This window comes from Ctenocephalides felis, unplaced genomic scaffold (genome assembly GCF_003426905.1).
Source record: "Ctenocephalides felis isolate EL2017-DRISC unplaced genomic scaffold, ASM342690v1 CF-g0.4_SCAFFOLD_03572, whole genome shotgun sequence".
NCBI lineage: Eukaryota > Metazoa > Arthropoda > Insecta > Siphonaptera > Pulicidae > Ctenocephalides > Ctenocephalides felis.
Window position 1 is genome coordinate 3,800,107 of NW_020539726.1, and position 144,179 is coordinate 3,944,285.

The 144,179-nt window shown below is 29.1% G+C and overlaps 1 protein-coding gene across 1 annotated transcript; it reads left to right on the forward strand.

Moving 5' to 3' along the window:
* The first annotated feature begins 4,308 nt into the window (after window positions 1-4,308).
* Window positions 4,309-115,388, forward strand: LOC113387912. Its single transcript, XM_026625298.1, has 4 exons — window positions 4,309-4,540; window positions 105,959-106,231; window positions 114,788-114,991; window positions 115,378-115,388. The coding sequence occupies exons 1-4, from the start codon at window positions 4,309-4,311 to the stop codon at window positions 115,386-115,388; spliced, it is 720 nt and encodes a 239-aa protein (XP_026481083.1).
* The last annotated feature ends 28,791 nt before the right edge of the window (window positions 115,389-144,179 follow it).

Sequence of the window (144,179 nt, forward strand, 5' to 3'; positions counted from 1 at the left end):
AAAATAGTCACACACGCGGCGTAGCTTGAACTACTTTGGGCTGACATTTTCGAATATAAATCGTAAGTTAACTCAATCTCAACTTAAACTTACGCAGGCTTTTATAGATGATAACCCAAACAGTTGTTATCTTTGTGTTGAATTTTCTTAATAAAATTTCTGTGACAGTAATGATTTCTTCAAATTTATGCCGCAATAAGGACTAGTATATAAGAATTACATATTTCAAAGCGGAAACACATGCCATTACTGCTTGACATCAAGCTGGAACCTGAAACTAGTTTGCTTATCTACACAGATAACCACTATACCACTGCAATGATATAGATTAATTTATATCTATTCCATTTTGGCTTAATAGAAAAACTATATTTCAAAATATTTATTTTTATTACACAGGACATGGATTCATATTTCCTATACTCATAAGAAAAACCTGCGCGTTGCTCGTCGCGGATTTGATGAAACTTGGCACAATGGTAGATTTGATGCTCAAACTGAGGGATTCCCGATTCAGATTTAATATTTTTTATTATTTTTGTTTGATATTTATAATTTCCTTTGTAAATAATCTCAACATTTATTTGAGTTTTCGATTAATTTTATATTTTTCGGTAAATATTCCGTTATAAAATCCTCCGTAAACCTGTAAATTTTTATTTTGATATTACTTATGGAACTTACGATCATATAAATGTTAAGTGATTAGAGCTTGGAATGATTCTCTATTCTTGTCGTGCTTAACACTCTAAAATAATAGAGAATGTGTTCCGAAGACTACACTAACTAGGTGTATTTGGCATTTTGCCCTAAGGCATAGGATTTTTATTGAGTTTATACTATAACTTGACCTACGGGAAATTACTTTATCGGTAAAATGTTTTACATTCAAAGTATTCAATAATAAAGTTTATAAAATAAAAACGTTCGATATGAATTTACACTAGTTTCATTAATGATATTAACTACAATAGTTTGATTTACTATGGCCTGAGAAGATATCGAAGAAATCTATACACTGGCGCTCGACGAGAGGTAAAATTTTGACTATTATCATTATTATCTTTAGATATAATATTAATTTAATCGTAATAAATCTATTTCTCAATAATAAAACAAGTTTAATTCATACTGATTTAGCTTAACATCTTTTATTCAATTAGTAAAATTTTCTTTAAAAGCAGAAATATTGTAATTTTGAAAGATAACAATATAGACTTAACAACAAAATATTTTACATTATAAATGTCAAGATTTACACTAATTTACTACAATATTTTTCTTATCTATACTTACCATATGTCTGATCTCGTGTTAATTATTCGACTTCAAATATTAATATGAGACGATAATATTCTCCCGAAACGTGACTGCGCACAGAACACTTGGATCTGCAATTATTCCAAGCAAGTTAATCGAGTGGTTCATATGAAAACCTCGTACTAATTGTATTTACATAATTGATTTGAAATAATTTTTACGTGTGTTACGTTACTAAAGTATCTAAAGGGTTAATTTTACTTAATAGTAAAAACATGTCTCTTTGGGAAATTGTAATTATTGCTTGCAATAGAACGTTGAGGATTTAAAAATAATTCTCAAAATAATCAAATCCTATTTGGTCTAACTCTAATAGAGTATATAAGCAAAACAATCAATTCTATGTAGAATTTATACCTTTTTGATATATTTGCAAATGCATTGAACCGAACCATTTACCATAGCATAAACACTGAGTATGATCAGAATTTACCGGAAAGAGTGTATATCGCTCATTACTTGGAATGTTACTGAGATTTGATAAAACCGAAACCTTATTGTTTATTATGTATCTACTTTATTTACATGTTTTGCTAAGGTCTTTATTTATTGCAACTTCATTGATATTTAATTCTAATATTTTTTACAGAAAAAATTATCTCAATCTTGTGCTGATTGAGACCTCAGTGGTTCAATTATATGCTAATTTGGTTTTGTTACATACAATTTATTGTTCTTTTTTGAGAAATAAATTATATCTTATACACAATTATGTTCGTATAAATTTATAAATGTGTATTTGAAGTAATTATAGTTAAAAACTAGTGGTACATGACATCGTGCCTTGAGACAAAGTGCTATATCTTCCCGTACATTTGAGGAATAAAAATTACCATTTAACAAAAATTGTTCAGTCAATTGATTTCATATTCCATCATACATTAGAGCACTTCTCCAATATTTAATTGAAATATATTAATATATGAATATGGTACAAAATTATGAATATCGTTTGTGATATTGAACTATATAAACATAAAAATCAATGAAATAAAAAATATACGCGACCGGATTTGAACCGGATGAATTTTATCTTTTCTATCTACAAATCACAAGTGTAAAAAATACATGCAATTCGCTTATGAGCTACCGGGATATAATGAAGCTCAATACTGTAAGCGTATGAATTAAATCATATTGATCAGATTTTTGTGTTTTTTGCGCTATATTTTTAAAACGCACTGCAGTTCCAGAAATTATACAACACTTATAGTGTGTTCAAAATGTTCAGAAAATCTTAAGACGTAAAAATCCTACTTAAAGTTGATACATTTAATATGAACAGATAATTTTTTTGCAAAAAAGTATTGTATTAAAAATTAGTAGTTGGTAATGGACATCGATGGACAATCGATGACGATATAATTTATATAGTTTGAAGTTATAACCTGTAACAAAAATTAAATTTCTTACTATTCTTGATACGTTCAAAGATTCTACATACAATACTCCGAACATTCGATTGGCGCATAAGTATTGCGGATTGAGACGCACCCTTCAGAAGTCTGGAGTGTACCGAAACTTTCTTCGAGTATGCTCTCAACAGCAACCTTCGAATGTTTTTGGACATGAAGGATCCTTTGAAAATATTTTATTATAATTATCTCAAATCCTCAGCTCTTCAATATTTAATTAGCTTGTTTATATCCTTTCTATATCTAGAAGTATCGTACAAAAGAAGCAGTTAACTCATTAAATTGTAAAGCTCAGTTCAGTAGATATGAATAACAAAAGGATTATTCGGGAATAATATATATTTATACAACCACAAATTTTTAATAATATTAAGGCTTTTTACTATGATTCCTTTACATCAACTTTGTATTCCTATAAGTCTCTCATTAATCAAAACGTTAAACTTTTATTGATAAGTCGTTTATTTATATATGTCGGGAAGTTCATGCAATATGCCTTTGCAAAATGCCACTTACAACTATCTGTTTTTTAATTTCTTGTAGGGTAAGTTATAGTAATCGCAAAAAAATCGAAAATGAAAATTATTGTATATCTTTACGTTTGAAAGGTTTCTGAACATTTTAGCACACCTCTGAAAACGATTATGTTTGTGTGTGTGTGTATGTATGGATGTTTGGATACAAGTTTTCGTTTTCGATTTCGGGCAGCAAATCAACCGATTTGAATGATTCAAAGAACATTCGATTTCCACTGATGGGGAGACATGCTGATTAGTTTTTGGCAAATACAGGTCCAACCGTTTCGAAGATACAGGGCAAAAAGTGCCAAAATTGGTAATCAAGGTTTTGGATGATTCAAGAAACATTTTATTAGTATTGACGAAATAAAGAATCGATACCTTTATATATGCTAAATATTTCAGTTATTAAAAAAACATTTTTTTGGATATTATTAACCGAACATTGAAGTACGATTCTGATTCGATTTGCTTAAATGCATATTAATTACTATAGTTATGTTTTAAACTTTAATATTTTATGTTAAATTACGTGTCAAGTACTGCATATATTTATGAACACGGGTAAGAGCTATTTTCAGTTGGCAACATATTGCTAATTATATTTTCAAGTGAAAATCTTTATCACTGCTGCCTGACAACAGGTTGCTCGAAGTGGAAAATAGATAAATATATATTTTCAAATAACATTTTAAATGAATATTATTATACTGGATTTAGCAATATAATTTATTGTTTCACATTTGTTTGGTATTATGTTCACTATTTGACATTGTTTTACGAGTGTTTTCAAATATATTCTCATTATAAAACTCACGATCACCATGAGATAATGTGCATATATTACTTTAAATTAATTTTACTCCGAAATTATTATTGTTAAATTAAAAGAAACATTTTGGCTTATAAGATTTTACATATTTGACAACAGATTCTATTATTGTCGCAAATTGTCAAATATGTTGATTTCAAAAAGTGTTAAAATATATGCGTGTAATTTTCTTATAGATGATAAAAATCATTCATCTATTCCAGATGTCTGAATCGCTGTCGTGATGGACGGCGGCCGTCGCGGCTCAAAGCAGTCGCAGTCCCAATCGAATTCGCTGCTCCAGCAGCAGCAGCAGCCGTTGATGCGCAGGCAGCGCTCTCTTGAGTGGCGCAGGGAGCGGCGGTATTCTTCGAGTGATGAGGAAGAACGAGTAAATCGCTCATCACGGACAAGAGCTGCTGCTATTGAAGGTCAAGTGATAGCTGCGTATATGGCGCAAAGCAAGTTTCCCAGTGGTAAGTTATATTAATTTATCCACAAAACTCATTTTCAATATGCGTGCCAGTTATGCATTTGTATTATAACATAGATAAATTTAAATAAGATACAAAAATATTTGGAATCAATCGTTTTGTCAGGACATATTGACATACTCGTATATACTAATTACACACATATAAAATATATGTGTGTGTATATGTAAATTTAATATGTGTCACTTGAAATAATTCATAAAATATAAAACCAAAACTAAACTACAACAAAACCAAATAATTTTGCACTAAATAATTCCAGATACGCTTTATCAGTAGGTATAGTAACAAAATTATTTAGTTCCAATTATATTTGATAGCCTTGGTTAAAATTCATTTAAAGACATCGCTAATAATACCCCTCAAGAATTGATCTTCAATTAATATTTTCTTTTTAAAATCTTATTTTTTTAAATTTACTTTTTATTCAATTTGCCTTCTTTTTAATTTAAACCCGATTGATATGAACTTGATATTTCGTTACAATTATGAAACAGAGATGTAATTTAAAAAGCATGGTACCTGATAGGGCGATCGAATTTTATGAAAAATTAAATATGAGTTATTTAGTATTGTTCATATTGGTGCAAAACGTTAAGATATAAAGGGCATACAATTTTATTTATTACACAACAAAAATGTTTATATTGATTCGTTTAACTAATAATTTTAACTAATTATTATGGAGCCAAAATATGTGCATAACAAAATAATGCGTACTGATATAATTTTATCATTTATATTATTATATATTTTACATAAAACTAGATAAGTTTAAAGGTAGATGCTAAATTATCGTTTATGAAGTCATTGACCTCCATTTTCTAAAAATATGCAGGCTGTACGCATGATACGTTTCCTGAATCAATCAAATTAGTGAATCCATTTTCCGGAAAAAATGGCAAAAATATGAATGTGTGAAAAATTGATTCACACGTACATAAAATTGATGCCGATGTGACAATTTTTATGTTAGTACGCTTATCAACGTTTTGTAATGTTCTATTTATAAAAATTATCATAAAAGTTTTATAACTAGTGGTGTATATGCGATCGTGCCTTAAGGCAAATTGCTGGAACTTTCAGTATCGTAACAAAATGTTCGAGGAATATTAAATGTTTTCAAATAATAATTACACTGATATAAATACTGAATTACAAAGTTAAAATTATTTCTCCCAGTCATTCCAAACTGAACGTTTTTTAAACCATTCAAATCGATTGATCCGTGCGCCCGAAAACGTGGACAAAAAGTTGCGGACACACAAAACACACACACTTTTGTTCTGAGGTATGCCAAAATGTTCAGAAATCTCTGAAACGTGAAGATATGCAAAAAATTTTATTTTCGGCTCCTTTACCTTTACCCTACGGGAAGTTAATAAAGGATATTATCAAAAAGTTTTGTATTTATAATGTTTGTTTCAAATCTTAAAGCTAGCCGTCAGTTAACTATTTCCAAATTTGACTTTGTCGCATACTTGTATGATATAAAAAAGTTAAATACACTCTAGATATCAATTTTCAATCATTTTGAGAAAGATATTTGTATATATAGTATGATTTTTACTTATCAAGTTATACGTGTGAAGATTTCTACTTTTCCCACTGAGCGATATGATTCGCACGTCGTCGTCGTGCTGCTTCATATATAATTCAGTTTGTTCATACTTATAGAATATTACATAAATATTCCATCAACGAGTTTCGTTTTGATTAAAAAAGTTTTTTAAGAAGTCTGCTTATAATATAGTTTTTCTAATCTACACGCCTTCGTAGTGGCCAATTTCACAAGCTTCTAAGAAACAGCAAACAAAAATGACCACCGAATTAAGAGTAGTTAATTACGGTGTATTTATAGAAACCGTGAACTTGTGTCCTGTTTCTATGTGATATAGAATTCATGTCCTATTTTGGTGTGATGATAGAAAATATATAAATATAACATAACAAGATGTAAGTGGCACTCTTCTTTAAGGCAAGTTGCAAAATGTGTGGTTATGGTGTAAATAATCAAGCTAATCAGTGAGAAATTATTACATTAATATGTGAGAGTTTTACAAATAAACTGTGTCGCGGTAGGGTATCATATCATGTGAAATGTTTGCACATTATTAGTTTTTATTCTATATAATATATTTGCTGTTGATGTCGAATTTCTTTTATTCGAAAATTACATTGTCAACTTCCCGAAGGAGAAGTTTATGTTTTCATAAAAAAATCCGAATTGCTAATTTTATGTTTTCTCGACGTTTCAAGCCATTCTGAATCGAATGAGACCAAATTTGGAAAAAGTATGTGTGTGAGTGTGTGTGTGAACAGATTTTTTGCCGTAAATCGACGTTTTCTCAAAAACGGCTGGACCGATTTCAAAAATTTGAAAGCCATTTGATGTATCTCGATGAGGACTAGCGTTTCTAACTTCTGTACGTCGATCGGCCAAGCCGTTTCTTTGTAAATCGCAGAAAAGTGAAAAAAATTTTGTCCACGTTTTAGGCCGCAATTCTGAATCGATTTTGAAAATTCAAAAACTGTTCGAAACATAATATTTGGGAATGGTACTGATTGGTTTTAGGTGAAAATCTACCAAGCAGTTTTCTTGTAATTAACTGTTGAAAAAAAAATAGAAACCGATTTTTATGGAACTTCTTTTGGGCGATATACTCGTATGGCATGGTCTTATAGAACTTACTGAAATATTACGCCCTTACGACAAGTAGTTTAATTTTAAACATTCATCAAAATTTGAGAAAATGAGTAGTTTTTTGATGTTTGTTAAAATTAAAATTAGATGATCAACTTGGTATAACGATAGAGTACTTGGTCTTAATCAGCATACTCAACCATTAAAGACCTGCGGAAACTGGTTCAAATATAAAAATTGTTGATTTGAGTTGAAAATTTGCTTTTAGAAAATAATCCGAGTTAACATGTTCGTTCGTTTTTAATTATGGGTAATAAGTCCACTCGGAATACTTTCAATCATTCATAAATTGATTTATTTTTTATTGATTAAGTAGATTATTTAAACATATCGGGAAGTTCATGTAACTCGCCTCAAAGCTAAATACTAAACCAACTAGTTTTATATTGATCTGCTGACTTTTTTTAGAACCATACAATAAATAAGTTATTTCAGAAATTTTTCTGAAGGCAATGCCACGCGCTCTTACGAATTTTGATCGTTTATCATGATATTAGGCATTTTGTAAAAAAATGGAAATCGTGGCATAAAAATAATTATTACTGTAAATTCCTTTGCTAGTACCAACTTTTTAAAGAAAAACATAATAAACTCAATATTAAATTGTATTGTTATATTTTTTTAAACTCAAATCCACTTCAATTTTTGCTCATCGGTCAATATGCTGTTTAAAGTATCACATACAGTTTTAGGTCTTTCTTGAAGAGAATAAGTTATTTAAAATTTATTCTGATTTTTATGAAAGCGCACAATATACAGGAGAACACGTTTTTTTTAAACTTAATTGCGGTGGAATAATTTTATTGTCTGTAATCGTTACCGAAGTAAGTTACCTGTACTTTATTCTTTTAGAGGTATAAACAATGGATTTATCCGGAGGTATAAATAATGGATTTTTTATTTATTTATACCCGACGCTTTCACCATTGTGACGGATTAAAGTTGATGGCCCCTTTCTTGGAGGTATTACAATGTCTGCCACTTATTATATCTTCGCATTGCATCCCCAATTACGTAAGGGTTACTCCAACTCCTTAACCAGACTTCTATAAACACCCTGTAATTACCTGGAGAAACTAAACCAAATAACTGCACGAATGAAAGAGAATGTACTTTTATCTTATTTAATTCAACTAAATATTATTACAGATCAGAGGGCATGACTGTATCCACGCGTACAGTCATGTCCTGTGCCTAAACTCTAACGTACTGATGAATTTTTATTAATTACTAACGTAGTAGCGTAACGTACGGAACGGTGTATAGTATAAAGGAGGGAATAGCTAGTAAACAATACATCTGACCATTGCTGGAACAGGTTCTCCTCTTCTGGCACAACAAACACCACTATACACAAAGCGGGTCTAGAGACTCGCTCCTGGATCCGACCGACCTCCTCGGAAGAAGTTACATTTCTTAATGACATTTTTCAATCCTTGACTTGGACCTTATTTTACAGAAACCCTAGTAGAGAAGTAGGTGGGGGAGACCATTTGCACTGAGCGTTGTGCAACCTTTTGACAACAATAGCAATTATCGTTACAATATACTTTTTTGCGTTTTTTAGCGGTCCATCACCCTATGTTAAAAATCCGTATTTTTATTTATAGTAGCTGGCAAATTCTTCAGTATACCACATAATATGAAAGATTAGTCACAAATACATATTTTATATGTATAGAGCTATGTGTGCACAGAAGTACAATATCAACTCATCTGTCTGCTTCCTCAACGTGTTCGGATTCCGTCTCGTGCAATACCGCAAATATTATTCCTATCGTGTTTGCAGTCCTGAATACCTCATCGCTTCACCGAGCGTGCTCTCCAAGACGTCAGCTTGCCGCCGCCGTGGAGGTGTCTGCTGCCGTTGCATTCGGACGATACTAATAGACCAATCGACGTGGAAAGTACCGCAACATGAAATACAAAATCTCAGTAAGAGCGTTTGAGTTAAATTTCAACCAGACTTTCAGCCAGATTCATGTAACAGAATCGACGAATGATAACAAACGTTTAGTTTTGATTATTATATTATCTGTTCTTTGAAATTTGATATATGATTATTATCGTCGAGAAAAGAGGTAGATCTTGCAAATTAGTTTAGATGCATTCTTAATTAAATTGTAATAGTGATAAGGCTTTATAGCCCTTAGCTCTTTCGATACGAATCAAATTTGAAGTTGTGATCTAATATAGTAGAACAGACATCAAACATGCTTGAAATCCGGTTTGAAGGACCAATTGTGGCGAGAATCACTTTGTTTGTTAAGGGAATTATTAATGAATAATCGCGCCACCATGAAAATTTAATGAAGCAACGATTTTTTTACTTATTTTCTCATACTTTTTGCTAGACTCTCAACTTGTAATTTATATTGTATTGTACACTCTAGTATAGGTATTTATAACCCCGAAAGAGCCCTGGTTGATTACAATAGCGAAATGCGAAATAGTCAAACTCGAACTTGATATCAATTTTCTTTATTTTAGTCTTTCAGTATATTTCGCTTATAGTTCAAATGTTTGTTTCAATCCTAATTAACTGCGAAAACTTATGTGTGAACTTGACGACATACCATAGTATAATTTTGACAAAGGATAGTATTTCAAAGTTTATCAATTTTGAAAATTTTGAACTCATAGTTGAACAAATAGTATATAATTCTGAAAATCCAGACGTTATTTTCGGTTACGGTTCCAATTCGAAAAGATTAAAAGAACAAAAACGACGGAAATTAACCACAATAACTATAAAATGACACAATTAAATGAATTTTCATGTATTTTGATGCTCATATAGACAAATATAATAAAATAATTCCAGCTTCTTCCATACCAATTGATTATAGGTCTGAACTTAAAACAATATTTCCTGAGATTTTTATAGAGTTGAAAATACGATCGGCGATAATAGAAACGGTATAGATTGCTAACTATTTGAGTTAACCTTATCACCTTGATACATCATTGTTATATAAAATATCTTAAAATATGAGCAAGATAGAATTACCTATAAATTTTTCTATAATATTAAAACTGAATTGTAACTGTCAAAATAATTTGAAAATTAAGTGTTACGGCTCCACTATGTGAATTGTATATATTGTATTAGTCATTAACTTCCGAAGGAGAAATTTACGTTTTTATCAAAAAATCCAATTCGCTAATTTTATGTTTTCTCGACGTTTCCATTTCCAAAGCCATTCTGAATAGAATGAGACCACATTTGGAAAAAGTATGTATGTGTGTGTGTTTGTGTGTGTGTGTCCGTGTATATGTGTACATGAACAGATTTTTTGCCCTAAATCGTCATTTTCTCGATGAGGACTATCGTTTGTCAGTTTTGTGCGACGATCTGCCTAGCCGTTTCTTTCTCATTTGGAAAAAAGTGTTAAACGTTTCGTCCACATTTAAGCTCATACTACCGAATCGATTTTGAAAAATTAAAAACTGTTCAAAAGTTATTATTTGGGAATGATATTGATTAGTTTTAGGTGAAAAATTAACTGTTGAAAAAAAAAATTTAAGCCGATTTTTATGGAACTTTTTTTGGCGATATATATCATGGTCTTATAGAACTTACTGAAATATTATGGCCTTACGACATGTAGTTGATTTTAAAAATTCATCAAAATTTGAGAAAATGAGTAGTTTTTTTGACGTTTGTTAAAATGAAAATCAGACGATTTACACTTGGTCTTATTGAACACACTAAATCATTAAAATCCACGGAAACTAATCAATTATAAAAACTATTGATTTTTGAAAATTTGCTCTTAGAAAATATTCCGAGAAAACATGTGCGTTCGTTTTCATACTTTAATCATTCATGAATGAATTTATTTTTAATTCATTAAGTCGATTATTTACACATATCGGGAAGTTCATGTAACTTGCCTCAAGGCAAAATACCAATACCAACTAGTTAATTTTGATTAATTTACATGGTTATTGTTGCCAAAATGTCATATCCACTAACGAAATCGATAGTACTATTTAGAACATGCTTACATTATCAGAAACGTTTGATTACCTGCTTAAATATTTGCTTTTCATTAACTATACAAAATAGATTTACCGTTGACTTGTATTTCATAGTATACAGTTAATTTAGTTGACTTTCGCTTAATATTTGCAGTCCATTATTGTATTTTGCGATTTGCTTTATGCGCGCAGCAGTAAACTCAAAGCTATATGCCGTTGTCAGATTCAGCGAAACAGGAATTAATAGAATCCTCTACATAGGATTCTTCAATTAATACGCATCCTAAAGTCTAAAACATTAAGCGGGTTTCATTTGACGATTAACGGTTTTATAACGAAATAATCCTGTTCTAATTGAAAATAAACAGCACTTTAATTGCCTAGTAATCCTATCTATAAAGCTAATGCCGTTCGGGACAAACGAACTAATTATATGATTTGAAAACACGATCAATGCTGCTGAACGACAATTAATTTTGTACTAAATGATGATCAAAATTTATTATACATCATTTATTTAATTCACTTATATTATGTCACAGTTTGACATAAAAACTATGTTTATGACATAGTGCAGATTTCTTAATAACATTTTTGTTTACTATAAGTAAAATATAAGTGTATTCATATACTTTCATTTATATATTATGTATTAATAGGCTGTTTTAGCAGTAACTAAATATTGTAGAAGTATAACAATAGTTATTGTTTTTAAGTTATGCATATTGAATTACATTCCATTTTAAAATAATTTGTCTACAAAATTGGACATACCAGATTTTTTTGCCATGTAGATTAATATTCAAAATTTACGTACATTCTCTCTATTTTTGAATTTGTCACTCAGAAAGTATTTAAAAATGTAAGTTTTATTATCTCAATTTAATTTTGACATTACATATTTTTCAGAAAAGTTCTTAAATGGTGTTACTTGCATTATTTTTAACATCGCGAAGGAGTAGTTTGTTTTCATAAAAAAATCCGATTCGCTAATTTTGTTTTAACGGCGTTTCAAGCCATTCTGAATTGAATAAGAATTTGGAAAAAGTATGAGTGTGTGTGTATGTGAACAATTTTTTTGCCTTAAATCGACGATTTCTCAAAAACGCTTGAACCGATTTCAAAAATTTAAAAGCCATTCGATGTCTCTCAATGAGGACTAGCGTTTCTCAGTTTTGTGCGATGATCGGCCAAGCCGCCTCTTACTAATCAAGAGATGCGTGAAAATTTTTTGTCCACGTTTTAAACAAAATTTTTTACTAGATTTTCGAATATTCATCAACTATTCGAAAGATATTATTTGGGAATCAGACTGATTAATTTTCAACAAAGACCTGCCGAGCCGTTTCTTGGTGATTAACTGTTGAATATTGTTATGACATTTTTTATGTTAGACATCATGGTTCTAATAAACTAACTGTAATTTTACGGTCTTACGGCAAATACTTCAATTTTAAAGATTTATCAAAGTTTGAAAAAAATGAAAAAAATCTAAATTTGTGCCAAAAGTCGCTTTTGTGATGTGATGATATATCATGAGTATATCATGTAATTATATTAAGGGCTACGTACATAATATACGTAATCGTGCGGTTGAAAATTTTATCTAAATATCTGAATTTCAATTTCGGTTGATTAAATCAATTATTACACATTTCGAGAAATTCATGCAAGTTGCCTTAAAACAAAATGCCATTTTCAACTGGCTTTCTGCATAGATATTGCGGCACTTCTCAAGATGTGTAATCTAACTATATCATCCACAAATGAATTTTGTGAAAAATTGATGAAAATATGTCACATGTTATAATATATGGACTTAAATATATTCAAATATTTTTTACTACACATTATTTATGCACAAAAATTTTTTGAATGGTGACTAAAAACAGGCTCAAGAAAAAAATACTTCTGCAAAAAAAATTTTTTTTAATTGCAAAAGAAGTTCAGTGCCAATATCATATTTTTTATCATAATCTTAACACTGCAGTAGCTAGTTCATAACAAAAGCTGTAAATATGTTACTCATCATATTTATTTTATGTCAATATATAGCAGAAATATAAAAACCAACGTAATATTTTTGTCAGAACTGTTAGTGCTTCTTTCACGATCATTGAGATGATGCTCTTTAAGACGTCTCTAATTGATTTTCAATTTCCGTCCTTGATGAAATGAAGCCCCATGATTGACTTGCAATTAACTTTGTTCTATAGACATTCATTTGCTCGAATCAGATTTCTTATGAACACACAAGACATGCCAGTACTTACTGTGAATCCATACAAAATTTTAATTATTTGGAAATGTTATTAACATTACTTGATGAGTGTACCTGCGTCATTAATTTATTCGATATTAGTATAGATTATATTTAGATATATATTAGTTAATTAGGCTCGGTGCCTTTAAATACTTAAGGGTTCTTTATAGGGGCGTAACTAATTTATAATGCTAATAAAAATTATTGATTTTTATTAGAATCGTATCATAAATTTGATGTACCTGCGAACATAGTATTCAAGCATCCCATATTAATCAACAATTCAAATATTTATATGCAGGTGTATGTATAGGTCTACACAGAGTGTCCCAGTACTTAACGTCACGCTGAAACATATTGACCTTAACTATTCTGAAAAAAAAATCTCTCAAGTTGAGCTTTTAAGAGACCATTATTTGAATATTGTCGTTAATTTTTGTTGGTTTTGATAATTTAAACTTTGGAACGTTAATCATGAATAACATTTCATTGTAAAAAGTTATAACATAATTATCCCAAGTTTTCCATAAAAAGACTTTTTGATAAATAATGTATTTAAAATTTGTAAATTCGATCGACTTTGAGAGGCCCCTTCAAAAAAAAAGTTCTAAAGTGTGCTGGCAACGGTAAAATAGTTTACAATTTTTTTTTATTAAAAATTTCGAGTAAAAAACGAAAACCTAACTAGTGCTGGAACTTCCTAAAATTGCTGAAACTTCCCGTACCGTAACGAGAAATCTTAAATGTTTTCAAATAGATTTTTATAAAGATTGTAACATTGTTTAATATTTATAAGAATTATATTTTTTTTTTTTTTTTTTTATATTTGACTTCGTTATATAACATTTGGTCATATACAAACATAATGAATATACATTAAGAATAAATACATAACATCTTATTACTAAATTAAAATTATATAACTAATTTAGATTTTACAATAAATTCATATAATATTTTATAATTTCTTTCATTTCTTATTATGCAAATCCATGCAATTGGTTTTATTATACTTTTGTCGTCATAATATTTGTCCAGCATTTCTTCTCGTTGTTTTATATACCTGCTACATTTCATAATAATATGTTCTATATTTCCGTCTTCTTCTCCACATTCACAGATAGCTGAAGGCCTAATACCAATTTTATATAAGTGACTTGGAAAATTGCCATGGTTTAATCTGATTCTACTTAACGTAGTTACAAATTTTCTATCTTCATTTTTAAGACTTTTAAACCAAGTTTTTTTTCTAATTTTATTCTCTATAGTCTTATATGTTTTTCCCTTTACCGTGTCATCCCAAATTTTTTGCCATTCCTCTTCCACATTTCTTTTACTTATGTTTTCCACATCACTTTTCAGCATAATGTCCATTTTTTCTCCTTGTTTCGTTGCTAATTTTGCTAATTTATCCACCTTTTCATTTCCCTCTATTCCATTATGTCCTCTGATCCACGTAATTTTTATCTCATTTCCTATCAATTTTATATTTTCTAACTCGCTTCGAATTTCTGTATAAATTGCTTCCTCAAAAAGATTTTTTTTGTTTATGCTTATTAATTTTTCTACACAACTTTTACAATCGGTATATACAATTGCTCTTCTTATGTTCAAGTTTTTAATATATTTTACCGCTTCTCCTATAGCTACTAATTCCGCAGTATATACTGAAACAAAATCTGGTAGTTTTATCAATTTTTGAAATTCTTTCTTCTCATGGATCATGGCACACCCTACTTCATTATTTACTTTAGAGCCATCTGTGTAGATTTCCTCATATCCTCTACTGTTTATAATATTTGTCTCTTCATTATTAATATTGACAAAAAATTGTTTACCTTCATCAAACCATAATTTTTTAAGATTAACGTTGTTTTCATATATCTTATAAACATTAGTTTTCTTCATGAAATTCAAACTGTCTACCATAATATTTTGCTTATTATCCCAAAATTTATTATTCTCCATTAATTTTTCCAATTCTTCTAATCCACTAATAATATTTGGCTCTCTTCTTAATATCTTCTTATAAATATATTTATGGATTAAATATTTCCATCTTAGTTTTAGAGGTAATTCTCCACTTTCAACTAACATTGCATTTATTGGCGTGGATTTCATTGCGCCAATACATATTCTGATACATCTATATTGTACTTTATCCAACACCTTTACATGTGGACTACTGTGATAAGCAATGCTACCATAATCTAAAATTGGTCTAATCAAAGTTTTATATAGCTCTAAACTCGTTTGTGGATGAGCACCCCACCATGTTTTGTTCACCACTCTTAATAGGTTTATCCTTTTTTCTATTTTCTTTTTAATATCTTGTATACATTCTTTAAATTTCAATTTTTGATCCAACTTGACTCCTAAAAATTTATTACTATTTTTAACCGCTATTGAATGCTCTTCCGTACTAATATGAGTTGGTAAATCATTCAACCTATGTCTTGTGAATACCCCTATCGAGCTTTTCTCATCCGACAGTTCCAAGCCTTTATCCCTCAACCATCCATGAAGTTTTTTAATATTTTCCTTCATAATATTAAACGCTAGATTTAAATCCCTTTGTTCTACATAAATGAGTATGTCATCGGCATATTGTATAATATTCGTACCTCTTACCCAAATATTATCTATATCTCTTACATATATAGCATACAATAATGGGCTAAGTATACCTCCTTGTGGTAGTCCTTTATTCACTACTCTTTCACCAATTATTTTGTTATCTTTCTTAACTATTATATTCCTTTCATATATATTAAATGTTAAGGCTGACACCAATCGGAATGGTAATCCTATTTTAATTAATTCTTGGAACATTATACTTGGGACGACATTATCATATGCCCCTTTAATATCGCAAAAGAGTGCCACCACATAATTATTTCTTGAAAATGCCAAATTAATATCAACCATTAATTTACATAAATTATCCTTCGTACTCAGCCCTCTTCTGAATCCGTATTGACTTTTAGATAATATTTTATTTTTCTCTACAAACCACTCCAATCTTCTCTTTATCATTAAATCTTTGGTTTTAGCAACACACGATGCTAGTGATATAGGTCTGTAATTATCTGTATTATCTGCATTTCCATTTGTCTTTTTAAAGAGAATTATATTATATTTATTCCAGTCTCTAACTATTTGTGTATCCAACCAGTACTTATTGATTAATTTTAATAGCACTTCCTTACCTATATTTGGTAATTCAGATAACATAACGTAATGAATATTATCTATTCCTGGTGCAGTGTCTTTTCTCCTATTCATTGCGACGTCCATCTCCCATATATTAAACGGTTTCATGACTTCTTTGATATAGTTTTTATCTTTCAAGTATTGCAATCTCATACAACTATCCTTTACTCCCATTGGGGCTATTTTATTCAATAACATATCTATCCAATTGTTGTCGCATCTTTTATTTTCTTTTTCAGTATCTTCTCCAATATTTTTCAATCTTTTAATCATACTATATATTTGCTTGGTTGGTGTGTTTGGGTTCAGAGTTTTAATGTAGTTATCCCAGCTTTCTTTTTTCTTTTGCTTTAACTTTGCTCTTACCTCATTTTTAACAAGATTACATTGTAAATAGTTTTCTAAGTTCATATTTTTCCTATATTTTTTTTCTGCTTCTCTCCTTTTTTTAATTAAGGTGTTACATTCTTCATCCCACCAAATTTGTTTTATTATCCTTTTTTTTACTATTCCTTCAGTTTTTGGGATACTCTTCATTGCTGCTTCATTAACAATATCCACAAAAGTGTCATAATTTATTTCTTTTTTTGAAATCTTAATTGTTTCAATTTTCTCTTCAATTTCTTTTCTATATTGCTCCCAATTAGCCTTACTACACCTCCATTTTCTATTAGATGTAGTTTCATCAAAGATCTTTTTTTCATTTAATTCCATTATTATTGGATAATGATCTGAGCCTAGATCATCATTATACATATCCCATACTATTTTATGTGCTATGTCTGAAGAGCAGATAGTAATATCAACTATTGATTTACATATTCTATTACTAATTATTTATTATTATCGTTTAATATAAAAAGTTGGTTCTCCTCTATCGCTTCCAGTAGTCTACGTCCTTTTGTATCTTCATAGTCACAACCCCAAGCTTGACTATGGACATTAAAATCTCCTCCAATTATACAGGGTTTTTTAATTCCATTCAGTAAACTATTCCATTGCCCTTCTGAAATATTAGCCTTTGGTGAAACATATAATGATACACATACTATTTTCTTACTTCCTAATAATATTTCTGCAGCACACATTTGACACAAATCCATATTAATGTATTCCCTATTAATTTTATATTCTTTAAACTTCATATTTTTATTAATCAATATAGCAGTTCCTCCTTTTCCATCTAATCTGTCTTCTCTAATTATAATAAAATTTTTAAACTTGTATTCCTGAGTTATTTTAAACCAAGTCTCAGATATCAAAATAACATCAATGTTTTCTTCATAAATAAAATTCTCTAAACTTTCTCTATTTGACGGTAAAGATCTTGCATTCCATTGCATAATTTTAATATTTTTATTTTTAAATTTTTTCATATTTAAAATATTAGTTTTATTTTTTTCCATAATAACTCTACTTGCCATAATTGTTTTGTTGTTGAATTTATTATATTTTAAACTATTATTCCGTACCTGTATCTTCAATAACATTGCCTATTTTATTAGTTTCCATCACTGCTTTTTCAGTACACAATGATTCTATTTCTTCTTCCAGGGCTGTCCATATATTCTCTGTGTTTATCTCTGTTTTATAACTTAATCTGTGCCTTATTTTGTTAAAAATTTCTTTGAATTGTTGCTTCATCTTCTTTTTTTTTTCTTTTTCATCTTCATTTTTATTTGGGTTATTTTCTTCACTATTGTATTTCGTTACTTCCTTTCTCCTTTCCTTGTATTCTTCTGCATTTATTCTTTTTTGTCTTCCTTCAATTCTTAATGTCGTGTGCTTAGGTTTTCTAATTTTCAATATATTTTCTTCATTAATTTCTACTTCTTTTTCTTTAATATGATTTAACATTTCAAACTTGTTATTATTAAATCTTTTTAATTGATTATCTGATTGTTTAATTAATGAAGGAAATACATTTTGATAATCTCTGTTATAAAATTTGGTCTGTACTATATCTGCATATGTTCTCTTACGCAATATTTGCTTAGCTTCACTTATAGAAATATTCTGATATGCTTTCAACTCCTTTAATTTTTTATTATATAAATACGTTTGACAATTTCTATCATTCGCTTGATGATTATTTCGGCATAAAGCACATATTTCTATTTGGCTCACACATTCTTTTACATCATGTTCATCCGAACATTTTCTACATCTTTGCCTGCCCTGGCACTGAAGACGAATATGGCCGAACCTCCAGCATTTGTGGCACTGTATAACATTTTCAATAAAAGGTTGAACCTCGCAAGCTACTGAATGAATAAATACATTTTCTGGAAGATAACTGCCCCTGAACCAAATCTTCACTCTTTGTGTTTTATAGCTGCTATTATATGCCTTTTTATTTTTAATACACTTCACTTTAATAATTTCAACATCCGTTTTAATGCAACTCATGATTTCATCTTCTTCAATCTCTGGGTCTACATTAAATATAATACCTATTCTCGTAGTTTTATGCTTCGGAATATAAGTTTTAATATTATACTCGTCCAGTAATTTCTGTTTTACCACTGTATTAGCACTCTTCCAATCATTAAAACATATTTTTATTTTATTTATACCTATAGCTGCAACATTACTTATCTTATTACTAACACTTGACACTTTTGTATGTAAAATTCTTCCTAACGCCATTGGATGTAGTCTACCCAAATTTTTATCTTTTGATTCTGCATATATAACAAATGGACCTTCGTTCCTTTCATCATAATAGAAAAACTCTCTTCATAGGTTTTTTTATTTAAATTACTATCCATTTCTTCATTTACTTCACTTGCCCAATCGATATTTACATCATTTTCATTAATTCCATCATTATTAGTTTTCTCTAAACGTGTTTTGTTAACTTGTACTTCAATTTCACCTTTTTTCCTTATCACATTTAACTTTTCGCGATTCTTATCAAATATTTTATTACTTAACAATCTTCTTTTCTTTCTAAAATCTATTACTCCCTTTTTAATACTTTTCTTATTACTTTTTTTATATTCACAATTTTTAACTAAATTAATTTCACTAACTTTTGTTTCATTAATATTATTATCCAAATCATTTATTTCATAATCACTAATGTCATCCATTTCGTATTCAAACTCTTCTATTGACGTAATTCTGTTATCAACTGGATTCAATTCACAATCCTCAAAATCATGATGACCACTGTCATCGTCGTCACTTTCCTGGCCGTACTGGCCAGATTCCATTGTTCACTTACTGACTCACTCGCTCTTATCAGATTATGTAAATTTATTTACCGATGTGTATCGCACGAATGCTCGATGCAGACTGCAAGAATTATATAAACTGAATTGCAAGGTTGAAATCATTTGTTTAAAGTATATCAGAACAGAATTAAAATTAAAATTTGAATTATTTTCGATATTTAAAAAAAATGAAAAAAAAAATAAAACAAAGCTCTGTATCTTCGAAAGAGCTAGACCCGCCTCTACCAAAAATTAATCACATCTTCTCCCAATCATTATAAATTGAATGTTTTTTAGATCATTCAAATCGGATATTCCGTTCTCCCAAAAACTCGATATGTATTTTCTGTTCTCTTTGTTCCGTATCTCCGTAAATGCTGGACCTGCATTTGCGAAAAACTGATCACCACATCTCCCTATCAATAGGAAGCGAATGTTTTTTGAACATACAAAACACACAAAGTTTTGATTGCTGTTCAAATAAATAAGAACAAACTTTTTCATGTATTACACCGATATAGTTATCTGCTCGAGTTCAAACAATAGTTGAGCAAATAACGAATGACCAAATGAATTATTTATATGAGTAGATGAATTGATATATTTCTTTAAATAATATTTGTTGTTATATTTTTTCATATAATGTGCTCATTATGAATAAAATTAACTAACGTTGTAGCAAAATAACAATCAAATAAAAGGCGTAAAATAATAATTTTTAAGTTGTTTGTACTACAATTCTTCGTTACTTAACACTTTGAAGACCGCATCCAAAGTCGTACTTTACTCGCACTAAAATGGTCCGTGATACGTTTTATGTTATTATGATTAACATTTCAGCGTTTTAGAACAATTAATTTTATTTAGTGTATTTCTGGTATCTTTTTAATAAAACAGGTACGATAATAATGATTTTATAAAAACATTAAATAAACAAAATAACTGAATAAATTTTATATTCAATGTGAATAGCTAGTAATCTTGCAAAATCGATACGTTCGTCGTTTTCTATCAAAAGCTCCTTCCTACATTTTGCGGTATAGTATTTGATCGAGCAAAAGCACTCTCTGTTTTTCTTGTTAGCACGTCCAGGTTTTGTGTTCTTTTACGGTTCGTATGTTTTTCCAATTACCGTTCGCCATATGATCTGTCCGTCATTTCTGTGACATGCGTCCTGGGACTTTAATAGCGTGCGGACTGTGTGCGACTATGTCTCCCTTGGTGCATTTCTTTCGAAGGAAATCGAGAATCCTAGCCTACGTTTGCATTCATAAAATTGAACCTGTTTCATATTTAGTTGCACACCACTCTCTTTTTAGGTTTGTGATTTGTGATTACTGATACATTTTAAAGTATATTAGTATATTTTAATCTAGCTGTAACTGCTGCAGCTAGATTAAAATATACTACATTTTGCTTTAAAACAAGTTGCACAAATTTTCCGATGCTTCTACATAATCAACTTAATCAAGAAGAATTGATATTCATCTATTTATATCAAATATTCAACTGTTTATTTCAAAAATAACATTTTCGTTTTCACTAAAAAATAATCGACAGAATTTTCAGTAGAAGTCTTTCAAACATACTTAAATATATGTAATTGTATAAATTAATTAACTCGTTTTAACTCAAAATATTTTATTTCATCTATTTCGGTGTTTAAAAATGTATTTTAATTAATTCTGGGCGTCAACTGTAATCAGTAGCTGCCTACAAAACACCACATAACGTACAAGTGCTTTGGCATAGATTCTGATTAGAATCGCTTAAATGCGTGACGAATTTTCAAAAATTTTGGAATTTCGATAACTTAACCGCTTATCGTAGGCCTATATTATTTTAATATGTTATTTTAGACAAGGAAACTTATCGTCATTTAAATAACAAATGATTAGAATAGTTTGCGATCATTCAAAATTGATTTAAAATTGTGGGGTAAAAATTTACACTAACTCGGCCGATAGTCGTACAAAACTGATAAGCGCTAGTCTTTATCGAGTTATTGTACATCGAATTTCATTTAAATTTTTGAATTCGGTCCAGCTGTTCTTAAAAAAAGATCGACGAAAGTCAAAAATTGTCTCATTCAAATCATAATGGCTTGAAAAGTGGAGAAAACATGAAATTAGCAAATTTTTGCGCAAAAATAAACTTTTTATTCGAGAAGTTATAAATTACCAATGATTTTATATATCTACGTTTTAGAGCAATCCAATTACTATATAACATCTTAAAAAATATTAAATAAAAACATTTTATTTATTTCACATACATTCCAAGAAAATGTCTACATTTTACGGAAAAAGTGTACAATGCCCAAGAGTGTTCCCATATACTTATTATTGTATCACGTATACATCTATAAAACTGTATACATGCTTGTATACTATTTTCAAAATATAATGCAGAATATTTTCTTCCGAGAATAAAATTACATATTACCAAAATCTAAATTTAAGTATGTCCAATTGCAATTAATTTATTATTTGACTTTTCACTGAGGACATGAATTATTAATTTTGTATAAGAATTTTTGGCGTTAAATTTGACCATTGGCATGTACTAGATTTACCTTCCGACTATATAAATAATCAATAATGATTTTTGAAACTAATAATTCTGATATGTATTGCGAATTTTTGTATAATTGGTGAAAGAGCAGTTATTAGAGGAATGTTGTCGTCGCCTGCCTAGAACAATTCAATTTATAATTAGCGAACAATTTTGCACAAATTATTTCAAATTTTCATAATTTACAATATGTAAAGCGGAGTTCATTTTGTGTCATTCGTGTTTTATATTTATATTAGATAAATTATATTATAATTTCGATTAACTAAATATTTACGGGCCAATATCGATTAGAATTTTTTTGATTAAAAATGTTGAAAAACATTCGAAAAATTAAATTTTTGCTAAATTATTAGAATTTTGTGTCAATCAACAAAGATTCCTAGAAAAGAAATACAAATAAAAAACTAATAACGTTTTCTAGTGATCATGGTTGATGGTACGATATTGAACTATCTTGATGTGCCAGCTTTTGTCAACAACTTCCAATTAGACTTGTTTGCGCAACGCTTTTCCGCACTGTCTTTCTATTAATTGACTCTTGTACAAACACTTCCATATTGGATGCTACGAGGTCAACTTATATTAAAACTATCACAACTGTTTAATTAATATTATGGCCAAAGTCAAATCATTCCAATTAGGTTAAAACATTTTGTACGATGCGATTCTATTTTTGTCGACTAACTCTATATAAACTCTATATAACTCTATATAAAAGCATCGATGCGAACAAATTTTTTCAGCATTATTGTAATTATCAAACTGGAATATTTTAGAAAAGAAATTATGATATCTAATCTTAGTTTTATGGAATATCATTATAAAAAATAATTACGATATATAATATGAATTTTACGAACTATATTTATAAAAGAAGTAATTAATATATTTAATTCGGTTTAGTATCTATGATTATAATAGTATAATTAACTTCCCGTAAGGTAAGTTATAAAAACGGGCCAAAAATCAAAAATGAAAATGTTTGCATATCTTCACGTTTTGAAGGTTTCTGAATATTATGGCATACCTCAGAAAAAATGGATATGTGTGTGTATGTGTGGAGACAATTTTTCGTCGAGAATTTTGGGCGTATGGATGAACCGACTTAAAAAATTGAATAAATAGAGCAATCGAATAAATAGAGAATAAATAAATAGAGCAATCGATTCCTGTTGATAGGGAGATGTGCTGATTAGTTTTTGGCAAAGGCAGGTTCTCGGTACGGCGATACGAAGCAAAGAGTGCAGAAAATAGAAGCCGAGTTTTTGAGAGAAGGAGTATCCGATTTGAATGATCCAAAGAACATTCTGCTTGTATTGGCAAAACAATTGATTTTTAGAAAAAAATCTAAATCATGTTTTTTTTTTAAAAAAATTGTTTTGTATATAGAAAATAATTCAGATTTTAATTTCTATTCTGGCTAAAGTTCTGAAGCTTGCTGATATACTTCAAATAATTAATTTTAACTTTGTAATTCAGATTTTATTTTTATAAATCTTAGGAAAAGTTACAGTATTTAAAATAATCTAATTGGAAAAATTTAGTGTTCTTCGATCATTTTGTTACGGCACGGTAAGTTCCAGCAATTTGCCTTAAGGCACGATGCCATACTCCACTAAATTATTTATAGATTGATATCAAGCATAATTATATTTTTGGCATTTTTATTTGATTATTCATTTATATTAGGCTATACATACGTTCAGGGTCCGATCCCAACTTCGGTCAACCTCGATATCAATCTGATAATGTTCACATTATAGATATTTCACTGCAACAATAAAATATATTTAATACACATATCTAGTATATAGTATTTATTAAAGTCTTCCCGAAGAAGAAGTTTGTTCTCATCAAAATATCCAATTTGCTAATTTTATGTTTTCTCGACTAAAAGCTATTCAGAATCGAATGAGACAAAATTTGTAAAAAGTATGTGTGTGTATATGTGAACAGATTTTTGACCTTTCGTAAACGTTTTCTCAAAAACGGCTGAGCCGATTCCAAAAATTTAAATGCCGTTTGATGTAACTTGATTAGGATCATCGCCAATTTTGCGCGATGATCGGCCGGGCCGAGTGATCATCGTGTGTAAATAACAGAAAAGAGTTTTTGTTTTGTGTTTATATTGTGAGCCAATTATAAGATTTTTAAAAAATATATTCGCATATAAATGATAATATCGAGCAAAGAATTGTTAGTCAACTTTAGATATCCTGTGTCGATACAACATAGAGAAAATATTTTCTCTAAAAATACAATTGCCTGATTTTCGCACTGGAATTGACGAGACGTGCAGTGTCCTCGCTCTCATGCAATATTAGCTTCGTTTTGTACTCTGTTGATATTTGTTTGTTGCAGATCTGTCTACTGTGAGTCAGTAGTAGGTACTAGCTAAAAAAAAACTACGTTATTTCTCAAAGTGAAGTTTGTTTGATACATGAACAAGGTCTTGAGTTCAATATTTGATACAGAAAGTAAAAACGTGTCGAGCGTTAGCAAATTAAGTGTTTGTTTATATTTGATGGTAATGTTTCTATAAGAAAGTGATATAAACTTTCATTTATATATATATATATATATATATATATATATATGTATATATGATTCTATTATATAGAAAATATAATATAAAGAAACAATATTCTAATCTAAAAAATATTCTTACTATTCTAATATTGATATATTGATAATATGGGTAGCATGGTGGCTCAAGTCGTATTACTTAAGAATATAGAACTATAGTATTTTGTGCATTTAAGACTTTTTTTAGTCATTAGTTCCATTATTTCTCCAGATGTATAAAAAATTAAATTAAATTCTGTTCGTTTAAGGAATTTTGCACAGGTCAAAGTTTGGATTAGAAGCTGATAACATAATATATAAAATTTATACCATTTAAATATGCCCAGACGATAGTGAAATAACTATTACATACAATAGGGATAAAAACAGAAATCTTGTTATTTACATATCGCCCGTAGGTATGCGGTTAAGAGCGACGAGACCTGAATCAGAGGTCCCGGGTTCGATACTCACTTTGAGCAGCCTGTTGTCAGACAACAGTGCAACGATTTTCACTTGGAAATAGCAATTTGCTTCGAAGTGGAAATAGCCCTCACCCGACATTGCTGCACCAATGAAAATATTCGCCCTATTACAGAAATTGTAATAATAATATATCATACAGAGATGTGACAATTGTTTGGGTTGCCCTCTATAAAACAGACTAGTATTAAGTCAAATCAGCACAACAGCTTATAGGAGTACTAAGTTCTGATTGCTGTTCAAAAATAATTAAAAAAAATTATTTACATAAAAACCCAAAGCTGAATCAAAAATATTGGTAAAAATTCTACTAAAAGCTTACTTTTTAATTATTTCTAAATCAATTGTTAACACGCGCTTACTAAACTAAATAGATTCATCTAACGGTTCCAAATTATGTAATATATAATTATCGAACAAAATATAGTCAGGATACGACATCAGCAGTAGTACGACTTTAGCAAGGTATTTGTACGATTGATATGCAAATCAATCTTTCTGATTGAATTTTTTAAAATTCTTTAACATTTGGTTTTAATTTCTGTTTCATTTTTTTAAATTTCAGATTCTATATTACAGATTCCATTATTAAAAGTCATTTATAGTGTAAAAAAATGTTTTGTTTATATATACAATAAAATATTATGATAAACTTTGAATAGAAAAACTATACTGATATTTAGTGTATAGGTGTAACTATACTATAGTATACGTATATAAATTCTATGTTATGCATTTCTAATTTACCTGGATGACTTCATTATGATGTCATCAAGCGCAAGGAAAATTGTTGAACCCCAAAACTTCTGTACATACCACTTCGCATAGTCTTTTAGCACTCGGTGCATGTACGTTCGCCCCGTCTTCATACGGGTAATGAGGCCGCGACCCCGAAACTGTCAGACTTGCTCATAATGAGATCGTTACTGTCACTGTTATATATTACTCGAGACTCTGAAATACGAACTCCGAAATGTGGGTCATATGAGAAGTATTATTGCAAAGTTTGTAATCACCGACGGTTGAGCGAAGGCTAAAGTTCTGATACAAAGCATACCAATTCAATACCGTAACTAAGTTATTTTCAATAGGTCGACAAATGTGCCAATTCATAATTTTGAGCAAGATTTCAACAGCATTTTATAATCTTTGGTATGTGTGGATTGATATATTTTAATGAAAAAATATGTTTTAGTTTACATATTATAAACATGTATCAAAATATCCATGCTAGTAGCACATGGATATTTGAATACGATACAATTTTATTTAGATACTACATAAAACAAAGCAATATAAAAAAATATAACTATCGGTGCATTGCACTATGTCTTCAGAAAAATTGTTGGAAATTCCCAAACCATAATGAAATATTCGAGGAATTTTTAATGTGTTCAAATAGATTATTATAAATACTGCAACTTCTATTATTCGTACTTCATAGACATTTTTTTTTAAATTTTATTTACGTACACATGAAAAGTAATAAAACTTATCTCATATTTCAAAGAATTATATAAAGTGAATTGCAAAGATTATATTATTCATTTGAAGAATATATGTGAGCAGTCAGTTAGAATCCTAAAGATTTGCAAAAAAATCGAGTTCGATTTTTGCACAATTACAAGAACATCCAACGGAAAGTAAATAAATTTATCACATTTAAATTTTATATGTATTTATTATAGTAGCACATGGGTATTTGAATACGATACAATATTATTTAGATACTACATAAAACAAAGCAATTTAAAAAAATTAACTATCGGTGCATTGCACTATGTCTTCAGAAAAATTGTTGGAAATTCCCAAACCATAATGAAATATTCGAGGAATTTTTAATGTGTTCAAATAGATTATTATAAATACTGCAACTTCTATTATTCGTACTTCATAGACATTTTTTTTTAAATTTTATATACGTACACATGAAAAATAATAAAACTTATCTCATATTTCAAAGAATTATATAAAGTGAATTGCAAAGATTATATTATTCATTTGAAGAATATTTGTGAGCAGTCAGTTAGAATCCTAAAAATTTGCAAAAAAATCGAGTTCGATTTTTGCACAATTACAAGAACATCCAACGGAAAGTAAATAAATTTATCACATTTAAATTTTATATGTATTTATTATATAATTACCTAATATTACACTAAATTTTATTTCTCTAATACATATTTTTCCTCAATATTACTATTACATATCTATTAGTCTACAGATAAACAATGCCATTAAATATAAAAAATGGAAGCTTAGCTTAGTAAAAGTTGAAGCACTTCGTGAAAAGGAAGAGTAACCTTCAGAGCATTGCTTGTATTTATATGTCTCATATATGAAATATTCTGAAATTAATTCTAAATTCATACAGTTTATCTAATGGACAAAATATTGTGCGATAAAACATACAATAAAATAGATCTAAAATATATTGTTGTTTGTGTAAACTGAAGATTTACAAGAATCATGAAATTTTTGGAAATAGACTATAATCCATCTTAGGCTAGTGATTCAAAGAAAGCTCTTATTATTGTAATTGTTAAATACATTTAAAACCTATTTCCTAAAGTATTTGTATTTGAATTTACATGCCACATTCAAATCAATATGTAGTATTAACCCTGTCTTTTCCAAGTGAGTGTCGCTGCTGTACGGAACAGCGTGTCACTGCCACTGAACTGACTAGACACAACGATTTTTTTTTAAATATGTCTATCACTATCAATTAAATTGTGTTGAAATTGTAAAAATTATTTGATTCTAATACACTTAAAATTACAATAAAAAAATTAAATTACTTACAGTTTAACTAATAATTATAAATCTTGAAGCGAAGACCGTACAGAACATGTCGTTCATGGGTGACATTCGTATAAATAGGCCGTCAAGTGAATGGCGTCCATGGACGACATTAGTAGCAAAAGCGATAAATAGTTTCACAATTTGATAAAGCAATATTAAAACTTTTTAAACAGTGTCTATATTAAACTTGTGGAAAATCTATATATGAGAAAAATGTCCAAAATTATAAAAGTTGTGAAGATTTTAACGATCATAACTTATCAAAAATTTAAAAAGCAGGTTTTACCACATATTTTTGCACGCTGAAATATATAATGAAATTTTTGACATCAAAAAACTTTATTTTAAATATTGATTCAAATTGAACTCACAGACATTTTAACGTATTTAATAAAATTAAATCAACTTTTACATACAACTGTTCTGCGTAGCAATTTTTAGTATTTTTATTATATAATTTTTATTAAACTAATAAAAAATATCTTACTTTACATTATGAAGCAAATACTTTATTATTGCATGTAATTCATTTACATTCCATGCAATAATGGATGTTACAAACTAAAGTCTATTTGTAAAACAATCTCCTATTTACTTTTCTAGTTAGTTAATAAAGTTCTTATCAATTTGAAAGTAAATTTTGCGCAACTTTGAAGTAACTCTCGAGAAACTATCATCTTTCTCATCACGAGAAGGACGGAAAAACTTCTACTAGCACCTTTCACATGTATTTTAAGTTTAAATTAGATAACAAAACTAATCACAAACTTGTAATCAGATCTTAATTGAAATGAATGAACTTTGAGAACATAGACATCGTGGTCTGTTTTATCATTTATTATATTTATTATGTAATAGATGACAAAATGAATTATTTGCTACACAAAATCTATACGGACTTTAATTCACTTCTTAAGATTAACTTTGCTATGGGTGTGCACAGCTTTAGAACATAAATCGTTTCTAAACATCAGTAGTAGTTTTGAAGATTACACAAAATTAATTTGTTTTTATTTTGTAATGTTATAAATTAATAAGTAATCTGAGTTATCCATGGTATTTTCATCAACTTAAATATTACTTTCCATGTGAAGTTTGGTAGAAAGTTGTCTTATTATATTTCGACAGTAATTTATTGAAAATATTGTATATTTTGAATATAAATATACAACTGAATATAAACAAATATATGATTAACCATATTCCACACATATCAGCAATTAGAGTGAATTTCATGAAAAACATTTAACAATGTCCATGAATCGTATAATAATTCAATTTGTATATATTTTTTTTTATTTTGTGCGTTTTGTTTCTGAACTCCAAGTAAAAATTTAATTTTCCAATCAAAATATATATAATGGACTACTTTGAGCTTATATAATTTTGAATGCCTGTTTTTGTAACTTTTTTCTTTGCATATTCTGACCTGCTTCTAAAAATTATAACCAATTTTCTTTTCTTTAATACTTGTGAAATGTTTTTTTAATCATTCAAATCGGTTGATCCTCGAGTCCGCTAAATTGTATCACAAACATACATACATAAATAATTTTAATTTTCGATTTTATGCGATTATTATAACTTACACTACAGGAAGTTAATAAATTCGTGTATGGATAGTTGAAATTACTTCCTACTTTATAGTCAAGAATTCGATTATTTGACATAGTTTCGGACTGTGCTATAAAACATTCAATATTATTGTTGCAATATTATTAATATCCGAGCGCATTGTAACATATTGCTAATTTGAATGTCAATAATAAATAGTAATATCATTTCCATATTACCACTAAACCAATATAGCAAAGCAAACAGACATAGCAAATAATAACAGAACGTATAGATTTTAGTATATCACGTATATTGGTTTTCGAGCAGAATTATACGATATTATTAATTAGTGTAAAGGCGTTTCTCGGCATTTGATGTACGTGACTTTGTTCCAAAACATCATTCAATACATGAATGCTCTCATATTTGGTCTATAGCATTTGATCGATATATTATGTTCTTTTGATATATATATATATATTTATATATATATATATATATACGATATATATATATATATACTCGTATATATATATAAATTAGATTCAGTATCAAGTGAGATACATCTCATGAAGTATGTTTCATTGAACTTTTAATATAAATCATTTTAATTTTTTATAATTTTTCTATAACAATTTTATTACCTAATAAGACTGCTTAATGTACATCTCTATACAACAGCAGTTTCGTCTTTTATCTAAAAGTTACAAAAAATATTTACTCACAAATTAATTGTGTTTCTTCATTGACATATTTGCTACTATTAATTGATTTTATAAGATTTTATATCCATCAGAATTATTTGATAGTTCAAATTATTAAATAAATTTAGGTGTAAAAACAACTAAAACTTTAAAGCAAACTATAAATTTTCTTCTTAATGTTTCAGTAAGATTTCTATAAGTTATCTCTCAAATAAACCTATAAAATTTGTGATTGAATTAATCACGTGCTCTTATATTCTAAAAGTGATTGTAAAAAAAACATAAAATAGTAACCATATGATTGTTAAACCAAATAAAAATACAATGATTTGTTTACAAATTTGTTTGATTTGATTTTGAACACTATCCAAAGTTTATAAAAATTAAAAATACGTAATTATATCATAAATAATAAAAGAATTTTTTTTTGTTATTTTTCAGTAACCTTTTGATCGCAAATAATTATTTGAGTAAAATGAATAAATTAAATAATTATAATATAAACATATTAGCGAATGAAATCACCACATTTGCAAGCGTTTTTATAGTAAAATATAAGTACTTTTTCTCCGTAGAACTTTAGTTTTTGTTTAATATGTAAAACTTTGAATTTTGTTTCTATGAATACTAATGAAGCTATTTACATACTGCTCTTTTACTTACTGTATATATAACAAATATAAAGTTGTTCCAGTTTTCATTTACTTACTTTTTTAAATAAAATAAAAAATCAATTAATCTATACTCAATATTTATGGGTCATTGTTTTCATTTATAGTCAACTTATCTTAATGCAAAAAAAGCAAATTTATTGAATACAATGAATATAGGTTTGATGAAAATGCGGTCAACAAACATAAACTTTATTTAGGATCTTACTGATTTATTCAAAGGCGGATCTAAAAGTAGCAATAAAAATACTGCGTAGAACAAGCGACATTAAAAGTTTAGCTCTGTAAGACTATCAAATTCTTTCCAATTACTTACAATAGTGGTACCATAAACACATTCGAAGAAACTTCGGCAATATCTTAAAATCAACCACTCGAAAATAATAAAACGGAGCAAATCTGTGTACAGTATAGAATGGTGTTTTCGAGTTGGAAATCGAAGGGAGCTTTGCTTTGCAACAGTGAACATGAAACGGATGTGCTTTTATTGCCATGCCGTCAAAGTAACTGACATTCGTTCGAAACCATTTCAATCAACTGGGCTTCGTTATTAACCGGTAGTTGTTAATTAAGTGTATATTAGTATGATAATAGGGTTTATATTTATTTCCAATCTAACGTTTTTACTTACAAGAAATAAAATATGTGCATAAATTGATTAGACTCCATTGAACGTTTTATTTTAATTCCCCGAAAAAATAGACCTTAACTGAGCATAACATAGTGTTGTTATAGCAACGCAATGTTACGCACCTTTCTTCATGTAAATTGGTAGTGAAAACTGTCAAAATTATGTGTATTTGCTGTGCAGGCATGTTTTTAGATATAAACCCTAACACAAAAAAACAGAATGTTATCATAACTGTATCTTTCTAATGCGCGTTTATAACACATACGTGAAGTTAGGTATGAGCAAAAAGCCTGATCGAATAGCAAATACATAGCATTTTGACAGTTTTTACTAAAGAACAGTCTATTTTATCGGAGAATTGGCCCCCAACTGTGATCGCGCTAATTTTTTTAAAAAAATACCCCGTATTTATTTGCATTGGTTGTTTCAGGAATAATTGGTTGAGTGACTTGAAAATCACGACGACAATTTGTTTTGGTAATATCAGCTAATTATCGCTACTTGGAATAAATATATTTTCTTACTTTATAGTACTTTTAGGCGCCAATTCTTCAGTAAAATAGAAATATTATGATAAGACGATTAACCAATAAGACGAATAATCAATAAATATCCCTAGAACATTGCATTACATTAACATTACTATTTCATCGGAAAGTTTATTTTTTATTTTTTATTTATTCAATTGATGACAATCCAAACAATTGAAATTAGTAGGCTAATATAATAATATTAGAAAAAAAATAGTTTAAAATAAAATATACATAGAAATCACTCCATTGAGTGCTTTCCTGAAAAAGCATGAGTCAGGTTCATAGTCCAACATTTTTTAATATCTATCGTGACCCTTATAAATACCATGCATTTCCCAAGTTCGATAATACTGAAGAAACGAATCTTGCTTGCCCGCAAAGATTTTCCATCTGGCCCACATTTAAAATATATTTTGAATTTATAAAAAAAATAATCATGTTTTTAATGGTAATTAATTATTTAATGTTAATTTTTGTTGTGACCCTTATAAATACCATGTATTTTCCAAGTTCGATACTGAAGAAACGAAACTTCGTAGCCCACAAAAAACGTCGATTATGCCGTCATTTAAAAATTATGTATAATTTGTGTAAATATAAAATTAGAGGTGTAAATAAGATGGGAAACATGTTTTTTATTTGTAATAAACCATATAAAACTGTTTTTCCATGAATTTTCCAAATTTTCCATAATTTTAAAAGCAAATATTGTCCAGGCCATCTAAAGACAAGATTCAAATATTGCGCCACGATTTTTTACCCCTCTGGCCACGATACATTTCTACTGGGGTAGAACATCCTTATACTACGAATAATGTTGGTGATCACCAGAGTAACGTACAAATCTCACTAATCTTTCACAAAAAAATCACGTCTGCTTTGAAGTTTTCCATTAAGTTTTGATTATTAGCCACAATCATTTGTTAATAAATAAATCATAAGTATAGCATGTATAGCTAGACTTTTGATTTTAAAAATACTTTTACGGTGATATATATGATGCGATGCTTGGCCGTATTATTAAATGACTCGCCAAAATACAATTTTCTTTATTTTGTAACTGAATCGAGCCAGTCTTTTGGTGCGTAATGTGGGAAAGTGTAGAACGAAATGTAATAATGTGGGCTTGATTACTTTTCAAAGGTTTCATTATTAGCTTTACAGTAAAAGTTACGAAAGCCCTGTACTCTCTTTATGAAAACCTCGTACACTCAAACGGCGAACAGTAATGCAATAATGTGAAGCACATATCTGACGGCGTGAGCACACTCTGGATAATACATGATGAAACAAATATCTGCGATATATACCCGAAAGAAATTCATTCGATTTAGATTCTAAGTCGAGGTGAAAAATTGTTACGATATTTATTTCAAAGGTGAGTGGTTTGAAGTTTGAGATTCTTGTCAAGAGATCAAAGTATTAATAAAAATCAATTACTGTTCAGGCGACAAAAGGTCATCAAATTAGGTCACGCGAAAATTGAATTTGTCAACTAGGGATTTTTGTATAAATCCATGCTGTTTGTTACAGCCCTCGTAAATGTCATTTGTTATTATCGGATTTTAACTTATAATTGACAATACCACTCATTTCCTAAAATTTGAACTTGATATACTTAGCTTTGTTCAAATTATTCGCTTGAGTAATTAAAATATTGTTCTTATTAATCATAGAACACATAAAACGCATCGAAAACAACCAAATCTGAAAAGGTATATGAATAACTTTTACCAATATTTCCGTATATTTGTAGTAAGTAATGCATTCGAAAATTTTATTACCACTCTATGTACATGAAAATATGGACAACCAAAACTTTTGTAAAATATATTAACATTTATAATATTAGATGAATTTATCAAGATATTCTTTACTAACCTTTTCAATTTATATTTAAAATTTTAATATTTAACTAGATGAGTAGTATTTTGGCATTAAGGCTAGTTGAAACTAAGTGTATGTGACATATTGGTTTACGGCAAATTGACTTAATCAACTAAAATTAAGATTTAGCTAGTTAGATGAAATATTCTTTCAAAAGTTAAATTTTCGTTTTCATTAAAATTTGTTTAAATGGTCGACTAAATTAAAATTTGACTCAACACATCACAAGAGCAACTATTGACACAAAGTTTCATACATCATATTTTTCCAAACATGGATATTTTTTTTAAATTAAACCGCTTGTTGTTGGGCCTTAATATTTTAGTTTGTTTAGATTGGTAAGTATGTTTAATATGACCATGATCTCAATCATCATTAAAAAACCAATCAAAATCGACTAACAAAATTTTTAACTTTTAGTTACAAAGGAACTGATTTTTACCCAAAATTTAATCAGCCGCCTAATCTTTACCCAAAATTTAATCAGTTCGATTCACAACCAATATCATTCGAACAATTAATAAATTTTTAAAATCGATTCATCGATTCAAGATTGCGAAAAGACAAAGTAGTCTCATTTGCTTCAAATTGACTTCAAACGTCAAGAAACATTACAACAATTAACAAATCGGATTTTTTGTCAAAAATTAATACTTAAACTATTTAATTAAAACCTGAATAATTATTGAACTCAAATACTTTTAATACTGTAATGATAGTTTTTTTGTGATTTGAAATTGTGACAAAATTTATTAATCCGAATTTTAAAGAATTCCAATTACAAAGAAACGGTTTGATCAATCTTTACCAAACTGACTTTTCCGACCGATATCTTTGAGGCAAATATAGAATTTTGTATTCGGTTCAGGTCTTTTCGTAAAAAAAATTTCAACTCTTTCTGCTGGCTCTTTTGAGAGACCAAATTATAGTTCCCAAACACAAATATACATACTTTTTCAACTTTTAGTGTCAAACATCACAAAATGACTCGAAATTAAAATCGAAATTACATCGAGAAGATATAAAAACAGCAAATCGGATTATCTTCTTAGGAAGTTTAAAATCTTTTATAATTATAACATTTTTAAATATAAGCCAAAATTTACATAAGTATTAATTTGCATGAGTATCCATACCTTATTTTAATATATTATAATTATTATAATACATTATACTTTGTAAAACCATAAAATAAATTATATATTTCCATTACCATCACACTTAGGTGAATTAAACATTTCGATTGACAAATACAAAATCACCATTAATAGTTTGAGTATCACTACAGTATTATTATTTCCTCGTATTACTTTTATTTATGAATACAATAACAATGAACGTGAGTGTGCATTCGTCCCTCTAATAACATTCCAGGCTGCACGATATTGCACTTTCAAGATATACAATTCCTGGAGACTTCTAATTTAATCTTTCGTTTGGATCATTTATTATATTACACTTTTATCATTCTTTTTGACACTTCACTCTTGCAATTGTTACTTCGGGAGTTGTCCACGCTACCTGTCATATATCTTAGAATTTTTATAGAAAAAGCAGTGCTAGCAAATCAGATTGATAACTTCCAGCTCTTTGCGATAAATATCACTATTTCTGATGAAATAAAATTACCATTCATAAATTACGACTTATTTGACATTTGAACAATATGTAGAATGTGCATGTTCGAGAAACTAGTCTAAATTGAAATAACAAAATTTTTCTACTTCAGTTTCGTTTCTAATTTGCAATCGACTTCATTTCATGCTAAGTATACAGAAAGCATCTAAAATGCAAACTTTAATTTTTATAATTAAACAGTTTTTCGTAGGCTTTTTTATATTTTGTGCCTATTTTATTTCGTAAGCTTTTTTATATTTTGTGCCTATGAGTTTGAGCAAAGAATGTACCATTATGCTAAGTTTCTTCGAAATCCTAAACGAACAACACGCGGGTTCTCCTTGTTAGACTTCTTTAAATAAAATCAGTTAAAAAAATTACAATTTTTTAATGTACTCTAAATATGCCGAGCTATAAGTTACTATACTTTATACCAAGGCTTCTTAAACTTTTGTCTTTTGCGACCCCATTTATGATTGCGAGTTTTTCTATGACCCCATTTATGATGTCAAGTTTCATGACGACTCCAGAAATATTAAAAAAAATATATGATTTATTTATTTGGCAGCAATATCCATATACAGATACATATACAGAAACCTAGACGTTATGTTATAAAATATTATAAATATTTGACACTAAGAACTCTCGCGACCCCAGAATTTTCCTACGCGATTCCATTTGGGATCGAGACCCTGCTTTATACTATTAAGATTATGCGATATTAACAGAGATAAATTTCCAGAGATCTATTTTTATTAAAAGTATTCAAAATGTTCAAGTACAATATAAAACGCAAAATGTATGTTGAATTGCATATTAATTACCACACGTTTGCTATGTATCAAAGCAAACATATAACTGTCCTGTAAATACAGTTGCTATCATTTGATATTATTTGTTTTTTTTTTCATTTAGCCATATTTATTATAATTAATTTTTTTTGAGTACCATAATAATTAAGTTCTGGATAGTCGACTGCAGACTTGCTGCTGTTAACAATGGACTTCAGACATCCTCGTTACAAATATTGGAAGCTCGATTACACATATGAATAAGTATCATATAAATATGTCGTTTGTATTACGTGCACATATTTGCGCTTTATATAAAAGTAACATGTATATAATTACTAGTCTTGAATCAATAAGCTTGTTAGACTCTGTCGAGTTTTAATTAACATCAAAAATATTTTTTTTATAATTTCTACGTTTCAAGGCTTCCAGAAAATTTTAGCACACCTTAGAAAATGTATGTGTGCGTGTATATGTATTATGCTGATTAGTTTATGTATGGAAAAGGCTGGTTCAGCAATTTCGACGGGACAAAAATGCATAACATGCCAGTTTAGTTTTCGAGCGAACGAATTTTCAGAAAGCCAGATTAAGTGATTTCGGTGATCTAATAAAAAAGTAAAAAATGCAATTTAGTAAACAAAAATGATCATTAGACATGCACATCAAATATTTTATAAAGATATGTCTCTATACGTATATGAATTATCAGATATGTTATAGAGATTTTAATGAGTATAAATTTTGTTTACATTTCTATAGGTTCGGTACCTCGATTTATGATGTTTTAACATTAGCATTTCCCAATAAATCAATTTCAACAAATGAGACTGATTATATTTTAATTAAAATGTGACTATAAATACTTCATTATTTTTTATTTGTCAAATTTTACTTAAAATTCAAAATGTTGACTTAAAATTTTCATGAAGTACAAAGAAAATAGAAAATAAATAGAATTATATATATACTGCGGAATATTGAAAACTATTCGTATTCATACTGAAATTTTATTTTATTTATATTTTTTATATTTATCTAAATTGAGGCAGTATTGTTCATTGAGTAAAATAGACAATACTATTTTATAGAATAGAATAGAATAAATAAAAACATTGCTGCCAATTGAACTTTTAAAGTCAAAAACAAATTTTGAACTCAATCATATATTATTTGAAATAATATTTTGCTTGAAGTATATTAAAACAGAATTACAATAAAAATCTCAATTATTTTCGATATACAAAAAAAAATTTTTTTGAAAAAATAAATTTGAAACGAAATTTTTTTTTCAAAATAAATTATTTTGTTAATACAAACAGAAAGTTCTTTGAATCATTCAAATCGGACGCTTAGTTCTCTCAAAAACTACCATTTTTTGCACATTTAACTTTGTATCTCCGAAACCTTTGCCATACGAATCACCACGTCTCCCCTCGTCATTACAAATTGAATGTTTTTCGAATCATTCAAATCCGATACTCCGTTCTCTCAAAAACTCGATTTTTATTTTCTGCACTCTTTGCTCTATATCTCCGTAACTGCTGTACCTGCCTTTGCCAAAAGTTAACTAGCACATCTTCCTATTAATAGAAATCGAATGTTTTTTGAACCATTCAAATCGGTTGATCCGTGCGCCTGAAAACGTTGTATCCATAATACGAACAATTGTATTTATACATATATACATACACACACACACATCCATTTTTTCTGAAGTATGCCAAACTGTTCAGAAACCTTCAAAACGCCGAGAAATGTAAAAATTTTCGATTTCGATTTTTGGACGATTACAATAACTTACCCTACGGAAGTTAAAAAATTCAGATCCGCCCGTTTACTATAATATTTATAAAAATCAGGCAAAGCATGTTATGAATCACAAGCTTTGATTCCACCAAATTTGCCTTCACTAGAACGCAAGCCAAGCTGAATGTCTAGTTGGTGCGGCAATTATCGGCGCATCTGTCAGAACACGTAGTACGTACTCGTGCTGTTATTAAATTCTCCATCCTCGATTCCTCTTGCGGAGAGCTTATGCGTATGTTCGGTAGTATGTGTTTATATGTAATCCTGAGCTTTTACAAGTATTTCCTATACGAATTTAATTGCACGCATGTGTTTGTGAGTAAAGCTCTGCGTATATATGGTCTTTGGTGCGTTCGTGGCAACCGAAGCGCGTGAGATACTCTCCTGTGAACTGTACTACATCGCGTAACGCAGAGTTCAACGAGTCGCTGCATTTGAATAGATTCCGAAGGGCTTAAATGTAGAGGCACACGATCATTTTATAGGCTGAGTTAAGATTTTCTATGTGCCAAATCGTTAACTTGTGTGTTTACACGACACAAACACACGTGGTGGATATATTTATTAATTTCATTTGCAATATGTGATGAATTTTTAAGATATGAGATACTATTAACGATATTTTATACATTAGCTTTGAATAATTCAAGTATCTGGGATCAGAATAAATACAATATATTACTTGCGCATTACAGAATTAGATGTTTCTGCACACATTGTATGAAATGTGTATAAACGTGTGTAGTATGTATCGTTTTTGAGAGCACGGACTTCCACGTTATGAGCAACTAGAGGTGTATGGCATAGTGTCTTAAGGCAATTCCCGTACCGTAATTGAAACTATTAACACCATCAAAGAGTTTAAAAGAATTTAATTTTTTTGAGAACTTTGATTTTTTTTTGAAATATCAAAACCACTGGAATCTGTCTTCCAGTTCATTCAAATCGGATGCTCTGTTCTCACAAAAACTCGATTTCTTTTTTCTGCGTTCTTTGCTCCGTAACGGCCGGACCTGCCTTTGCCAAAAACTAATCAGCACATCTCCTTATCAATAGAAATCAAATGTTTTTTGAACCATTGAAATCGGTTGATTCGTACGCCCGAAAACGTGCACGAAAAATTGTATCCATACATACATACACACACACATACATCCATTTTTTCTGAAGTATGCCAAAATGTTCAGAAACCTTCAAAACGTCGAGAAATGTAAAGATTTCTCTTTCTATGTGCCAAATTGTTAACTTGTGTGTTTACACGACACAAACTCACGTGGTGGATATAATTATTAATTTCATTTGCAATATGTGATGAATTTTTAAGATATGAGATACTATTAACGATATTTTATACATTAGCTTTGAATAATTCAAGTATCTGGGATCAGAATAAATACAATATATTACTTGCGCATTACAGAATTAGATGTTTCTGCACACATTGCATGAAATGTACTTCCACGTTATGAGCAACTAGAGGTGTATGGCATAGTGTCTTAAGGCAATTCCCGTACCGTAATTGAAACTATTAACACCTTCAAAAAGTTTCAAAGAATTTAATTTTTTTGAGAACTTTGATTTTTTTTTTAAATATCAAAACCACTGGAATCTGTCTTCCCTACAAATTAATTATTTTTTCACATCAACACATGCAAAATGTTTTTTTAACTGTTTTAGAAATTAAATATGGAAACGCGATAGCGCTATGTTGGAGTTTAACGGCTAAACATTAAAAATCTTGGTACAGATCCACAAGAAATGGAAATAAAATTTGTATGCAATTATTAAAATTTCTAATGTCGGATAATCCGATGTGCATCTATCTGATGATCAATTGGACAAATATCTGCCAAATATAATTTTATTAATCATTCTAAGTGACTGAACCTATAAATACTAATCAGTCCGTCTCCTCATCAATAGGAATCGAAAGCTTTTTGAATCATTGAAATCGGTTGATTCGTGCTCTCAAAAACGATACATACTACACACGTTTATACATACATACACACACAACCCTTAGTTTTTTTGGGTATGCAAAAATGTTTAGAAGGCATTGAAACGTAAAGATACGCAAGATACGCAATAATGATTATTTTAGATTTTCTGCAGTTTCACTTAAAGTAAAATTCAGTAATATACACATATAAAATCCTGTTCATATTATACTGTATCTTGTATTATTTTAATTTCTGGCACATCTCAGTTGCTTTGCAGCAATGATAATGTAGACATTTTATTTTTCTTATTAATAATCAAAAATTTATTATATTCAAATATTGTCTACGCTCATAAGTGAATTGAAATTTTTGGCAGATGACAGTTCTCATTCGATTTCAATGCCAAACAATGTTTCAAATATTTTCAATGTTAAACTATGACATGTCATTTTTGCAGTTTTTTTCATTGATTTCTACAATATTACTATATTTCTATAATCATTTACATCCTAAAAAATTCCCTTAACAATATTTAAAAAAATCTGAATAATCGTTTAGGAGATCCTACACCCGCACAGAATAATTTTATATAAGATATATATTTGTGTATATATTTACAAGTATAAGTCTACCTTTCTTTTAAGAATATATCAGAAATAATAAATATTAGATGGAGAGTGTTACGTTTTGTAGAAATCCGCCTACGTAGAAGCCAGGAGACAAGCTTAAGACTTAATCCTCGACAGCCTAGAGATAGAACCTTCTTAAGAACCGTTCTGCGATCTTAAGATAAAGCAGGGATTTTCAATGAGGGTACTTGATGCGGTTTAATATTATAGTAAGCGAAATAATACAAAACTATTTTATTCATACAGCTTTCACAAAAATAATATTCGATTTCATATTATGCTATACTATAAATGCATTACGGTAATTGAAGTGACAAAACTGCATGGACACTTTAGAAGATTAATGAATTAAATATGTTGTTTCTACCCCGTATATTTACATTGTAAAGTTACAAAAATACAGACATTAATAACTTTATGAATAGTTTTCTAAAATTTTTGAACACAACTATTTTAAACTAATATTGCACTAAACTATACTTTGTACTTAGAAGCTAATGCATTTCAAGTTACTACATTAGTTGAACGCGTATCTATGAATAAACAAACCTTTCAGCAGATTACTAGGTATCAAAAATAATGTTTATGGTAGATAGTCAGTTGACAGATTCTTTTGGAAAACGTTTTTTGGATTTTTTTTTACTGAAGTAGTAGGTACTACACAAAATAATAATAATAGCAATAAATCTCTTGGTAAAACTTTCCTGTAATGGTATATTTACACGAAATTACTTTAATTTTTTTTTTGAAAGACACAAAAATATTGTTATTTAAACCTCTGAAACTTGTAAACTAATCGTCGGATTGTCTCGAAATTTTGACAGATGTTAACGTTGATAGTTCCTACAAATCATATGGATTTTTACATAGCAACGCCATCTATTTGTTGTCATATGAGTGAGTGGTACGTATATGTTTAGTATCATATTTTCAAACAGATATATAGTATATTTCTTGTTAACGCATGTATATTAGTTTAGCATATTTAATTTTTTCGATCAATTTATTTTACAAAGTACCGTGGTTTGATCTTCGTTCTTCTTTCATACTTATCGACCATAATTATTTCTGAATAACAAATTAAATGATTATTTATGCAAAAATTAGTAAAATAGTTATATTAATTATGTAATTATGGATTAAAATTTTACCAATATGACAAATTCGATTTCTCAAAAAAATTAAACAATTTTATGTTTAAACGTTTCTGATTTCATTAAAGTAAATTTATCAAGGGCTGTCAGATTATCGAAATTTTTATGAATAATGTTTGTTATAATTTAGATTGTTGAAATATTTTTCTTTAACAACAACATACTTTATAAAATCTTAATATAATCTTCATTTTTCACCAATTTTATTCAAATTTCATTCTACTTCATTAATTTTTAATTGCACTTGTTGCGAATTGCGTTTATGGTATTTTATGCATTTCCTACTTTTTTAATGTCATCACCCATTTGTATTGTAATAAAGCTTATTATATTAAGTCATATAAAATAATCTTGAATGTATAAAAATTGATATTAAAGCGGAAATAATGCTGAACTCGACATATATTGCGATAGTTTTATGACATACTATGCTATATTTTCTCTCATGATGCTATTACTGAAAGTGACCCTTAAATTTAATGCACAATCATAATATTCTACATTTTAGAATCACGTGCTATAGCTTCTGTAACTATTTCACTTATGTTGCTGTCAACAATTAGTAAATACATTTGGATATTATCTAAATATGAATTATCATCTTGTTTATAATCTTACCCAAAACTTAAATTTCATAAATAAGAAATATTGTTTTTGCTCATAATTATTCATTAAAATATATAGGAAAATTTATGTGCAACAGAGTTGCTTTGGGGTATAATACATAATGTTGCATTATGTATCATTAAAAATAATATATTTGAAAGTCATTTGTATTTACATGTAAATGGATTAACGCTTTAGATTAGAGCGTGCTTATGAAACAGATCTAGAACATATATATAATTTTTGATACTTAAAATTTTAAAATGTTACGTAAATATCTATTTACTTTAAATAAATTGCTTGAGCAAGAGCACGGTTGGACAACAGTTATTTTTGTATCAACGTTCTATTCCAACGTATATCCATGTCGGGTAATCCAATAAGTCCGAAACAATGAAAATACTTGAAGGAGTTATATTGCACGTCTAGAAAATAAAACATTTTATAAAACGCGACAGAGCAATATTGCCTCTAATATAAAATTGTTTTATTGTTCCTTTGAGGTATCATGGATGATGAAAACTATATAAATAGTTTCATTTTAAGATAGAGAATTTAATCTAGAATTATTGTCATAAAAGCTCATCGAAAATAGCTACAATTTGAGTAATGCAATATTACTAAACCTTAGATATTCAATATTTCGTTGTTTTAAGGTTCTTACTCAATTAACTTATCGTGATACCGTAACACTCATTAATATGATAAATTGAACATATATACTTCGATGAACATTTTAACTATTCTTTCTACAATGATTATTCTTATTATTATCATTTTCAATATTTTCATTAAGTTGTTGTTTTTTTCCTTTCTGTTCACTTTTCTCTGATATCCTTTCGATTTTTCTTGGATTGCTATTAACTATGAATAATATTGCAAGATTTTGTTTGAACTTTTCTTATGTTAGTGCATACGGTATTATTAATCTTGACATTGGAAATTTATGAAAAAAAAATTTCATCATTTTTGACATATATTTAAATGAATCAGATACTTTTTTCAGTGCATTAATAACAACAATTTGTGATTTGAGAGTACATTACAGAGAAGTAGTAATTATATAATTAGATTATTCTGAGCCCATAAAGACTAAATTATATTCGTTGTATAATTTGATGAAACCAAACAGTAAAGTTTGATATTTGAATTAAAATGCCTCAGTTTTTTTTACACATGTCAAAAAATCGCAAATCTACGGTAGGTCTTATTAAATATAATAGAGAAAATTCCAAAGCCAATTAAATAAGTACTGTCATAGATATCAAAATTAACAAGTGAAATGAAATCTTGTGATTACTAAATAATAACTATGGATTGCTAATCATTTATTATAATTTCACTCATACAAAAATTTCATGTTACTCAAATACAAACTAAATTAATTTTTAAGTTCCTGAAGAAAAGTTTTCGTCAGAAAGTCCGACATGCAAATTTTGTTTCCTCGTTTTTCTATCTTCCGAAGGAGAAGTTTATGTTTTCATAAAAAAATCCGATTCGCTAATTTTATGTTTTCTCGACGTTTCAAGCCATTCTGAATCGAATGAGACCAAATTTGGAAAAAGTATGTGTGTGTGTGTGTGTGCGTGTGCACCAACAGATTTTTTGCCGTAAATCGCCGTTTTCTCAAAAACGGCTGGACCGATTTCAAAAATTTAAAAGCCATTCGATGTATCTCGATGAGGACTATTGTTTGTCAGTTTTGTGCGACGATCGGCCAAGCCGTTTCTTTGTAAATAGCAGAGAAGTGAAAAGTTTTTCGTCCACGTTTTAGCCCGCAATTCTGAATCGATTTTGAAAATTCAAAAATCGTTCGAAAGATATTGGTTGGGAATCGACCTGATTAGTTTTTGGTAGAGATCGGCCGGGCCGCCTTCTTGTAATAAAGTTAAAAAAAAAAATTCGACGATTTTTATGATTATTTTTTTGACGGTAGATACCATAGTCTTCTAGATCATACTAAAATATTATAGTTCAGTCATTTGGTAGATTTACCTTAAGAGTTTTCCGGATGTTTTGAAAATAGGTGATTTTATAGATTTTGATGTGATCTTTACGAATTTCAACTTTGCCACCTCGAATTTTTGCCGCTGCCGCCGCTATATTGGAAAAATTGCGTCAAAAATCAGTTTTTTAACGATATCTCCTTTCTGACTTATGTTACGTTAAAACAACTATATACAAAATTAAACTAGACAAAATTTTCTATAATTTATTCAATAACGTTTTTTTCTGTAACATCAATAGTTTTAGCGTACGTGCGCCGCAAAGTTTCTGCTGCTCGCGCCATCATCAGATATTCGGCCGCTCTTTGCACTTGAACGCATTCTCTCTAATAAATAAATAATTTCAATGTTGAATTAAGCTTTTCTGCTCAGGTCTGGTCTAAAAATAACATAAATTAATTATTTTTGTTTTTCATTTTGTTTTTCAATTTTTGCTGATGATTGAACATTTTAAATCATACAATTTAATGCATTTTTTTATTTTTTTGGCAATATTGATATAAATTTCGGAATATTAAACTATGAAATATTGAATGAACTCAAATTAGAACTGTATATAGGAATAATCTTTGGCGATAATCGTTCCAATAACTCGATTGCAACGAATAGATTACTGCGTATTGTATATAAGATTATATTATCTTCTAATAACAACACACAACGTCAATTAGCTGCATTTTTACATCTACATATGTATATTATGTTCAGAATCAATAGAAGTATTTATTCTAGACGTCAGTATATTTTCATCGTTCCGTATACAAGTTTTACTTGCATTTTGAAGCCATGACTGCTAATAACGTGAATTGTTTTATTTGTGAAACTCCATTGCGGGAAAGTGAAGTGATTGAAGTGAAAGAAAGAGGATAGAAGACTTTTCGTAAATCAAGTGCTCAAAGAAAGGACAATAAAAGTAAACTTTCAGAAGGACTAAGGTCAATAGTTGCTCATGAGGTTTGTCAAAAGATCTAAATAAAGTTATTCATATATTTAAAAATCCAAAAGCTGATCCAGAGATCATTGCCAAAGCTGGAGAAAGCTTCCTTCTTAAATTGTACGGTTGTAGTGATGAGAGTACCATAAAATATAAATCTTTAAACGTCTCTAGATATGCGTGCTTTACAAAATCGGCATACAAAATTAAATTTAATATTGCATCACTACCACCAACGCAGGCAGCAGCAGCACGACAACATTCATTCCTAATATATCACCAAATTCAGCAGTAGTATGGGAATGAGGTGAATGCAGAACAATGGGGATGGAAAAGAACCAGAAATGGCCTGATTTCTGTGACCTCAGTCGAGCCTCCAGCTCCGGACACCTTGTTGAAACTGATTTCTTGCAAATGCAAAAAGGGATGTCAGAAAGCCTGTGGATGCAGAAAGGCAGGATTGAAGTGCTCCATTATCTGCACAAATTGTAGTGGAACCTGTAGTAATGCACAAGTTCCATCACAAGATAGTGATCAAGAGGAAGACGCAGATAGTATTTTCAAACAACTTTGCAATGACGATAATCCCATCGCGGATAATATCGAAGAAAGTGCAACCTCTGACATTTAGATTGTCCCTGAAGCCGATTAGCTAATAACATATGACCCATCGAGAACATCAAACTGGAGGTAAAAAGTTAATTAAGTAAATTATAAAAAAATCTAGTTTAATTTAATATAAAACTATTCTTACAAACAATTTAAAATTTGCATTAAATTACACATCCAATGATTTAAAATGTTCAATTATCAGCAAAAATAAAAATGAAAAACAAAAATAATTAATTTATGTTATTTCTATGCCAGACCTGAGCAGAAAAGCTTAATTCAACATTGAAATTATTTATTTATTAGAGAGAATGCGTTCAAGTGCAAAGAGCGGCCGAATATCCGATGATGGCGCGAGCAGCAGAAACTTTGCGGCGCACGTACGCTAAAACTATTGATGTTACAGAAAAAAACGTTATTGAATAAATTATAGAAAATTTTGTCTAGTTTAATTTTGTATATAGTTGTTTTAACGTAACATAAGTCAGAAAGGAGATATCGTTGAAAAACTGATTTTTGACGCAATTTTTCCAATATAGCGGCGGCAGCGGCAAAAATTCGAGGTGGCAAAGTTGAAATTCGTAAAGATCACATCAAAATCTATAAAATCACCAATTTTCAAAACATCCGCAAAACTCTTAAGGCAACAGCATTTTTTTGCACGAAATGACTGGGCTATTACGGCCCTACGACAACTGGTTCAGCTTTAAAAATTCGTCAAAGTTTGCAAAAATTGGTGTCGTTTTTTTGGCATTTGTCAAAATTAGACCTTTGATCGACGTTTTCTCAAAAACGCCTGAACCGATTTTAGAAATTTAAAAGCCATTTGATGCATTTCGGTGAGGACTACCGTTTGTCAGTTTTGTGTGACGATCTGCCAAGCCGTTTCTTTGCAATTTGAAAAAAAGTGTTAAACTTTTCAAACATTTAAGCTCATCCTACCGAACCGATTTTAAAAAATCAAAAACTGTTTGAAAGATATTAGTTGGGAATGGTACTGATTAGTTTTAGGTGAAAATCTACCGAGCCGTTTTCTTGTAATTAACTGTTGAAAAAAAATTTAAGCCGATTTTCGTGGAACTTTTTTTGGCGATATACATCATGGTCTTATAGAACTTAATAATATTACGGCCTTACGACAAGTAAAACTAAAATTATTAAACTAGTAAGACTAAAACTATTATCGTTTTTTAACTTCCCGTAGGGTAAGTTATTGTAATGGGCCAAAATTCGGAATTGAAAATTTTTACATTTCTCGACGTTTTGAAGGTTTCTGAACATTTTGGCATACTTCAGAAAAAATTGATGTGTGTGTGTGTGTGTATGTATGGATACAAATTTTCGTCCACGTTTTCGGGCGTACAGATCAACCCATTTGAATGGTTTAAAAAACATTCGATTTCCATTTATAAGGAAAAGAGCTGATTAGTTTTTGGTAGAGGCAGGTCCAGCAGGCACGGAGATAACGAGCAAAGAATGCAGAAAATAGAAACAGAATTTTTGAGAGAACGGAGTATCCGATTTGAATGATCTAAAAAACATTCAATTAGTAATGATTGGGAGAAGTGTTTATTAGTTTTTGGCAAAGGCAGGCCCAGCCATTTTGAAGATACGTAGCTAAATATGTAAAAAATGGCAGTTTTTGAGAGAACTGAGAGTCAGATTCAATTGATTTAAAGAACTTTCTGCTTAACAAAATAATTGATTTTGGAAAAAAAAAATTGTTTCATTTTTTTTTTTTTTAGTTTTTTGTATATCGAAAATAATTCAGATTTTATTTTTAATTCTGACTATAGTTCTAATATACTTTACAAAAAATTTCAACTCTGCAATTCAGATTATATAATTCTTATAAATATTAGACAGTGTTACAATATTTATAATAATCTATTTGAAAACATTCAGTATTCCTCGAACATTTCGTTACTGTACGGGAAGTTCCAGCAATTTGCCTTAAGGCACGATGCCATAATTGCCTCAAGACAGAATTCCACTTACAGCTAGTTTTTAAGTAGGATTGATGAAGTATATTATTTACACATTTTTTTTTGATTAAGTCGATTATTTACACATATCAGGAAGTTCATGTAACTTGCCTCAAGGCTAAATACCAAACCAACTAGTTTATACCGAAATTGCAAATAATATATGTATCTATATATAATACAACATGATTTAAATGCAAAAAAATTTACGTTTCTTTGTGATTAAATTGATTTTTTTCACGTTGTTAATGAAACCTAAAATGGCGATAAAGTTCATGGTCTACTCTAAACAAACATCTTGAACCTTTATGGTCCTACCAGAAGTGGTTGAATTATGAAAATTTATTAAAATTTGGATTAATGGACTACGCATTTACAAGCGCGGTATTATTAAATATGATTTATAATCGTTTATAATATATCTATTGTAATTTGCATTTATTAGTTTTAGGTGAAAGATTGAACTTTATTTTCAAAATAAGGGTTGAAAACTCTATATAAACAGCTCTATTTAAATTTTTATTGATTAAGTCAATTAATTACACATAATTATAAGAATGCACTTTGATCTCTAGAAATATTTACGTTTACTTACATTATGAACATTAACTTTCAATATTGGCATTAATTATAAGATTCAATTTTACATAATCAAAACTATGTAAAAAATATCAATTACGGAAATGCATTTCACAATAAAAGATCAAAGTAAAAAATAAGAAGTGACTAAATTACTTCAAAGTCTATTTGTACCTACATAACCTCGCATTCGATTTAATACATTATCGTGCACATACATCAGTAATCAATTGATATTGTTGGCATAGTCAAATAAACCAAACTCCATTGTTAAACATCATGTCGTTTGTTCTGCATGACTAAACACCTGTTCTACAATCGGTCAACATATGAATGAATGAGTCCACGAGCTCGACGTGGACTCGGCACAATATGCACCAACACCAGAACGCTCTTATTTGTCCATCAGAGAGATAGAATGAATGGTAAATAATTGCGATTGATAATTGAAGGCCTCTTTTGTTAGTCAGGTACGAGTGTATACATGATTTTATTACACCTGTATAATTACACTCGCATAACGACCGTGATTGTGACCGAAACTTGAATATGTAATAACGCTCTATGATGTTTGGCTGCTGCGAATAATTGAAAAAAGTTTTTTGATGGTGCTTCAAACGGATAAGTGATTTTGAACGCATTTAAAAAATAACAAGTTTTGGCAATGCATATTTCGATGGGTTTGCACGCACTGTTTGCAACATCATCATCAGTATAAATTTTGCATAAAAATAATGCTAAGGTTGAAACACCTATGCATCCTGCAATTTATGTCATATTTAAACCATGTGTGCATTTTGAGGAACAAAGGCAAAATTAGCAAAATAAATTTATATTAAATTTGTAATCAAAGTCACATCCACATAGTCCAATATATTGAAGTTTTCCCTCAACTAGTTTGTAGTAAACTGTATCAGAAGCTCATTAGTGGCCGTTGACGCGTTTATTAGTTAGTCGTTTTTACCCAAAATCTAGCTAACGTAGTAGGCATTAACCTTTTTGACAGAATAACTTTCGTTTACAAAATCTCTCCATTTATATCAAGCAGTTTTGTATAAAACTTTCAACGATTAAAAATTGAGCTATAAATTTTTACATACATTATGATTCTTCACAATGTGTGAATTTTAGGATTTAAAGTTACTGTTTGAAACATTTGAATTTGTCAGAACAAAGGCAAAATTAATCAAGTAAATCATTGTTAAATTGATAATCAACATCCACATAGTCAAAAATATTACTAAAACTCAACTAGTTTGTAGCAAAACTATATCCGAAGCGTTACGAATACGATAACGTATTTTTTGTCCAAAATTCACCTAAAGTGAAGTACGTATTAAGCTTTTTGATAGAATAGCATTAATAACATTTTCCCATTTATTTTAAATTTCCAACTTTTTATAAGACTTTTAACGATGAATTAACGAATTATTTCTTCTGGTTTATAATCGAACAAGAGCTTCTGAATGATGTGCTTCAAACGTGCTATATGATGTTATTAACTAGAAATTATTATTATCTCGAGATAAAAGTGATACTAATGAAAATGATGATTTACACATTATAAACTATAATTATAATTTATAATTATGGAGAATAAATGTATTTATTTTTCATAATGTATAAATATTGGATGTCGTACTACTATTAAACCACAATGAGAAATAATTATTTCTATTCGCCTGTGCTAAACGCTGCGGTTTAAAATATTGTAAAAATATAAAGTTATGCATTTTGACGTACTTTTTTGAATTTTATTAAGTATGAAAGTAATGGAAAACATTACGGATTTTGCAAAAAAATATCTTAGTTTTTATCTCTTATCTAATTGTTTCATCTCATGATGTTTTGAAAAATAGGTTTAGTTTTTTAATAGTGCAATATTTTTTAATGGTGTTTTGGTGACAAAGTTGTTCCTAAGATTCCATGAGATAAAAGATGCTTGTGATCATATATGTATGATTTTGATATATCACCACGAAAAAATTAGTTGAATATTTGTTTTTATGTTGCGGATCTACTGGCAATGTGGTCGGCTACTGATATTGTTATTTAATTTTGTATGATATGTTTATCTTGCTTGATCTTAAATACTTCTAAATTTTATATTTTGGAAATTATACAAAACTTAGGTAGAAATATATTTGTCCATCCATCACCATTGTTTATTTATCAAGCACATTCATATGTCAGTTTAAATCATATATACATATTTTATTTATGTCTAAATGGAAAATTCTTTTTTATTTATTGTTTCAGAATTTTACTTTTAATTTAATAATGTTAATGCATAAATATCCGAAATAGGTATAGGTTATATATCATAATTATAAGAATATTTTTATTACCGCAAGACTACACTTATTGCCTTTTTTACTGTAAAGTAATTAAAAGTGAAGCAATAAATGTAATGCCAGCCATTATTTTTTCAATCTCTTAATTCTCTGTATCCAAAACATGAGCGGATGGGGAAAATGTAGCGAAGTGATCTTATAAATGGCCGCTAACAATTTTTATTGTGATGGAATAAAGATCAGCATGGCGCCTACGTTCATTTTATAAGGTTCACAATAAAACTTGGTCGCTGTATTGTCGTTTTTTTATGTCCGTAGAATATCAGATGACGGACTTTATTTCTCAGTCATAATATTAAATAATAAAAGCCTCAGGCCCGTATAATGGTCCGCTCGCAGGAGTTTATTATTGTTTCAACGAAATTGTTTTCTGATTCCACTAAGCTCCGCAGACACCGTTATTTCATGTTCCATTATATGTCCCGAGATCGGTTCATTTCTGCCTTAACTCAGCCAAAGCTTGCGATTGTTATTTTAAATTATGTTGTATTAAATTGTATAAATATTGTCGTCTACAATATCGTTATTCGCCAATAAGAAAATCGAATTACGTATATTATCTACGTATATACGATTATGTATAAAGCTTTGTGCTACGTATTACTTCTTATGAATAGATTTTCTTGTAATTATAAATATTTAAATCACACTACTCATCTTGTAATACAAATTTGTTTCATTATTATTGAGCATAAATTAGAACTTAGGAGTCCTATAAGATGGTCGGATAATTTGACCTAATACTAGTTAGTTCTACAGATAGCAATCCAAACTGTGTCCCATCGTTTTGTCATTAATTGTTATAACAATTTCTGTAAAAGGGCGAATTTTTATTGGTGCATTAATGCCGGATAAGAGCTATTTTTACTTAGAAATATGTTGCTATTCATATTTCCAAGTGGAAACCGTTCTCACTGCTGCTTGACAACACGCTGCTTAAAGCGAGATCGAACCCAGGACCCCTGCTTCATATCCAATTGTTCTACAAATTACCTAAAATACAATTTAATGTAATATTCTATTATTGCAAATTAATTACTTGGCTATAAATCATGTTTACGTATAAATACTTGACAAATATGCAGTAGTGATAACGGTTTTTAGTGGAAAATGTAGATAGTGATATATTTCCTAGTGAAAATAGCCCTGGTCCGGCATTTCTGCATCAATAAGATATTCGTTCTATTACGGAAATAGTAGTGATTTATCACAAATCAGCATAACAGCTTGTAGGACTCTTAATTTCGGTTTGCTGTTCAAAACTAGCTGTAAGTGGAATTCTATCTTGAGGCAATTATGGCATCGTGCCTTAAGGCAAATTGCTGGAACTTCCCGTACCGTAACGAAATGTTCGAGGAATACTGATTGTTTTCAAATAGATTATTATAAATATTGTAACATTGTCTAATATTTATAAGAATTATATAAACTGAATTGCAGAGTTAAAATTATTTGTAAAGTATATTAGAACTATAGTCAGAATTAAAAATAAAATCTGAAATGCGGAAAGTTCTTTGAATCATTTAAATCGGACGCTTAGTTCTCTCAAAAACTGCCATTTTTTACATATTTAGATCCGTATCTTCAAAATGGCTGGGTCTGTCTTTGCCAAAAACTAATAAACACTTCTCCCAATCATTACTAATTGAGTGTTTTTTAGATCATTCAAATCGGATACTCCGTTCTCTCAAAAATTCGATTTCTATTTTCTGCACTCTTTGCTCCGTATCTCCGAAACGGCTGGACCTGCCTTTGCCAAAAACTAATCAGCTCTTTTCCCTATCAATAGGAATCGAATATTTGAGAGAATTTTTTGAACCATTCAAATCGGTTGATCCGTACGCCCGAAAACGCGGGCGAAAATTTGTATCCATACATACATGCACACATACACACACACACATCCATTTTTTCTGAAGTATGCCAAAATGTTCAGAAACCTTCAAAACGTCGAGAAATGTAAAAAATTTCAATTCCGATTTTCGGCCCATTACAATAACTTACCCTACGGGAAGTTAATAGGAATAACATATCGTATATTATATTGCTTACGCAATTATTTTTTTATTATTAAGAAATAATCTTTTATTATTTGTGAAGTACAATGGTCATCATTTTAACGTCAGCGCAATCTTTTGGGATAACATATAATTTCTTCAACTCGATGAAAATTAACATACTAATGCTTTACATCACTAAACAGAAATAAATTTGTGATTTTAAACATTAAATCATTAATTAAAATATCACATAGGTAAAAGTTGATGAAAAAAATGTTTTTATGACTTTTGTAAATTACGAAACGGTTTTCGAATAATGTACATATTACATTGAAAAGAACTATATAATTCCAAGAGTTTGAACACGTTTGCGTACCACAAAGTTTATTAATTTATTATTGCTTTAATATATTTTGCGTCTTACAGAGCGGGAAAAGCAAATAGAAAGCAGCGGAAAGCAATTAACTTTTACACAAAATGTGCAATGAAAATCGTTTGTGTACATACACTTATGCTAGACTAACAGTTAATTTGATGAGCACTTTTATGGGTCAAGCAATAAAATGTAGTAATTTTCTACATTGTTGCAGTGCAGTAAAGACTTTGTCAAAATGTTTTATGAATATGATGATATGATAAAGGAAATATTGGAATATCTATTTTTATTCATTTAATTATTTTCTATTTCTTGATAATAACTAACCATGCCATCCACCGAATAATATTCTAAATACGTGCATAACAAGAGAAACAGCAAGAATATCATCTTCGAGGACGATATTTACATCATGAATATGATAGAAACTTTATTAGTAATTGAAATAACGGATATGATTTATCGTAATATTTGATCGTAAATTATTGAACAATATTTCTTAACTTTTAAGATTAAGGGTTACAATATATGATAAATATTTTTGCTCTTTTGATCCTTCATATTGCAATTTTTAATTTTGAAGTAAAATTTGATAAATGTGCTGTATGCATCAAATTGTTATTTGTATTAATATATAATATTCAAGTTAAGTTATAAGAAATTATGAAACAACTAAAATCGCAATGATCTATACATTTAGGCAAACCATCAATATAATTTGTAATATACCAATAATAGAGCCTTCCAAAACTCCAAGGTGTATATTTAACTTATTTGATAGAATGTTGATCGTCAAAATAAACTGATTGTAATATTAAAGTTGTATAATATTTTGGTTAGTGGTCCTAAGTCAAAAGTACATGGATGTACAGCACAGCAGGTGCCATGAACAAATTTTGGAAATAAATAGTCATGAGCCAAAAATCAAATAGAAAAAGAGTCTCTATTCCATTAAGATGATAGATGAACTCAATAATAAAACAAATATTTTGGTATGGCAATGATGGCAGCAATTTTGATAGAGCAATTACAGATTTCGAAAATTTAAGAACAACAGTAATTCATTTTAAGAGCATCAGCATTATTTCTTGCAATTATGTTTCGAGATTGTATCGACGAAGCGAAGTTTGACTAATTTTCGGAAAATGCAATTTCAAGTCTAAACTATATTAGCTGATTGGAAGTATTCTACAAAATGAGAACACTTTATATGCTCATCACAGTTTCAAATTTACTTACAAGATTTCAACACTGTGCTTATTTTTTGTCGATACATGACATTATTGCGCCAATATAATGCAATGAAAAAGGTTTTCAGAGTTTTAAAAAATCCAAATTTTCATAATTATAAGGTTTCAAAATTTTTAAAGTGTAAATTACATTTTTATGGAATTTGCAAATATAAACTTAATTATTAATATTTTTTCCATACACTTCGTAATATTCAAAAATCAGACATTTTTCAAAAAATGTTTAAAAATATACAAATATACTAATTAAGAAATGCTATTGATTTTAATATGAATCGTACAATTTATATTCAAAGAAATATCAATTTTTAAAAATCATGATCAAATTTATGAATTTCGAAATTTTATTTGTTCAAAAAACATAATTTAAAAAAAAACTGGTTACAGATCTTCTAAGCATTGAGAATAATAATGTAGAAAATAAAAAAATCATAAAATTATCTTAAAAAATATACGGTGAAATCTGTTTAGTTTTAGTCTCTAATCTATATAATGAAAGCTTACATTAATTTTCTAAATGCATAATAAAGTTTTATTATACTAAAATGTCTATATTGTTTAACATGCAGAGTCTAAAAGAAGTACTCTTTGGGTTAATAAAAATTGTGATTTTAGGTTATATGGAATTTCTTTTGAGTAATTTGGATGATATGATATTAAATACTGAAAAAAAAAATGGTTTCAAATACTCGACCGACATTATTCTATGGTAAAGTTTCCGAAGTCCTTAATATTATCGATAATTAATAAGAGCAATCATCACAAATATTTTCGCCTAAACTCTATAAGTGCTTGTTCCTGCAGAGTTATGTTATTTCAAATAGTTTAGCAAATGTAATTTGAATTCACCATCCCGGGCGCTTAATTTCATCTGAAATGAAACAGCGTATAAACTTCCATCACGTTATAATCGATTAGAGGAAATGTCCAATTACTTTCCATCGCGCTGCCGGGAGCTTCTAGACATCCGCAGAGGCGGTGGCGGCGGTGCGGAGCTCTTATCCAGCTGTGCGAAGACAATTTAAATTTCAATTTGTATTTCTAGCGAAACTAATGAATTATTTTGAACGGTAGTGCTTCGCAAACAGTAGGTGTAAATAGACTTGTTAGGGCATGATAGTCGCACCTAATCATATTAATTTTAACGCTTTTCATATTTTATATGTCAGACATATTTCAATACATACAATTTTATTATTACAATCTATATAATGTTATAATATATTTAGTTATATTAAATATGTTTAATATTTTAAAAAATCTGGAAATAAAAAAATGTGTCCATTTTTATGCTATTGCACAAAAATTATATCGGTTCCAACAAAATTCCTATCTTTTTTAAGCAATTTTAGTATATTCACTTATTTCAGTTACACGTTTATTTTTTGGTCAAATATCTCCCTTCCGCTTTTTTGCTCTTGGTTTGTAATACAAAAAGGCGGAAGGGAGATATTTGACAACCTTATATGATTTTTAAAGTATAACTTTTTTAGGCATGACTAGGGACAGCAAAAAATGCTACAGAAATGCTTTACCCCACGAATACTGAATCATCATTTGTCTTCGATGTGATCTTTCGAAAGGAGTTGGATGTAATTGGTCGAGACGGTCTTGTGACGTGTATGTATCGTCTTGCACGACAACTATGTGAATTACGAAACGTCAAATGTCAACCTATTAATTATGGTGATATCTTTGAAATGTAGATTTAATAAAAATCAGAAGCGTAATGCAGTGTTGTCCGTAAATAATTACAAAAAAATAAATCAAACATATGAAAATAAGAAACGTAAGTTTGTATTATCATAAGTATGTTACTGTATGTGAGTATCAATTTTATAATATTTTTGAAAAGCAATCAGAACCTAATAGTCCTATATGCTGTTGTGCTGATTTTGACTTAATACTAGTCTGTTTGACAGATGCCAACCCAATCAGTTGTCACATCTCTGTATGATATATTATTATTACAATTTCTGTAATAGGGCGAGTATTTTTATTGGTGCAGCAATGCCGGGTGAGGGCTATTTTTACTTGGAAATATATTGCTATCTATATTTCCAAGTGCAAATCGTTGTTAGTGCTGCCTGACAACAGGCTGCTCAAAGTGAGTATCGAACCCGGGACGTCTAAAACAAGTCCCGTCGCTCTTAACCGCTTATCTACGGGCGAGCCATATATGAGTATTATATCAAAAATTATAAAATTTATTGATCAGCAACTACTTAATTTCTCTAATAAAGATTCAAACATTTTAATTTAATGAATTGAATTTTGACTTAAGAAATAAGTCTTAATTACAGTAAGATACCATTTTTTGCTAGGAATTTCAATTTCAAGTTTCACTTGGAAAAATTTTATGAACAATAAACTAAACTTAACAAAGAGAATTTTTCAATTTCAATAAACTGCGAAATTGTTTAATTGAATAGTGGTACAAACGTACCACTATTGATGCAGTTTTCTCAAAAAAATTTGACTATATTTGCTGACTGAATTTATGTCTCTCGCTTCAGTTAACTTACGCCAAAAATATGATTTTTGGAGTATGATAGTAATTGTTTTATAATGATAGTTGACATTAAAAAAATTATGTATTACTAATGTTACCATATTACCAATGAACGATATTTGAAATTCTTATATGATAAACTTCATTGTCATCTCATACATTAGAAAACAAGTTTTACTTCAATCAGGTGTACCTTACTTGTATTCTTTTTTTTGAAAAAATGGTATTATAATGTCTGGCATCAAAAATAATAATTTAATCTTAAAGCAATAGGTACAGCTGTATTTTCCTGATAACGAGAAACTTTTAATTTCGTTGTTACATGCATGTGAGAAATACAAACGAAGTGGAAATGTTCTTATAAGTCTTCTAATTTTACATTTATTCAAAATAAAAAATCATATCTTTAGAACTAATTAATACGGGGTCATACTCAAAGAAATTTTGTTCAAAAATAAATTATATTATGAGAGCATCGGAAAAGTTATGGATTTTGGAGAAGTGACTAATACCTAAAAGTCATTAGCCTTGCAACTTTAAAAGTGTGATTGTTATTAAATAGAATTATTTCAAATATAATATATTATATATTCTTAGATATTTTTTATCTTGTAGTCTGCTTATAGCCTATGAGGCATACGAACACCTACGTTCAGTGCGTAATTACCCGCGAGACGGTGGTATAGGTCGTGTTATTAACGCCAACGTTAGGCCTCGAGGCGACAGTTTGCCAGTTTGCGACGGTTGCCAATTATCCTCCTGCCGGTGTCTTCCGAATGGCCCCGGGCTCGCACCAACGAAATCCACAAATTCTTTAAGCAAACAACGTTGTTACGCTGCATCAAAACAAATGGAATGTGGACGCAGTTGCGACGGCAACGGTCGTTAGGCTTTGATGTAACATGGTCGCCAATCTAAAATATTGAAACAAATATTGAAACAGTTTGACTCTTAATAGTATTGGTCAATAATCATTTCAACATGACGCAAAAATTACCAAAAGTATGATATTAAGATGTGCATTAGAAAAGCGTATTCTAAATACGATCATCATGATAATTATATAGATACTTAGAAAGAAGGATTGATACAAACAAAATATATAATATAAAGGATAAATTAGCTCTTGCAAAGTCTTAAAAATATATATTTTTTAAAATAGACAATAATTCAAATCGTAGAACAGTTAAGCCAATATATTACTAGTTGGTTCTATTGAAGACTTCATGTCGAAAAAAAATTCCTAAGCATATTTATTGATGGGCCAGCGGTGGCGATATCGGTTAGAGCGTGGGCTAGCACCAACTAGACCCAGGCTCACTGGTTCAATTCCCGCTACCGCTAAGCCTGACATCAGGCAACTTTGATGTCAATTTTCCACTTGGGGTTATAGATCACAATATAATTCCAATTGGAAATCGTCCTTCATGGACATAGTTGCATACAATCATATGCACACTATTAGACAAAAGAGCTAATAAAACCCCCACACATAGAAGAATGATGAACCGATGGGTTGCTTCTCATATCAATACCTTGAGTCATACACAAAAACAGCTTATAGAACAGTAATAAAGAGTTCTGATTGCTGTGCAAACAATAAAAAAAAATTATTGATCTTTAATTTAATGATTGATTGAATTGACTTGACGAATGTACGTACGAGTACTTTCCATGGTTCAATACTTTATAAAATGTATTTTTCGAGCGGTTTTGACAAATTATAAAAATGTGAGTGGCATAATCGTTACGTCTCGTGCAAGTGTCAGCAAACATCGCATTGCCCTGCGGTTAGCCCCTTTCTACAAATGAACATATGTGTTTGCAAGTAAGCTACATACATGAAAAGTTTTCGGGTTTGTCTCGAGACACTGGATCTTTGATCTTACATTGAATAAATTCTTAAAAATTAATGCAGTACAAGCTTGAATAGGACCTTTTACATGTCATAAATCATGTTTACTATAAAGTAATGAATTACAAAAATTGTAGCAAATTTCTAATGTGTTAAATAAATAAGTCCCAGATCTGAACATTAGTTTTGTCGCAACTCCGAATATTTCTAGAGTCGATTTAATTGGTTTGACCATAAACTTACAAGTGTACAGTTCTTGAACATCATTGTTTTATTCATATTACACATGTAATTGGAGTCGGCCACTGATTGATCTTAATCTAGATATTGGTACTATTTTTTTCTGCTTTCTCTACTATTGAACTTCATCTCTATAATAGCTCCCACTTTTAACTCATGAAGTACACTACTTTCATAGTCGCTCTTCATTAATTGTTCTGTTGTTAAATATAAAGTTTGTTCAATTCTAAATTTTAACGATTATGTTTAGATATTTTTTTCCAACAAAATTATAATAAGAAGGTATTCTTTTCCTATAACATTTGAAAAATATTTTTTTTTTTTTATAAATTACGCGCAATACATTCAGATAATCATTTGATTGCTTTTTTATCGATAGACAAAACATTATTAGCCAAAGCGCGCAGTCTGGTGTGACAAGAAATATTGTCAATAGCCCTAGTCATTCATAGTAAGAAATGGCTACCTCTTTTAGTTATGCTACGATATTATCATGCTTTTGATTTATTGTTAATAATATAATATAATAAAAAATTGGAAAAAATTAAACTTGACTATTCCAAACTCGTAAGAGAAACTTAAAATTATTAATTTCCATTCATTAAAATTATTCAATTTTGTTTCATATGCGCCTGAAATTGTAATCAGAAAGTAGCAAATTCAGTGATGCTTTTTGATTAAGCCGGTATCATTCAGTAATATTATTAATTATTAACTTCCCGTAGGGTAAGTTATAGTAATCGCAAAAAAATCGAAAATGAAAATTTTTATATATCTTTACGTTTCAGAGGTTTCTTAACATTTTGGCATACCTTAGAAAAAATGGATGTATGTGTGTGTGTGTGTGTGTGTATGTGTGTGTGTGTGTGTGTGTATGTATGTATGTATGTACGTGTGTGTATGTATGTGCGGATACAAATTTTCGTCGACGATTTCGGGAACACGGATCAACCGATTTGAATAATTCAAAAAACATTCGATTCGTATTGATAAGGAGACGTGCTGATTAGTTTTTGGCAAAGGCAGGTCCAGCCGTTCTAAAGATACGGGGCAAAAAGTGCTGAAAACGGTAACTCAGTTTTTAAGAGAACGGAGCGTCCGATTTCAATAATTCAAAAAACATTTGACTTGTATTGACAAGATGAAGAATTGATCAAATTTTCATGAGGGCAGGTCTAGCGGTTTCGGAGATCTAACGAAAAAAGTAAAAAAAAATGCCATTTGGCGGTCAAAAAATGATCATTAGACATATGCACATCAAATTATCAGATATTTTATAGAGATTTTAACAATAAGTATAAATTTTGTTTGCATTCCTATGGGTTCCGTACCAATATTTATTCGTTAGACGGCGACGCGGCGCTTACGCGCTTTGACATTTTGTCTCTATGCAGTTAAAGCAGTACGATTGCTTTGAAAAAAGATCTTCCAAAATATGCCAAAATGAAGAAAACATTTTTTCCAAAAAAAATTAAAAAAAAAAAAAAAAAAATTAGATTTTTTTTTGAAAAAATTTTTTTTTCAAAAAAAAGTAATTTTTTGTTTAATTTATAGTTTCTCAAAAATCTTATTTTTTCGAAGTAAATTTGTTTTAAAAATGTCAATCGTTTTTAAAAAAATAATAATTTTTGGTACGGGAAGTTCCAGCAATTTGCCTTAAGGCACGATGCCTTAATTGCCTTAAGACAGAATTCTACTTACAGCTAGTTTTCAATTAAAATAAATATCCATATAGTTTTTAAACAGAAATAGTTCAAGGAGAATCGTTGTAACACATTCCTATTAACAGTATCTAATATATGCATCGGAAGCAGAAAAGATAGACTTTGCTACATGTAGTACACATAGCACTAAGAATAGTTATAATTACGATTCAAAATGAAAAAATAGTCATGTTGTGCTAGTATGTTATCATTGTATTTTAATTCGCAAAAAGCGAAAAAAACTGAAATCCATTACAAAAAGTGAAATGATTTTAAGACATTTAGTTAATATTTTGTATCCTGAAATATCAATGCTAAGCGTGAAAAAATAAATTCATAATTTGCAAACCGTTTTTGAAGTAAAACTTCTTTAGGCGCGACTAGGGTGTGAATCCGTACAAATGCAACGGAATTGCATTACAGCAGATGAGAGTCGAGTGCCAATGATTCGTCAATCGCTTTCGATGATATCATTTCTATACGGGTCGATTGTGATTAGTCATCGCGTATGCGAATAGAGATCTGTCGTATGCGTAACGGCATTAGCGTTGTATGCGTGCCGGGCTCAACGTTGTATGCGTACCGATATCAACAAGGAAATCGGCATAGATATATAAACATTTTGAAGTTACATCGTAGTACAATTCCTAAATTAATGAAAAAAGCCTCAATCAGAGGATTATTTTACTTTTTTTAGGTTAAATATTCACCCTTTTATTTCGAGAATAAAATTTTCGCTTTAACCCTTTTCACATGTAATCAATACGATATCCAAGTTTATGTGTTTTAAATATACTTCTAACATCTATAATTTTATAAATTAATTCATTTGGCGCAATTTATTTTATCTACTTTTTGTTGAAAAGTATTTTTTATTTGTGTATGGGCGGCAACCGTAATAAGTAGATTATTCTGAAACACAAAACCTACAATTATGCATTTATTCTGATATAACAAATAGGTGTTTGCGTATGAATCTCAGAACTTAATTTTTTTCTATAGATTCCTATAGCTATACATTCTCCTGCGAGAGAGCTACTTGGGCGGTACATCACGTTAGCGTAGGTATGTGCATGCGTGACACAAGATTTAAATTCTAATAACTCACCCCACGGCAGACTGCGGGGTCGCGCAAAACTCGCCCCATGCGGATGTTACAAGGCACTTTTTAATTCCGTGTGTGACATTTCACTTTCGTATTTAAATTAGTTCGCATGGAGTGATACTTTGACTGTCCCGTGGGCATATGTTATATTATGTTACCTGTGTATGCGGTCTCGTTATTTTTTCTCTCCAAGCGGACATACTCCGTTTGTAAATATTTGATGTCAAACACACTCTAACCTGCGTCGGTACGACGTTGCGAAAATCTCGTAGAAATTTCAAGCAAAATGTCGAAGCTTTAGCTTAATTAACATGGAAATATATTATTATACGTATTATGGTGGGCAAAATTAGTAATCAGTATTCTTTGAAGCGAGTAGCCACGAAACGAAATTGCTTTCGGGGAAAGTTGTATTATTTTTAAATTAAAAAACATGTAAATAATATATGAAAATATTAAGATTATTCATAATTCAGGTTTTAGAAAGATGTAGTTTAAAAACAATATAATTAGTATGCTTATCATTTTATTTTGTGATCCAAGATAGATATTTGTAGTTTTGAACATGTAGTTATATTTTTATAAATAAACGTAGTTTATTTGATAATTATGAACAGTAATTTGAAGCTCTAATATTTCTTAATTTATGCAATGTAGACAGTAAGTAACAACATTTTTTGATAATCAGTTATAAGAATTGTTTAATTAATCAAATCAAATATAAAAATATATATAAATCAACGTATATATTAAGGAAAATAATGTTGGAATTTATTGATATCTAAAATTTTTTAAAGATATTGTTTGATTGAATTTAGTTAATTATTGTAACTTATGCAAAATGTTATACATGAAAACTTTTACAAGAAGTATTACAAATGAAAAGCATATTAAAACGGTGGTAGTCCGGAAGTGAAAAGCAACTACATTACAAAATATTTAAAAAGCGTTTTTCAAACTACATTACAAAATATTCACAATGAACTATGTGTAAGTGGATTTCATTATTCCCTTAATCGTCATAACTATTCGAGATTCAAAAACAGCTAAAAAACATATTTTCATTCATTTGAATTTCGATCAGAACTTAAGGTTCCTATGAGCTGTTGTGGAGATTTCACTCGCCCACGTCGTTTTTAGGATGCAACCTATGCTCGGCTTATTTCTAGTTTATGAATTTATTATTACAATTTCTGTAGTATTGCTAATTGTTTTTCGATGTAGCATTGCCATTTAAGGGCTATTTTCACTTGGAAACATATTGTCATATATAATTTTAAGTAAAGGCCCCTATAGTCTTTTTTTTAGAATCAATGTCGTTCTAAATAGCGATATTTTTGATTAATTCAGAATTAATAATAATTAATAATAATTTGTTATTAATTGAGAATTTTTTCTATTCCTTAATAATTTTTACTAAATTTCTTTAGTAACCTGTAAGAATTCAATCCAAAAGTATTCAACGCATTTTATGTACATATAATTATAATAAAAGCGCTCAATTGTCGATGATTTATTTAATTGTTTAAAAAATGATTGGTATATAGATAATACAATACTCTTTCGAAATTAGATTTCTCTAACATAAGATAATTTGTAATTTGAACTAGTTACAAAAATTGTTTATATGATACATTAATATAAATTCAATTAATATAAATTACTCTTATTACTTTAAATTACCATGAATTAGTCAGTAGTAAATTTTAGTAATATAAATCATTATACATAAAATATAGTGATGTATATATCATCGTATATGAAAGGAGTGTTTCATGGCGTTACGGTTAAGCGTAAGGACTTGTGTGGACAAGATCATTAATTTAAACAAGGCTCTGGATAACTTAATATTGTGCGGTAGTAATACCAATTTTCACCCAAAAATATAAATCAACTAATGGTGATGGCATGACATTTGAGTTCTCTCAAAAACTCGATTGTGTTTCTGCATTCTTTGCTCCGTATCTCCGTAACGGCTGCACCTGCCTTTGCCAAAAAGTAATCGGCACATCTCCATTTTCAATGGGAATCGAATGTTTTTTAACCATTCAAATTGATTGATCCGTGTGCCCGAAAATGTGGACGAAAAAAATACGGACCTTCAAAACGTGAAGATATGTAAAAATTTTTATTTTCGATTTTTGGTCGATTACTATAACTACCTTACGTGAAGTTAAAAATATGTTTCGAATTCAAATTACCTCATTAGGGGCACTGTAGTGTCATGTGACAGTAGGAAATCTCTCACACTATTTTTACCTCATCAATCAATCGTGTTGGATTTTGACTCAGCTCACGGACCTACCTAACTGCTTATTTTTTATATATAATTATAATATTCAGGTTGCGTATAAAACAGAATTTAATAACGGATATTCGTCTTTTCAGGGATAAGGTTTAACCTTTTTTTTTTTCATAGCTTGAACAAATTCAAGAGAAAAGTAGATATAATTTTGTAGATATAATTGTAAATTACTTTGCTTAGTATTGGTGAAGGAGAAACAACATTTTATGTCAAATTGTCCTTCGATCCTCTAACATAAAATAATTATTAATTATAATTAGTCACGATAATTGTTAATATTATACAATTAATTTGTATAAATAACTCACATTACACTAAATAACTAATTAAATTACAATTAATGACTCAGCAATAAATTTCAGTAATATAAATCATTATAAATAAAATTATAATATGCATGTAGCGTATAATTTAATAAATTTCATAGCATATGTCATCAAAAAGCACATTACACAATACCTCTCGCTACCGAAGCAATTTCTCATGCTCGAAAGCAATTTGCGACGGTACTGTAATTCGCACTGGTCGCAGTGATCAATACACTCGTTTGCATCAGCTTCAGTATCACACAGCCGAGAAATAATTTTAGTCGAGTGCCCCCGTGAGCGTACGCAGAATATCAAATTGTTGGCAGCCACTTTAGTGGACGTTGGCCACCTGCTGGCATTTCGTTTTATCTGGACTTGACTACTGGATAAATGAAAATTGAATGTAAAGTCGGTTTTATGTAACGAAATATTTAGAGTTAATTAAATGTCATGTGTTCAATTTGGATTATGTAGGTGGACAAGGCTTGAACCTTCTGATATCGTGTGTGTTATTAATTACTAAACATTAATTTAGTTGTTTTGAACATCGATAGTATATACGTTTTAATTGATAATGAGATTGGTATAATGAATTGTCGAGTGTCGTATTATTTTAGAGTTAGAATTTAAACTAGTTGTAAGTGGCATTTTGCCATTTTGGCAAGTTGCATAAACTTCCTGACAAGGGTAATAATTAATTTAATCAATAATATTTTTTATTTATATGGGATCTACATGTCTACCTATCTACCTTTCTGTATCTTCATATATGCCAGTCTAAATTTATCTATCTGTTTGCCTTTCTACCAGTTCACTTATATACCAGTTTTTCTTGTATACCAGTCTACCTTTTCACATGTTTTTAATTTTACTTACTTTTTGCTCTCTATCTCTGAAACGGCTGCCTTTGCCATAAACTGATCAGCCCTTCTCCTCGTGAGCGCATATCGAATATTTTCCGAATCATTCAAATCGGCTGATCCGTTATCTAAAAAAAAAAAGCATTTTTTGCACTTTTTGATTCGTATCTCCATAGCGGGTAGACTTGCCTTTGCCAAATACTAATAAGCACGTCTTCCTATTATTAGAAATCGAATGTTTTTATGTATTGAATATTCAGCCAAATTGTCGTCCAAATTAGCTGAACACACACAATCACACACATACATCATATTTTTCTCATTGTCAGGTAAACCTAAATGTTCAGACCACGAAACGTAAAGATATGCATAAAATTTCACTTTTGATTTTTATGCGATTACTATAACTTACTATAAGTTAATAAAATACAAAAGTTTCCTTTTGCAAATGTAATTAGTTTTTTGCGGTTTTGTTTTTTTACGATTATCTTTAAATAACATTTTTTTAAATAAATAGAATACAAAATTAAAAATAGTTTTAATGTTGTTACTTAATTCTTTGAACCCCATTTTTCAAGATTATGGTAATTTATTCAAGTCTATCAATTTATTTTTATATGCAGAACTCGATCAGGATTTCCATCCAAGTAACTACTCTAGCCGCATTTTTTAATATAAAATTAAAAATTGTTTGATTAACTAGAGATGAAATTTATGAATTTATCACCAATTATAGACCTATAAAACGTAAAAGTCACGGATTTAGTGTTTTGTATATAGAGTTATGAATAATAAGTAATAAATAGGAACTAACATAATCATCCTAGCTACATTGTTTTTAAAAAATCTAATCAACACCTCACATAATTAGTGCAAATGTTTTTAGTTATTTACATGTAATATACATACATACATACTACACCCATATTTACGAGGTAGATTTATGTTATTTAAAATTTACTTGCAGTTAATAAAAAAATGAAAATTTTATATTAAATTTTCAGAGTGCAAAGTTATATTAAATAAAAGATATCATTAATTAGACGATCAGTACATGTACTGTATATTGCCTAAGGCATTAATTAAATCATTACATATTTGTATTCAAACCTTCCCAATTAATATCTTGAAGTAGATAAAAAGCGTATTTTAATTCGCTCTGTCTGCGGGGCATAGCGTTTTCTTTATCTTCTGCTCTTGGTTTAAGATTTTAATTTTATTTCTTTTGTATTCTTTTATCATTTATGATTGCTTTCTCAAGATCTGCATAATAGAACGACTCACTCCTTCAGAGAGTGCTCATGCATATAATTCCATCTATTATAAACTGGAAAGTGCATCGTGTTCGTTGTTCTCGGCTTTTAAATATATAAAAAGGTCGTCATCAGTTATGAGACTATAATCCAGCTTATTTCAGGTGACATTAGTGCGCATACTTAATAAGAGAATATTTTTAAAAGAATACTTCAGTTTATAGTTATTCTGTGAATTCTTTACGAACGTGGCAATGAAGTATATTTGTGGACCAATAAGAAATTTTGAATAACCTAGTATAAAAAATGTATAAACTAGTTGAAGGTGCATTTAGCCTGAAGGCAAGTTGCATGAACTTCCCGAAATGTGTAAATAATATACTTAATCAATCCAATTTTAAAATAAGCAACTTGATCTGCCTTTAACAATATTTTTTTTATTTTATAATTATTAAGAAATTTATATTTATCACTATCATTGGTTATAAGAAAAAATATTTTTTATTCTTTTTTATTATTTTTAATATAATAATCTGAATACATAATTGGTTCTCATTGTGACAAAATTGTATCGACGCATACGATTATTTTTCCAAATTGTAGAAAACGATGATAATTATTATAACTTGATTTAAGTAAAGAATTTCTTGATCATTTTTAAATTGTAGAAAACGATGATAATTATTATAACTTGATTAAAGTAAAGAATTTCTTTGTCATTTCACGACCTTGAAGAGGAAGTACATTTTAGAGGCTGTTGATTCAATGATAATTACGATGATAATTAAACTACTTGTAGTAAGACCATGATGTATATCGCCAAAAAAGTTCCATGAAAATCGGCTTAAATTTTTTTTTAACAGTTCATTACAAGAAAACGGCTCGGTTGATTTTCACCTAAAATTAATCAGTATCCCATCTAATATCTTTCGAACAGTTTTTGATTTTTTAAAATCGGTTCGGTAGGATGAGCTTAAATGTGGACGAAAATTTAACACTTTTTTTCAACAGTTAATTACAAGAAAACGGCTCGGTAGATTTTCACCTAAAATTAATCAGCATCATTCCCAACTAATATCTTTCGAACAGTTTTTGATTTTTCAAAATCGGTTCTGTAGGATGAGCTTAAATGTGGACGAAAATTTAACACTTTTTTTCAACAGTTAATTACAAAAAAACGGCTCGGTAGATTTTCACCTAAAATTAATCAGCATCATTCCCAACTAATATCTTTCGAACAATTTTTGATTTTTCAAAATCGGTTCGGTAGGATGAGCTTAAATGTGGACGAAAATTTAACACTTTTTTTCAACAGTTAATTACAAGAAAACGGCTCGGTAGATTTTCACCTAAATTTAATCAGCATCATTCCCAACTAATATCTTTCGAACAGTTTTTGATTTTTCAAAATCGGTTCGGTAGGATGAGCTTAAATGTGGACGAAAAGTTTAACACTTTTTTTCAAATTGCAAAGAAACGGCTTGGCCGATCGTCACACAAAACTGACAAACGATAGTCCTCACCAAAATACATCAAATAGCTTTTAAATTTCTAAAATCGGCTCAGGCGTTTTTGAGAAAACGTCGATCAAAGGTCTAACTTTGACAAATGCCAAAAAAACAATACCCCAATTTTTGCAAACTTTGACGAATTTTTAAAGCTGAACCTGTTGTCGTAGGGCCGTAATATTTTAGTATGATCTAGAAGACTATGGTATCTACCGTCAAAAAAATAATCATAAAAATCATCGAAATATTTTTTTTAAAAACTTTATTACAAGAAAACGGCCCGGCCGATCTCTACCAAAAACTAATCAGCACGATTCCCAACCAATATCTTTCGAACGATTTTTGAATTTTCAAAATCGATTCATAACTGCGGGCTAAAACGTGGACGAAAGAGTTTTCACTTCTCTGCTATTTACGAAGAAACGGTTTGGCCGATCGTCGCACAAAACTGACAAACAATAGTCCTCATCGAGATACATCGAATGGCTTTTAAATTTTTGAAATCGGTCCAGCCGTTTTTGAGAAAACGGCGTTTTACGGCAAAAAATCTGTTGGTGCACACGCACACACACACACACACACACACATACTTTTTCCAAATTTGGTCTCATTCGATTCAGAATGGCTTGAAACGTCGAGAAAACATAAAATTAGCGAATCGGATTTTTTGATGAAAACATAAACTTCTCCTTCGGGAAGTTAATAATAGGTTCATATCCATTTCTTTAAATTAGTTTTAAGTTATCCAAAGAACACTTTTTTTTAAGAATAATAATATTAAGAACAAATAACATACATACAACATGTCAACAAAACTTAAAAATTTTTACATCCTCATATCAACAGTCCAGGGGAGAAGTTTATGTTTCCGCTAGAAGGACGTTTACTGGACGTTTTATGTAATTCTGAATCGGGTCTAAATTTGAAAAAAATTGTGTATGTGCATGTGAGCAGATTTATAACTTTTATATAACTCGATAAGAACTCGCGCTGATTAGTTTCGCGAAACGATTGGGCAAGCCATTTTTTATGAGTAGAAGAAATAATGTTTATGTAAACAAGTAAAGCTTCTTTATATATGTAAATATATATAAAAAGAGAAAAATATATAAATCTCTATTTTTATTCATAGCTAATAATGAATATAAATATCCATAAATGATATTAGTACTAATTTACATAATGCCTAATAAATCTAGATCTATTTTGGTTTGTTAACATGCCCAGTGAGAAATTTTATATACTATATATTACATTCGTAAACCTATTACTCCACCGTATAAAATTTGACGAACTGTGTGTCATAAAAATACAAAATATTAAAAATTTATTACTGGTTCCAGTATATACGATCGAGTGTAAAATTTCTTTAATGCTTATATTATGTCTTTTCATTTTAGAACCTAATATATTATTTATAGCAAAATATGGAGAAGAATCAAAATCGCATAAATGTATGCTATTTTTGTATATTTTTATACGTATCACATTTTTAATTTATGTCTTCATAAAAAAATGTATGGATGTTATTGAAATATTTTTTCACAATAAAAAAATGTTACAACTAAATAATTTTGATCACATATTTCAATATGATTGCAAATCTAATGTACTAGTAGTTTTATCACTTCGAATTATAATACTTGAACTAGCATGCATATTAAAATTCACTTATTACAGATTAATTAAACATTCTACTTACATATTGAGTAATTGTTTGTAAAAGAAAATATTTTATCATTAAAAATACCTAATATAGGGACAATTTCTATTTTATAACACTTCACTTTTAACATTTTCTCTACGAGCCTGTAGGCGACATTTTTAAGACGTCTTGTCTTAACGATAGTAATTTTGAAAAAAAAAGAAATATTTGTCATCACAATTATGTGCGCGTCTTGTCTAATTCATATATATCAAGGTCCCGTATACTAAACCACAATGCTCACAGCCAACTAATAACGAAAGTAAATACTTTTGTTATAGATTTTCAAACATTGCTATTTATTTCTCGCTGGCGACGTCATAAGAATCAAGATGATGGCTGATTTCTTGATGTATTTCCTTTTACTTTCAAATATTGTTGTTAAAATAATTTTAACTTTATTTGCTTTTGAGATATTCTATATAAAAAATAAATTGCTGACAATTTGTTCAATATTTTATGCAATTCTCTAATTAGTAAATTACTGATAAATTACGTATAAATAATATAGAGGTATATATAAGGGCACGAATAATTTTTACGTTATTTATTTATTTATATACTATGTTTACGTTGCTATAATATAACTACAGAAACAGAACTCAATTTTTATATAGAGCTAAGTTTCGATTCAACACTTGATAGATTTCATTCAAAACCTAGAATTTATTAAATCTTTACTTTTGTTAATGCAAGAGAAGAACCTCATATCTTTTAAATTAGTTGAGAGAGAGATAATGTTTTTTTGCAAGTACTTCGTATCACATAACGAGTAGATATTGGACTATTTTATCACTTATTATCATCGTCAATAATATTGCATTGAAATCAATGTAAATAAAAGTTTATATAAATATTACATAATTAACTTTGAGCTTAATTGATATTTAATACTAAAGCACTATCAATTATTCAGTAATCCTTAATGCATACATCTCGTAATAAGACCGCAAAATGCACGCAGCACTCGAACAATAATTAGCAAGTCCCAACATGGGGAGCCGAAGACTAAACACTGTGAACTTATCTGTGTACAGCTTAAATGATTCAGCTGCTTCTATTTGAGTAATTAGGCTATGTGTTTAAGATTTTCCCAATGAAATTTTAATTATATTCAAAATATATATAATTCGGCATTTTATCCAGTTCAATTATAATTAATTAAGTTAAATAAGTAAACTTAATTGGTTATATTTTGTATATTTATAAACCTGCTTCTCGCGACCACATCTTTGTTCCTCCTCGTAACATTTAATTTTTAAATATTTTGTTCATTTTGTTTTTCAATTTTAGTTTTAATTTTGGTCTCTATATAAAACTTGCCTTTGTTTCATTTAAAGCTCTGGTGTTTCAATAAATTCTCATAAAATCCATATTTGGCTTATTTTCCAGCATTTTTTTGCCGTTCCTGCTTTGGTATTGTTAATTTTATCTAGCTCTGCTTTATTGTGCAATATCTCTTTGTTTGGAATGTATATATGATGTCGTTTTTTGTAATTTTTGTACATATATAAAATTTAACTTTGATATTTTTACATGATAAAAGTTCTCTACCACAATTTTATCCGAATTTTATTTTTTTTTTTCAATTTGTATTACATGCTTTATCATATGTGTTTCGAAGGAAATGTTATAGCATAATTACAAAAGTGACAATAAAAAAGCTGGATATTAGAGGCATTATCCATCAAGGAAAGATGGAGAAACGTTCCGACGTGTGTAAATGATTGCCAAGTTGCTGACAATTAAATTTCCAACTATTTATTTTATAAATAATGTTAAGTAAGCTATAGTAATTGTAAAGCCCATAAATAGTTTTTCAACAATTAATCAGTCCTTCTAAGAAATTTAGATTCTTTGAACTCGACCCACCTAAATGATAGGTCAATGTATCATTGAATACTGAATATAATTGGAAGTCTATTGCACCCAAAAACAAACCAATCAGAAAAATTATATAAATTTTTTAACACTTTGGGGACGGTTGCCCACCTCAGTGGACAAACATACTCTGTGAGGCACAGGCTATTTTATAAACAATGACTCACTTTGCATCGAAATGTTGAATAAATTACATATAGCAATGATAAACAGTGTTGTATTTTGAAAATGATGTTAAGTTATTTTAATTGTAGTTTTAGCCTTTTTCTTTGCTATATAGTCTTTTTTTAATATTTAAAATGAACGAGCGCTTTTAAATATGCAAAACGACTAGTAAATTTTGTGAATTAAGCAGTAGTGAAGATGAGTTTCAAATAGACATTCATACAGACAACTTTTACGAAATTACTATTTGCAGCGAAAATAGTGATGAACGTGATAATGTTATTATCCAACCAACAAAAAGAAGAAGTCCTATAAAGTAAATGAAGAGTGTAAAAACATTATCGAATGTGCCGATTTTTCTTCAATAACCGACTACAAATACCAAGCATTAAGACATACAATAGATTATTTTACTTTATATTTTACAAATGAATTATTAGGCAATATAATAAAAAAAATAAATCATTATGGCAGCAAAAAAATGACCAAATATACTGACTAATCAGTAGCATATTCTAAATTCTAAAAGAAAAAGGGATTGTATTGTCTATTCTGACAGAAAAGCACCAGGAGGAAGGCGGGGAACAACATTTTATTGTAAAACATGTCGAAATCAACCAGCTATACATTTTTGAAATTGTTTTGAACTCACCATTCTTTATAAAATGATTAAAAATAAATTAATATTAAAAATGTATGTCCTTCAATGACCACAAATTTTTATCAGACAAATCAGACGGTAAAGTAGATTGTTTTGAGAAAGGTGTCGTCCCGAAAATGTTAAAACCTTGTAAATTTGGATTATCTCAACACTCAACTAAGTAACATCAAGTAATAACACAACATTCAAATAAGTAACATCATAACCTTAAAAATCAATTAACATAAATCTATCGATCATCAATAACGTATCAGTATATCTAAATATACAACATTTTAAACTAAACATTATCATTTTATGGTCTGATATAGCCAATAATCATATCTAGTTGTTCCATGCACAATGTGCTAAAAGTGTTAAGAGTTTGGCGGCATCCCGGTGGACCACAAGTTTTTTCTATAATTCAGTTTATGAACTAATCAGTTAATAAAAAAGTAGCTCCAAATGAACCAGATCTAATGAATTTACAACTACAATTATATATGAAATTGTCGCAAACATTTAACATAAATAATGAATTAATTATTTATTATAATTGTGGTGTATTTAGTAAACGATTTTATCAAGCATGGTTCGAAGCAATTGGACCCATCGCAGCTGCCTATGCGAACTAAACTCCGTCCGGTATAGTTTCATGCCTAATTATAAAGCAGCCTTTGTGTGCGCTCCGGTCTGACTATACTGGGGTGTCCTGGCCGGCGCGTCGGTCTGGAAACTTTGTTGTGCAATAGAAACATGATATGGCCGTACAAGCGTATCCTCACGTCCTCACACCCTCTCCAAAGAAACACAATCTTCGCTGGATCATTGTTTAATCTGCGCTGATAGTACCCCAGACTCTGTGTACACCACATTGGGCTCGGGTCCATGGCACGCCTTCGACCCGTGTTAAATTGGTAGCCTCTCGGGAACTTGTTGAGCCAATGCGTCTTTGTGTACGCTCGAATGTCTTCCATAGTACAGAGAAGTGATTGGATATAACTTGTTTTAGAAGCGAATTCTTGGTTGTTAATTAGATTTCAACAAGCAGTGGTTATTTTCAATTTATGTGCTACGTCACTTTCATTAACTTTTATTGAAATTAATCGAGTTCAGAGCTTTAGCCGTATGGGAGTTTTAAATATATTCAGGTAATCATAATCATATTATTTTATTCAAGATTAGTTAACGTAAGTTTCAATATTGACATTGTACTTAAATTTACTCGTTTAACTAATGACTAAATGTATATAAGTCTAATTTTATTGAAAGCAATTATAATTCTTGATTGATACTTGATATTTTTAACTTTCTGAAGAAGTTCATGTTTACGCGATTTTCCAATTTTTTGTTTTCTCGACGTTTCAAGTCATTATAAATCAAATCAAACAAAATATGGGTAATACATATGCTGATTTTTTGATTTGGCGATCAGTCTAACCGTTTTTTTATAGATAGCAGAAATTTATGAAAATTACAATAACTTGCCCTACGGGAAATTAAAAATGTAACTGTTTAGCTCAGAATTCTTAGTCGATTTTAAAAATTTAAAAACTTTGTTATTGGTGTATAATCGTGCCGATTTGTTTTTGTTAAGGATTGTCGTGTTCTTTATTCATGATTAATTGTTAAAAATATTTTTTAACGATTTTGATGAAACTTTGTATGAAACTAGAGTTTGTATTCTTAATGAACATACCAAGAACATATAGCTCTGCAAAAAGTGGTTTAATTATGAAATTTTGAATTATTGCCGCGTTGTAAAAAATACTCCTTGTATAAATTAGATACATATTATTTTTTCAATAATGTTTATTGATAAATGAACAATATTGAATAATCTGCAATAGTTTTTTTATATTATAAATAAACCTAAACCAGCTAAGTATACTTAAAAACACCACGTATGAGTCAATAAATTGATTTCTTATTAATTAAGCCACAATGAAAGTATATTTTTTTATTATTCATACCAACAGCACAACGTCCGATTCTGATAAAATGATCTAAAAGTACATCATATATAGCGTTTATCATCAAGTTCTCCACAATAATAAAGTCTATTGAATCTCCAGTTGATCTTAAATTGCATGCACAATGTTTATTGATTTTTACCCCTAGAAATAATACTGTTAATAAGAAACTAGCAATAATGTTTGATAAAAAAAACACTGTAATTAATACTATTCATGAAATCGTCTTTTTTTAACTTCGCGTAACGTAATTTATAGTAATTCCAAGAAAAATTTAAATTGAGAGTTTCCTTAAAAATACCTCACCGTAGCTTACAAAAATGGATATATTTGTGAGCGTGTGTTCATGTGTGTGCGTCTGTGTATATGTATGTACAAAAACAATTTTTGGTCAACGAGAACACGGATTAACCGATTTGAATGAATCAAGGAACAATTGATTTGTAAGACGTGCTAATTAGTTTTTGGCAAAGGCAGGACCAGCAGTTTTAAAGATAATGGGCAAAAAAGAGCCAAAAGTGGTAATTCGGTTTTTTGAGAGATATTAATAATTGAAAAATTATTTTACTTTAAATGAAGAATTGGTTGAGTTTTTAGGAAGGCAGGTCTACTGGTTTCGGAAACCTGACGAAAAAAGTGCAATTTGGTGGACAAATATATTCATTAGAGCACACCAAGTTATGAGATATTTATAAATTTTAATTACGCGCTTCGATATTTCGTCTATAGGAAGCAAAAGCAGTGATTGCTTAAAAAAAAATCAAAATTTTCAGCAATTTCGAAGAATTTCAAATTTAAGACAAAGTCAATTATTTCAAAAAATTTCTAAATTCTCAAAAATCTAATTTTTCATTTTTTTTTTTAAATTTTAGTTTTTGGTAGGAGAAGTACCATCAATTTGCCTTGAAGCACGATGCCTTGCTCCACAAGCTCATTATCATAGAATTCAAGGACATTTTGTTTTTAGTGCTATATTGTTGACTAAAGCTACTATATATGGAACTGAAAATTAACTAAAAGTATAATGAAAAAAAAATTCTTTGACATCACTTTGCTGTTAGTTTCGTGTTGGATAGTTTCTGGATCATATTCAAAAAAATAACTTTTAGTTTGATCTGTGTAATCTGCTGTTCATAAGAATCTATAATTTCCAATAGTTACGAAGTATTTTACATCCCAAAGCCGTATTTTGTAACATTGAATGTAGCCTGATTTAGATCGCTATTAGGTTGTAAATTCTAATGCAGATAAACATTATCTAACAGGTCATTCAAAACACTTTAGTATATCATCTTGCGTAATAATATTCAGGCAAATTTCATGACGTTCCCAAAGCTGGCGTAATGTCCGTATGTGCGGTGAATACGAAATGCGTCATATTTGTACTATGCCCGGAATAATGTTCACGGGGTGTCTTGAACCCCGACGCACGCTGAATAGGGTAGTAAACAATATAGAGGTAATTATGCTTTACTGTGTCAATTCTAAAATATTCATAAAATATGCTTTACACGTGCCCGTCTTTTGTTATCGTGCATAATTCGATAACCAGGATCTCATGATAAAATAGTATAATTAATCATATGTGATATTGAAATGATTAATTACGTAAAGTCATTTTTTCGAAATAGGGTACACAAAGAAAAAACAGATATAATATTCAAACTATTTCTTATGATAAATCTTTTAATTTTTTGATGAATTATTGGATCTGGCATATTATCATTTGCCATAAATACACAATAAAATAAGTGTTTTAATAGACGAGACTAGGTACAGCTACATCTCGATACGGTAGTGACAGACGACATAACAGCTAAACTATACTGATTTTCAGATAGCGTCTAAAGAGAGAAATATGAAGTATGTTCGCTCGAACAAGTTTCCATTATTGCTTTGCGTCAGCGCTCATATTAATAAAACCTCTAGAACGCACTGCTTTTAAAAAGTGAAAAAAAGTTTCTTTGTTCGATTTCTTTTATTAAATAATGTTATTTGTATAAAACAGATAGATAACTTGTTATTTTTCCATAAGTAGAACATTAGTAATTAATTACCAATAATTACTTTTTTGCAGACTTTACTTTTATTTTCAAATGTGTGATTTAAGTGCTGTTGTGACATGTGGCAGTGGGTCTTGTCCTTTCCGATGAACATATAAATAAAAATCTAACTTAAATAAAAAACTAGCTATAAGTGGAATTCTGTCTTAAGGCAATTAGGGCATCGTGCCTTAAGGCAAATTGCTGGAACTTCCCGTACCGCAATTCAAAATTCGAGTAATTAAAAATAATCAATAATAATAATCAATAAAAGTTGATCAATGATTTGAAACTTCTAATAGAATTTCGAACCATATTACATCATTCTATCTTAAATCATTTATTTTGAAATATTTTGGAAATTCTGAACTTTTTTTCAAAGCAATCGTACTGATTCAACTACATAAAGACAAAATATCAAAGCGCGTAAGCGCCGCGTCGCCGTCTAATGCGTAAACATTGGTACGGAACCCATAGAAATGTAAACAAAATTTATACTTAAAAAATTTATACTTAAAATCTCTATAAAATATCTGATAATTTGATGTGCATATGTCTAATGTTCATTTTTGACCATGAAATGGCTCATTTTTTTACTTTTTCCTCCATATCTCTAAAGTCATTGGACCTGCCCTTCCAAAAATTTGAACAGTTCTTCATTTAGTCAATACAAATCGAATGTTTTTTGAATTATTCAAATCGCTTAATCCGTGTTCCCGAAATCGTCGACTAAAATTTGTATCCGAACATATATACATACACGCACACACACATACATACACACACATACATCCATCTTTTCTAAGGTATGCCAAAATGTTCAGAAACCTCTGAAACGTAAAGATATATAAAAATTTTAATTTTCGATTTTTTTGCGATTACTGTAACTTGCCGTACGGAAAGTTAAAAAATACAAAAGAGAAAGGGAAAGAAAAATTAAAAAAAAAAACAGATTGTACGAAATTTCTTGTTAACTTTGTTTAAAACAAAATTGTTGCATATAAATATATAATTTCGTTATATATTGTCATATGACATTTACAAGCATTGTTTCAATGATTATATTGTGTTGTATCACATATTTCTAACAATATAGGTCATTTTAAACTATTTTGTTGTTTATACTTATTTTCATGCCCTTTTTTATGCTTTGATATTATGACTAACATATTGCATTTGAAGGCAGTTTTTCAGTATCTTTACGTAGACAAATCTTTAATTTACCATTTAATATTCTTTTCTTCCAGCTAACTGGTAAATTAACAAAAAATTTGCTGATAAAAAAGTGGCAAAACTGCACTATGTCTCCCACTATATGCATTTTTAATAATTGGCTGACTATCTGTCCTAAATTAGATATAATAGATATTTGTTGGCATATATATTTCAACAGAAATTAATTTTTGAAATAGCTTATTGATTTGATCGCCTATATATTGAAAAATTTGATCTTTTAGTGTATGAATTCTCTGGCGAGCTTACCAAACATTTGTTCTTTTTTGAGTAGATATATTAATATTTCTAAAATCAGTAATTAATTGCTGACAGTTGTTTTTTAATGTAGATAATTGTATAAAGAACATTATGTATCCTAAAATCAAAACTAAGTTTTTTTACTAAATATTTAAATGAGTTTTTAGTAAACTTAATTTTTATAATCTTAAAGTATTGCGACTTTAACTCACTTTGCTAAAAATAAATTTGATATTTCTCATACTTAATAGAATATGTCTTCCACATAATTTGGAATAGGTAAAAAAGTTTTTTTACAAAATTGCAGTCTGTTTCATGGCAAAACTGCCGAAAGCAATCATATCTTCGGAGTGACATGATATTTTACGAGCCATGACAATAAAATATTGCACGTGCGTTTGGGCTAAAAGTTTTCGGAAAATATAAACGATAAATATGTTTCGAATATATTCTAGAGATAATTATTAACTTGTAGCATCACAACGTAGTTTTGTCGAAATTAGGTTATCGAAATTATTAGGTTAAGGTAACAACGTTATGAATAATTAATTATTTCCATGTAGAGGTTTATAATCCTGTATTAATTATTAATGGTTATACAAGTTATCAAATCAGTACCTTAATCCTTCAATAATTATATATTTAATAGTGAGCTTGTAGACTTTAAAGCTCTTTGGAAAGGTATTATGTAATATATTATGGTAAATATTTGATAAATAATCTGCTTTGGGAATAATTTGGGTAATGAAAATATCAAATAGAGACACTCGTTTATGATTCAATTTATTTAATGACTTCAAATATAATTGATTTATATATGTATATTGGATTGCATTTGATAATTAAATTTATTTGTATGTTAAAATTTTTATCGAATTGATTATCTTTCTCATTTCTTGATTGAATAATATTTGCTTTATTACCATATGCACTATTATGAATGTTAGACACTATAAAATCCTTGTGAACTCAACTTTGGATTTTAAGGCATTTTTGATATACTAATTAATTTAACAGTGAAAACACATTTGTAAAATTTCTTTTTTTAAACATAATGCTTTATACAAGTACCAGTCATGTATAAGGATAGTATTTAACTAAATCAAACAAATATAGAATATTTATTATTTTAATCATTTATTAAATATTATTTATATCAATTATAAATCAATATTGATATAGGTTCTCAATTCTTTACAACAGTGGGTAGGAAAAATAATCGGATAATGTCCCAAAACATAAATAATCACTTTATGAATATAATATACAATTGTTTAATACAGCTAAAAATTTAAAAAATGAATAATATGTTTATTTCTGTTAATACTTCATAAATTTTGCCTAAAATCATAAAATTAATTATTAATAATCAATCGTAAAATGTAAAATATTAAATTTTTGTATTTTGTTATATTGGCAATATTTAATTCATAAGCACAAGGAATCAAAAATTTTATTATTATATTGATGTTACGTTACAACTTGGTAGAAAATAATTATCTCATATTCAAAATTTTGTAAATCGATTCAAAATTTTGAAAACAATTTAAACCAATTTTCTTTTTCCATTTCACAAACTTGGCTTAGGTCATTTATTGTGATAAACGTATTTAAACACTACTAAAATGTAAAAAAAAAAACTAAATAAAAAAAACAAGCTCTAGTATTTGTGATGGGGTAGGGCGGAGCATAAAAATCCAATTTTTTTTTTTTTTTTTTTTGAACTCAGTTTTATTTAGCAATCAGAAATACATAAAGATTCCTATGAGCTAAAATGACAAAATTTATGAGTGATGCCTAAGAAGAACTCCAATGAGAACTTCTCAGTTTTACAATTAGTATGATATATTAGACCTAATCTAAGACTAAGTCTAGGGGCCATTGTCGTTTCAACCTCCTAATGCCAAAAGGTTGAGTAACGTCAACTATAGAAGGATTCAAATGTGAGTCCAGTTTGCGCTTATATGAATCCAAAAAATCCAATTTGACTTTAAGAAATTACATTGTAGAAACCAAACAAAATATGTATATCACAACAATCTATCTGACTATGTTCAGTATAACTTCTGCTAAATCGTGATTGTTTAAAAGTGTTTTTTGCTGTTTTTCATAAATTTTTATTTGGTCCTTTTTACTCGATAGAATTGGTAAAATGGACGCTCAAGGCGCAAATAGAACCAATTTTAAAATAAATTTAGGGAATAATGGATACATTATTCAATCAATACAAAATATAAATTTTAAGGGTATATTTTATTTAATTTTCTTAGCTATAAACCTTGCGGAGCCCGAGACCTTTTCAACGAATGCAAAATTGTCGAAATCGGTTCGTGCGTTCTGGAGTTATTTCGTCAGGAAGGAAAACCCGACTTATTTATATATATATATAGAAGATAACATAAAGTTAACAATACGTCTTATAAAATAACTAAACAATCTACCTATATTTCAAAATTATATAAATTCTTATAAACTGAACAAGAGTGCGCAAAACCAAAAAACCGCGAAAGCAAACACTTATAATGTTATGGATATTCAAACATTGCCACTTATCTCATGATAATAACTTGTTAAGAAACAATGCGATGGATGGTTATACATCTTTTTCCCTCTAATTTTAAATATTGTTGTTAAAAAATCATTAACTATATTTGTTTTTGAGGTGTCAGTGGTGGAACTTTTTATCTTCTTTAGTCTGTTTTGTTGGTAATACGAAACACATAAGTGCACAAAATTAAAAACCTTATTACAATATTTATTCAAACAACGATATAAAATCAATTACTGCTCTAGCAATTTTTCTATACAATCACTTTTTCCTATTGCCTAACGTACGTTTAAGTTTTCAATTCCGCAATCTGTCCGCCTACGACGTACATAAGGAATACTGTAAATGCAATTAGAGGCAGAGCTGCGCTACGGAGCGTTTTCGGGCCTCCTTCCACTTTGCACTCGAGGGCATAAACTGAAGATTGAATATGAAACTTTAATCAGGTAATATCACAGGGGGATGGTGCCGCCCTCACCCACGCAAACCCACACCAGATTCGGGTAAATCTCGCTCCTTCAGAAACATGATTGTGTTCGCGTCGCTCGGAGACGCTTGCCGATAGATTCGGAGCATTTAATATGATATGAGGATTTAATAATTTCGGAAGCTTTGACCCTATGTGCAACGTTTAATATCCTGTGTTTATATTAATATATTTTAATTTTAAAAATGAATAAAGTATAATCAAGTATTCCACGCAAAAAATCATAAAACTGAATAGGGCGCACAATAGTAGAGGATACTGGGCACAGTTGTGCCACTTTTTGTGATCGAGCATAATATTATTAATTTACCAGTTACCTAGAAGAATAGATTAAGTGGTAATTTGAACATTTGTCTGCAGGTAAATACTGTCTTTAAATACGATGGACTTGTCATTTTTTTTTTTTCAATTTTATTTGAACAGCGATCAGATCTTGTGGGTTCTATGAACTGTTGTGATTAATATCTTACAAACTACGTTTGTTTTTATTACAGATGGCAACCCAAACAGTTGTCACATCTCTGTATGATAAATTTTTATTACAATCTCTGTAATAGGGCAAGTATGGTGCAACAATGCCAGGTGGGAGGGCTATTTTCACTAGGAAACATATTGCTATCTATATTCCAAGTGAAAATCGTTGTCAATGTTACCTGACAACAGGCTGCTCGAAGTGGGTATCGAACCCGGGACCTCTGAAACATGACTTGTCATAAAATCAAAAACAAGAAAAGGGCTTGTCGTACAATCGTCCACATCGGGTCAGTAGTAACAGGCATAAAAAATAGATTAGAAACAATCGGTATAAACACACAAAATGGTTCATACGACTCATATTATCATTGATAACAATAATATGTGATAATATGGTACACAACACGGCATAAACATGCAAACAAAGCTTATGAATAACAAGGTATAACAAAAAATATTTTTTTAAACAAAGTTAACATTATTTTTTGTAAACCTTTTTTCCTACTACGAATTTGCATTCACCATTTTGAATTTTGCCATTGTTAATTTAGATTTTTTCATCGGTTTAATCTTCATCCAAAACATGAATTTGCACGCTTTTAAAAACAAATCATCATTACGACTGAGCTAAATTATCTAAGCAAAAACTAATTTCTGGTAAGTAAACTATACTTACTAAATTCAACTTACAACAAAATAGGAATAAAATTAAAGTTTGTATTCAATTAACTGTTATAATTAGGTTTGAAGATGAAAACTTACTTTTGGCTTTGTAAAAGCAAGGCGCCAAATGGCATTTTTTTGAATAAAAAAATTATTGGGTGTCCATAACCCCTGGATCTGCTTTCCAAAAATTTGAACATTTCTTTGTTTAGTCAATACAAATAAAATGTTATTTGAATTATTTAAATCGAACGCTTTGTTATCTTGAAAATTGAATAACATGCTTGGTTTTTTCCCCCCATATCTTCTAAAACGGCTAAACCTGCCTAAGCCAAAAACTAATCAGCACGTCTCTTTATCAATACGAATCGATTTTTTTAAATTCATCAAATCGGATGATCCGTGTTCCCGAAATCGTCGACGAAAATTTGTATCCGCACACACACACAAACATCCAATTTTTCTAATGTATGCCAAATATTCAGAAACCTTCGAGAGTAAATATATATAAATATTTTCATTCTCGATTTGTTTGCAATTACAACAACTCACCTTACGCGAAGTTAAAAAAACCCTAGAAATTGGCAGCAATTTTCTAATGATTCTTCACTATATCTGTAAAAGAGCTACGTGTTGATTTAATTTTATATAAGCACTAAAAAAATTCTTTTAACTGAAGATTTATATTTAAAGGCGTACCTGGTACATGTAATTATATTATGCAAACAATATAACAATTCCAAAATAAATAAATTTTATCTGTTCTAAATTAATTTTTCTTAAATTATTTTTATATTTAGTTGAGCATAAAAATTATTTAGGTCAAACTCTGCTCTGCGGTCGGGTTTGTATAGGACTTCACAAGCTTTTCAATTTATGACTTTGGTATTGTCTTAGTCACGAATCTCATTATATTCTCATGTTGATTTTACAATATTGTTTTATTAGCATTGTACAAGGGAATTTGTAAAGATTAAGTACATTTCCATAACTGATATAACTCGGCAAGCTTTCAGATCATAGATATTAAATTTTAAGACCTATAAATAAAGCAAGTGATTCATGTGTCTGTTCACTATATAATATTTTAGTTAATAAAATTGTAGATCTACTTTTTAACTTCTCGTAGGGTAAGTTATTGTAATGGGCCGAAAATCGAAATTGAAAATTTTTACATTTCTCGATGTTTTGAAGGTTTCTGATAATTTAAAAGAGTGCAGAAAATAGAAATCGAGTTTTTGAGTGGACGGAAAATTCGATTGGAATGATCTAAAAAACATTCAATTAGTAATGATGCGGATAAGTGATTATTAGTTGTTGGCAATGGCAGGCCCAGCCATTTCGAAGATACAGAGCTAAATGTGCAAAAAATTGCAGTTTTTGAGAGAACTAAGCGTCCAATTTAAATGATTCAAAGAACTTTCAGCTTGTTGTAAAAAATTGTAACATTTTAATCGTTTTTTTTTATATCGAAAATGAATTTAGATTTTAATTTTAATTCTGACTATAGTTCTAATATACTTTAAACAAATAATTTTAACTTTGAAATTCAGTTTATATAATTCTTATAAATATTAGACAATGTTACATTATTATTAATAATCTATTTGAAAACATTCAGTATTCCTCGAACATTTTGTTACGGTACGGGAAGTTTCAGCAATTCGCCTTAATGCACGATGCCATACACCCCACTAGTTTTATATATATATTTTTTTTTTTTTATTTTAACTTTGAAATTCAGTTTATATAATTCTTATAAATATTAGACAATGTTACATTATTATTAATAATCTATTTGAAAACATTCAGTATTCCTCGAACATTTTGTTACGGTACGGAAGTTTCAGCAATTCGCCTTAATGCACGATGCCATACACCCCACTAGTTTTATATATGATATGTCCTATTTTTTTTAATGACGATGGCGTTATTATTCATTTTATATTAATTTTGTAGAGCAATAAACTTCGAAATACTTTTGATTTAAATCTTTAATCTTCTTGTTTTTTTCAAAAATACTATATAGTTATATTGTATATTATAGAAATGATACAATATAACTATATGATGTAAATATTTAGCATCTTTACGTTAAAAGTACAATGGAGAAAACAAAAGTTAAAGCCTATATTAAGCAGATTCACTTGTATTAATTGACTGAAAAATTTATAATATTATTTCTATTAAAACTTTTACAAATTTTAAAATACATACAGAAAGTTCAAAAGCCTTGTGGCACCTCTATCATGCACCTCTACTTTTAGGTAGCAACTTAAAACAAGGTAAAAAAAAATTGAAATATTAATATACAAACTAGAACGCTGTTTGTTTGTTTTTAACAGCAGATGTTGTGCAAAACTAAACAACAAATCAAAAATCAATAAATTTTAAGATAACGAGTGATTTAAAGGTAACGTGATTTAGTTATATGTCTATATTAATCAGAACTTTTTGAATAGTATTTATTTTACTAAAAAAATATTATAAAATCATATGGCAGTATCAGTAAGTATCACAAATAAATAATGACAAAAATGCGAAATGCAAAACTGAGAAAATCTTTTTAGCAAAGAATTTATTCATTGTTAATATTTAAATTTATTAGATACTTCTACAAAAATCTAAGTAAAACCATTTACTAAGCCTATATCAGTTGATATTTATATTGCTGAGATTTTCAAATGAAATTTTGGACGTCACGATCGTAACAAATTGAAAGCACTAAAGTTTTGACAGAAAGCCAAGCTCATTATATATTTTAGGCAACCGGAATGGCTTATCTCTCGAATGCTTCATTTGTTATTTTTAAAGCCGGCATCATTTGTCTTGCACCCGATTAGGCTACTTTGGGGCTGGAAGCACGATATCGCTGTCCGTTGGAGTTATATGTTATAAAGCACTGACTTGTATATAAATACGGTTATCTGAAAGAAACTCTGAGAAATTAAGAAAATAATATTTAATTTCTGAATTATTACTATGCTAATGCAATGATATAATAATTGTTAAATTACTTTGAGCGCCTTTTGTTATAATCTTATGTGGGGTTATCGTATAAGCCGATTGTAAATTTATAACCGTATTTGACAAATCAATAAAAACACAGCTTGTGAATATTTTATTTAAAGTTAATTAAAAAATATTGTTTCATTGATAGCTAACTATTAGATTATTTATAATAATTTTTCAAATACTTTAATTAAGCACGGCATATTTTTTTAATGCACATTTTTATATAATTATTGCATTTTTTGAAAGGAAGTTTCATTAACCTTTATTGAAAACTGCTGTCAACTTTTCATTAAAAGAAACTATTATTAACGCTCTGACCGGTTTTTTCTATCAATCATTTCATCATATTTCGGAAAAATATATTTTTTAAATAATCGTTAGCTTTCGATTCTTATTATATTCTCAGTGGGAATCTATAAGATCAGCTATCAGATTAAAAATCTTGCTGATTTTCAAAATTGACCAAAACAATTAATTAATGTTAGTTAACAAATATAATGATATATAATCGTATTAATTTATCGACTTACTAATTTATAAATTTAACTATTTATGCTTTATTTATTATTGCAAGTTTTTTTTATTCATTACGTATTAACTATCATTATTTTCATAAGGTATAAATTAAAATTATGAATCAGTTATATATGTAGATATAATTATGAATAAATACAATACGTGTAATATTGTAGTTGCTACTCTACATTTTTTAACTCTGAATATAATTTATAGCATCTTTTTTATTTTAAAGAAAATAATATTGCAGATATCGAGTTTTCCTTCAGAAAATACACTATTTTTAGCTCATAAATTTTGCATTAAAAAAAACATTTATTTATTCAATTGAATATTGTATCATAGCTATAGACGTTAAGTAAATAAATAAATAAACTAGCTGTAAGTGGAATTCTGTCTTGAGGCATTATGGCATCGGCCTGCCTTAAGGCAAATTGCTGGAACTCCCCGTACCGTAACAAATGTTCAAGGAATACTGAATATTTTCAAATAATGTTATACATTGTCTAATATTTATAAGAATTTTATAAACTGAATTGCAGAGTTAAAATTATTTGTAAAGTATATTAGAACTATAGTCAAAATTGAAAATAAAATCAGAAATATTTTTGATATACAAAAAACTAAAAAAAAACTAAAAAAAAAAAAAAAAAAATCAATTATTTTGTTTAAGACAAGCAGAAAGTTCTTTGAATCATTTAAATCGGACGCTTAGTTTAGTCTCAAAAACTGTCATTTTTTTACATATTTAGCTCCGTATCTTCAAAATGGCTGGGCCTATCTTCGCCAAAAACTAATAAACACTTCTACCAATCATTACTAATTGAAGTTTTTTAGATCATTCAAATCGGATACTCCGTTCTCTCAAAAATTTGGTTTCTATTTTCTGCACTCTTTGCTCCGTATCTCCGAAACGGCTGGACCTGCCTTTGCCAAAACTAATCAGCTCTTTTCCCTATCAATAGGTATTATATATGTAGATATAATATATGAATAAATACAAATACGTGTATATATGTAGTTGCTACTCTACATTTTTAACTCTATAAAATAATAATTACAGATATCGAGTTTTCCTTCAGAAAATACACTATTTATTAGCTCATAAATTTTGCATTAAAAAAACATTTATTATTCAATATGAATATTGTATCATAGCTATAGACGTTAAGTAAATAAATAAATAAACTAGCTGTAGTGGAATTCTGTCTTGAGGCAATTATGGCATCGTGCCTTAAGGCAAATTGCTGGAACTTCCCGTACCGTAACGAAATGTTCAAGGAATACTGAATATTTTCAAATAGATTATTATAAATATTGTAACATTGTCTAATATATAAGAATTTTATAAACTGAATTGCAGAGTTAAAATTATTTGTAAAGTATATTAGAACTATAGTCAAAATTGAAAATAAAATCAGAAATATTTTGATATACAAAAACTAAAAAAAAACTAAAAAAAAAAAAAAAAAATCAATTATTTTGTTAAGACAAGCAGAAAGTTCTTTGAATCATTTAAATCGGACGCTTATTTAGTCTCAAAAACTGTCATTTTTTTTACATATTAGCTCCGTATCTTCAAATGGCTGGGCCTATCTTCGCCAAAAACTAATAAACACTTCTACCAATCATTACTAATTGAATGTTTTTTAGATCATTCAAATCGGATACTCCGTTCTCTCAAAAATTTGGTTTCTATTTTCTGCACTCTTTGCTCCGTATCTCCGAAACGGCTGGACCTGCCTTTGCCAAAAACTAATCAGCTCTTTTAAGTTTATTGCATAACATATATTCTCTTATATCTTATCTATCGTATATAATACATTTTTATAAGAAACGTTAGCAACTGATTTTATATTTTCAGCTAGTATAATGTTAAAACAGATCCATTATGTATGCCATCCAGTATAATGTCCATCATAATTTTGCATTTTATGATTTATTTCATGGGTCGTAGCAAATGGACCACGCGTATATGATAATGTATGCGCATTAAACTATAATTTATACTTGTAACATATAAAAGCATGTATAGCGTACTAGATTTATTACTTTTCTTTTCAAAAATTATTTACCACTATTTGTACAAATTTATTAAACACAACGAACGTTAGATAAATAAAGCTTATATAAAAACGTAATATTTAGACGCAAATTAAAATTAATTTGATCATAAATACTATATACATATAAATTGTTAGTCTAAACAATGTTTTAATGATTCAAACTTCAAGTCAGAACAATTACAATTAGGAAACAATGAATTAAATACCTAAGTCAAAATATTAAATATAAATATGAAATATTAACTAGTTAGAACATGTAATAACTTGAATGAAAATTAAATTTAACCTTATAATAAAAGTAATAAGTGGAAGATAAATTTCAAATCTTTACTCAATTTTTAGTATTTTTTTTAATAAAATAACCCTTATTTTTATGTATTTTAAGTCAGTGTATCGCGAATAGAAGACAGTTCGCAAAATTTTATTATTTAAATTATTATATTTCTAGAAGAGTAACTACAAAAATGTAAAATATTTATTAAACTAGTTGGTTTGGTATTTAGCCTTGAGGCAAGTTACATGAACTTCCCGATATGTGTAAATAATCGACTTAATCAATAAAAAATAATTTAATTTATGAGTGATTAAAAGTATTCCGAGTGGATTTATTACGCATGATTGAAAACGAACGAACACTTTGATTCTAATAGCAAATTTTCAAAATTCACCAGTTTTTATAATTGAACCAGTTTCCATAGGACTTGTAAGACTTAATACATAATGGTTTACTATGTTCATAAAAACCAAGTACTCTATCATTATACCAAGAAAATCGTCTAATTTTAAATTTAACAAACGTCAAAAAAACTACTCATTTTCTTAATCTTTGATTAATTTTTAAAATTAAACTACTTGTCGTAAGACCGTGATAGTAAGTTCTATAAGACCATGATATATATCGCCAAAAAAAGTGCCATTAAAACCGGCTTAAATTTTTTTTTCAACAGTAAATTCCAAGAAAACGGCTCGGTGGATTTTCACCTAAAACTAATCAGTATTATTCCCAATTAATATCTTTCGAACAGTTTTTGATTTTTTAAAATCGATTCGGTAGTTTGAGCTTAAATGTGGACGAAAAGTTTAACACTTTTTTTCAAATTACAAAGAAACGGCTCGGTAGATCGTCTCACAAAACTGACTAATTATAGTTCTCATTGAGATGCATAAGATAAACATCAAATTAGCGAGTCAGATTTTTTTATGAAAACATAAACTTCTCCTTCGGAAGTTAATAAAAAATACTTTGCTTTAAGGATATTATGCATGGAAAATCAGATAGATTAATTTAAGGCAAATGAAATAAAGCTCAAACTAATTCATTACATTGAATTTCAACGAAGTATATAAATATAATATATACTTCAGAAGAATTACACTGACATACCTCATAGATATACCTCATAGAAAAATCATAAATTTTTTGTATTTAATATCGAGCTTGAGCTCACATAAAGAATTGTGAAAAATTCCCAAATATACTTAGAAGTTCTGCTTCTCGTTGGTTTTTGAATATGTGATTTGTAAGAGAAAGTAATACTACATGAGTATTGAGATTTGTTAAACAATTTGTATATGAAGAAGATTGGTATTGTGTTCTTAATTCAAATTTAAATTAAATCAACTATTATGTTTCCGATAATTGTTTGATAATAATTATTCATGCAAGTAAATCGTAGTTTTGTTTTTCCATCAATTTTATTACAAGTTTATCAATAAGGACTATCGCATTTCGCTGTCCCACTAAACATAATCAATTTCGCTGAATATATATTTCTCCATGTATACGGCGCTACCTCCATGCAATTATTTCTAGATATAATCTTGTGTAATCCTGAACGATTTAATTTTGGTAACGTAATTTGGAATATTCGAAATGAAATAGTTCGTTCTCCGCAAATGAATATCATTTATCACACTGCAGAACGAGCAACTATACCGAACGCCTAGATTGTTCCTGCGTAATGCATTTCAATGATATCGGTCGACAATATTAAACTATTGTGTAAAATTGTAGGTTAAATCTTTTGCTGAAAAGTTGCCTAAATAAATCACCACTCGTACCAGCAGTCATAAAATGCAAATAAGTACATATTTTAAATATTGGGACATATTGCTGGTACAGACTCATATTGCAATTAATTTACCAAATTCTAAATTGTTTATATTTATTGCGCAAATTTCAAAAAATATACCTATTCAATATAGCAAAACTAATCTTTGGTAGCTAAATTTGATGAAAATGAGAATATTTATTGTTTATAGCCTTTTCTTTATATTCTAACTATAAATAATAAATTATAATGCTTTCGTATGCATATCTGTAACAAAATAGTATAATTTAATTGAATCAGTATGTTAATAACGATCACAACATTTTAAGTTATTGAAAAATAACTTATTGTTATTGAATTACGATTGATCTTGAATAATGTATATCCGATTTGTAGACCCCAATTCAACTAAATCCTTCAAAACTAAACACATAAATTAAAGAAATATATGATAAATGATATAAATAATTAATCATAGAAATCGTAGTACAATTTTCTATAATAGAACAACTTCAATTATGTAACAGAATTGTATGCACTTTTTATCAAGTTTTCTATTTCTTCCTTGACCACATCCCTTTTCTTTACATATTCCTACAATGAAATATATAGTAAAATATGGTTAGTAACTTAAAAAATAATCTTCACATTACATATTTTCAAATTCGAACATATCGATCGGATACAGAGGAGGCAGCCGGTATAACGAATGGACGCTGCAGTCCATTTCCGGGCGGCAGATCGCCGTTGACAAGTAGCAGCCGACAGGCATCACCGTATCCACTCGAGAGTACAAATTCACGGCGGCTGCAGCATTATGCCAACGCTCAAGAAAGGTTGCGAAACGGTAAGTGAAGTCGCGGCTGAAAGTAGCATAGTAATACATAATGAAGCATAGTAATAGGAAGGTCTGGATACGATTGTGCCAGGATACGGTAGTGATAGTCCTTATAACAGCTAAACTATACTAATCTTGAGATAAGGTTAAAGTAAGGTAAGATGTAGTATGGTTGTTTAAACAAGATCACTATTAAGTTCAGTCAACGACCTACATTAACATGATCCACCTATTCAGAAAGAATATTCCGCAGCTGGCATTAACCTCCGATTATTAATTCTGTCTGGTTTAAGAAAGCTTATATTCTGAAAGTAGGGGTGACGTAAAATACTTCAAGTGCCTAGAAACATGCGGTTTCTGTTTACATGTGATGATGATTCTGACCAGATACTCTGATCTCAGACAGATAAATAGATCTGTGGACAAACATACTCTGTGAGACACAGGCTATTTTATAAACAATGACTCAGTTTGCATCGAAATGTTGAATAAATTACATATAGCAGTCATAAACAGTGCTGTATTTTGAAAATAATTTTAAGTTGTTTTAGTAGTATTTTTAGCATTTTTCTCTGCTATAATAGTTTTAATATTTAAAACGGCCAAGCGCTTTTAAATATGGCAAAACCACTGGTATTTTGTGAATTAAGCAGTAGTGAAGATGAGTTTTAAATAAACATTCATACAGACAAATATTACGAAATTACAATTCGCACCGAAGATAGTGACGAATGTGATGATGATATTATTCAACCAACAAAATGAAGTAAAAGTTCGACAAATTAAATTAAGAGTGGAAAGACATTAGCGAATGTGCCGATTCTCATTCAATAATCGAATTTGACATACATCAACAAACACCCCGACTACAAATACCAATCAATATAAGACATCCAATAGATTATTTTGCTTTATATTTTACAAATTAATTATTAGACAATATAGAAAAAAACAAACCATTATGGCAGCAAAAAAATGAACAAATATACTAACTAATCAGAGGCATATTCTAAATGCGAGAGAAAGCAAAAGGGATTGTATTGTCGGTTCTGACAGAAAAGCACCAGAAACATGTCAAAATCAATCCCCTATGCATTTTGGAAATTGTTTTGAACCATTTTTTATAAAATGATCAAAAATAAATTAATATGATAATTGTATGTCCTTCAATGACCACAAATTTTTAACTTCCCGTAGGGCAAGTTAAAGTAATCGCAAAAAAATCGAAAATGAAAATTTTTATTTATCTTTACGTTTCAGAGGTTTCTGGACATTTTGGCATACCTTAGAAAAAATGGATGTATGTGTGTGTGTGTGTGTATGTATGTATGTATGTACGTGTGTGTATGTATGTGCGGATACAAATTTTCGTCGACGATTTCGGGCACACGGATCAACCGATTTGAATATTTCAAAAAGCAATCGATTCGTATTGATAAGGAGACGTGCTGATTAGTTTTTGGCGAAGGCAGGTCCAGCCGTTCCAATGATACGAGGCAAAAAGTGCCGAAAACGGTAACTCAGTTTTTAAGAGAACGGAGCGTCCAATTTTAATAATTCAAAAAACATTTGACTTGTATTGACAAGATGAAGAATTGATCAAATTTTCATGAGGGCAGGTCTAGCGGTTTCGGAGATCTAACAAAAAAAGTAAAAAAAAATGCCATTTGGCGGTCAAAAATGATCATTAGACATATGCACATCAAATTATCAGATATTTTATAGAGATTTTAACAATAAGTATAAATTTTGTTTGCATTCCTATGGGTTCCGTACTAATGTTTATTCGTTAGACGGCGACGCGGCGCTTTCGCGCTTTGACATTTTGTCTCCATGCAGTTAAAGCATACATTGCTTTGAAAAAAAGTTCAGATCTTCCAAAATATGCCAAAATAAAGAAAACATTATTTTTTCCAAAAAAAATTGAAAAAAAAAAAAAAATTAATTTTTTTTTGAAAAAATTTTTTTTTTCAAAAAAAAGTAATTTTTTGTCCAATTTATAGTTTCTCAAAAATTTTATTTTTTTTAGCAATTTGCCTTAAGGCACGATGCCTTAATTGCCTTAAAACAGAATTCCACTTACAACTAGTTATCAAACAAATTGCATAACATACACAATAAAATCACATGGGCACAAGTTTACAGCCGGTACAGTAGATTGTTTTGAAATCGGTGTCGTTCCGTTAGTGTTAAGTATTATATACTACAATATTTTGACTAATTTATTACCTGATAACACAGGTCCACAATATTAAAAAAGTTGTTTTATTTGAGGGTGCTTCATATGTTTTTCTATGTACTGTTTAATTGGGGAAACTGCATAAAATGGGGAAACCTGTATAAATGACAAAATCATGATCTAGTAATTCTTCTGCATGATGATTAAAATTGCTTGAGACTTTGTTTTGTCTGGATTGATTTCAAGGTTAATTCATCAAATCAAAGAACAGTACTTAAGTATTACCACATAGGCATATTTGACTGTCATTTAATTTAAGTTCAAATTACAATTTGATTTACCTGATCCTTTACAGGTGAATTAGGAAATTTATTGCGGATCAAAAACTTATTGGTGCAATCGCAGCCAGTAATTTGTCCATACTTTATTCAAACCGTTTTATATTATAAATTTGGTAACATGTGATAATAAAAACAAAATGAATATTTATATAGGCATTAGGGCTATAAAAGTAGAAAATCTTACGCAATTATAAAAGTAAAAATCGCATGAAAAGCTTTTTTCCATTATCGAGTAATTAAAACCCCGGAAACGGATGGTGACAACTCTACTTTGGATTATTATAATCTAAAACGTATGTTTTTAAGTATTTGCCATTATTGATTTCATAAGATTACTGAGTTTTTATTTTTTCATACCGGTAATGATTAAAATGTATACTGGTTTTTAGCGCATCGTGAACTTGGCTATATGGCGCATGGTTCATTTTAATCAATCTGTTTTATGATTTCGGAGGCGTATTCAAAGGCTCAATGTTACGAACATATAATTCTGCGGTTTATGTTCTGTTTGGGATTTGTATATACTCTGCAAAAGCATACCATTAGACGCACAATTACATACCTTTGTTTAAATTCAAAACGAATTTCATTAGTTGATTTGGCAATAATAAAGTTTTTGTATGTGATTTTACAACTGCTATTAATTATATCTCATAATATTTGCATTTTCTTGCATAATGTCATATATAAATAATAAAATCAGTCTTTAAGATCTGACCTCATTTATATATTTAATTAAATATATATTTTCGAATTGTTTTTTATGACATAGTCCAAATTTTTCAATTTTTAACTAATGATTATAGCTTCTTTCCTGAGATGCAGCATAAATCTGAACTATATAGTGTTGTCAAGACAACCAATATCAATATTTATGACCTATAGATAACGTACAAATATTCATTAACTTTGCTAGACTTTTCACTCTGAAATAACATTTTGATACAAAGCAGTGAGAAAATTACATGCTTATGACTTGAAATGCTTATAATTTTTTAATACAAAAAAATGTTTGGGGTTGTTCATTAATCACACGTATCTCCAAAATGGTAGGAGTTTGATAAAAAATCACGAATTATTACTTGGAAAAGTGAGGGTCTATCGTAAAACATTCGGTTTAATTATTTTTTGCCTGAATTTTATACATTTGTTTTCAAAGATGATCCAAAAACTTTACGATTTTTTGGTATTACAAATACACGTGATGTTTGTAGGTTAATCTAATTATTACCGCGTATATCACCAATGAACGAGGAGAAGTTCGAAAATCCTTAAGGGGCACACCTAGTGTGACAACCTAAAAAAAGGTCATTTATGGGAACTAAAAAATAATAAAAACTAGTGAGTCGAAATTTAAAATTTGGAGGCAATATTTATACATGTCTTGAGAATGCACAGTAAAATTTTTGAAATAAAAAATTAAATATTTTTGAAATGACATGCAATCTCCAACGGCGCCAAAAAAAGGCCCTCCACTGCTGCAGTGATTGCAGCATTCTCCGTTGATAAAACATAATAAAAAAAAGTCGTTAAACAAAATAATATTGGCTGTACAATGACCTACGATAAAAATAAAAAATCCAAAATTGACAATTTTTGGCCTGCAAAAATTGCCCCCTTTAAACATTTTTCTAATAAAAATAATTATTAAATTAAAAGCGTTAAGAAGTTTTAGCGTATAATGCGTTTAGTTACTGATGTTCAAAAGAAAACAATAAAAAATTATGAACTGTTTTTAATTTAGGAATTCTATGAGCTGTTGTGATATAATTTATTGCAACTATATCCTTAAACCATGCTCTCATGATGTTTCTTATATTGATGTAGTATTGCTAGTTATCAAGTTGTTCAAGACGGGTATTGAACCTGGTATATTATGAATGCAATGCCACATCTTTTGTCGTTTGATCCACAAACAACCACAAATAAATTATTTCATAAATAGAATATTCTGTTGAAATGAAATTATCGATCACATTCAGATTGAATTCATTTTTGTTTGCGTCAACCAAAGTCTTATAAAACGAGCAGATATATGCAGTTGATATTTTTATTATAAACATAACCATAATACGGAAGAGTATCTTTCCGAAAACAATAAAACATTATTATTGGTGCGTTTCACGAGACGATATTTATAGGCGCGCATCTATCGTGAGGATCGACTGTAAACAACTCCAAATCAATGATTTTTCTAAACTCGTTTTTACTGAATAGCTATAAAATACAGATATTTTTATTATCACAATCATAACGAATTCGAATAACGAAAATTATTATTGGTTTAATCAAATTTGCATGAATAAAAATGTTTGTATCAGAAATAAAACCCGCATTTGTTATGAGAAATCAATATACTAAAATATTTGGTATATAATTTTTAGCAATCATCATAAAAAATAATAATTTTGTTTTGTTCAAAATAAAGTTATATGATGTTTCATATAGGTACCTTGCATCATAGTTCTTAACATATGCACGGTATATTTTATATGGAAATACAATATAACTTTCTAACCACATCTCATCTCATTGTGATTTTTTTGTAAATTCCTGTAATTTTTATTCGTAATAAAAAGTATTAGTAAAGAAATATTTTGCACTTAAAGAAACGTGTTAACCGATTGTTTCACAAAACCATCCAACCCATTTTTAAAATCGTTTTAATATTTAATAGAATTAATTATTATTATAATTTAATAAAAATAATTAATAACTTAATAGAAATAATTAATAATTTAATAGAAAACGCCGACAAAAAATCAAAGTTTTAATTAATTTTTGGAATTAAACCATTTGTCGTAAGCCCATGTTATTTTAATGCGCTGTATAGGACCATCGTTTCTATCATCCTAAGTCAATTCATCAAAATCGTTAAAGAATTTTAACAATAATTATGTAAAAACGGCTTTCTGATCTTTGCCTAAATCTAATCAGCTCGATTCTCAACTTATATCATTCAAGCAATTTTTCGTTAACAATTACATTAATTTTAGTAAACTTATTTGAATTAAAAGCCCTTCTATTTTAAAATCGACGTAGACGCTTGCTTTGCGCTCTTCTGCTAAATATCAAGCAAATTGCTGGAACTTCCAGTACTGTATGAAATATTCAAGGAATATTAAATGTTTTCAAATGTATATATATATAGTTCGTCGGATTTGCTAGTTTGTATATAAATACAGTAACTTTCATAATCCCTTTTAGTACACAATATGAGAGCTTATATCATGAAAAGATATTTTTTGTAAATAAAAAAAAATGAAAACACCTTGCTTTGTTGCTTTTACCAACAAAAGCACTCGTCAAACAAGCAAAAAGTTTTTTGAATCATTCTAATCGGATGCTTAATTCTCTCAAAAACGCATTGTTTTAACATTTAGCTCCTTATCTCCGAAACGGCTGGACCTGTTTATACCAAAAACTAATCACCACTTCCAGGCCCGGTCCTGGGGTCCTTAGCGCCCGCATGCAACTTTTTCTCTAGCGCCCCCCCCCCTATTAATTTTCACCGTTTTAATAGTTTATCATTAAAATTATATAAATATTTACATTTTTTTTTAAATTAATTTTTAATTATTTTGGATTTAGTACACAAAAAATTAGATATAATCTAGAAGAGTATAAAATATATTGATTTTAAATTTATTTATTATTATCGATATCAATAAATAAAACAATCCCTGTCATAATTTCACATCTTAGTAATATTCAATATGTAGTAAATTAGTTATGGATGTAAGTTCGTCTACCATAGCAAAAGAATTAATATTTTTGTTAGATTAAAGTTATAGAATTAAAGAAATGCATTTCAGAAATAGTATTTATTATTCTGATATAAAGATCTTGATATCAAAATAATAAGAACTAGTTGTGAAATGCATTTCTTAAATTTTATAACTTTAATTTAACAAAAATATTAAGTGAAATAAATAAATTAATTTTTAATTATTCAGGAATTAGTGCACAAAAAATTAGATATAATCTAAAAGCGTATAAAATATATTGATTTTAAATTTATTTAAAAAATCGAGGCGATTCGGGGGTTGATTATAATCAAGTATTTTGAAATTTTCAATTATTTTTAACGTATGTGCAATATTAATATTTAAAAAAACTAGCATTTAATTTTCAAACATTATTTTTCGAATTTTAATTTAATTTAATTTTTCATCATTTACAGTATCCAAAATTGCGTCGTAAACTTCTCCTTATTGATATCGTAAGAGCCGTCATATTCAGAGTATCAGCTTGTTGTTTTAGAGTTAAAGTTTTAACGTATTTTAGAAGTATTGTTCAAAAATCAGTAAAAAATGCAAAGAAATTACACATTTCTTGAACAATATTGAAAAAAAAAACTTATTATATTTGATATGTATTATTTCTGTATAGTTAATAATTATTAAATTTAGAGTATGGACACCACTAGGTATAAAACAAGCCTTAAGATTTTCGTTCCAAAATAAATTTTGCTTCCATTTTTTATATTTGTTCCACGCATGTCTTCAACATTCAAAGTTCAACAGATGCAAAACATTTGCAACAAAAGCAAAAGTTATAATTCAATTTCTCGGAATAAACAAGTCATTTTCTGAGCACTGACTTCCCATTTTTTATAATTTGTTTATATTTTTTAATAAGTTCGGATTCAACTAAATCAGCTCGCAATTTTTCGTCAATAATGTCCAACAATTAATTTAATCTTTCGCAGGTTTGCGCTTATGGGATTGAACACTAGATAATTTCTTTTTCGATACCACGGTAACTTCAAACAAAGAAATTTATTAAGTAGATTAAGCAATAAACAAAGCTGTTATTTACTAATTTGCAGAATTATTAATCGGTTAATTGTTTCTACTGATATGACATTGCAAAATAAATATGCTTTTTGTGTCTCCGTATCCCTATTAAGTTAAATTATTTATTATAAATTATTAAGTATTCTAGATTTTAAATAAATAATTCTAGATTTTATATAAAAAAATATAAATATTATATTATAAATTTAATTTCCGAAACTCGTTTTGGCGCCCCCTAAGGCTTGCGCCCGCATTTTTTGCATGCATCGCATGCAAGGCAGGACCGGCCACTTCTCCCCATCATTACAATTGGAATGTTTTTTGGATCATTCAAGTCGGATGCTCTGTACTCGATTTCTATTTTCTGTACTCTTTGCTCCATATAACCGAAACTGCGAAAAACTAATCAGCATATCTCCCTACCGATAGGAATCGAATGTTTTTTTAACTATTCAAATCGGTTAATCCGTAAGACCAAAAACGTGGACAAAAAATTTTATCCATACATACACGCGCACACACACATCCATGTTTTCTGATGCCAAAATATTCAGAAACCTTCAAAACGTGAAGATATGCAAAAATTTTCAATTTTTGAATTTTGGACGATTACAATAACTTACCCTTCAGGAAGTTAATGTGTTTTTGAAATAATACATTAATTTTCTTGCATTTATGTACACTGTGCAGTTTTTGTTATTACTGTCGATATCAATTATCAAATGAATGCTTCTAATTATAACGCTACAAAATGAGCAAACAATCAATTTATCAAAATCATATGCACACAAACGTTCATCAAATATAATAAAATATTCTACTAAGCCAAACATTTAAATGATTTTGTTTAATTACTATGAATTGCATTCAATTTTGTTTATTTGATAACACTGCCACCAGTAATATTTGATTGTTACATGAAATGGATAATAAAATCCATAAACGTGCTTTTGTATAACGACTAATTCCGGCATCATCCCAGGCGATTCTCTTGTTATGAGATAGTGCATATTGGTTTCTGTCTGGGTCCGTGGTGAATGTTCGTTATGAATTTAACTATATGCATTAGCGCGGCACGACATATTTGTTCGGGAAACTATTTCTAAATTCATTTCCATAAATATTCTATTGGAGAATATCTCGAAATATATTCAATAGTGAAATAGTTCATGGTTCGATTTTCATCATGGGTCTGATCGTCAAATAAACTTTGTCGATTATGTTGTTGCCGGAATGTTCATCTATATAATAAACGCATTTGCTCAAGCGCAATTCACATACAAACTATGCGTTGAATAATTTTAACATATCTGTTGTGGAAATGTTCAACTCTCAATTAATTAATTAAATATCATGTCAATTTAATTCCATGAAAAAATAATGTATGTTTAGTTTATGCCGTGCATCCATCTATACCACATGACTCGATGATCGTGATATTTAAAATTTACCTGTAAATTATACTTCTAGTTTATTATTATTATTTGGCGCAATAGGTCAATTTAAAATTTCACCTAGTGATATTATGTTATTACAATTTTGTGGAATTGTAATTCTTGTAAGTGGAATTTTACTTTAAGGGAAGTTGCATGACCTTTATTATATAAAAGATTATTTCTTATATGTTTAAGTAACTTTAGTTATTACAAACAATTAAAATTAGATAAAATTTCACCCTGTTTATTATGATTTTTTTTTGCTTTCACAAAACACAAATCAATTCCATTTCTGTGTGATATCTTTCAAACTGACTTATAACATTAATACAAATTTATAATTTTTTATTGATAATAGTTAATTAAATTAATTAACAAACATGATGCATACTAAAATGCATGAACTTTTTCCATATACAAAACATAATTAAAATTGTTAAAAAAATGAATAATCAAGCACGAGTAAGCGACAAACTTATACCAAAAACTAATCAGCACGATTACCAATCCAAATCTTACGAACGGTTTATAAAATTCCAAAATCGGCTCAGGATTTTTGATGAAAAGTTGGACAAAATTTGTTAGAATTTTATGCTCGTCTTAACCATTTTTCTCGAACAACTAATCAACTTCAGTTATTAATCAGTTTCATCAAATTATATTTAGGATTTTTAAATTAGTGCAACCGTTTTCAGAAATTCTTGAAAAAGAGTGCAATTTAAGTTCACATACGCACACATCGTTTTTCTAATTTTTCTTATTGTCTTAAATAATTGAGAATGACTAAAAATGTCGAAAAAATATAAAATTAGCAAATCAAGTTTTTTAGCAGAAACAAACTTTGTCTTTGGGAAGTAAAAACTACTCTGATATTATAACTTACGGTTAATATCTAGTACGGTTGTACAATACCTCTATATTCAGTACATAGAGCAGGGCTCAAAGATCCCATTTCACTTTAAACAAGTATATTGTAAAAACCAAACCAATTATATCACAACAAAAACACATATTAAACAACTATCTAACTGTATTCGTTAAAACTTCCTGCTAATTCACCATAGTAGAAATAAGTTTTTTGCTGAATTTGTCACCTTGTACTTTTTACCCTATAGGCGGTTTAAAATGGGCAAACAGGTATTTTATTTTTAATTCTGGAGAAATTTCACAAAATTGTTACTATATTCCATCACTAAAAAATAACGTAACTCTGGATCAAGTATTTCACAGAAATATTTATCAACAGAGTTAGAATAACTATTTATTTAACTTATCTATTATAAAATTGCTTTTTCTAACTTATTTTACTTTTTTTTACTTTTTACACTTTTGCTAAGGGGAACCAAGTTTAGTTTGTTCGTTTACTCCGCCCACGTCTAAGCTTTTATAGGGGTTATATAAAGAAACCGCTAAATCTAACTTAAAACTGAAAATCGTCTTATGGAACAATTAAATAAATCAATCAGAAATTATGTACATTAAGGATCTGTAAACTCAGTAACTGCAATGTGTTAAGAATCAGGGTAATGGCTGGTTATTCATCTTTTACCCTTTACTTTCAAATATTGTTGTTATAAGATTTAGTTTTACTTTTTTACTAGCGGACTTTTAAGCCCCGCTTTACTTTATTATATTTAGTAAAATATTTATACAATGCTTAATATTTATCAGACTATAATTGGAAAGCTAACCGAAGGTTGATATTGCATTGCCAATGTCCAAGAAAGTTAAAAGTGCAACCAATAAAAAGTATTCAATTACACTTTTGATATATATATATATATATATATATATATATATATATATATATGATGTATAAAATAATATTTCATAAAACATATGATAAACATTAGAAACATTACTTTACAATATTTTTTCGGTACATCTAATACTTCCCAAGCCATCATCACTATGTTACACACGTAGGACAATGTTACCGGTCGTTTGGCTGAACGTTTGGTAGTCTCGGGTGGTTTGGTTCGGCGCTCGAATTTTGGATACATGCCAGCTAAGCCTTTCTCTTGTTAATTAATGTCGCTGTTATCATAAATAAATCAGCTAACACTTTTGTTGTAATTACGAGCTGAATGAACTGCCACCGCAACACAAAACAAGCAACGATGTAACTGCAACAAACTGCGTCGTCCGGGAAACTTCGGCTCATAATAAACTTCGCAATGCGGCGAGGATCTATACATGATTTTAAAGTTTTGAAGTTGCAATACGTTGCAACAATTAAAGTATAAAGTTTTTATTAAAATAATCAATTGTAAATTTATTTTCAAGGTTAATCGAAATCTATGAAAAATTATTGCTATACATACTTTACTACACTACCAATTCAAATGTATTTGAATTTAACAATTAGAAATATGAAAAAATATTGCTATTTTTTTCCAATGAAAACTGCGTTGCTGCAATATTGCAATTAAGACAGTCGTGGGTTTGCCTTCTAATACCGTTCAGTATTAAAAATATAATTTTATATCTTAGATAATAAGGACAGTTAATGGATCGTCTGCTAACAAACGTCATTATCAGATAAAATTACTACTAAATACAGCTTATAGAACATATATTAGTCCTGACGGCTGTAAAATAACATATTTTTTATTTTAATTGTGCAGAAACTTCTTATAATAAACATATTAAATAATAAATATATTAAATAGAAGGCATATACAATCGACTAAGTTTTTTATTATATTGCAAAATACTTTTAACATTGACATTTGTAATTATATAGTGATAACATCAAAGTATTTGTAATCTAACTAATACAAAATAAAGGGTTACTACATTTGCCACGTGTACGAAATTTCTACTATCCCATTTGTTTGATTTATTTGTAATGTAATATATTATTTTAATTCAAAAATTGTATTGTATACCAATCAAGTTGTATTTTAATGAGTTATAAAATACCTATTATCCCGATTATTATACAGGATGTCCCGGAACTCAACGTTGAGACAAAACGGGGTGATAGTATTGAATTGACGTCCTATCCTGGAAATAAATTGATCTCGTGATGTTTGAAAGTTATTAGCTTATAAGGCAGTCTAGAGCTCTAGTTGAAATGGAAGTAATTTCTGGATATTGTGGTTAGTTTTTATTGATTTTTCATTTAAACTTCGTTATCGTAAATAAAATTTCTAGGACCACAGTCGAAAATAATAACACAATTGCCTGGAGTTTTCAAAAATTAAGACTTTTTATTGAACTATGAATTTAAAAAATTTAAAATCAATCGACGTCAAGAAGCTCTTCTTTACAAAAGAAAATACGTATCCAAAGTTTAAATGAACTAGCTGTAAGTGGAATTCTGTCTTAAGGCAATTAGGGCATCATGCCTTAAGGCGCATGGCATCGTGCCTTAAGGCAAATTGCAGGAACTTCCCGTATCAAAAATTATTATTTTTTTAAAAACGAATAACATTTTTAAAAAAAAATTACTTCGGAAAAATTAGATTTCTGAGAAACTATAAATTGGACAAAAAATTACTTTTTAGTGAAAAAAAAATTTTCAAAAGAAAAACAAAATTTTTTTTTTTAATTTTTTTTTTTAAAAAAAATGTTTTTTTTATTTTGACATATTTTGGAAGATCTGAACTTTTTTTTCAAAGCAACCGTCCTGCATTAACTGCATAGAGACAAAGTATAAAGCGCGTAAGCGCCGCATTGCTGTCTAACGGATAAACATTGGTACGGAACCCATAGGAATGTAAACAAAATTTATACTTATTGTTAAAATCTCTATAAAATATCTGATAATTTGATGTGCATATTTCTAATGATCATTTTTGACCGCTAAATGGCATTTTTTTTTTACTTTTTTCGTTAGATCTCCGAAACCGCTAGACCTGCCCTCATGAAAATTTGATCAATTATTCATCTTGTCAATACAAGTGAAATGTTTTTTGAATTATTGAAATCGGACGCTTCGTTCTCTTAAAAACTGAGTTACAGTTTTCGGCACTTTTTGCCCCGTATCTTTGGAACGGCTGGATCTGCCTTCGCCAAAAACTAATCACACGTCTCCTTATCAATACAAATCGAATGTTTTTTGAATTATTCAAATCGGTTGATCCGTGTTCCCGAAATCGTCGACGAAAATTTGTATCCGCACATACATACACACACGCGCACACACACACACACATACATCCATTTTTTCTAAGGTATGCCAAAATATTCAGAAACCTTTGAAACGTCGAGAAATGCAAAAATTTTCATTTTCGATTTTTTTGCGATTACTATAACTTGCCCTACGGGAAGTTAAAAATTCAATAAAAAATTAACCACAATAACTAAATTTTTTTAACAATTTATCTAAAGCTTTAGGTTGCACTTGAAAGCTCATAATTTCTAAACAAAGCAAGATAAAAAAACGCAAAAAGTTGTTTTCAATGTTATCATCCCGTTTCTGCTTGACGTTTATTTCTTCACAAAGTTTTCAATAAAGAGAGTTAACTGAAGCGTCACATTATATTTAGATAGTTTATGATTAGATACGGGCTTATCAAATATCCGAAGGCGGATTGGTTAGGATTTGACTCCGCTTCCGAAAGGAGTTATAATCACTTAACAAGTCCGATGACTCCGACAACTTCGAAACCTAATACTCGACACAAATGTGTTGTATTGTGTGTTTTTTATATATTTAAAGATTTATTAAGTATTTGGAAATCGCTTGCAAACTGTTCAAATATTTTTGTTCATATTCTTATATAAAAATACTGTTTTATACATTTCAATATGCATACAAATCTCAAATCGTATGCCGAAACTGAGACAATAAAAATATTGGAGCGATTTACACTGAGTCGACTGGTTGATGCTTCGATAGTGGAGTGTAATTTTTATAATCGCCGAAATGTGAAATCTCCACGATGATTGCATTTGAAATGAAATACTGTTGTCTATTTAAGTTTAGTATATTTAACTATTGTCTTACAAACATGTTCTTTTTTTTAGCTTGTTAAAACTAGACTGAATATTTATCTGAATTTTAGGACCGACGGAATACATTTTATAGTCTTATTTAATAACCTAATTATATGAGCCGTCAAACCTGGGCAGGATCGTTTCCTATTTACGGGATTGACAAAATACTTCCTGACCGTTATATGTAACAATATTTTACAATTTTTCAGCGACGGCCAAATATATTTCGATATTTTCAAGGGTAATTCTTTTGCTATAAATCGTCAACATTAAATAATTGTCAATAAAACAATGAATTAAAAATTTTGCCAATAGATGTTGAATTTTGGCAGGTGATCGAATCAATGGTTTATATGGTTTGCAGTGTTGACCAAAAAAAAAGAAGACTCAATTTTATAATTATTTTCGAAGAGAAAGAATAGAATTCTATGAATATTTTTATATTTGAACAAAAATAATGCTGGAAACTTTTTGTATAAAATAAAAAATTTTTCACGGCATAATCATACCTCACAATTTCCTATTATTCCCGTTTTGAGTATTAATTGTATGTCAGGCAGGTCGATTAGCATATCATTACTTTTACACAACTATAAAAACATAATTGTATAAGAGTAAGAATATAATACTAAATATTTTCTTGCGGGTTGTACACCATTTTGTATGAATACAAAATTGCATTATTTTGGGACATTATATAGAAAGTCATAAAATTGCCCGTGAGAAAAGCGACCGTTTCTTTCGATGAAAATTTTTATATTATTGAAAAATCTCAAGCAAATGTCTGTATATCTTAGGAAAGTCGGGTACGACAAAATCTCCGATACAACTCTGCTCGGTTTCACTCCGTGTCAAGAGTTAACCATCTCTAGTTCATATATAAAATTTAATTATAATTCATATAATAAAGTATATAAACTAATTAAAATATAGATATATTTTAAATAGTTTATATATCCGTTTTCGACAAAGCAATATCAGTAGTAGGAACTATATTCCGTATAGCGTTGTTTTAATATGTACATGCACAAATACAGACATAGGTATATTGAAATCTATATTTCTTGCATTACAGGCGATTCGATATATTCGAGCAAGAAACACTCGGCATCTAGCTCGACTCTCGTCCGATCCGCTCGGTCTGGTGGCGGTGGCTCATCGGCGGTCAACGGGATAACCGCGAACTCGAAGCGACATCACCGCACTACAACGGGCGGCGGTGCTGGCAGTTCTGTGGCGAGTGGAATGACTTCGTCGAGCAGCACCTCGTCCGCCAATAACCTGGACAGAACCGAACATGCCATCAATGATGTAGAACAAAGACTTCATCGGCTAAGTCTCACTAATGGTAATGATGAAGCACTGGTTCTAAATAAGATATTTATGTAGAATTATGAAAGTTTGTAGGTTCTTAATGAAACTTTCTGATGAAATATTTTTATAGTCAATTGTTATGATATCCAGTGTATAAAAAAAAATTTCAAAATTATGTTTCTACAGTTTTGTTCGTATACAAAGTACTAACTTTTCTAAGAAGAAGTTTGATTTCACCTAAAACTTCTATCAACTACTAATTTTATAATTTTTAGCTATTCTGAGTCTTTTGAGACTAAAGCTGGAAATTGTGTGTGTGAGACCGGAGATTTTTGATTAATATAAAAAACGTTTGAAAGATATTAGTTGAAGGCTCGTTCTGATTAGTTTTTGTCAAACTTGTGGCAAATTTTTTGCCGTATTTTTCTAACTAAATATTAAAATACTGTTATTGATGATGTTTTAATAAAACTTAACAGGGCGATATAGTTCATAGTTGCTAGAAATATTTTGGGTTAAACGGGTCAATGTTAAACAAAGAGAAATATCACAGAGATGCACAATTCTCCAAATGCAAAGATCTGATTAAAACAAACTTGTTTTTATAAAACTCATTACAATATAATATTTGAACACTATTGTTTACGTATTTGTAATTTTATATATCATTAACTGCACGGGAGTGATATGATTTCGCAAAAATCTTATTTTCTAATTATATGATTTTTTTACGTTCCAAGTTAATCTGAATCAGTTGAGACCAAAATTTGGAAATAATATTTGTGTGAACCAAATTTTTTTTTATTTTTTTTATTTTCATCTAAACTACAACTGCCTGTAAAGGTATTCAGTAATTGTTGTGATTAGTTATTAAATATGTTTCTAAAATACTACCCATTGGTAGTTTTTCAAGTTAGTATAATAAATATAAATATGTGACAATAATTGGTGAACCAAAATTTAACTTTAATCGATGTTTGCTCAGAAACGTTTGCACTGATTCCAAAAGTGTCGAAACATTTTTATGAGTTTCTATAACAAGTCTCGTTGATTAGTCCTACAGTTTCTTTAAAATTAAAAGAAGAATACTACATATATATGATGTTAAAATGCATGATCTTAAAAAACTTCGTATGGCTACGGCAAGTGTATCAATTATTAAAAATCAATAAAATTTGGAATTATTGCGCTTTCAGAAAATACGTTTTCATAGACACTTGCTCATATTTTGTTTAATAATCTGTTGGTGATATTTAATCAATTCGTCAAAAATGACGATCATCTTTGGCAAGTTTCCAGCACTATCGAGGAAATTAAAAGAAAAATGCGATATTAGTATGATGATGAAGTTCATGATTTCAATAAACATTGTAGGCCTGCAACAAATATATTTATTGTGGAAAAGCATCAAGTTTTGAATTATTGAGCTTTGAGAACTTACGTGTGTTAGGTACGTGTCCGTATTTCGTTTAGTAATGTATAATTTGCGAATGATTTGTCAAAAATTTCAAGCATGTTTCACAAACTTGTATAAAATTTAATAATTTAATGAGAAATGCTATTAATCTGCGATCATTTCTCACATTATTATGGCATGCAACAATTCAGTATACCTATAAATCCTTCATACATTAATATTATATATTCTTAATCATTAGGTCAATTGTTTACACATGTGAACAGGTGAAAAATCCACTTACATCTAGTTAAGATAATCTCTTAATGTAAAAAAATGATCCCGTAATAGTTTGCATCGGATTATTGAAACATATGATGTCTTAACAATATACTTATTTAATAATTAGATATTTTAATCAAACAATATTTGTTGTAGCTGAACAAATTAAATGTGTTTGCTCCTCTTTGTATTACTACTGACATAAAATATTTCAAAACGTCTAGCAACAATTAAGCTACATTTATTTCTTTTATTATATAAATAATGTTGTTGTTGAGAATGGAAACAAATTTTTTTCCAGAATCAATTATTTTGTTAAAACAAGCAGAAAGTTTTTTGAATCATTCAAATCAGACTCTTAATTCTCTCAAAAATTGCTATTTTTGCACATTTAGCTCTGTATCTTCGAAATGGCTGGGTATGCCTTTACCAAAAACTCATAACCACTTCCCCAAATTACTACCAATTAAATGTTATTATATCATTCAAATCGGATGCTCCGTTCTCTTAAAAACTCGATTTCTATTTTTTGCATTTTTTGCTCCGTATCTCCAAAACGGTTAGACCTGCCTTTGCCAAAAACAAATCAGCACATCTCCTTATAAATAGGAATCGAATGCTTTTTGAACCATTCAAATCGGTTGATCCGTGCGACCGAAAACGTGGACGAAAAAATGCGGACATACAAAACCCACGCACACACATATCCATTTTTTCTGAGGTATGCCAAAATGTTCAGAAACCTTCACAACGTCCAGAAATGCGAAAATTTTCATTTTAGATTTTCGACCCATTACTATAACTACCCTACGGGAAGTTAAAATATAGTCACCACCGGCGAAAAAAATCCCGTCATGAACAATGAAATTCCGTATGGTATATGCTACTGTTAATGTATATAAATAATACAGAACTGAATTCTCTAAGTACATAAATCGGCGTGTATCGTCTGTCATCTGATGACAAATATTGGCCACATGTTTGCTGCCGAATTCATGCTTATTGCGCACTATAGCGGACGGAGCGGCAGCATCGGATACATGTGACAGTTGTATGACCTTATGTTTAACTTTGGCTCCGAGAAGGATATTGCTACGAATATATAAGCAAATATACATAACAAAAAGGATTTATTAGGTAGATTTGAAATAATAAATTAAACTTTGAACACAAAATATATGCAGTTCTATACATCGATTTTTCATGAAGTTTTACAGTTTGTTTATTTACACCTAAATATTAACCTAATGTAATAGTAATGATACAAAAATAATATAAAATTTTACACGCATGTTGAAGAATTATTTAAAACTGCAAATTGACTCAAATATATATATGGAAATTACGAATAAAATGGCATGGGATTTTGTTTTTAATGAAAACTATTTAATTAATGATATTACAACTATCATCATTAAATACCAGTAACATAGTCTTAGGAATTATACCACAATTATTAAGAAAAAATGCAACCAATTACAAAAACCGTTTTGTGCAGATATTACGGATTAAATAATATATAGGGTAAGGACTAAGGACATACGGATATGCTAATTTGTGATTAAAAGTATTTCGAGTGGATTTATCACACATCACTAAAAACGAACAAACACTCTATCGTTATATCAAGTAAAACGTCTAATTTTAATTTTAACGAACATCAAAAAAACTACTCATTTTCTCAAACTGATTAGTTTTTGGCAAAGGCAGGCCCAGCAGTTACGGAGATAAAGAACAAAGAGTGCAGAAAATATACATCGAGTTTTTGAGAGAGCGGAGCATCTGATTTGAAAGATCTAAAAAACATTCAATTAGTAATGATTGGGAGAAATGGCTATTAGGTTTTGGCAAAGGCAGGCCCAGCCATTTCAAAGACTCAAAGCTGAATATACAAAAAATGTCACTTTTTGAGAGAAATAAGCATCCGAATTGAATAATTCAAAAAACTTTCTGCTTGTGTTGACAAAACAATTGCTTTTCAAAACATTTGAATTTTAATTCTGGCTAAAGTTTTAAAGCTCACTTATATACTTTATATAAATATTACTGACTTTGTGATTCAGTTTATATAATTATTATAAATAATATACAATGTTACAGTATTCATAATAATCTATTTGAAAAAATGTAATATTCCTCATCCCACATTTCGTTACAGTATGTAAAGTTCCAGCAGTTAAGGCACGATGCCATACACCACTAGTTTTATTTCAATTTGAGCATTCCGAGAAATACATAGAAGATATTTTGTTTTTATTACTCTCAATATAATCTAGTTTAAATCTTTAAAAAATATTTGGGGATTTCATTACGTAATAGCTATATGTTTTATATATATTTAACATTTGACACCATATTTGAATACCTATTATGTGTGTTGAATATTTCAGAGCAATAAAGACATCATAAATTATACTCAATTGTCTCTTTATATCCTCCATCGTATAAAGTGGGCGGTTTAAGAGATCAATTCGAAGCCATATATATGTTTATTAAGTAGAGCGAATGTGAATTGAACTATTCTCGGAGCTGATTCATAGGCGCCAAGAGAAGAAAAGAGAAGTTATATTACTTTGTAAAAGTTATGATCTCATTTTTAACTCTCTATAATAATTCTTTAGCGCTGCGATTCAAGGCGTCGATGTGCTTAGTAAAGCTCAGAAACTAGGTGTAAGTGGCATTTTCGTTTAAACATTCGTATTTATATAATCGACTCAATCGGCAAGAAATCAGTATATCAATTTATTAGGGATTAATAGGTATATTGAGTTTTGTAGAGCATTATAATATGAGAATGTACTGCAGATTAGGCAATTTGTACTACAATCTAACAATATTCGTAATTTTTGACATTATGCGATATTTGAAAATTTAAAATTAACAATGAAAAGATTCTTACATTCAAATACTCTAGTTTTTGCCAAAAACTAATCTGCATAATTCCTAAAGGATAACGTCAATTCATAAAGGATTGACGAACAATTTTTCACAAAAAATTAGCAATTGGATTTTCTGGAACGTACATGAACTTATTTTTGGGGAAGTTAAAAATATCTAAATAATGTATATTCATACTTACTTTATTTTTTAAAAAAAAAAATATTATCAATCAACCTTTTAGTAAATACAAATGACATTATTCAATATAAAACTGACGGTTATTGGTTATAAAAATTTAATTGTTTTAATTTACCATTAATTCTCATTTGTAAGAAAAATTTTAATCGCAGTTCTCAATACCTCTAAATTCTTGAAAACTGTACGCTGATGCAGATATAAAATTTATTCTCATTTGTGAAGATAAATCGAAACTTAATAGTTCTATGAGCTGTGGTACTGAAACTCCATTATGCTTTATATTACTTTTAAAAAAAATATCTCAGCGCTATTTGGAAGATTTTTATAACTAAAATTCATCAAATTCTGATTAGATATATTTAAATACAACTTATAATTTTTATCTATAATTTCAAATGAAAATTAATACCACCACTGCTTGATATCTGTTTGTCCATAATGGGAATTGATCCCGGACCTGCATAAAGGGCATCTTAGCACTCAGCATATTGGAATCTTCGTAGATAAATTGAAAAATGTAAAAAACTAAAAACTGTGTAAAAACTGAAACACATGAATAATAATATTATATAAAATAATGTTATATGTTATTACAAAATAAGACATTCATTATGCAGAAATATTATAATTATATAGTTTTGTACAATTTGACAAATCATCTAAATAATTAATGTTATAATTATCACATTTTGACGTTATCAATTTCGTTGTCAATTTTCTAAATTACAACATCACAATCTCTATGTTGCTTTTTCATAAAAAACTTGTTTTAATTACATTATCATTAAGATCTATGGGTTACATCAAATGTCTGCAAAATAAATACCCCTATCTAAAATTATAATATTAATATGATAACGAGCACGAATAAAATGAACATATTCTGCATCTCGGGCGCGTTACGAAATAAGCATTGCGACATGCATAATAATAACGTAAGTCAATGTAATATCCGCTCACCGTTCTCCAACAACTCTGTAATAAAATTACGAACGCGGACTCAACGCTTTCCATCTGAAATAACTCGTAATTGAATTACACTACAAACAACTGAATTTCACAATTGCGTTGCGGTTTCGTTGAACAAATGCCGTGAAAATGCATTGCGGAGTGCGGCTTGTCGCGGATCAAATGCTATTTTGAATTAATATTATTATAGTTGTAGAGTTATATGCACAGACTAAATGTATTATAATTTAGTCACGTTTTGCGATGTGTACAGACGCGAACCGAACATTTACAACTGAATTGATTAACTCGATTTGTCTTCAACTGTGGAATACAATGTGTCTGAACTTTTTTATGAAACAGATGTCCGAATATTTAACTAGCATTCACTTTCAACTACAAATTTCAAATTGAGTTGAAAACTTACATTTAAATACTATCATATCTTAATAAATTAAATCAATTAATTAATTGAATTTTCTATTATTAAAAAGATGTTTTTGAATAAAAAACATTTAGAAAGCACCCACTAATGTGTTTTCAGGAGTATGTAGTAATGGAAATAATGCGGAAGTATTTTGATTCAAAATTTTGTTCAAATATTTTGTCTTTTTGCCACATTTTTATGATTATGTATCGATCAGTGTTTTTCAATTTACAGTTATATGCATAACCTGAAAATCTAAAAGTTGTTAAAAAAATTTCAGCTGAACTAGGTTAGTTTAGTTTCTCAAAATTTCGTGCAAATTATCTTTAAGTAAAATTGCTCCTTCATGACATTTGATTATAATTTTTATTAATTAAAGATTCATATATATCGCTTTTTATAATCTTTTTTTTTCTAAATTTAAAGTGATAATAAATTAATGCGTGTTAATGTACAAGGCGGCGCCACCGGATTATTTACATCGCACGCTTTATGCGTAATATACGTAAATATTGAAAACTGACTCGTTGATCGATTATATATACTAAATATAAACCTGTTCTCACTATAACAATAAAATCATACTAGTAGTAATACCATATGTTAATTTTACGTCTAAACTACATTTGATATGCGTGAATTTAATTTATCAACAACTATTCATACATTTGATTACATGTTAGGTAGTAAAAGTTCTAATGATTTCCAGCTAAGGCAATAATAGTAGTATATATATTATTTTACACAATAAATTGTATACAAATATATTATATACCAGTGATCTAGAATGTTGCAACTCATTAAAATGCTAAGATTCAAACTGTTTCATATTATGTTATTTATTTTGTTTGTTTAGGCAAAAAACAACATTAATAGTTAAATATTTTGTTTTTATTTCATTCTGATAGGAAATTTTACAATTAATATTGATATAGAATATATCTTAATTAATCTATGCAGAGTTTTATTAACTTCCCGTAGGGCACGTTATAGTAATCGCAAAAAAATCGAAAATGAAAATTTTTATATATCTTTACGTTTCAAAACCTTCTGAACATTTTGGCATATCTTAGAGAAAATGGATGTATGTGTGTGTATGTATATGTGCGTGTATGTGTGTGTGTGCGGATACAAATTTTCGTCGACGATTTCGGGAACACGGATCAAGCACTTCGAATAATTCAAAAAACATTCGATTCGTATTGATAAGGAGACGTGCTGATTAGTTTTTGGCTAAGGCAGGTTCAGCCGTTCCGAAGATACGGGGCAAAAAGTGCCAAAAACGGTAACTCAGTTTTTAGAGAACGAAGCATCCGATTTTAATAATTCAAAAAACATTTTATTTGTATTGACGAAATGAACAACTGGTAAAATTTTTGGGAAGGCAGGTCCAGCGGTTATGGACTCTCAATAAAAATAATTTGAAAAAATGTACTTTGGCTGTCAAAAATGTTTATTGGACATATGTACATCAAATTATTAGATATTTTATAGAGATTTTAATATTGTGTACACATTTAGTGTAATTTTTTTTGGGTTCCGTATGAAGATTATTAATTTTGAAGTTTTTTTTTATGGTTTACATAAATGTCTTCGACATTTTCGACAGTATGGAATAACCGATTTGTATGATTACGAAATCATTCGATTCGTACTCGATCGCGAGGCGTTTTTGCAAAAGGCAGTTTTGCTGTTTCGGAGGCATGGAACGTAAAGGGTGTAAAAACAATTATGCAGGTTTTGAGAGAACGGATTATCCGATTAGATTAATTTAAAAAACATTTTGCATGAGTAGATGGTGTGCAAAAAATGCATTTACAGAAAATTTAGTGATTTTGAAAATTTAAAAAAAAATCAAAATTTTCAAAAAAATTCAAATCTTCGAAATTTTTCAACTTTCTCAAAAAAAAACTAAATTTCGAAAAATTACAAAATAAATTATTTCTCACAAATATTTGAGCATTTTTTGAAAATTAAAAAAAAAAAAATAGAATATTTTCAAAAATTTTCAAATTCTCAAAATATTAAAAAACATTTCTTTTAGATTCCAACGAATTTTAAACTCCAAAAAAAAATTCGAAAAAAGAATCACAAATTATCAAAAAATTTCTAAATTATCAAAAAAATCTAATTTTGAAAAAATGACTCTTGTAAACGTACACATAAGTTGTTTATAAAAAACACTCATCATCCAATTTAATAAATAATCTATTTGAAAATCTTCAAAGCAATTATTGATTATTTTTTCATTCCTCAAATATTTAATTACGGTACGGGAAGTACCAGCAATTTGCCTTAAGGCACGATGCCATGCGCCCCACTAGTTTCATTTTGATAAAGTGTTAATAGATTAAAATAAAATATTATATCTCGACAACTTGAAACATGAAATATATTCTAAATTTTCATTTCCCATTTTGCTGGAGGGAAACAATTTCATGTTATTTTATTCCTTACAGTGTCTCGCGAGTTATCGCCGCCCGAGCCGGCTCCGCCTGAAATACCGCCGCGCGGTCCTTCGCTGCATTGCGCAACGCTCCGCATTCGAACCGAGTTTCAAAACCCCGTGCAACAAATTAACAGTACAGCTGCAAGTCCGGCCACCAATCTAGATGCCAGCAAAGCGAACGGCGTCGAGGTCGAGAACTACACGTCTGCTCAAGGTAAGATTTTGATCTTTGTCGGTTGTGTTTGGGATTGATTCCGACCTGTTTGGGAATTTAGAGAGTCGAAACGATTCCCCATAGTTGCTGAAGCGTGACTCGTGATTGTGAATTGAGTTTAAATTCGGAATTTGAGAAAAGTGATTTGCGCTCTATATACTCTATACCTATATTAGTATACAATGTCATTATTGTCCACTGACAATTGTTTACCTTCTGGTTTTATTAATCGAATTTGTAAATTCATGTACACTTGTTAATGACTTGTAAAAATGATATACTTACGTATTCAGAAACACTACTATCTGAACATAAATTAATTAAAATTATAGGTTTTTTATATTTTATTTTCTTTATATTAATTATAAATTATATTTTATTGACAGTATTTGAATAATGTAATGAAATAACAATTCTAGTGGCAAGTTAGTACTTATAAAATATTGCACTATGATATGAATAATTATCAATATTACAATAACTCATAGGTTATTTTTAAAAATGTCTAATCATTAACAAAAATGGAATTTTAGTCGACACGTTCTCTCGCATATTCTCTAGAGAATTTCTGTGCTGGTCTAGATATGAGTTATCACCTAATAAAGTAATGAATAATTAACGAATCTAAATACTACCAATAAATCCATTAAAATTTAACTATTTTTATAAATATAAACGATTTATTGATTATAAAATTAAATGAAATGAAAATGACAAGTTATATTGTTTTTCAAGATGTCTAGTCTGCTTGATTCCCCACACACTCCCTGCCCAGTGTTGACCTCACAGTTTAAAAAAAATGCAGGGAAACACGTTATAGACATATGGTGGGAAGGCAGACAACACTATAGTTGTGGTACTGGTCAATTATTAGTTCATCCAATGGAATAAATGACAGTTTCGTCGGCAGAACCACCGTATGGCAGGTAATTCGACCTTCCATCATCTTCATACTCTGCATATGGTTCTGAATATAAACCACGTGGTAAATTTCCTGAACCTCGATGTCTTGGTAAACTTCGAAGATTCTGCCACGATCTACTATATTTATTTTAACTTCTAAAATATTTTGGGTAAATAGATGGCGCTCTGTAAGAATATGGATTTTCGAAATGATTATATTAACCTTTTTGACTTCTGTAGCCCTTTGGATCATACATTGGATTCTCGAATCAGATGTGATTCGAAGGAGAGAGTATCAAAGAGTCATCAACTTGACAAGATGCAGGCAAGTCTTATGCATCAAAAAGCGATTTGGTGAGTTAACGGATAAGGAGAGATTGAATTGCGATTTCAATGACCATTTGATAGTGCATTCAATTCATGACCCAAGGTCTAGGCTCAGAATTAATTTTTGTGTCAGCAATGAATACTGAGGTCTGGGTATACAAAATGGGTATACCAACAGAAGTCCAGTGTCAGGTAGTAAATGCGTTAACTACGATCAGCCGAGAACTGGACGTACCTTATAAGTAGTCACTGAACACTACTGATTATGGTGCTGCATCAAAATCTATATTTTTTGAATTTCCAAAAAAATGCTCCTTCTCTGTTTTCATCTCAAACGTCGTAGGTCACCAGTGTGGGAAAAAAGTTATATATATAAAATTATAAAAACCATTGGATGAAAATATAAACGATTTATTGATTATAAAATTAAATGCAATGAAAACAAGTTATATTGTTTTTCACGATGTCTAGCCTGCTTGATTCCCCACAGATAGATTGACACTACCAAAAAATCTTAAAATAAAATTTGAAATATCATGATACAGGTTCCTATTCTCCGTAATGTTACCGGTCTCTTTTGTTGAATATTCGCATAAATTGGTTGTCATGAACTATAAAAAACCAATGTTTTTGCTGTTGGATAGAGCGTTTTACTTTATATTAACTTGTAAAACCGTATTTTCAAATTGCACAAATGTCAAATGACAATGTTATCATAGCACTTATGACCTTTTTCGAAGACGAATTATTGTTATATATAATCTGAGGTATGTGCCATTTTGAGGTTAGGGTTTAGAAATTAATTTTGTGTACAATGCTCAATTGAACTGCAAATACATAGTATTTTGGCAGGTTGTTATTACCAACCGATTCGTACATTCAACAAAAAAGACCGGCCCTATTGATACAGCTACTTTATTTATTTTGAATATATGGATATTAATAATTAATTATTTATGTACTTTCTATGTCATTCAACTATTTGACATAAATGAATACTGGTATATTAAGCTTTCTCGATATTGAAAATAATAACAGCTACTTCTCAAGCTTACAATTCAAAAATACAAATTTTCAAAATTTCACAAAAATAATGGTATAGCAAGTTCATTAGACAGTCATATAATCCCATTTGTCATAATGATTATGTACTCAAAGTATTTTATACTTTGCATACTAATTATCAGATTTTATTTCATCAAAATTGGCCAATAAAAACGTATTAGAGCAGACAATACTTATTGTCACATTTCGCAAAAACATTGCAAAACTTCTCACTCTACCATATCACATTTTACAAACGTCCATATCACTTTTAAACTGACATTTTGCATTATTAGTAGACGTTTACCAGTTCTTATTTTTCAAAGTCGTTCGACATGTCTTGTGTTATAGTGCAATAGAATTTCCGGTAGGATGACATAATTTCTTTTCGCTCCGTGCATAGCAGACTAGCATCCATCGCATGAAGCGAAGCACGGTACTCCGTCAGCCGTGCTCTTCCGATGCATCAGTTGTTTCATCGCGCCCATGTACAAAATGCATTCGCGACAACGACAACGTCATGTATCAGTTGACGAGCTTTACACAAATTCTTATAATGGAAAAACGATTTATAATTATCAATATTTTGAAATGGCCATGGGAATGATAATATTTAATGCATTGGAGACTGCTTCTGAGTAGATAAAATAAGTAAATTTCTTACTATAGTTTTCATCTGTTGAAGTCTTGCTTCGACAATTCATTGAACTCCTTATGTAACTAAAAAAAATCTAATATATTGGTGTCAAGATATAGTCGTGCAACAATTCAGAAGAACGTCATTTTAGTAGTGTAAAACATATATTTTTACGTAATGCCTTCTAATAAGTCTATTATGATTCATATAAGCTATGAAAGGTCTGAAAGTAGAGTATGGCAGGGGAGGCTGGGTATGATTGTGCCTGGGTACGGTGGTGACACTCGTCATAACAGCTTAACTATACTGATCTTGAGAGGAGGTCCAAAGGAGAAAAATGAAGTATGTTTGATCGAACAAGTTTCCACTATTGCGTTAAGTTAGCACCCCACATCAACATGATCTATAGATCGCATTGCCTTTAAAGAGTCAACAAAAAGTTTCTTTGTTTGATTTCTTTCAATAATACTTACTTGTATAAATATAGGTCTTTATACTTTATACTTACTTGTATAAATATAGGTCTTATTGTTTATTATTTTGCTGTAAGTTTAACATTAGTAGTTGATTACCAGCAATTAGTGTTAGCGTAAATGGTTTAGCTCAGTCATAATGATGATTAGTTTTCAAAGGTGCGCATTGTTTTTGGTTGTGAGTCTTGTCCTTTCAGAAGAAGTTTAAATACATAAAATGTCTATCTAAACTAAGACAAAATAAATCGAAAGGGAATGAAAAATTCAATACAAAAGCAAAAAGATTTCTTTTAACTTTATTTAAAATATTAGTTTGTGTTATATATTGTTAAATTATATTTTAGAACTGTGTGTTTAAATTATTATGACGTGTTTCGTTACATATTTCTGCTAATAAAAGTCGTTCTGAACTATTTTGGTGTTCGTAGCAATTGTTTTTAACCTATGTTTATGCCAGGACGGTTACCTTGAGTCTAAACTCGCCCTTTCATTCTATGATTTCATTTAATGACTAATTTGTATTCAAGGACAGTTTTACAATAAATGTTCAAATTTTCATTTAATTTATTTGCCTTCCAAATAACTTGTAAATTAACAAAAAAATCTGATTTTAAAAGTGGCACGACCATACCCAGTTTTTCATACTGTATTCAAAGCAATGAGTCCAAAATCAAAATTGTATTAATGCTTTGTTTTAAATTTTATTTAGCTTAGTTTAATACACTTAAACCATGAGTAGCGTTATGATGTCCAATTTTCTTGATAATAAATATTTATGGAAAGATGTTGCAGGCCATCACAAAATTCATCTATATTCCTATGACAATCATATTTGCCATTCACATTTAACTGTTTAAGTAAATAAATAAAAATGGACACTTAAGTCTCTGCTAATTCTTAACACATTATAGCTATCCTTATAGACAAGTATACTTTAGCATTTGAAACATTTTATGATAATCCAGACCAGAGGGCTATCTCCTTTTATAAATAATATCCACAGCCATTTACATAGTGGAATGAGGTATCTGCAGGAAAGATCGGAGAACTTTAACAAGAAAATTTATATAAATTTTGAAAATATAAACATTTTTCGTCAGCGCTCGATCTAAAAATATTCTGATGCATGATCACATCACGACGTTCCACGCTCGACTTTACTGTTCGTGTCACAAGCGCGTAAATATGAAATATTGGTTTCGCTACTATATTACGGAGATAGTATCGTGAAACATGCACGGAACCACACCGAAGAAAAATATCTCTCGCACAAAATACATAAAAATTATAGGAAAAAAATCCAACAAAAAATGTTGAAAATCTCTTAGCAAATATTTTTTAATAATTGTGTTTTCCGCAAAAAAACTGTGATATCATGTGAGTGAAAAACAAAATATTTATGCACATATATTTTTATTTATAAGCTGTTTGGCAATCGTATTTCCTTAATTTTCTATAGATCATCTACATTGTCTTATAATTGAACTAAGAATATAATAAAGATATTTTGATTTAATATCTGAACAATTCTATAATAAATATTATTCTAATACACTTAAACCATAACGACGAATTATGTGATTTGTACCAATTCCGAGTTTCTTATAGCGCGGTTGCCATACAATACAAAGGTCGGTTTCCTTAGAACGCTCTACGAATTAGCCTCGCTTACACGCTTTAGTCCAAGTTTCTTATAGCACGGTTTTCATATTACACGGTGTGCTCTCACCACGTTGTAACTGTACCAAGATTTCCTTAAGAAAGAACTAATAGTTCAAGTCATTAAAGTGGCTTTCAATTTTAACGCTTTGCTGGTGATTATCGAAAAAGTTCAAAGAAATACTAATTTTTATCCTAAGGAATCAGTATATTGTACTATAAAATATTTTGTGTACACGATCATAAATTATACATGGTGTCCCAGAACTTTTAACTGTCTGTTTTTTTTTCATTTAAACTTTAGAACCATAACCGTGAATAACAGTTTTAGGACCACAGTAAAAAATAATAACACAATGTTGCCATGTTTTCAAAACTTAAGATTTTTTGTTGAGCTAGAAATTTAAAATTTGAGCCGAATTTGAGATGCACTTCTTTAAGATTTTTCTGCTACAATGTGTAGGTTTTTAAAATTGTAAATTGAATAATAATTTTGTGTCTGAAAAATTTTGAAAAAGAAGATAAAAACCTAAAAATTATATAGTTTTTGATGTGAAAAGTATTTTATTATTTTACAATTCTGATTAAATGCGACAACTTTTGATGAAACTTGCCGAAGTACTTTATTGCTTCTCAAAATCGACCTCTAAATTCATAGTTCAACAAAAAGTCAAAATTCTTGAAAACTTGGGACAAATGTGTCATCATTTTAATGTGATCTTTGAAATGTTATTCGAAAAATTGTCATTTTGCCAAAGCGTTAGATTGCACTTAAAATCTCACAATTTTCAAACAAAGTTTCAATATCATTTCATTTACATTATATCGTGTACAATTACATAATTTTCTAGGATTTGTTTTCTTTTCGCCTATGAGTTCATAAATATGTTCAAAAAATAAATACAAAGAAATGATAAATAAATAGGAAAAATAGGTGAATGTAGTTTTTTATTGCGATGGGTATATGATAAACCCCTTTGAAAAAAGAAAGACGAATCCGTGTGCATATACCGAACCGAAGACTCCACCGTCTCAACTCCATCTTATGTATTGGTAACTCCTGTACCAATACCTATCGTATACGCTATAATGATATCGAATCACATTGTGAAAGCAGTGCAAGTCTTCTCAATGTATGTTTACGTCCGGAACGTGCTTTGAAGTTTAGTCGTCTGGTTGTTCAGTTTTTTCTTGTTTTTATTTGGTGATAGACTTACATGTTAGAGAATACAGTATGCGCCTAGAATACGAACTCTCAGCCAATCCGGATGTTTATACATCGAATCGTTTCGTTTTTTCTATGCAATTTTAAACTTGAACTAATAATGGACAAAGTTTTACAATGCATTGGTCACGCAAAAAATATAAGAAACCGTTGAATATTGCGTTGTATCGCGAAATGTCTTTGTATGATAATATTTGAGTGAGAAAAATTTCTGTTGGTCGTAATAACAGTTTGGTAGATTTTCACAACAGTGTGTTGAAGGTTTCAGTTAGCATAATCTGTCTCAAACTTACTTCAAACTTAAATTTATTATTTTTTTACGCTAGTAGGGGGGACTGGGTACGGTACGGTGACAATCATAATGGCAGCTAAACTATACTGATTTTGAGATAGGGCCCAAGGGAGAAAGAAAGAATGTCAGTGTCCTACAATGATCTGCAGATCACATTGGTTTCATAGAATCAAACGTAAGTTTATTGTTAATTTCTTTTAATAATACCCGTTACTTGTACACTGATTGATTACTTTGTTTGTTATTTTGCTGTAGGTTAATCATTAATTGTTAATTAACAGCGATTAGATTTTGCTAGATAATTTAGCTCAGTCATAACAATGAATTGTTCCCAAAAGGCTGCGTTGAGTATGATTGTAACAAGTTTTGTAGGTACCTAATATGATTGTGACATGTATTCCTTGTTCTTTTTGGGTAAAGATGAAATAAGTAAAGAAAAATCAGACTAGGACAAAATACGAAAGGTAAAGAAAAAAAAAATTCAATACAAGAAAAAAATATATAACAATGATTTCTGATCAACTTCAAAAAAATATGCTTGTTACATATTGTTATATTGTATTTATAATCCTTGTCTTATTATCATGAATTGTATTAAATTTCTCGTGATGATAAGTCACTAAAAACTATTTTGGTGTTTATAACTAGTGCTTTTTTAGCCTATGCTTATGTCTATCGCAAACGTTCTGAGAGTGCGGCTGCGACACTTGATTATTTTTGTGTGATTTGAGTTTATGACTAATTCATCGTATTTATGGACAGTACTTGTCTGTCTATGTACCTGTTCACCTATCTATTTTTGTATCTGTTTACCTGATTACTACCTACATTTTACCTATCTATTTGCCCACCTGCCTACATGTATTTTCTCCCAGTTAACTTGTGTATTAATTAGTTATTGCTGATAAAAAAGAAGTAGCACAACCATATTTAGTTTTCCCAAAACGAATAATAATATTGATACGGTCTTTCCAAAATAAATCTTCATCAAAAACTAAGTAAATATCGTAAATTATAATAGTGTTATCAGTAATATTTCATACTACCATATAAATCTTTATTATACGTGCTCATAATAATGTAAATATTTACAACTATCTTCTTTGACCTAATCATAATTTTTGCTATGTTCATTAAACTAATCAACTTTTCTCATACTTCAATTTTGGGTATCAAACTAAGAAAAAGTAATGCATTTATTGAAGCAGTGTATGGTCTTAAATTTCATATCAAACATAACATATTATGTACAAGCATATGTGCTATCGCCAATAGTTTGTATTCTGCATTTATGCGACTTTATTATATTCCACATATCAGAATATTTGTAGTGCTAAGTAACATTACTAAAAACAGTTTAATCCTTCTTCCTCCATAAATCAGTGGAGTAGCCACTCTATTAGGTTTTGCTTTTAAGCAAAATAATGAGATACGATGCAGTTTGTATTCCCAATTCATTCAGCCGTCTAAAACTCATTCATCACTGGGAGGTACGTCCGTTCGCAGTCCGTCATGCGGTGTGGCGCAAGCGGCGACTCTAGTGGACGCGACGCCTGTCCTCCATTAACTTAATGCGAGCACATTTGGACCTGCGGTGGAAAAGGGCTGGTGGTGAACTAATTCTAATTCTTCATAATAATCATAAAGTGCAATACATTAAAGTAAATTGTATTATCGCAACTTTTCAAAAATGGTGTCATTAAAGAGTCGTTTAGTAACTACATGTAATAACTGAACTTGCTTATTTGTGACGTCTTAAAGAAAATCGGTTTTGCCAATAACACTTCAACAATAGAAAATTCAGACAAAATTGTTCCGACGTCACCTGAGCTTTAAATTATGTATTATAAATAACAGTCTATAAAGCTTAAGTTTGTTAATATGTTACTTCTTTCGTTTTTCAAAATAGATTCAAGACAACCACGTTTTATAGATTAGATGTATGATGTTAATTTGAATAAATCTATTAACCTATGTAAAATTGAATCTAATAATCTATCTAAATTATGTATTATAAATAACAGCCTATAAAGCTTAAGTTCGTTAATATGTTACTTCTTTCATTTTTCAAAATAGATTCAAGACAACCACGTTTTATAGATTAGGTGTATGATGTTAATTTGAATAAATCTATTAATCTATGTAAAATTGAATCTAATAATCTATCTAAATTATGTATTATAAATAACAGCCTAAAAAGCTTAAGTTCGTTAATAAGTTACTTCTTTCATTTTTCAAAATAGATTCAAGACAACCACGTTTCATAGATTCGATGTATGATCTTAATTTGAATAAATCTATTAATGCAAGAGGCAGAAATCTTTAGAATTTATGGAGTTTTTTAAGTAGCATATCAAAATGGAAAAAATAGCTGTAACACAAATGGCTCTTAATATTTACAATGTTTTGCAAAAACAGTATAAAATATTTAGTTTGCCGATTATCTTAATCCTCTATAGGCCAGTGTAACTGTCAGATCACATTCCATATTATCGATATTTTACCAAATAATCATCGCGTTTTTTATGAGAACGTGCAGAAATTTTGAATTGATGATCGTTGCTAGACTCTTCAACCTGAAATAACATTTTCAAGCTGCACTGTCTTGTATAATATGTAAAATAGAAAAAAAAAATCACTCTCTATTATTTCTTTTGCTGCATTTTATGGCTTATACTTTCCGAGTTTTTTTGGATTTGAAATAAAAATTCGGCCCATGTGGCTTAACTTTCTGTAATCCTATAATGTAATGAAGATAATACGCCTTAAAATAACTTGCTATAACTTCACTAGTATAAGGCCTACTACTGGGTAGCCTTATAACAAAATCAATATTATTTTATCGGCACAATTATTAAATGTCTATACTGACAGCTTGTAATTTATGTTGAAAAATAAAAGTAAAATGTAGGTTAACTAGTGGTGCATGGCATCGTGCCTTAATGCAAATTGCTGGTACTGCTTGTATCGTTAAATAATGTTTTTTTAATTTTGATTTTTTTGTGAGAAGTTTGAATTTCTTTCAGTCACCGCACTTCGAAACTATTTTAGAAATAAAATATTGAAACGCAAAAGCGCCGCACCGCAGTCTAAAAGTTAAACATTATAGATCTTGACATGGAACTCATAGCAATATAAATCTATGCATATTAATAAAAACTGTATAAAATATCTGATAATTTATTGTGCATATATCTATCGATAAATTTTAACCGCCAAATGCTATTGTTTTAAACTATTTTTTTGATCTACGAAACCGCTGCACTTTCCTTCTCAAAAATTTAGTCAATTCTTTACGCTGTCAAATAAGATGTTTTTTGAATAATTCAAAATGGACGCCTATTCTCTGATAAACTGCTTATTCCTTTTTGTCTCGTATTTTCGAAACGGCGGGTAGTATGTAAAAACTAATCAGCACGTCTCCTCATCAATAAGATTCGAATGCTGTTCGAATCATTCAAGTCGATTAATCTGTAATCCCAAAATAGTCGACAAAAATTCGTTTACGCGCATACATACATACATACCTTACCAAATGCCAAAATGTTCAGAGGACTTGGACCCCACCGGAAGTTAATTAAATGCTTACTAGATATTTTTATGGAATTATACTAGAACAATTATTTATCAAGGTTGAAGTAATGAAGTTTTATTCGAAATTCTACATTGACTCTTCTGTAATGTTATTTTCTAAGTATTAAATAGCAGGTTTTTTAAGTATTTAAAAACAACACGTAAACAAACTCAGATAACGCAATTATATACATATCAGCTTTGTGTAAGAAGTATATGATCAAGTATTTTTAACTCAAACCACTTATTTTAACCAACGGAGGACGGATGTATTGATGCACCGCTAAAATCATTATAAAGATAGTTTATAGACAAAGTGTAGATATAAATATATTTGTTGGCGCTTATTCATACACGTATTTCAATTTGATTAGTATAAAAATAATATTTATGAACAATATAAGACTTTCCTACAAACCTTTAATTTATGATCAATGAACAAGCTAAAAATAACAAATATTATTTGAAATTAAATAAAATTGTATAAATTGTTATTTTCTGCAAAATACGGTTACTCATAACAAAAGAGTACCTTTGGGAATCTGAGCAATATCTCACGAACTCTCTGTTTATTTCTACCCGATGCGCGTAATACGAACAAGGAATTACAGAAACGCAACTCGGTGCACTCGCTTGTTGCTAATCCCCAATAAATCTGCCAGACAGCCGGGTTCTTGCGGCCGATTGATACTTAATGCCCACTTAACGGATCGGCTGCCGAATAGACACAAATACGCGAAAACAATTAGATCTATTTACACAAATAAATGTACTGAGATGATTATGCTCGTTCATAGCTCGGATAAGTTCAGTGATTTCTTGCAAAATATCCTAAAATTAAGCGTCACTGTTATGGGTTCAAATTCGATTTCATAATGTTTTCTGAAATATGTAATTGCAGTGTTTGTTCAGTAAAATTAATTATAAATGGTAAATATTGAAGATGCAATTTGTTCAAAATTCTTTCCTTACAACTGTTTTTATTTTCACAGATTTTACTTTTCACATATTGATTTTTTATTATGTAGTTGAATATTTGCGCTTTCATCCATTCTAATTTCTACGACAAGATTTTTTCAAATTAGAAGCAACTTTTTCATTTCGAAATCTCAACCAAGTTTTTGTTTATTTCTGAAATATGTTTTGTATTATCTTTATTTCATAATTTTTTCTGGTTTTGTTCTACTATATGTATCTGATTAATTCATCTTGGGTATATTTAACGTAATATAACGCTCAACTCGTACACCTTAAATTAACAAAGATGCAAAAATTTGATAGGTATTTAAAAATATAGTTTGAACACTATACGACATCTAAGCAGGTGACTTCTCAAAATTAAATTCTCCTTCAATATAAATCTATTTATAGATATAAATAAAAATGGATGTATGTCTGTCTGTGTGTGTAATTGTTATGCATTCATCAGTTATACGTCCGATCGCAGTGGAAATCCCAAGACAGGTTTTCGGATATTTTGATTGAATCCAAGTGCTAGAGATTTGTAGCACTCTTTCTTTATTTTTTTGTCATTTTTTTAATTTTTTTGTAATACATATATAAAAAACACATAACCTTAATTTTCACTTAATACTAAACCCTACTTTGTAAGTATTATTCACATGATTTAATAGTAATTAATATTTTTTCACTGCCTTGAAAATTTGGCAATTATTAGGTTAATCCCCGGACAGGTTTTCAATATTTTGTTTCAAGCCAAGTGATAAGGATAGGCCGCCCCGAAGACTTTTTATTTTTTGGTCAATTTTTATTATTTATATTTTTATAATGCGTATATAAAATACGCATAAGACTAAATTTTTAATCTCCTATTATAAATCCCCCCCCCCAAATTAGTAATTGATAGACTAGCAGACGGGTAGGCAGATGAACAAAAAGACAGGTTAATTGATAGGTGGGTAAAATTGGTGGACTGGTAAATTGGAGATAGACAAATATAACTGGTAGATAGACAAGTAGATAATTAAACAGAGAGACAGGTAAATGTAAAACGAGTTGATAGGTAAATTGGTAGGCAGGTAAAATGGAGGATGAGTAAACAGGTTGATAAGTAAATTTATAGATACGTAAATTGTTGAATCTAGGTAAATTGGTGGTCAGCTAAATTGGTAGACTGATAAACAGGTTGACCAGGTATACTGGTGCACTTGTAAATTGGTTGACAAGTAAACTGGTAGAGAAATAGATAGGTTGGCAGATAGAGAGGTAAACAAATGGTCATTCAGACTGGAAAACAAGAAAACTGGTAAACTAGATGTAACATTTATGCCTTTTGTTCAAATTTTTGATTGAAAATAAAACACGAAGCGTGAATTGGTACATGCATTATAATACAAATTATACATACAAATTATATGTTATTTGCTCTATATTTTTGTCAATTCTGTTTCAAATTCTCGTACGTTTCTACGAGCTTTCCTAGTAATTTGATTTATTTCAATGCAAACTCATAAGTATTTCATGCTGAGACATAAAGTAAATAATGGTATATATTAAGTGAATTTAAAATTATGATTGATACATAAAAACCGTATCCAAACCAACTCAAATTGTATTATAAAAGGTTATCATGTCATTGTTTTGTTTCAGTCCAATATATACTATAAAATTAATTATTGAATTCATGATTGTAACAAATGCTCCAAAACCTAAAACTTGAAAACAAACTATAAATTAATATATGAATTTTCATTAAGAGTTTTTGTGGATTTTAGTAAAAACTAATAAACATGATTGGCATTGTATCGGTGGTAAATACTGTCAAATTTGATATAAATTACATTAAGGGACACAACTAGTGTAACCGCCTAAAAAAGGTGATATTTGGGAATGTATATTAAAAAAACTACTTTATCAGTCATTTCAAAATTATAGAAATATATATATACATGCTTTAAAAATACATAGTAAAATTTTTGAAGAAAAAAATTAAATATTTTTTAAGTTATCGTCGATCTCCAAGGGCGCGACAAAAAAAAGGCCCTTAACTGCTGCAGTGATTCCGGCTTTCTACGTGGATGAAATCAAAAAAAAAAAATTCTCGTTAAACTAGATAATATTGTCTGTAAAATGAACTACGATAAAAAAATAAATCAAAAATTGACAAAATGGCGGCGTTTTAAAAAAAAGTCTAATTTTACCCAAAATTTTGGTCGTTTTTCGACTGCCAAATTTCGATTTTTGATCCGATCTAAAAATCGATAGTTCATTTTACGCAGAACTATATACAGAACATGTAAAAAAAAATTTGATATTGATCGGATCATTCGTTTTGAGTAATCACTGCAGCAAATTCGGAAAATGCTGTTTCGAGAAAAACGCGTTTAAAGATAAAATGATCGTTGTACTATATACTATATGTATACTTTTTAAATGGCTGTAACTCAAAAACTATTTGAGATATCGATTTGAAATTTTAATATGTTATTTTTATTAAAGGTGTAATCTACCGAAATATGAAAATCAAAAATCGATTTTTTCTAAATTTCACACTAGTTGTGCCCCTTAAATAAATATAGTTAGATCTTAGCTTCTTCAATTTTATTTCGAATTATTTTCATGATAAATATTTTCAAACATTATCAATTACATATTTTAGAATCAAATTTAGAGACTAATTTAATGATAATTATAAAAAATAATTCTAATTTTTCAGTCTTGTTCATATTTGTACTTATTGTTGGTTGTATATCATAAAAAATTCGAATCCGTAAGGAAGTAGGAGCGCGCACGTGCTCTTGCCTATCTATCTATAAGCAATATACACGATCACTTAAGAAGTTAATTAAGTTTCTCAAAGAAGCTCCTTTGAAGATGCCGTATGCACACGATATCACTGTCTATAAGTTAATATAAAATCAGAACGCCCTTTGCTGTCTGCCGGTATCGTCTTGAGATTTTGTTATACTCTCGTATCTTAGCGCGACAGCCATCTATAAACGTTCAAGATTAATAGTCTGGCATAACTTTTCTATCATACCCTGTATATAAAATGTTTGGATATATATATATATATATATATATATATGTGTGTGTGTGTGTGTACGAAGAGCGATGGTTCGAGGTTTTGAAAGTGTTACTTTAGATACGGGAGAATACAGGGAGCTTCCACGCTTGCAACTTTGATGTGGAAAATCTCAATGCAAGAGTGTCATTGGAAAAGTTTCCAAGTTTAAAAAATAACAAGTTTTTTTACTTTAGGAATTGCTATTGTACTTTTTGAGAATATCTTACGTTTTCTGATGGTGAGCTCTAACGACAAAAGTCAGGATAATAATCAGCGCATTTTCATAAGCCTATACTCGCACATACACATACACACTCATTTATATATATATATATATATATATATATATATATATATGTATATATATATATATATGTATATGTATATATATATATATATATATGTATATATATATATATATATATATATATATATATATAAAAAATCGTTTTTGGCATAGACACGTATGTGGTTTATTTTTGGTCAAGTTTGATAAACCGTTTTTGGGATTTTTTGCCCCTTTTCTTTGGAACGATTAGACCTGCTTTTGCCAAAAACTAATCAGCACGTATCCTTATCAATACGAATCGAATGTTTTTTGAATTATTCAAATCGCTTCATCCGTGTTCCCAAAATCGTTGTCGAAAATTTGTATCCGAACACACATACACACAACACACACACACATAAATCAATTTTTTCTAAGGTATGCCAAAATATTCAGAAACCTCTGAAACGTAAAGATATATAAAAATGTTTATTTCTCGATTTTTTTGTGATTACTATAACTTACCCTACGGGAAGATAATAAGCATACATGTATCCATTTGTCTCCAATGCCAAAATTAACTTAAATTAAAAGCATTCTTAAAATTTTCCATGATGACTTATATACACCTAACAATGGAATACATTTCCTTATCACACTAGTACATCTGAAATACATATTCTTTTATAGATACGAGACGAATGTGAACAATACAGTTTCGTAGGCCCGGCAGCTACGTTTTATGTGAATTCTCATAATGCGGATCGCATTATGGTTCGGGTCGTTAAAATAAAGATCTTTCGTGGGTCCTCGCTCACATAAAAGTGTAATGTATGCCTATTTGTGTGCGACTTTATGTACATACGTTACGAACGTACATTTGACACTCGACTCCTGATGTTTAGAACAGATACAGCTTCTAAAAATGTACGACATGTGTATACGTGTCTTGGATGATTTATATGCGCGATTGAAAGCAAGAGAAAACAAATTAATAATGCTAGTAAAGTAATTAAATTGAATGTAATAAATTTTAATTTACACATATGGGATGAGTTAGTGAAACGCTATATGTATTTATAGCTTGGTTATTCAGCTGCTTTGTTGGTTATTATAAATTAAAACTGATTTTTGTTCGCTATTACTTTTAGTGTTCATCCGTAAATATTTTTATCATAGCTTATGCGTTTATAATTCAAATTTAACAAGTTTCCTCAAATTTATCATTAGACTTCAGTCTTTCAGAGATATCTTTAGCGTTTTCTTTCGTGTTTTTAGTATCCATATTAAGCCGTTTACTTATTACTTCTTCACAAATAAACATGCCCGTTTTACACAGGATTCGTTACACGTTTTCCATCTTAGACGGTTTTAAAAATATTTTTTAAACTAAATTTATTAATTTTGCATTCACACGAAATTATAAACCATATACTACAATTTGTTTATTTCTACTATAACATTTTCATTTCTGCTGTAAAAACATTTTGCAGTCCAAAAATAACAATACAAAATGTTTGTTACAGTTATGAATTTATATTAGTATATTTCTCATATAGTGTAAAAACTTATATTAGTGTATTTTTTATGGAAAGTGTAGATCTGAAACTCACCGTTTATGATTAAAATTAAATTCTATGTAGGTATATGCTAGCTTGTTTAAAATACCAAAAGAAAGAGCATCATTGTTTTTAAACATTGTTGGTCAAATTTTTGAAAAAATAAGTAAAAAATAGTACTTATCTTTAAAAATGCATTTTAAAGTAGGGTTTTATGTTTTTCACAAATGCTTTAAATTTCATATGGTCATTACTCATTACTCTATTAGTAATTTTTTCTATAGTTAATATTTTTAATAGAATCTGTTCTACGTTATATGAGGTTTGAAATTTTTTTATTTTCTAATAACCGATTTCGAAAGCAAAACGGATTCAAAAATAACTTAAATTTGATTCTTGACATTAAATAAATAAAAGTTTTCAATATTTCTTCAAAAACGGTGGTGATTTTCGATAGATGAACTAGTTAATCAATTTTACTATGTAGGTAAATTTTTATTAAAAATTTACAAGTTTCAGTTTGAAACATAAAAACGTGAACAATACTTATTCTCGTGGAATCAGTTACAAATCAGGCTTATTTATGCTTTGAAACATTGACTGATTAAAATACAGAAAATATTTTATTATGTTGGTAAAAACTTTTGTTCTATTTTTGTGTTAGCAAGTCTATATATTAAAAATTATGAATTTGTTACGTCTATTATTATCAGTCATTAAAACTAACTTTTTCATAGCATAATTTTAAATTAAATGATATTGGTACTAGAAAAATACACGTTAATAAGTTCTACCTTAAATGGTAGGAAAACTACCATGTATACCATGTATAACATTATTTTTTAAACATTCTTATAAATTAGGCATTGTTAAAATAACACAGGTTCACAAAAAAAGTCGTCTGTATTGGGTGTGCAACACATGTTTTCAAATGTAATTTTTAACGCTGAAAACAAATCTGAAACCAAAATTGAGAGTCAAACTATAAAAAATGGAATTAAATAAAAAAGCGACCAAATCACCAACTAGTATTTCTTCTGCATAATAATTAGGATCCTATAATTTCTGTTGTTTCTAGTTCTTTTTACCTCAATTGACTATTGAGTTTCATTTAAATAATCTATTGAGTTTGTTTGTTTCTTCAATAGTAATTTGTAAAGAAAATAACTCCTTATTTCCCATGAGTAATCTGTAAAACTTGCGTATTACTGCTGTATTCTATAAGCAGAAGAATTACTCGATTATCACGCAGAAGAATTACTCGATATTATTATTTTTATTTTATTTTTTTTAATGAATTAATTTCTTTTATTCTTGCAGTTGGACCTGTCATGTCGGTTTTTGATTCGTGTTGTTAAAAAGGTTCATTGGTAAACTTATGTCGCACATCCAATACTTACAACTTTTTCTTATTTTGTGGACCCGTGTAATAAGTGCGATTTCATAGAATCTTTAAACAAATTATAGAAAATAATCTATAAATAAATTGAAATGAAAAACTTGTTCATTCTTCATAGTTCATAATGACTATAATATTAAAAATGATTGATTAAATTTCATTAATTTTTATATGTTGAAAAACATAAATTTTCAGCAACATAGTTCTGTAATACAGGTCATGAATATTGTTTGAATGAAAGAAAATTTGTTATATTAGTTATAGTTTTGTCTCGACAGTATTCTTTTACTGCATACAATGTACATATGCATAGCCAAATTAATATTAATCAATAGTAATACACAAGGCCATCATCATTAAATTCATTCCATTACTCTCAATACACTTGAACAAAATATCGTTCTTATCAGTGCTTAAAGTTTCCCACCGCCTTGAATGAAACCCTGTTATCGTCTTCAATAAAATAGCACTCTAAACATAGATACAATCAATAGTTCGTCAATTTAAAATTAGAACTGATGTGAATGGAACGTCTAATAACGATGCGGCACTCGCATCACACGGCAGCTATAAATACAGCGTATGTTCATTAGCATTACAGCGTGGAACACAACACGGCATAAGTGGGTACTTATTAACCGCTTAGTCTAATTATAAACATGGTCACGACGACGACCTTTTTACATATGCGACGTAAATCTAAATTTAATTTAATGTGAGCCATTTGGTTTTAAAGATAATTGTTTGTGGACGATAAGCAATGTTATCCAAGCACAACAAACATGTATTTTGTTATTGTATAAATATTGCTTCCAACTCCTAAATTACACCTCTTCTTAGCGACTAACTATTGTACAATATTATTAACTTTCCGTAGGGTAAGTTATAGTAATCGCATAAAAATTGAAAATGAAAATTTTTAATTTCCTTTAGCGTAATTTGTAGCAATCGCAAAAATATCGAAAAAGGGAATGTTTACATGTCTTCGCGTTTTAAAGGTATGTGTGTTTATATCGTGCGGATACAATTTTTCGTCAACGATTTCGAGAACATGGGTCAACCGGTTTGAATGATTCAAAAACCATTCGATTCCTATTGTTAAGAAAACGTTCTGATTAGCTTTTGGCCATTTGGTGTATACGATATCTATACTATCCATAATATCTATACGATTCAAAGGTTTCTATATATATATATATATGACTTAGTTGTTAATTTTGATGTTGAGATATATGAGTAAGTTCTTGTGGAGCGATACATAAAAAAACTAGTGGGGTGGGTGGCATCGTGCCTTAAGGCAAATTGCTGGAACTTCCCGTACCGTAACGAAATGTTCGAGGAATACTGAATCTTTTCAAATACATTATTATTGATATTGTAACATTGTCTAATATTTATAAGAATTACATAAACAGAATTGGAAAATTGAAATTATTTGTTTAAAGTATATTAGAACTATAGTCAGAATTAAAAATAAAATCTGAATTATTTTCGATATACAAAAAATTAAAAAAAAAAAAAAAAAAAAATTGGAACAAAATTTTTTTTCCAAAATCTATTATTTTGGTAAGACAAGCAGAGAGCACAGAGCAAATCGGACGCTTAGTTCTTTCAAAAACTGCCATTTTTTACATATTTAGTTCCGTATCTTCGAAATAGCTGGGCTGCCTTTGCCAAAAACTAATAAACACTTCTCCCAATCATTACTAATTGAATGTTTTTTAGATCATTCAAATCGGATACTCGGTTCTCTCAAAAAGTCGATTTCTATTTTCTGCACTTTTTGCTCCGTATCCTCGAAACGGCTGGACCTGCCTTTGCGAAAAACTAATCAGTTCTTTTCCCTATCGATAGGAATCGAATGTTTTTTGAACCATTCAAATCGGTTGATCCGTGCGCCCGAAAACGTGACTGGAAATTTGTATCCATACATACATACACACACACACACACACATCCATTTTTTCTGAGGTATGCCAAAATGTTCAGAAACCTTCAAAACGTCGAGAAATGTAAAAATTTTCAATTCCGATTTTCGGCCCATTACAATAACTTACCCTACGGGAAGTTAATAAAAAGCAAAGATGTATAAATTAATCTTTAATTCCAAACGTTTCGACATTCAATTTAATGTCATCATCAGTGGATCTAAAATCAGTAAAAAAATTAGTATAACTAGGTAATTATAACATATGTGGATTGGTAAAGAAACTATAAAAATAAGAAAAGAATTAACAAAACAGCAACACTTAACAACAAACAAATTATAACTGATAAGAAAGGTAATATTAAGTAATATAAGGTATTACCTTTCCTATCAGTTATAATTTGTTTGTTGTTAAGTGTCTTGTAATTATGTCTTAAACCAAGTAGTAAACCATGTGATATTCTAAAAATAATAATAAGTTATCTCTAAAATAAATTACTTTTAAATAGTTTGGACTTTAAGATTTGTTTACATATGTTGTGTATCTCGGTTTAATCAGAACAAATCCCTCAAAAGAAGGAGTATTAACCTAATCTATATTTACGCACAAAGCAGGATTTTATGTGAATTTTGACACAAAATCTACGCAAAAAAATATGTTTATATTAAAATGCAAATAAGTAGCTAGTATTCAGAAAATCCTTAAACTAGTTTTTCAATGAGTATAATAAAGAAATCGATTCCCCACATTGAAATCGGTTCAAAATTAGCATCAAATATTTAATCTTGAAAGACATTGCACTATAAACATCACAGAACAAGGCTCCATGTAAATCTTTCTCCAAAGAAAATTTACGATAAAAAAATTGTTTACATTAAAATATTTATGTTTTATTATTAGCTGGTTAGCTAGTAGCAGCAAGTTTCTTACATTAATCTTTCAATTAGTATAATAAAGCAATCAACTTAAAATGCCTCACCTTGCAATCGTTTCAAAATTGCGTTTCCTGTGTCAGCATCATCTGGTTTGCGCCAAATGACTTTGCGTTGTTGATATACATGCAATGTTACGCTTTGATCTACCCACGAATACCCAAGGTGCGAAAGTAGCAGAGCTGAAATTCAAATTATAGTTCTTGAAATAACATGGAATTTTACTGAGAATTTTCATGTCAGAGATGTAGAGATATTCAAATCTGATACGATTCATATTTTGATATGAAATGCAGAAAATTTTTAAAAACAACAAAATGGAAAATTGCACTGGAAATGAACACTACAATAATTTAATCAACTCTATCGATACTATTGATTGTAATTATACTTTCACTACATGTAGTTATTTAAAGCTTATTTCTCAAAGGTATAAATAATAAATGCGTTTTATAAAACCGTTATTTTTCAAACACGAAAATTTTTAGCACACCATAATTTAAAAATGCTTATAATTTGCACTGAATATGGACAACTTGATGTTATGCAGTAGTGATATCAAGTTCAACCTGGTCAAATATAGATATATAAATCAAAAGTAGGTATGTTTCCGATTTAAAAAAGCCTATTTAGGCACTGCAATATGAAACGACAATTTCAAATCTCTCACACAAATTTTTCTTGATTCGAGTTGGAGTTTAACTATATTTGCACATTTAAAATTCAGTATCGTACAATTCAACTAATCAATAAAAATTTGTCATTACCGAAATTCGTTATTAATGACATTGTTCACAATTTGATTATTTTTTATGATGAGGAATCAATATACAGGTAACACCCGCATAACACGGTAGTTACGTTCAAAATAGTACAAAAAGAAAGGTTACCTTCCAAGTTTAAAAAAAAACATGCTACATATCATGATTTTATAATATTGTTATATTTATTAATTTTTTAAGAAGTAAAATACATTACATAAATTACAAGATTTCTTTCGTCATAATTAAATGGTAAGTAACACAATCTTTTTATTAGAAGATATCCTTATCTTCTGAGCAGCTTTCTGTACTACCTCCATATCCGTGTTTTTTTTTCAAAAACAATTATATTTGCGATTACTTACTTTTAGCTATTTTATTTAAATATATTTATATATTTACTATATGCAAATTTATCTTTATTAAAGTTTTTACACATTTTATTTAAATGATCTATGTTTAAGACTAATTGACTTATTGTTCGGATAAGTTTAGAATTGTTTTCCTATAGAACGTACGCGCTCGAATAATAAGCATTAAATTAGTTACCCTTTGCATTTGTTTCATCACATTTATTGAGCATTGTCCTGCGATTTTACTAAATTTAGATTAAATAAAGTTTGATTTTTATAGATTTTACTATATTTTTTATTTTATTAGAGTTTTGCTCAATTCTCAAACCGTGTTAGAGCGACCCGTTAGACTGGCTTTAAAAGTGCCGTGTTATAATGAGGATGGTATCAATTCTTAAACCGTTTTAGAGCGAGTCCGTGTTATGCGGGGGTTACTTCTATATATAAATATGATGCGTCTGTATTTTGGGAAAATTTGTTTGGACTAGCATTTTTCCTTGTGACTTATTGAATTAATGCACATTATGTAAAAAACTAAATCAAACATAGCTACATTTTGTATTGTGATAGTACTGATACATTTGTATTTTGTAATGGAAAGTATTTAAGTAATGTATGAGTCACACAATAGATATTTTTAACGGATATAACTTTGACAACTTTGACTTTATAATAATTAAGATAAGAAAATTCTTAAATTCAATACTTGGTTTTATTTTAAGCTAGGATTAGCGTACAGAAAATCATTTTCAACCGATCCAACCGCTTTTGACAAATGTGTTGAAAAATTTAATTTTAAGCTTTTTTATTTTATATAGCTAATATTTCATAGATTGAATATAACCATGGACAAGGATATTTTTTTTTTCAAAGTCTTTATCATTACTTATTTACTTGATTCTAAGGATTTGAAAGTATCAGAAAAGGTTTTGATTCAGGTTAAAACCTGAATAAAATATTTGGCACTTATCTGTAATTGTAAAAAGCAGCTCGGCAGATTATCTTTTAGAACTATTCAATGAGAGTCCTTATCCAGTTTCATCAAATTGGTTTTAAGTTCTTGGAATCGATGCAGTCATTTTTAAGAAAACGTCGACAGAATGTAAAATATTGGCTCACATAACACACATACTTTGATCTCAAAATTTGTTCGCAAATGATTTGAAACTTGAAATCATTAAATATAACATTATCAAGAGAACTTCTTGAAAACAAAGACTTCTTATTAAAAAACTAATTTTTAAAAAACGCTTAATTGTGCCCTTTAGACAAATATAACATTATCAAGAGAAACTCTTGAAAACATGAACTTCTTATTAAAAAACAAATTTTTAAAAAACGCTTAATTGTGCCCTTTAGACAAATTTGTTTAATTCAAATAGGAAATTCAAACTATCAAAAAATAATAATTTATTATATTTTATTTTATTTATTGTATTGCATTTATCATTTATTGATTTTATTATATTTACTACAAAATTATATTCGTGCATGTTTATATTAATGTTTATTGATAGTTGTAGTAAGGATTCTAAATAAAAATAGAATCTTTATAAAATAAATAATTATTTTTTCAGGGAACAATAATAGATTTTTCATTTATATGTGTAGCATGTTTTTAAAATATCCGACATTGTTAGATAATTTCTTCTCAAACATACTTCGTAGTAAATTCCCAACTGTCTATTTAGCAGAATATCCCATTGATTACATGACCTCATGATGTGAATGCGACCTGGATGTTTGGCTCTATATAGGATAGAGCAGAGACTCCGTGAACTGCTCCAGCGGCGCGTATCATGTCCTTATGTGTTATATGATCAAGTACCAACGAACAATGTAGATAGGACACTAATTGCTTTAGTAGACACTGTTGACGTTATAACATCAGCAATACATACCTGAACAACCATTATTATCATCAATTATTACGTATTTATCCTCATCTTAAGATTTTTTTATTATAATTACTCATCTACTAATCAGAGACAAAAGGAATGATCAATGATAGACGATAATAGTGTATAACCAATATAAAAATAAAGTAAATGATAGACGGTGTTATATTAAAGATTCCGAAAAATAATAGCTAAACACCAGTATAAAATGAGAAGAATAGATTTATATAGATTTAGAAGATACGTATTTATAATAATGTAGTTTCTAACGTCAAATTTTATATTAAGCTTTCAAAATCTACAAAAACAAACAAAAATATTTCATAATTTATAGCATTATCAATATGCAATAAGTATTTGTTCTAAGTATTTATAATGTGGCAACATAAGCTGGCCGTGGGATTAGAGTTGGCTTGGCAGCAGAAACACAAAGTACGATACGAATTATGACATTTATAAACATTTATTTCAATAAACGATCAGATTTCAATACAGTTTCATACTTTTCTAATATGTTTGTTTTTAATAAGTATTTTAGAACATTAGAAAATGGTGGTAATTACTTGTACACTTATTAGCCCGGTGGTTTTTCGCGGGCCTACCTATCGAGTACACCCAGACCTCGGGTCATCGCGAGCATATGCAACTCTGACCACCAGTCTTCTTCTATAATGACTTAAATCGAATAGTTTTAAAATTGATAAAAGTCAGATTTAGTTATTTCATTTTTTCTAAACAAATTCATGAACATAACAGACTTTAATTTTAATAGTTTCATGCTTATTCATATTTTACTTTTTTATTCACAAAATGTTATCTAATAGTTTTTATTCAATTTTATTCATTGTAGTTTAAATCGTTTAAATTGATTGATTTAATTTTGATAAATAGATAAATTTCAGGATTAGTTTTACGTTTTAGTGTCTTAACATATTTCTTAATATCACAAATGTTATTTTAAATAGGTTTATGGTTATTTACTTTCAACTTTTTAAATATTTCTCATTTGTCATTACGGTTAGATTTATTTTAATCGAATGTTTTAATTTAATTTTGTCTAGATTTTAACCAATGACGAGTACAAGAATTAAGACTTTAAGATAGCACAAGCGACATACTATCGAAAATGTTATGTTTATGAACCCAACATGAACAATATATGAATATATTAAAACAAATATGCTTATGTTCTAATCTATATTTTTTTCAATAATGGCATGATATTAACATAAAAATACTTACTACTACCATCATATATTAATGAATTGCTGATCTGAGATATCTACTCACTATGTACATATTCATCACTATAGAAGCATTTGTAAAGAGTACTCTCCTCTAGACTGTGATATCTCCACATTATTATCCATTAAATTAAGTTAATTTTATCATTGACATTTAAGTGCCGTTAGAAATATTGCAGGCATCCCTCTCGTCTGCCGGACCATTAGTAATGGCTAAGTGGTCCTTTCAAAGTGCAGTAAACTAAATCACAAAGGCTAATAAATTAAGCAATTTTAATAGAACCCTTGCTCACATACGGACTGGGCAACGAAGCCGCATCTCAGGTTTATGCCACAAAATATATGCCTACTCCTGGAATATACCACAAACAAAGCGCACCATAACTAATAGCTGCTCATATATTTCTCTATACACCACCATACTAGCTACTCTGTACGAACTTACTTAAGGTTGTTATGTGGTTTAGATTCAATTTACTGTCTCGAACATGCTGCTCTGCAATATCCGTTCTATACTATCTACTACACCCTCCACGGTCTTAGATTTGATAACTATATACAAAATTTTATTACCAAATAATTTATATCAATTTCAAAATATTTATTGCAATTTTTGAATTAAGACAGAGTAATTATTTATAATATATGCAAATCCAAAGTAAAAAAATATAAGTTATGTGCGTTGTTGTGCTATCCACTAATAAATATTTTATTTTGAAGCAGAAACATATGTTTAATATAAAAAAATACTAAAAAATACCTATTAATTTACTGTTTTACTGAAGAAAAAATGTATTTCTAAAATAAATTCTCTTCAGAGTTAAAACTAGTGGGGCAATGGAATCGTGCAAATTACTAGAACTTTCCGTACCGAAAAAACTTTTTTTTGTTTTAATTTTGAAAAGAGCTTTTTAAAATGTTGAATTTATTGAAAAAAAATTGACCTTTTGGAAATATGTTTTTTTTAATATTTTGATTTTTTTTTTTGAATATTTTGAACTTCTTTGAAAGCAATCACGCTGCGTAGCTGTTTCAGAAACAAACTATCGACGCGCAAAAGAGCCGCTATGCAGTCTAACGGATAAACATTGGTACGGATTCAATAAAAATGTAAACAAAAATTGTACTTGTTATTAAAAACTCTATAAAATATTAGATGATTTAAGGTGCATATATTGAAAAAATATGCATATGCCAGTCTAATTACTTTTTTATTGGATCTCTGAAATCGCTGAACCTACCTTCACAAAAATTCAATCAGTTTTTCATTTCGTCAATACAAATAAAAGGTTTTTTCTCAAAAACCTAATTACCATTTTTGGATCTTTTGCCCCGTATTTTCAAAACTGCTGGACCTACCTTTGCCAAAAATTAATCTGTACGTGTCTATTAATACGAATAAAATGTTTTTTACATTAAGCAAATCGATCGACAAAAAATTGTATCCGCGCACACGCATACACACATACATTCATTTTTTCTGAGGTATTCAGAAACGTAAAGAAATATAAGAATTTTCATTTTCGATTTTTTTCCGATTGCTACAGCTTACTTTACGGGAAGCTAATAGTCGGGCTTTATCGTAATTCTATAAAACTTTAAATTATAACATAAAGGTTTTTCAAGGCACGCTACTTACACTACAATATTATTCTTCTGCTAATTATACTATTTATTTCTAAAGTAAAGGTTTCGCTTTTCTTTCAAAATAAATCAATGCGATATCTAATTGATATCTTACAAACAATCTTGCAATTATATTAATTATTATCTTTAATTTATTTAACACATTTCATTTTTTTACTTTGTGTTCTAAGATTGTACATATTTCTATTTAAGTGTGGATGTCTACGTACGTTAGAAACATGTTTGAAATTTAGTGCAAAAAAAGTTAGCCAATATTTACACCAAATCAATTATCACAATTTTGAGCTGGTATTTTTGAATGGTTTTTGAATTTTAAATTTTCAATTTTCTTTTTGTTTTTGTTTAGTTTATGCTAATTCTAAAGTAAATGTTTAGATGATTATTACGCAAAACTAATAAATAAACTTGAATCCTTATCAAGATCCATTAAGTAAAAATGTAATTTTCTTGAAATCGGTGTAGCTGTTTTTGAATTGGATTTTCTGGTGAAAATCATTGAATTTGAATTGTTTTTGGCTCAAGACTTACGAGTATGCTACATATTTTTATGTTAACAAAGAAGTAAAAATTAGTAATGGGTATTTTCAATTTTGTAAAATTAACCTATTGCTTTGCTCATGCGATATCTTAGTGATTGAACTCAACAAATTCTGTGATTATCGTATATACTCGTCAAGGAGCGTATTTTGGAGCTCGTCATGGAGCGAGAGTATTTTATTTAAAATTTCTTAAATGTGTTAAATTTTCTTAGTAAATTTTTAAAAATGTTTTTTTTTTTAAACTAATTTTAATATTTAAAGTTTTAGTTTTTGTCCTGGTTGATTTGACGAAAGATGACACACATTAAGTGTCGAAACGTTTATTTAATAAAAAATATTTTTTTTTTCATTTTTTTTTATTTCTACGAATGGGCTGCTATATGTATATATGGTATACATGCATATGTGCCAGTTGCCTATACGTTGATAGTTTTATTTAAAACAAGAATTGCCTACTTTGTCAGCGATGTAAATCTTGCGCATCCGTCTTCTAAGCCTTATCTGCTAAACTAAGCTCTTAGCCAATATTGCTCGCCGTTATCACAATAAAAGCAAGCCGGGTGGTATTAATTTTGCTGAAGACTTTGATAAAATACCATGCAATGCGAACAGTAAACAGACAATGCCCGATCCCTAAGCAACTCGACTTCCTTGAAGTTTCATTCGTCCCACATATTCATTATAGCGGAATTGTGATATTATTGTCCACTGACTGACTTAATTGGAAGATGCATCACGTTGGGGTTGACTTCATTTCATATATCCGTATCACAAAGGATATACTCGTATACACCGCCCTTGTCATTCTTCCCATTATAACTGATATCGCAACTGTATTCCACCAGCTGCTATGTAATTGCGAGAAACCATCTTTCGCTACATTAGTTGGATATAATTGAGTCTTAAGACTCACCATTCAAAACACGCCAATGGAAAATGCATACGGCTCTGCTGGTAATTGTCAACATTCTTAAATGACAAAACTTAGTGTATATGTATGTATGTATATATATATATATATATATATATATATATAATGTGTGTGTATCGTGATACATTCACTATCATCCTTTATATATTGAATGTTTTTCATATTTTTATTATTTTCTAAGTATAAAGATTTTTTCAATTATTTTATAAAAACTCGGAACTTTCATATCAAAAATATTATTAGTTTTTTTTCTAAAATATCTTTTTTAATGTGAGTTCCCTTGATATTTTTTTATTGTTCCATTTTTATATGACTTCACATGTTTTGGATATGTCTGCGAATTGACATATTATTTAAATGTAATACTAGTGATTTTTTGAATGAGTATTAAAGGTTATTGAATCAAAGAAATAATATTGCAAATATATACTATGCTTTAAGTAAAATTAACTGAACTAGTTGGTATTGGTATTTAGCCTTGAGGCAAGTTACATGAACTTCCCGATATGTGTAAATAATCGACTTAATCAATAATAAACAAATTAATTTATGAGTGATTTAAAGTATTCCGAGAGGATTTATTACACATAATTGAAAACAAACGAACACGTCAACTCGGAGTATTTTCTAGAAGCAAACTTTCACAAATCAATAATTTTTATAATTGAACCAGTTTTCGTAGGACGTTAATGGTTTAGTATGTTCATTAAGACCAAGTAATTTATCGTTATACCAAGTAAATCATCTAAATTTAATTTTAACAAACGTAAACAAAATTACTCATTTTCTCAAACTTTGATGAATTTTTAAAATTAAACTACTTGTTGTAAGGGCGTAATATTTTAGTAAGTTCTATGAGACCATGATCTACATCGCCAAAAAAAGTTTCATAAAAATCGGCTTAATTTTTGTTTCTACAGTTAATTACAAGAAAACGGCTCGGTAAATTTTCACCAAAAGCTATTCAGTATCATTCCCAACTAATATCTTTCGAAAAGTTTTTAATTTTTTAAAATTGATTCGGTAGAATGAGCTAAAATGTGGACGAAAAGTTTAACAATCTTTTTCGAATTACAACGAAAAGGCTAGGCAGATTGTCTCACAAAACTGACAAACTATAGTGCTCATTGAGATACATCGAATGGATTTTAAATTTCTGAAATCGGTTCAGGAGTTTTTGAGCAAACGTCAATGAAAGGTCTAATTTTGACAAATGCCAAAAAAACGATACCAATTTTTTGTAAATTTTGACGAAATTTTAAAGCTAAACGAGTTATCGTAGGGCGGTAATATTTTAGTTTGATCTAGAAGACTATGATATCTAGCGTCAAAAAAAAAACATAAAAATCGTCGAAATTTTTTTTTAAACTTCATTCCAAGAAAACGGCTCGGCCGATCTTTACCAAAAACTAACCAGCACGATTCCCAACCAATATCTTTCGAACGGTTTTTGAATTTTCAGAATCGATTCAGAATTGCGGGCTAAAGCGTGGACGAAATATTTTTCACTTTTTTGCTATTTATAAAGAAACGTCTTGGATGATCGTCGCACAAAACTCAGAAATGCTA

Coding starts and splice junctions, on each gene's coding strand:
- LOC113387912 (XM_026625298.1), top strand. CDS start 4,309: ATGGACGGCGGCCGTCGCGGCTCAAAGCAGTCGCAGTCCCAATCGAAT. Junction 4,541..105,958: donor GCAAAGCAAGTTTCCCAGTG/GTAAGTTATATT, acceptor CTTGCATTACAG/GCGATTCGATATATTCGAGC. Junction 106,232..114,787: donor TCGGCTAAGTCTCACTAATG/GTAATGATGAAG, acceptor TATTCCTTACAG/TGTCTCGCGAGTTATCGCCG.